We start from the raw sequence: 141399 nt of genomic DNA on the forward strand, positions 1-141399 counted from the left end.
GCCCATCCCTGCCCCCCAGCCCAGGCCTTCACCCCCTTACTGCCTGTGTCCATGGGATTTATTTATTTATGCTTTATCTATATATAGTAATAAAGTCAAATACATCTGAGAGCAAACTACTTTAGAACTCAGTCCACTGTATTTTGTAGTATTTGTTTCTCTCTTGGAAGTATTTGGCTCATTATATGAAATTTCCAATGTTAGATTTCATCATATTAAGTTGCTATTTTGCAAGTCACAAATTGTCCGATATTGGCAATTTGATGTATAACCCTAAACACACCCCTCTGTACACCTCATCATCGGAGTGCAGCCATTTCATGCCCCGCTACGCAGGGGGCGGGCAGGTTTGGAGGTTCGCTTTGCTAAGGGTGCATCTGGACAGAAGTGACTTAGACCACGTTCCCGCTCTCTGCCAAGGCTCTGAGTGAGAATGTGAGCGCAGGGAGGGAGGGTGGGGACACAGCCATCGCTCGCTGCCACCTGTTCCACTTGGATGTTAGCAAACTGGTGTCTTTCCTCGCTCAGGAGAGGGCTGGGCGGCGAGGGGGCCGCCTGGACGGTGACGGAGAAGGGTTGCCTTGGGTGGCGGGCCACGGAGACGCAGGCGGCGTATCTTAGAAATGTACACGCACAACCGACACAGTCCTTTTAACCAATGTCACCCGCACAGTCTCATTTAAAAGCCTGTTCTTTGGAAATAAGATCACCCTCAGGGACAGGTGCGCCCCCCGAGGGCAGCGCTCGCCCATGCCCAGCTCTCGCTGCGAGGAGCCAGCGTAAGGCAGCGTATTGCAAGGGCGCCCCGTTTGCTTTGCAGACGCGCTTTTCCAGCTTGAACCTCACCGTCAGGGCGGAGCTCCGCAGTGAAAACGCGTCGCTGGTGCTGAGCCCCGGCAGCCAGCAGAGAGAGGTGAGTGGGCGCTGGCGCGGAGCATTGTCCTTCCCGTGCGCGCCCGTGGCGACCCGGTGTCTGGCGGGGGGCAGGGGGGTAAGAGGGGAAAGGGGGGACAGGAGGGACCATGGCGTGAGCCGTTAACGCGCCACCTCTGACTCCACCGCTTCTAACTAACTCTCCCGGTCGATGGATGTGTTTCTCTTCACCGCGATGACGAATAAAGCATGTGCAACCCCCGCCTGCACACTGACATGTGAACCGCACGGCGTCTGCGGAGCGGGTTGGAAAGCAGTTCCTGTGCAGAGCGGGCCTGTCCACTCTCCGGGAGTACCTGCAATTAATTCCCCACCGTCCCCCTCACGTAGCCACCGGGAAACTTGCCACAAGAAGGGAGTCTTATTCCCTGGTGCACACTCACGCTCGAGAACTGGTGACAATCACAGGGTCTGAGCCAGGGGTCCTCAGACTTTTTAAACAGGGGGGCCAGTTCACTGTCCCTCGGACCGTGGGAGGGCTGGACTATAGTTTAAAAATAAAAAACTACGAACAAATTCCTATGCGCACTGCGGGCCCGGGACGCGTCGGCTGCTAAGCAGGACAGGCAGCGGCACCCGGCGGGCCGGATCCATGTCCTCGGCGGGCCGCGTGTGGCCCGCGGGCTGTAGTTTGATGAGGACCCCTGGTTTGAGCTGTTCCTCTCGTCCCGTGACTAAGTGAGGCTGAAGAGCGGTGGCAGATGTCGGTCCTCCAGCATCACTCCCTCACGTCACGGACGGGGGGATGTGCCACGGGGCTATTGTTGTCAAGTCTATCTGGAAGCTACCTCATGTCCAGATGCTTTAAAATTTCCTATTTCAAAGTATTACCTTAATAATTTAAATGTCAACGACCTCATAAGCGTTCGCCTTTAAAGACTGTTTGGGTGTAACACACAGAACGTGCCTATAACGTGTACCGACTGTATACGCAGCGCTGAGCGGGTAGAGGCGAGGTTGTCCCGCACCCAGGGAAGCCAGGGTTTCACAGGAAGCGGGGGCGTGCTATTGGAAAGGAAGAGGCCTGGTTGACATCCTTAGAATTAGCTTCTTTCCCCTCGGTGTCACTTTAAAACCCCCGTGGCGCTCTCGGTTGCACATGCTCCCCTGAAGAAACACGCGCCGGAATTGTGAGCGTCACTCAGAGTGACCATTTGTGGCCGTGTGACCTGGGAGCAGCCCCGGTCCCGCCCGGGCCTCCGGGCTGTGTCTGAATTCCGGGGAGTTACTTCTGGGAGCCGTGGTGCCTGTCTGTCCCCGTGCCCAGCAGTGACCGGCCCGGGCGCCCGAGGTGTGGCGGGCAGCCAGTGTGCGGACACCCCCCCCGCCCCACCCCCCCGCCAGCTTCCCTTCTCCCCTCCATCCTCCCTCTGGGACAAGCGCCAGAGATGGTCCCTGTGAAAGGCAAATGCAGGAGCTGGAGCTGTTGTTCGTCGTCGATATCCACCCTCGATGTTTTCCCCAGAAACCGAAGAGGGGGGGGGACAGGGCAGAGCAGGGCCGTGGAGGTGGGTGCCACCGGGGAACCGGAGGAGCCGGACCTCGAGCGGCCGTCCTCGCCCAGGTTCGCTGCGGTTCAGGCTGACTCCCAGGCTCTGCCTCGGTCGCCGGGAGACACCGGCGGACAATAGACAGCACGTCGGTGATGCAGCTGCTCAAGCTCCTTGTGTGTGTGCGCGTGTTGGGGGGCGGGTCCCGGTATCAACTTAGACCCGGCTTGTAGACAGTAAACAGTGGCGCACCTTAGATTACAAGTGCCCGGGTTTTCATGTCCAAATCCTGACGCCGGCACTCGGCCTGCAGGGGTGCTGTTGTGACCACGGCGTCCGTGTCCGGCCTTAAAGCGAGAGTCGGTCCTCCCTCTGCCCTCGGAGGCGCAGACAGGCCGCTCTCCGTGCATTTCGGAAGGACGAGCTTGGCCTTTTGGGGTGATGGTGAACGCGATGTGGACTAATGAGGGGCATTTGCCCTGTCGGCTCCGCGCTCCCCGGGTGCCACCCTGAGCTGAGTACACCGTGTGGAGGGGAAGGACAGTGGCCCTGAGCTCAGTACACCGTGTGGTGGGGAAGGACAGTGGCCCTGAGCTCAGTACACCGTGTGGTAGGGAAGGACAGTGGCCCTGAGCTCAGTACACCGTGTGGAGGGGAAGGACAGTGGCCCTGAGCTCAGTACACCGTGTGGAGGGGAAGGACAGTGGCCCTGAGCTGAGTACACCGTGTGGTGGGGAAGGACAGTGGCCCTGAGCTGAGTACACCGTGTGGTGGGGAAGGACAGTGGCCCTGAGCTGAGTACACCGTGTGGAGGGGAAGGACAGTGGCCCTGAGCTCAGTACACCGTGTGGAGGGGAAGGACAGTGGCCCTGAGCTGAGTACACCGTGTGGTGGGGAAGGACAGTGGCCCTGAGCTGAGTACACCGTGTGGTGGGGAAGGACAGTGGCCCTGAGCTCAGTACACCGTGTGGAGGGGAAGGACAGTGGCCCTGAGCTCAGTACACCGTGTGGAGGGGAAGGACAGTGGCCCTGAGCTGAGTACACCGTGTGGTGGGGAAGGACAGCAGGTGGGACTCAGCGCGCCGGTCCCCGAAAGGGGTTCCCGCGTCCACACCGTGTGCCCTCCCTTCCAGCTCGCGATCCAGGTGTCCAAGGACGGGCTGCCGGGCCGCGTGCCGCTGTGGGTCATCCTGCTGAGCGCCTTCGCCGGCCTCCTGCTGCTGCTGCTGCTCATCCTGGGCCTGTGGAAGGTGAGCGCCCCCCGCGCCGGCCCCGCCCAGGCTGAGGCTTCCCGGGGGTCCGCACCGCGCCATGCGGTGCCACACGGCCATGGAAAACCCTGGGAGCATGACCGAGGCACAGGAAACGGAAACGTGTATCTCACACACCCCGTTTTTGTAAAAGAAAAAAAAGATAGATCCAAAAATCAGGGAGGACCCCTTTCGAGCAGGGTGGGACCTTCTCCCTGCCAAGGACGGTTGGGATGTTCATGACATCCTCCAAGGGCCGTTCGAAAGGATCAACGTAAACATTAGCCCGTCCAACACTTAGTTAGCTCACCCCAGTGCCTCGGCAGGGCCAGGCCAAATGATTTCTCAGGCCTTACATGGCCCGCGGGCCGGACGTTCCCCATCCCTGCTCCAGCGGTCGGGATGGGTTGGGATTATAGGGGACGTGTGTGTGTGTGTGTGTGTGTGTGTGTGTGTGTGTGTGACACTGGGCATTTTACATTCCGTGTACATTTCTTCCATAAGCAGAGACGAAGGGACACTCTCTTGCATAGGAAAAGGAGAGGGTAGGTTGCCATGTCCACTTAAGGGTATGTGAGCAGTAGAATCATGGTTACGATAAGCCTTACCCTAATCACATCTTTCTATGTACCTTAAAAATCAAATGCTCATTTAATGTATAAACAAATATGTTACATTCTGTGCCAGGGTTTCGTGCCCGGCTGAGGGATGAGAATTTTAGTAAGTAGTTGACGGAAGGGAAACCTTATAGACTCACAGACTCCTATTTCAAACCCTCTTGTAAAATGGTAACATCTGGTTTCTGCCGGGTAGATCCCTATGTGTGCCCAGATGTTGTGCTTAAACTGAGGTATGCAGATTTTTAAAACTCTTAACTGTTTCATTTTTAAAGAAGCAGAACTGAGATGATAGCTTTTAAGATAAATTTAATAGAGAATAAAATCCCATAGAGAGTTGAATTTAATATTTTTCCAACTTGGCATTTACCCTATATTTAACCAATTATGTTGTTAAATAGATAAACTATATTAAAAATACAGATTGTGGATACATATTCATTTTTCTTCCCCCCTCCTCCGCCCCCCAGTATTATTCTGTATTGGGTTCAGGGGTACAGCATGGTGGTCAGACAATCATGTTCTTTACAAAGTGCTCCCCTGCTATTTCCAGTGGCCCCCCTGACACCATACACAGCTAGGACACTATTACTGACTGTACTGCACATTCCTGCTGTAACCACCCATCTGTACTTCTCAATCCCTTCCCTTTTCACCCAGTCCCCCCACGCCTCTCCCCTTCATACCCATGTTTCTAATACCTGAGCAACCAGGTTACCTTTAATCAAGCACTTTAAGTAACACATGTCTTCCGTCAAATTGCCAGCAGTTCCGATCATTTCTGACTCTCTAAAGATGACCACCTTCCTCTTTTTGGGGGAGTGACCCTCAGGAGAACATGAACAAAGCCGCATTAAAGACATGGGTCGGTGGCCTTTAGGTCAGTAACTGGAGTCCATAGCTTTTGTCCAGCAAAGTCTCCAAGAGGGAATAGTCCCCCATCCCAAGCCTCCGGCTCTTCCCTATGAGAGAGAGCCGAGCTCTGCTTGTAATGCCGGGCGTGGCCACACGGTGGCACCCGAGGCCCAGCTCAGGGGTATCACGGTTACACTTGCCACAGAATGGGGTTCCTTTGCTTACAAGCTCCTGGAGGGAGAGAGCCTGTTACCCCCTTTTCCTTCCCTGTGGTCCCCGGTTCTCGGCACTGCACGGGCCTGTGTAGTTTTAGGAGGAATTTCTGTGCCCCGTCCCTGGGGAAAGGTGATGGCAGAGCGGAGACCGTGCCAGCTCACGGCAGTGTGACCCAGATGTTCCCCAAGCCCTCGGTTACTTACTGTCCGCACTGGTGCTCACTAGGAGGTGATGCATGTAACCCCTGGAAAGGTTAGCACGGATTTAGTAATGTGACATCATTTCTTGACATTCAGTATTTCTCAATAGGTCAAAGAAAAAAAAAAAAAGGCTCCCTCAATTATGTTTAATTATTTGAAGGCCCAGAATTGTTAACATAGTATTAAATTAACTTCTACTCAAGGAGATTAGTATTTATTACTTAAATCCAAGTTATTAATTGTGTTATGTTGGGTATTTTCTTGACAGATTGGCTTCTTCAAAAGACCACTAAAGAAGAAAATGGAGAAATGAAATATTTTACAAGAGAAAAAAAATAATTATTCAATGATCTATCCTCAGGTTTGCCTCAAATATGTGACAAGAAATTTATAAATATAATTAAGGACAGTCACATAAATTTATATAATCCATCAGGGTTAATCACTTGGATAATGAAGAGATCAAGCAAGATCCAGAAGCAATACCATATATATTTTATAAAATGATAAAAAATACTTTTAAATAATTACTCATTTTTGTTGAGTATTTAAGCAAAATTACAGTGTTTTGAAGATGAAGAATAACCTGTAGAAATATGTTTATATATGCAATCACCAAAGTATTTAAGAAATGCATAGAAAGATTTTTATGATCATTGAAACATTTACGTTCAGAACATGATAAGTTAAGCTTTCTTTATTGATTCCTCATCAATATCCATCAGCATCAAAGTCAGCACTTGTAAATGCTGAGACAGAAATTAACTGAAGAAGGTGACTCCCCACGATTCAAATGATGAAAATTTCCCAGGTGGAGGCTATTGTGGACGAAATGGGATCGAATCGCCGAGAATCACACATGACATGGCTTTGTCTGGGACTCGGCACTTGGCAGGTTTCCTGTCCAAGGCTTTTGGAAACGCGTGTGATCGCACGGAGGTTCTGTCCGCGGATGGGAAACGGAGGAAGACCGTGTCACAGCGAGCGCACCGGCGGGGTCCTTGAGCTTTGACCGAACGTGCCTCCTTCTGACCTTGAACCCGAGAGCGCCAACACTTCCCTGCTCAGACACACGAACACGCCAGACCCCGGAGAGCAGCTTCGTGTCCCGGCAGCGATTCCTCATGAAAAGCCACGTCGTGCGTGGGACCCGCTGACGTGGATTCTGAGTGGGACGTCGCAGCGGGAAGGGGCCCCTGGGGCGTGGCCGTGTCCTCGCTCCTGCACCTGAGAGGCCCCGGGGGGGGCTCCCGGTCCGGCCGCCCAGCCCTCAGTGTGGGGGGAGCATGCCGGCCTGGTTTCCGAAGGCCTCTTGCTGTCCAAGCTCGCCTGGGACCCCACGAGGGGCCTCCCTGCAGCCTTGCGTGTCACCAGGAAGCCAGGCTTCTGCAGTGCGGCCCGAGCATGCACGCAGGATCCAGGAACGCCTTCGAGGGATTCGGGTTTGAAACCTCACCCCACGGAAGGAGGCCATCCCGCGTGGGGTGTGTGGTTGCTCTCGAGGGAGCGTCACGGCGTGGACTCACGCGGCCGGAGCTCCCGGGCTGCTGCCCGTCTGGGGAACTGACGATGCGTGCACAGCAGCCCCCCGGGAACCACCGCTGGAGCGTGTGCTGGGGCCTCCGCAGCGACCCCATCTTCCCTCCGACAGACCGGCACCGGCATCCATCCCTCCACAGGCCCTGGCTCCGCTTCTCTCCAATCCACAAAGGCATGAAACGCCCTGGGCTTCATTTTTTATTTTTCTATTTGTTTCTATTGATTTCAGAGAGGAGGGGAGAGGGAGAGAGAGAGAAACATCCATGGTGAGAGAGGATCATGGATCACCTGCCTCCTGCACGCCCCTCCTGGGGATCCAGCCTGCAACCCGGGCATGTGCCCCGACGGGGAATCGAACCCTGACCTCCTGGTTCCTAGGTCGACCCCCAACCACTGAGCCACGCCGCCGGACACTGGGTTTCGTTTTTTAAACCTGATTTCTGTGGAATTACCTGAGGGCTCGGGGTCAGCCTGCTCCCTGGCTCTCCGCATGGACCTCTCCGATCCTGATGGTCAAGGTCAAAGCCAGGCCCCCAGGGAGGGCCAAGGTCATCACAGCCGGGAGAATGGCAGGTCTCTCCGGAGAGCTGGCCGCCCCCCGCCGCCCGTGGCTGCAGAGCTGTCCCCTTAGGAGTTCGCTCCACGCCCCCCCCTCCGGTGCCGGAACCACCCTCCCACCCAACACGACTTTGTTTGCTGAGCAGAGCTCGGGCCCCTGACTCAGAGTCGCCGGTGCACAGTCCCGCGCACAGTGGCCCCACAGCTCCGCCCTGGCTCACGCATTCTCACATAGACCGGCGGGGAAGGTGACACTCACACGCGGTGCCTGAGACGCCAGGAAAGCCCCCCCTCCCCCCCCGCCCCCCCCCCCCCCCCCCCCCGCACCGGGAGTGCGCACCCTCAGGCCACAGGCTCTGAACGCAAAGCGGGGTGGAGAGGATGGCGCTGGGCCTTCTCGGAGAGAGAGAGAGGGCTGCGGGCCGGTCGGACACGTGTCACTCTGGGTTCTAAGTAGAATATTGAATGAACCTGACGCCCCATTTCCCGAATACGACCATTTGTTGAGGTTTACGTGTGGCTCCGTGGGTATGCGTGTTTGTGTGTATGCATGCACACGCACAGGCACACAGGCACAGATTTCCTACAAAAGACCTCCGTAGCACCAAGTGGCAGTTTACAGGAAATAAACGCAGAAGGCCACACCACAAAGGAAGGTCTGACTCATGCCCATCAGCGTTTAACTTGAGCACCCAGGGCTGCCACCTAAAATAAGGCCACAGGTATCCCAAGCACCTTCTACGGACATTCTAGCGCAGTCCGTGACTAAGAAACAGACGAAACTCTATCATTTTATTTTAAGCTATGTGAGGAAAAGCAGGCGAAACGTAAGCCTATGTATTAACTTACTAGCTAGGTCAGATTGCGGAACCCTTCCTCTTGTGAGTTGATCATTGCTTACCCTGTGAAATGAACTGTGGAGTCCCTTTCTTGGCCAAGCACGGCACATTGGTAAATTATTTAGCAACTCTCTCTCCGAAGGGAAACACGTTTGCGTTACTGTCCCATTCCCGGGCTCTGAATAGGCCCGCCACGGCCATGTTCCGGGTCCCCACAGAACGCTCACCGGCTCGCAGAGTTCCTGGCAATGTCGCTGTCGGCCCATTAGTGAGGTTACATGACGATGATGGGTAGACGGGCAGATGGATATGGAGATTTAACATGTTGTACATACGCACATATGCAAGCACAATAATTATAGTTCAAAGGATGCTTCAGCTACTGATCTGGGGCCCAGCAGACACAGTGCTATGTTGACAGAATGCTCTGACCTTGGGGGGGGGGGGGGCGGGGGAGGGGAGCGGCTGGCAGCCAGGGTGCGTAAGGTGGATGTGAGCCAGCTCCACGCCCACGGCCAAGCTCTCCTGCCTCCGCTGGGGACGCAGAGCGGCAGCGGCACCGTCCTCCTCGTCAACCTTTTGCCTCCCTCCCTCAGCGTGGCTCCAGGGAGCCGCCGGCCACTGTGCTCGGGTGTCTCCCCTGAGCAGTGGCTCCTGGACAGTGTCACTTGGGCATGCTTTCCGTGTAATTGTTCTGGAAATGCAGTTGTGGACGGAGGTGTGTTTTACAAAGCGTGATGCTCTCTGCCCCCTGAGAATCGTGCCTGTAACGACGTTGATGAAGACCCTCTCTCTCTCACGAAACCAGTGTGTGTCAGGCTCCACTGGAAAGCACAGATTCGCACCCAGAGCCAGGCCGCTGCCCAGGGCCCGGGAGACACTGGTGGGCGTCGAGGCCGTGGGCAGCGCTGCCCCCTCTCAGTACCCCCCCCCGGCCCCCACGGGCCGCCGCCTGCAGAGAGAGCCAGGCCCCAGGTCCTGCGTGGGAAGGACCGTCTGGCCTCGCCTGCCTGCCACCTGGCCTCCCACAGACACGCCACGAGGGAGCGGACCCGGCCCGGAGCACGGGCGCCAGGGCTGTCACGCTCTCGGTCGAATCAAGAGGCTTCTGGCAAATCCGAGTTTACCACGGAGCACCCTACGCACCTGCGTTCACGCTGAACGCTCCGAGGCCCTCCCTCGGTCTTCTCCCAGGGGAGGCGCTGAGGCCACGGGAGAAGGTGTCCACCACCTGCTCTGCCGGGAAGCCGCTCCGCGCGGTGGTGGCGGCCAGGAGACCTGGGGCCGCCGTCCAGCCTTGGAACCCGATGAGCAGGCCGGCATCGCTGAGCCGCCTGTCAGCACGGACCCTTGAGTTTAGAAATTGCAAGGAAGAGCCTTTAAGGTCAGCCGTGAGGAAGGCAGAGGAGCTGGGTAGGCCCTCGGGGCAGCCCACTGTCCCCCCACACCTGGCCCGGGGGTGCAGGGCCTACTGAAGAGAAGGGACCCTCTGCCCCTACAGAGGGGACCCCCAGCTCCCCTCCGGAACTCGCTCGGTGCCTGACCAGTCCACACATCACACACACGCACACACATCACACACACGCACACACATCACACATGCACATCACACACACACATGCACATCACACACGCGCACACACACCGCATATCACATGCACGCACACACCACACACGCACATCACACACGTGCACATGCACATCACACACATCTCACATGCACATCACACTCGTGCACACACATCACACACACCACACATGTATGTCACACATGTGCGCACGCACATCACACACATCCACACATGCACACACACCACACATGCACGTCACACACACGCACCTGGCTGAACCCTAACCATTCCGCAAATATGATCGTGACGGCCTTTCCCCCATCACCAATGAGCTTGGAGCCTTACTCGAGGCTCCATTGCCGTTTCCTCCCGCACGAGCTGGAGAATTTCAGTCCCTGAGCCCCGGGCACAGGACCTCTGCTGCTGTCCATGGCCCCCTCTCTCCCCGCTGCCTCCTGTCCATGACCCCCTCCCTCCCCGCTGCCTCCTGTCCATGGCCCCCTCTCTCCCCACTGCCTCCTGTCCATGGCCCCTCTCTCCCCACTGCCTCCTGTCCATGGCCCCTCTCTCCCCGCTGCCTCCTGTCCATGGCCCCCTCTCTCCCCGCTGCCTCCTGTCCATGGCCCCCTCTCTCCCCACTGCCTCCTGTCCATGGCCCCTCTCTCCCCGCTGCCTCCTGTCCATGGCCCCCCCTCTCCCCACTGCCTCCTGTCCATGGCCCCTCTCTCCCCGCTGCCTCCTGTCCATGGCCCCCCCTCTCCCCGCTGCCTCCTGTCCATGGCCCCCCCTCTCCCCACTGCCTCCTGTCCATGTCCCCCTCTCTCCCCGCTGCCTCCTGTCCATGACCCCCTCCCTCCCCGCTGCCTCCTGTCCCTGACCCCCTCTCTCCCCGCTGCCTCCTGTCCATGACCCCCTCCCTCCCCGCTGCCTCCTGTCCCTGACCCCCTCTCTCCCCGCTGCCTCCTGTCCATGGCCCCCTCTCTCCCCGCTGCCTCCTGTCCATGGCCCCCCCTCTCCCCGCTGCCTCCTGTCCATGTCCCCCTCTCTCCCCGCTGCCTCCTGTCCATGACCCCCTCCCTCCCTGCTGCCTCCTGTCCCTGACCCCCTCTCTCCCCGCTGCCTCCTGTCCATGACCCCCTCCCTCCCCGCTGCCTCCTGTCCCTGACCCCTTCTCTCCCCGCTGCCTCCTGTCCATGGCCCCCTCTCTCCCCGCTGCCTCCTGTCCATGGCCCCCCCTCTCCCCGCTGCCTCCTGTCCATGGCCCCCTCTCTCCCCGCTGCCTCCTGTCCCTGACCCCCCCCTCTCCCCGCTGCCTCCTGTCCATGGCCCCCTCTCTCCCCGCTGCCTCCTGTCCATGGCCCCCTCTCCCCGCTGCCTCCTGTCCATGGCCCCCTCTCTCCCCGCTGCCTCCTGTCCATGACCCCCTCTCTCCCCGCTGCCTCCTGTCCATGACCCCCTCTCTCCCCGCTGCCTCCTGTCCATGACCCCCTCTCTCCCCGCTGCCTCCTGTCCATGACCCCCTCTCTCCCTGCTGCACCCTGTCCATGACCCCCTCTCTCCCTGTTGCACCCTGGGGGTGACTCAGGCTCCTCGGCGAGGCCACGCCAGCCCGGTGCCCCTGCAGGCCTGGAGTGGTGGCGTGCCCCTGCTGAGCCCCGAATCCCTTCATTATCTGAGCCTCCGTGGAAATCAAGGCAGTAACCGGGGGACCAGTGACACTCAGACCCATGACTACGTTTGACCCCACCCTCGTCCAGGTCACATTGGCGTGAAAAAAGACTCGGCGGTGGGAACTGCAGAGCCCTCGGGCAGGGCAGATGGAGACTGTCCTGTTTCACTCCAGCCGGACCCGCACCGACGCTGGGGACTGGCTGTTAAAGGCAAACTTCCAAGTGACACAGAGCAAAAGGCCGGTGTCCTCCTGAACAGCCCCTGCTGACGTCCCCGTCCCCACCCGTCTTTCAGGGCAGAGGGAGATGGGAGGGAAAGGAGGGGGGCCGCTCCTCCTTCCCTCCACGGCCAGCCGAGCAGACGGGAGCCCCCCTCACCCCGAGGGGACCGGGCTTTCGGAGGGGAGGGTCTTAGCCCCAGACGGGAGCCCCCCTCGCCCCCAGGGGACCGGGCTTTCGGAGGGGAGGGCCTTAGCCCCAGACGGGAGCCCCCCCTCACCCCGAGGGGACCGGGCTTTCGGAGGGGAGGGTCTTAGCCCCAGACGGGAGCCCCCCCTCACCCCGAGGGGACCGGGCTTTCGGAGGGGAGGGTCTTAGCCCCAGACGGGAGCCCCCCTCGCCCCCAGGGGACCGGGCTTTCGGAGGGGAGGGCCTTAGCCCCAGACGGGAGCCCCCCCTCGCCCCGAGGGGACCGGGCTTTCGGAGGAGAGGGTCTTAGCCCCAGACGGGAGCCCCCCCTCACCCCGAGGGGACCGGGCTTTCGGAGGGGAGGGTCTTAGCCCCAGACGGGAGCCCCCCTCGCCCCGAGGGGACCGGGCTTTCGGAGGGGAGGGTCTTAGCCCCGTGGGCAGAGCCAGGGGCCCAGCGCTGCCTTACAAGCATCTGCCCGGAGAGAAAGGGTGAAGGAGGCGGGGGGAGAGGAAGCTCTGTGTCTGTCACGTGGACATCCTCCTTCTCAAATTCTGAGCTCCCCGAGACCACCTCGTCCCCGCCCACAGCACGAACACAGGTGCTTTCACAGCAGATGGCTGAGTGGGTCACAGCACAAGGCGCCCTTCCCTCTCCCCGGGGAGTTCCACACACACGGGCTCAGTGAAACCAGCCTTTGCAGCAGCCACGGCTCGGCCCTGCTGCACGCCGGGACCGGTCCCCACGCGCGCCCCAACCCCCAGGGATGCTCCTGAGACCCCGCCCTGTCCAGGCTGTGACGGCCGCCCTGCACCCTGTCCGAAGCGCCGGTCCGGAGGAGAAGGCTGTCCGCGTTACTACTGTGAGGGTGCACACTTCATGGACGGTGTGAAGAACTGTATCCCCCGTACCCGAAGGCAAGCATGTGTGGGGTAACGACTGCCCCGACACGCCATGTTCACAGCAATAAACCCCCTGCGTGGCCTACCACACCGAGCACACGCTGTTTGTTTTTCCAATGTGTTTATCTCAGTCCTTAGAGCGAGAGGAAGGGGAGGGGGTAGACAGAGAGAGACATCAGTGGAAGTGGAACAGCATCCATGGGCTGCCTCCGGCACGCCCCCTCCTGGGGATCGAGCCTGCAACCCGGACATGTGCCCTGACCGGGAATCGAACCAGTGACTTCTTGGTTCCGGGTCAGTGCTCCACGGCCGAGCCACACGGCGGGCCCGGTGCTTAACGTGTTACGTGCCTCAGAATAAACTGCGCATTTCTACGAGCCTTTTTATGCCTTTTTATGGGACAAATTCATCAGAAGGTGTTTCGATCGCATTTAAGAACAGAGAAGGGGCCCTGGCCGGTTTGGCTCAGTGGATAGAGCATCGGCCTGGGGACTGAGGGGTCCCAGGTTCGATTCCGGTCAAGGGCATGTACCTTGGTTGCGGGCACATCCCCAGTGGGGCGTGTGCAGGAGGCAGCTGATCGATGTATCTCTCTCATCGATGTCTCTATCTCTCTATCCCTCTCCCTTCCTCTCTGTAAAAAATCAATAAAATATATTAAAAAAAAAAAAAAAGAACAGAGAAGGGCAACCTCTGTTGACTCTAGTCAGTCGGTAGCTCATTTAAATCCATGCTTTAAAGGAAATCGGTGACGGCCGTGGTCGGCAAACCACGGCTCTCAAGCGGCTCTTTGGCCCCTTGAGTGTGGCTCTTCCACAAAATACCACGGCCTGGGCGAGTCTGTTTTGAAGAAGTGGCGTTAGAAGAAGTTTAAGTTTAAAACATGTGGCTCTCCAAAGGAATTTCCATCATTGTCCTGTGGATATTTGGCTCTGTTGACAAAGGAGTGTGCCGACCACTGGTTACCGGGTAAGAGTGAGTTAAACGGGTAAAATTAGAACGAGCTGAGCGAGCAGGCGCTTGGCAGATACGCTGCGTGCCGCACCCGGTGCGCGGGTCCGGGCCGGAGGGCCGGTGCTGCCGTGGGCTCTCTCTGTCGTGGGCATCGGCTGTGTCTTCCGTCCAGGCAGGGAGCGCCCTGTCCTCTGCGTGGAGTAAACGAGGGCTCAGAGAAGGGCGTGGTCCGGGACTCCGTTTGCGGATTCACCCGGGACTCACATTTCCTTCACAGCTGCAGCTTTTTATCACTTCGTATTTATCTGTTTATTTTCGCTCCTCGGTGCTGGGGGGCGGCGGGGGGGGGGGGGGGTGGTTAGTCCATCTCCGGTGATTTCTGGGCACAGCAGAGGTTCGCCTTTAGCAACTTGGGACCAAAACCACAGGACCCATCCGCCCGCACACCCCCCCGCTAAGGAGAGCTTTTCCTAACCACCCGCTGCCGTGGCGAACCCCCAGGACCGCAGTGCAAAACACAGGACCCTGAGACGCGAGCAGGAGTCCGGGCTGTGTTCAGGCTGGGGGGAAGGAGTGACGTGATTTCATGCAGAAGGGCTGGCAGGAAGCTGGGGAAGGCGGTGCGGGGGGAGAGCAGGGGCTTGCCTTGAAAATTCGTCCCCAAACTCCGCAGCCGCCGCGTGTGGACGTGTCCTCACTGCAGAAGCGCACGCGTTAGGAGAGGGGATTTGTTTTTTTGTTGCTTTTGTTAGGAGGGGAGAGTATTTTTATTTTTGTAATCTTTATTGTCGGAAGTATTGCATTGGCCTCTTCCCCCCCAATCCCCCCCCCCCCCCGCCTCCTGCCCGCCCTGTGCACACGCCCAGCCGCCCGGGTCCCTCCGGGTGCCTGTGACGTCCTGAGGCTGTGGCGGGATGTCCCGGGCCGTCTCTTCTTTCTCCGTGAGACACGGAGGTCGCTTCCGCTTCGCCCTGTGCCCAGGCGGAGAGCAGGGGGCACCGGGAGGGACCTGGCCATATTCGCCGTGAAGTAAGCAGCGCACGCGGGAGGTCTGAGTCTGGAGCAGGGGTTCCCCACCTTTTTGGGCCACGCCCCACCTAAGCATCTCTAACATCCTGATGCCCTCCCCCCCCCCCCCCCGCCCGGTGACATAGAATTCCTATTATTCAAAAGGAGAGCTCCTGGTCACGTGGAGGAAGCCGAAAAGGCCATGAACTTGGTCTAAACCAGCTTCCAGAGAGCATGGCATCCGCGAAAGAGAAAACTATAAGAACGAAAGGACAGCGGACGTCCTGAGGGAGAAATCACCAAGACATTGTTCAATAATAATAATAATATGAAGGGATATGAAAAAATAGCAAATAAAGTTTCAAAACATGTCATCGAGAACTGAATGCATGAATATGTCACAATATACATTTACAGACTGAGCACGAGGCCCCTGGAACCATGGGAAATGCAAAGATTCACTGTGAATAAATAACTCATCCGCGAACTGCCCCCTTAGACATCACCCTGCCCGCTGTGGGCGTGCGCCCGCTGGGAACCAGTGCCAGGGAGCGTGCCAGCCCTGCGGCTCCTCCTCGGGGGGCTGTTTACCCGCAGAGGGCCGGTGCTCAGGGCCCAGGGAGCCGCTGACCCGAGAGGGAAAAGGCACCCAGAGCCCCGGAGCGCTAGGAACCCCGGGGGACACGGACCTCACCGGGGTGCCCGCCGTCTCCCAAGGACTCCCCCGCTCCTGAGAGTGGACCTCTGTGCGGGCGCAGCAGAGCAGGGGCCGTCCTCCTCGCTGGGATGTGAATCTTACATCAGCGTGGGGGGCGGGGGGGTGGTGCCCGACCTCACAGGTTCCGTCCGGGAGCCAGGGCCTGGGCCTCCCCGCGGCGGGAGGAGGGGGCAGGCACCAGGTCCGGAGGGAGGCATCCTGGCCGCACCAGAGCCCCAGCAGGTGCCCGCCGGCAAGTCCTGGCCCGAATGGGTGAAAGCGCATTGAGACCCCGGCCGCCTCCTGCTCCCCCGTCACTCAGCGGCTGTTTGGAGTGGCAGGCGTTCTCAGCCGCCCCTCCCGATGGCATTCCAACGGCAGGAACGGGGTGCCGCCCTGGTGAACGGACCCGGACCCGGACCGGCAGCCAGACTGCGTTCGCCGGGGGTGGGCCAGCAGACCTCGCCTCCTGCACGCAGGGCTGGGGCTCCTGGGGCTCACCGCCGGGCCCCCGATTTCCTTTCTAGTTTCATCTCCCTTTACTCTCGGCCGTCCCTCCTCCAGGGACAGCCGAGGGTCCGCGGCTCTTCCTGCCACCCACCTGCCAGCCTGCGTCTCCTCCCGCCCCGGGCACGCCTCGCCCTGAGGGGTGATGCTGCTTCGACTCCCCCGCGTGCGTGTTGGGCAGCACCTCGGGGTTCGCCTTCTGTGTCTTCGGGGTGAAGGCCGTGTGCCCAGACCACGGGGTTTGTGTTCCACAGGCTGTTCACCGCCGGGCCACGGCTCACACGGGTGCGCTGCGCTGGGAGAAGGTGGCAGAGGCCAGCGCGCCCCTTAAAGTCGTCAGAAGCATGGACTCCCCGCGTCCCCCCTCCCGCAGGCCCCGCCCGGCCGGTTGGCGGTGACGCGTCCCGTGACCGCTCCTCGTGGTCAGGGAGAGAGAAGGCCTCGCGTGGGGCTCCCGCAGGAGAAGGAAGAGGCACGTGGGGCGGGGGGGGGGGGGCGCGGGGGGCACTGGTCAGTCATGATGCTGCTCCCGCCGCACCTCACCCACAGGAAGCGGGCGCTCCCCTCCGAGAGGGTCTCCTGTCCGATGGCGCTTCGCGGGAGGGAGCTCCCGAGCACTTCCAGGCCCCAGACTCCGCGGAGGCAGCGAGGACGATGACGCCTGTTTGCCGAGATGATGGGACACAGTCCGCGGGACGGGATGGAGGGGACCGCAGAGCCCTCCTGAGACGCAGCTCACAGTGAAACCCGGAGCCGCTCAGGAGCTCAAACATGCCAGGGGTGGGCCAACTTTCCGACTCGAGGGCCACCATGGGTCCTTCAACTGGACCGGAGGGCCGGAACAAAAGCATGGATGGAGCGTTTGTGTGAACTAATATAAACTCAAAGTAAAGGAGCGGAGGGGAGAGCAAGAGAACCGGAGAGAACAGCTGGATCGGCCCGCGGGCCGTAGTTTGCCCACGGCTGTGTCAGACGTTGCCGGCGAATCGGCATCCCCTAGGCATCTGCCCGGGCAAGCAGGCGCCACCCGGAGCCTCAGGCGCAGCCCGTCCCTCGCAGACGCGCTCTGTCCGGGCGCTGGTCTCGGCGGCCTTTGGGAAACGGGTTCCCGGAGCCGGAGGTCGATGTGCCGCCTCTCAGGAGCCTGTCTCCCTCCCCCGCCTCCTCCCCACACTGTGGTGTCACCCTCCTCCGGACCTACAGCAGCCCCGGGCTGCCCCCGGCCACGTGGCTGCAGGTGGCACGGATGTCACACAGAGGCATTTCACACGCCACCTCCCCAGGCCCCCGGAGAGTCACGCGTGTCCCTGGACGTGGTGTGGCCTGCGTGCAGCCTGCCTGCCCCGGGCCCTTCCAAAGAGCCCCTCGTGCTTCCCGGAGACCCCCTCCCAGAGGCTGTCCGTGCTCGGACGGCACCCTCTTGCTGCCCATGGCCTGCCGCTCTGCCCCTAGTTTCTGCTCCGGCGGTGCCCGCGGGGCGTCCCTGTCACCAAGGCGCTGTCTGTCTTCCTTCCGAATCGGTGAGGACACCTCCTCCCTCGTCCCCAGGTTAGTCTCAGTTACCTGGTGTTTTTGTTTTGTTTTGTCTTAAATGTATTTTTATTGATGTCAGAGAGAAAGGGAGGGAGAGAGAGAGAGACAGAAACATCAATGATGGGAGAGAATCATGGATCGGTTGCCTCCTGCACGCCCCACACTGGGGATCGAGCCCGCACCCCGGGCCTGTGCCCTCACCAGATCCAACCTGACGCTCTATTCATTGAGCCACACCGGCCAGGGCTGTCTGGTGTTCTTAGTAAAAAATAAAAACTTCCCTTTAAGCCATGGACAGGAGCCAGCCGGCCGCTTGTCTGTCATCAAAGGTGTCCGTCTCTCAGAGGCCTGGCCCTGCTTCCTGTCTCCCCTGCTCCTTCAATCCTGACCGCAGGTGACCCAGCAAATTCCGGCCCCCCGAGACCTGCGGAGGCCAGTCCACGCAAGACCCAGCCCCCCCCCCCCCCCCGCAAGCAGGACCCAGCCCCCCCCCCAGCAGGACCCAGCCCCCCTCAGCAGGACCCAACCCTCCCCAACCCCCCCTCAGTCCTCCTCACCCGAGGGGACTCCCCTCTGCTTCCTGAGCCACAGGCGCCCCCAGGGGGCCGGGTGCAGGGCCTGCTTAGATGAGAGCCACCTTCCTCACAGTACTGGACACGGAGCTGGCTGGAGGCACGGGTGGGAACGGAGGGACGGTCTCCCCAGAAACGCTGGTGGGTGAGGTGCCTTCGAGGGCACTGCCCGGGGCATCCTGGACCTGGCCGGTGGCCACAGGGCAGGGAGAGCCGCCAGGAGCCCGCGCCCTCGCTCCCCAGGCGCCTGGCCTGCGGGTCGGCCTCATGTCCACCCGCTGTCACGGCCGGGGTCCGTTCTCTTCCCTCCATCCGAGTCAGGCGGCCGACGTCTCACGGGGGAAGTGCCTCTTAAAGACGCGACGAATGAATAATCAGTCTCTCCCTTCCTGCCCTGGACCTCCTGGCAGTGGCATCCTACCAGCCTTTGGTTTTCCTGAGTGGCAGCCCCAGGCCACGCCCACCCCTCCCTGTCTCCAGATTCTAGTTCCTTTTAAGTTTATATTTAACGTTATTATTTATTTACTTCATTATTTATTTATTATTTTTTAAAAATATATTTTATTGATTTTTTTACAGAGAGGAAGGGAGAAGGAGAGAGTGTTAGAAACATCGATGAGAGAGAAACATCGATCAGCTGCCTCCTGCACACCTCCTACTGGGGATGTGCCCGCAACCAAGGTACATGCCCTTGAATGGAATCGAACCCGGGACCCTTGAGTCCGCAGGCCGACGCTCTATCCACTGAGCCAAACCGGTCAGGGCTATTTATTTATTTATTTTTAATATGTTTTTATTGGTCTCAGACAGGAAGGGAGAGGGAGAGAGAGAGATGGAAACATCCATGATGAGAGAGAATCATTGACTGGCTGCCTCCTGCACACCCCCCACTGGGGATCGAGCCCACAACCCAGGCACGTGCCCTGCCCAGGAACTGAACCGTGACCTCCTGGCTCCTAGGGCCCCGTTCGAACACACAAGCCGGGCTGTATTTCATATTGTTTAAGGTCACGGTTACCGAGGCAGAGTTTACGCACATCCAAGTTTATCCTTTTCAGATCCGGTTACGTGGGTCCTGAGAAGGACGCAGGGTCCTAAAGCCCCGGGGTCACCGTCTAAAGGGTTTCCTCACCCTCCGTGCCTCCTCCGCCCTGTGGCTCCGCTCCCTCCCTTACCCCGGCCTCGCCCTACGCTGCTTTCTGTCCCAGAAGATCACGTCAGTGGGTTCGTAAAGGGTGTGGCCTTCTGTACCTGCTTCTCCCCATTTCCCATGATGTGCCAGCTGTGGAGTCCCACCCCCACCCCCACCCCCACCCCCTGGCGCCCCCGGGTTCTCTGCTCATTCCTTTCCGCAGCTGTGATGGAACTCCGGGGCCTGGTGGCGGTTTTGACCCTGAATCGTTATTACCTTGTCTCTCCTCTCTTTGAAATGGGTGTTGGTGGCAAGCCGGAGGGGACTGTGTTTATATTATAGTTGTCTTTCTGTAGTTCCTATCGGCTGATATGAGAGAGGATCTGCCAAGAACTGAACATATTTACATGCTTTGTATTTTTTTTTTTTAGAAGAAGAAACATTTTCATTAACAAAATGTCAGGCCCTGAGTGAGTGTGGGAGCCTCGGGGGGACAGCTGGTCCCGGGTGAGGACACGCAGAACATCCGAGCGTCCAGCACGGCGTTCGTTGCAAAACAACGTCAAATGATGTCTGAAAGCTGGTACGTTGTTCTCTGACCTATGTCCTTGGAGCTTAAGGGGCAATAAAAGCGTGCTTTTAAACAGATATTTCACCTTAGGAAGGAATTCTGTCTTACTAGTCCACACCTCGAAAATGTTTGCTTCACGAACTATTCCAACAATTTATGAGCTGCAGCTCGTCCCATCCCAAAGAGCATTTCATGAAAACACATCCCTGTCTCCACCACATGCCCCGCAGAGTCTCCACCACATGCCCTGCAGAGTCTCGGAGAGTCCAGGAGACTATTTCACATTTCCTATCTCCAGGGCACCGTATTTCAAGAGTCCACACGAAACACGGACACGTCCTCATCCGATCGGGGAGCCACGCACATGGGCGCTGGTCCGCTCGTGGAATTTCCGCGCAAGGTCAACAGACTTTGTTCTTGTGGGAAGGGCAAGGCCACACCGTTACAGCCAGTGACTCCCCATGGCCTAACTCCACTGCCGAGCCATTGACTTCTTCTTCAGTCAAGTTTTTGCAGCTTTTTCTTTTTGCTGCAATTAATGAGTGCTTAAATTATCCAAAGACAAGAACTATATCGTGAGAAACCTTCTTTCCTGGGCCCCTTGGGTATGGAAATCCATCTCAATGTGAAAACACAGCGTTCCTTCGGGTCCGCTGGAGGTTATCACTGGCGTCTTCAGTCCTTGTGACTGGATCGTAGTGTAATGATACTGGCAACATCTCTCAACCAAGACACACAGGCGTTTACAAACAGCTGACTGTTAATTCTCTGGACACGCCCGTGAGAACAGTCGAAAAACAGCTCATCGGTCGTACAGACTCGGTCTTCCGTGACGGCAGCATAAATAAGAGTATCAACACGCGTTACTCTAATGAGCAGTCTTGATCACTAATTTTAAAGAACATGGGCCTTTGGAAAGTCATGTTAACAAAACTTGACTGCCTCTACGGAAACTCCGCGTGATAAAGCTAAAAGAAGGGCGGGGGTGGGGGGGGTCCAACCACCTGGTGTTCAGGGGTGCCGCCTACAACAGAGAGAACGCCCGGCCGGCATCTGTGAGCACCCTTTGATTCCCGGGAAACAGTTCCTCTAAGCTTTTCCTTCGTGGTTAATTCACGGTATCTTTGAAGGTTGATGCTGATGAGGAAGATTCTTTGAATATTCACTCAGCTGTTCACATTAGCAGGGCCTGGAGACCCTTAGAGAAGCTGGCCCCGGCATTCACACGCCTTGTATGGACCAGGCTGAAATGCACGCAGACCGACATTCTGCAGAAACCACCTCGGAAACGTGTGTGATTCCTTTCCTCATAAAACAGCCGGAAGAGTGTGACCTGGGACTTTGTATCTCAGAGCGTAATCTGGCCCTGTAATCCAGAGGAAAGAGAGTGGACTCGGGTTGGAGAGACGCGGGTCCACGCGGCAGACAGTGGAGGGTGCTCTGTCCGCCCTGTGCGGCTCCCCATCCCTGCAGTCTCTCGGGGGTACGCGGATTTTCATTTCTGTAAGAGCTTAGGACAAGGAGAAGGTTGCTTTTCCTTTAGATTCCAAATAACGTATCTAAACACGTTTATTTTCTTGCATGTTTACATTTACCTTTATGGTTGAAAGTGTAACTCCCATGTAATGAAGCTTCACAAGCAGGATAAAGTTTACAGTGAAAAACAAGAACACCCTTTTGGCCACACTTCATAGAACACGCGTGTATATTCCCACCCCGTGGGAGCGGAGCGGTGCGCTGCGGAGATCCGCGTGTGGAAAGTGACTCAGCGCTGGCGGACTCACCCTTTCTGGTCAGCCCGGATGCCGGTCACCTATCTGTCTCTCCATCTCCATGTCCATCACTGTGGCCTGCAGGCCAAGATGACACACAGGAAGTGCTGCTGCTTCGCGAACACCGAGAGGCAGTAAGAAAGGCGTCTGAGGAAACCCTAATGTGGGGGGTTGGGTGGGGGTGGAAATAGATTCCACCCCCCAATAAATGGCAGCTCACAGGCAATGACACCCCCCCCCCATCCCACGCAGCTGTGCGTGAGCCTGGGGTTCCCAGGCTGGCTGCCGTCCCACGGCGGCCTGCGGGGCTGCATGAGCACTTCAGTGAGGCCTCCCTGACCCAGAGACGCCGGAGCCCCAGCCAGCACCTTCCCCCTGCCCCTCTGCGGGTCCTGGGATGCCTCTGCCACCCTTCCCGTCGCTCCTCTCTGCTCCATGCTCCCAGCCGAGACCATGTGCGTACATATGCATAAGCCATGGACATAGACCATGGAGCGGGGGCTGGGGGGAGCGGGGCAGGCTAGAAGAGGTCAATGAGGGCAAAGGGGGACATCTATAATACTTTCAACAATAAAGATTTCTATTTCTTTTATTAAATACTAGAGGCCCGGTGCACGAAATTCGTGCATGGGGGCAGGGGGGGGGGTTGTCCCTCAGCCCAGCCTGTACCCGCTCCAATCTGGGACCCCTCAAGGGATGTCCAACTGCCCGTTTAGGCCTGATCCAGGTAGGATTGCTGGCTCCCAACTGCTCGCCTGCCTGCCTAACTGATTGCTCCAACTGCTTCTGCCTGCCAGCCTGATCACCCCCTAACCACTCCCCTGACAGCCTGATTAATGCCTAACTGCTCCCCTGCCAGCCTGATTGCCCCTAACTGCCCTCCCCTGCAGGCCTGGTCACCCCTAACTGCCCTCCCCTGCAGGCCTGGTCATCCCCAACTGCTCTCCCCTGCAGGCCTGGGTCCCCCCAACTGCCCTTCCCTGCAGGCCCGGTCGCCCCCAACTTCCCTCCTCTGCCAGCCTATTCACCACTAACTGCCCCCCCCCCCTGCAGGCTTGATTGCCCCCAACTGCCCTCCCTTGCAGGCCTGGTCCCTCCCAACTGCCCTCCCCTGCTGGCCATCTTGTGGTGGCCATCTTTGACCACATGGGGGCAGACATCTTGTGTGTTGGAGTGATGGTCAATTTGCATATTACTCTTTTATTAGATAGGATAGAGGCCTGGTGCACGGGTGGGGGCCAGCTGGTTTGCCCACCCAGATCAGGGTGGGGGTTCCCTTGGGGTGTGGGTCGGCCTGGGTGAGGGGCCTGTGGTGGTTTGCAGGCCAACCATGCCCCCGGCGACCCAAGTGGAGGCCCTGGTATCTGGGATTTATTTATCTTCTATAATTGAAACTTTGTAGCCTTAAGTGGAGGCCAAGGCAGGCCAGGGCTGAGAAAACTTGGCTTCCTCCATCGCCGGGGGCAACCCAAGCCTCTTGCTCTCTCCAGCTCCGTGGCTGCCACCATTTTTGTTGGGATTTATTTATCTTCTATAATTGAAACTTTGTGGCCTTGAGTGTAGGCCTGGGCCAGCCAGGGCCGCAGGGAAGCTTGGCTTCCTCCATTGCCAGGGAAACCCAAGCCTCCTGCTTGCTGCAGCTCCGTGGCCACAGCCATCTTGGTTGGGTTAATTTGCATACTCGCTCCTGATTGGTTGGTGGCCATGGCTTGTGGATGTAGCAAAGGTACGGTCAATTTGAATATTACTCTTTTATTAGATAGGACTAGAGGCCCAGTGCATGAAATTCATGCATGGGGTGGACAGGGGGAGGGAGCCTTAGCCCAGCCTGCACCCTCTTTAATCCAGGACCCCTTGGGGGATGTTCGACAGCCAGACTGCTGGCTCCTAATTGCTCACCTGCCTGCATGCCTGGTCGCCCCTAACTGCCCCCCCCCACCAGCCTGGTCACCCCTAACTGTCCCCCGCTGTCGGCCAAGTTGCCCCAAAAGCCCCCTCCCTGCTGGCCTGGTCACTCCTAACTGCCCCTCCTCCTGGCCTGGTCACCCCTCACTGCCCCCCCTGCCAGCCTAATCACCCCTAACTGCCCCCCCGCCGCCTAATTGCCCCATGCAGCCTGCTTGTTCAGTCATTTGTTCATCCTTTGGGCCAGCCCTGGGCAGCTGGGGGCCTGAGGGGACTGGGGGACACCAGAGGCAGGTGCACGGGGCGGGCCCTGCTGTGCCCCGTGCCTGCCACCATCTTGTGGCTGTGGGCACTGCCATCTTTGAGGGCGTGGCAGTCAATTAGCATATTCCCTCCTTATTAGCTGTGGGTGCCACCATCTTTGTGAGGATGTGACAGTCAATTAGCATATCCCCTCTTTATTAGATAGGATATTTTTCCTAGAGGCCTGATGCACGAAATTCATGCAAGAGTAGGCCTTCCTTCCCCCAGTTGCCGGCACCGTCTTCCCTCTGGCACCCAGGACCCAGGCTTCCCTCCAGCCCCAGCTTCATCCGGAAGGTCGTGCGGAAGGACATCCAGAAGGTCGTCTGGTCTAATTAGCATATTATGCTTTTATTAGTATAGAATTGATTTCAGAGAGGAAGGGGGAGGGAGTGATAGAAACATCAAAGATGAGAGAGAATCATTGATCAGCTGCCTCCTGCACGCCCCACACTGGGGATTGAGCCCATAGCCTGGGCATGTGCCCTTGACCAGGAATCAAACTGTGACCTCCTGGTTCATAGGTCGACACTCAACCACTGAGCCAGCTGAGCCGGGCAACAATAAAGATTTTTTTTTTAATCTTTTCGTATTATTTTAAAGTTTTTCAAAGTATAAATATGAAATGTTAAGACATCAAACTGTACGACTTATAAATGTGCGCTTTATTACATGTCAGTTTCACCGTGAAGCAGGTCCTAAAACAAAACACATGGACTCATCACTACAGTCTTACACTGAAAGGCCTGTGACTCTGGCAGGGCTCGAGCTGGGCCGGAGCCGAGAGTCAGCCACGCATGTCACGTGGAACCAGGCAGCTGGGGAAGGAGGAGGCGGAGAATGGAAAAAAACCAGAAGCCAAATCCAGACGAAATGTGGGGAAACTCTGAGCCAGCCAGCCTTGGTCACAGAGCCGGGGTCAGGAGGAGACAGGGCTCCTGGGTGTCAGGTGGTGACTTCGGTGAGCTCCGTGGCCTCCCGCTTCCCTGGAGGCGGAAGTCACCCTCGGGGAGGCGGGCAGCTGCAGGCAGATCTCATGGCTCACGGAACACATCGTGCCAGCAAGCCTCCCGCGCGATCCCTCTCGCTCTGAGGGGAGGGCGGCCTCGTGGGGCGGGGTGAGGGGAGACTCCCGGGGCCCAGCAGCCTGAAGTCTGAGTCCTCGAGCTGTGGGGTGGCAGGGGTCCCCCCGACCTGGTGGTGCAGAGCCGGGCCTCCAGCGCAGCCGGGACTGATCTCTGAGCTCCTGTGTGTGAGCCGCCACCAGGGGACGCAGAAACCATTCAGGTGGAGCCGCGTGTCCAGCGGGAGCAGCGGAGGAGAGCGCGGGGCCTTGGCACCGAGGGGTCTCCTCTGGGCCGGACCCTGGCGAGGCTGGCGGGTTTCTGTTCACAAATGCGGGAGGTCACTGCCCTGGGCCACACTCGGAGCAGGTGGACGGACCACTGCCGCCTGTCTGTGGAAATGTACTGTGCAAGGGCTCACCCACGTTCGGGCCCCTCAGACTTCAGCCTGGAGACCTCTTGGTTCACCTTCAGGTCTAGTCCAGGGGTCCTCAAACTTTTTAAACAGGGGGCCAGTTCACTGTCCCTCCGACCGTGGGAGGGCCGGACTATAGTTTAAAAACAAAACTATGAACAAATTCCTATGTGCACTGCGGGCCCGGGACGCGTCGGCTGCTAAGCAGGACAGGCAGCGGCACCCGGCGGGCCGGATCCATGTCCTCGGCGGGCCGCATGTGGCCCGCGGGCCGTAGTTTGAGGAACCCTGGTAGAGGTTTCTGATCGTATAAACTGCCTTCCATGTGGCCGCGGTTGTGTAAAGGTTTGCTCCGAATCTAAAGAGCGCGTGTCTCGCCCTGGCCAGTGTGGCTCCGTGGATAGAGCATCGGCCTGCGGGACTGAAAGGTCTGGGTTCAATTCTGGTCAAGGACACATGCCCGGGTTGTGGGCTACAGCAGGCAACCAGTCAATGATTCTCTCTCATCGTGGATATTTCTCTCTCTCTCTCTCCCTTCCTCTCCGAAATCAATAAAAATAGATTAAAAAAAGAAAATGTGCCTAAATGACCTTTAGACTGACCTCTGCATTCTCGGCTCCAGCGGAAGGCCCCGAGGCCCGTGTGGTGAGGACTGCACGCGCCTGAGCACAGCCAGTGAGCCCGCCGGTGCCCGCCCAGCGCCTAGCCCGCTGCTCGCACACAGTAGGTGCTAAATAGCCATGTGTCAGTGAGTGGGTGACAAGCGTGAAGTCACTGGGAGATTCTCAGCTGAACCCACGGCAGGGCCGTGTTCCACGTGAGAAGCACCTGTGGGAGGGCAGGAGGAAGCCGGGGAGAGGTTCGCCGGGAACTCAGAGAGGAAGCTCGGAGACCCTGAGCTGCCTGACGTCGGGGGGGGCCCGGAGGAGCCGCTCCGCTTTCCCGGGGAGCATGCTGGGAGGTGTCCGCAGACAAGACCCAGAGCAGGGCCGGCTGGGGCTCCTGGCCAAGCTCAAGTTCAGGATCTCAGGCGGCCCCGCCTTCTTCCCCGGCTCACTCTTCGATGTGTCCACCCAGCTCCCTGGCCTGCCCACCGTCCTAAGGGTGCGACTGGCTCCGTCTGGCCTTCCGATGTTGAACACTTGAATGCATTTCCAGCCACGCGGACAGGCGCCCCTTGAGACGGCGCCGCAGAAATGCCTGCACGCGAGGCAGGAGCCGTGTCGCTCGCAGGAAGCGTGGACGTGAGACTGCAAAGTGGGTGGGAGGGAGGGGGGAGGGGGGGAGGGAGGGCCGCGGCTGCAGAAAGCAATGGGCGCCCCTGGACGAGTCCAGGCTTCTACGTCCTCGGCAGGAACTTAGAGAACAAAGTGACACGTGCGCGGCCCGGAGTGTGTGGCCCGGAGTGTGTCCAGCGGGAGAAGATGCTGCCCTGAGTTGCACTCGTCTCAGGAAAGCAGGACGGCGGCCGCCGCGGTGAGAATGGCTCTGGTGTCAGGCCTGGCTGGGCGACCTCGGGGCTGGCGTTCTGGCTCAGAAAGGTGGAAGTCCCAGAGGCAGAAGGGAGCAGCGGGAGAAATGGGCCCACGAGACCAGCTTCAGCGGAAAAGGGGGCCCTGGAGCTCAGGAGAAAGAAGGGGGGGGGGGGTCAGGCCTGGGGGAGAAGGGAGCCTGGGCCTGTGCAGGCCTCTGTCCTGAGGGCCTGTGCGGATGCGGCTCTCAGGGGCGGCCCCAGGGGAGGACCTCCGAGAACAGCCGTGGGCGAACTACGGCCTGCGGGCCGGATCCGGCCCGTTCGGCTGTTCTATCCGCCCGTGGATCCGAAAGAGCGGAGGGTTCTCTTGCTCTCCCCTCTGCTCCTTCCCCAGCAGCAGTGTTAACATGGCAACGTCGGGAAACACGGCCGCAGCTCCTTCTTCTGAGTGGGCGGATTTATATCCCCATTCAGTAGAAGGAACAACCTCTCCATCTTCCAGAGGCTCCTTGGAATGCCCGCGGACGCGTCCCCCGACATCACCCTGGGAATGCGGAGACACGTTATCCTGGTGATGGAGGGAGACACGCCCCTGGAGAGCACAGTATCAGAGCATCAGCTAAAAAGGAGACCAACAACACTGTTCCCACTGAAGTGGATGTTTGAAAGACCAAAAACCTTTCAACCCAGTCTACATTGCCATCTACATCTACGTCCCGGGCATAATTTGGAAGTTGCACTAAAGAAAATGTTTCATTTACTGTTTACACATTTTGTTCTTTTCTATTTGTTTTAGTTTTAAATTATTTTATTATATTTAAGTTTAATTTGAAAGGCTTTTGTACCTTTCCTTTGTTAGGCAATTTTATTTTGCCTTTGCCATCTTCAATATAAGGTATGTTATTGTGCTATGATTCCTCCATTTTTTGAAGTTTCAAATTATAATAATTAGTGTTTACATTCTTCTTGTTAAAATGTTTGAAATGAATAAAACTATTGAAATAAAAAAAAAAAAGACCGTACCCTTTCATGTAATGATGTTTACTTTGAATTTATATTAGTTCACACAAACACTCCATCCAGGCTTTTGTTCCGGCCCTCCGGTCCAGTTTAAGAACCCATTGTGGCCATCGAGTCAAAAAGTTTGCCCACCCCTGGCCTAGAAGCTTCATCAGCTCCCCAGGTGTGTCCCTTCGGGGTGTGGTCTCTGCTGATCCGCCGGTGCCCGGGGCTCATCAGCCAATGCCGCTGGTCCCGAGGCAGCCATGGTGGCCTGGTCTGGTTTCTGCTTTTCTGGGCCTGGAGCTGACCCACTGAGGATGTATTCCATGCAGGTCACAACCTCACTGTCTAGGGGGGCTCAATGCTTACGGGCTGTTCTCTCCATGTGCCCTCCCCTCCCACCCCCACCGTTCGCTCTCCTCCAAGGAGGTCTAACCCACATGCCTAGCAACATGCCAGGGGAGGGTCCAAACCCCATGACCGAGACAGGAAAGGAGGGGGCGGGGGGGTCTAAGCCGCATGACCCAGGATGTGCTGGGGCAAGTCCCCGTTTTTCCAGTTTTGCCAGTTGCTCAGCACCCGGGGGCTCTCCGCCCTGGTGACCTTCTGTAGCTGGCCCATCGCCCCTGCTCTGCCCATGGCTGTCTGCCTGCCCACCACAGCCAGGCCCTGGAAGCCAAGGGCACCTGCGAGGTGAAGTTCTCGGGCCGTGCGGTGGTGAGGGTTAGGGAGGGGGTCGGTCTGCAGCTAGGTGAAGTTCTCGGGTGGTGAGGGTTAGGGAGGGGGTCGGTCTGCAGCGAGCAGATGGGGCAGGTGCACCCAGGAAGCAGAGCGAAGCGCCTGCCACCTCTCCACGCCGCGCAGAGGGGCCCGCCTCCTGCCTCCGCCGTAGGTCCCTGGGCCAGGCTGTGGCTCAGGCCTTCGGGTTCTCTGACACGTCCTCGCAGCCTCCCCATGAACCCTCTTGGGCTTCAGCCAGTTTAAGGACCATGGATAAGCATAGCTGGTCTCGAGCAGAACCATAACCTCTATCCCGAGGAGGAAAGCAGAGAGAGCTTTACGGCTGGCTGATCCATCGCATGACACGTTTCTGACAGAAATAACATCGAAAGCCCATGTGAGCCCTGACCGGTGTGGCTCGGTGGGTAGAGCGTTGGCCTGCGGACTGAAGGGTCCAAGATTCGATTCCGGTCAAGGGCATGTACCTTGGCTGCGGGCACATCCCCAGTGGGAGGTGTGCAGGAGGCAGCTGATCGATGTTTCTCTCTCATCGATGTTTCTAACTCTCTACCCCTCTCCCTTCCTCTCTGTGAAAAATCAATAAAACATATTTTTTAAAAAATCCATATGAACAATGCTCGCCCTTCCGGGAGCTCTCCCTGTTGTAAGAGGCAAACGTCTCTCTGGCTCATCCTACTAAGTGAAGATGTCAGCCGTTAGCTGAATCAACGGGTTCATTCATCAGTGCAGCCAACACCCTGAGCCTCGACTCCGTGTCAAGGACTGTGAGTAAAACCTTAATGAGGTATGTTCGCTGTCCCCAAGGATTTCCCGTAGGAGAAACATACCTGTCTGAAAGGCAAGCTGGTGCAAGGAATGAAAACCGGCTTTAGATGAAAAGAAAAAGAGAAAATATTAGAAGGAGGCGGGGCATCTCGTGTCTGGAAGGCAAGGTGGGGAAGGTAGCAGGTCGGCTGGAAACAACATAGAGAAAGAAGAGTGGGAGCTCCGGCCCTCCCCCTCTCTCCCTCCTCCCCCCCTCCCACACGCCTGCCTCCGTTTCCTGGTCTCTGTTTTGTCTGAATGGCTGCAGATTGGCATTTTCTTTTTTTAACATATTTTATTGATTTGTTACAGAGAGGAAGGGAGAGGGATAGAGAGTTAGAAACATCGATGAGAGAGAAACATCAATCAGCTGCCTCCTGCACACCTCCCACTGGGGATGTGCCCACAACCAAGGTACATGCCCTTGACCGGAATTGAAACTGGGACCCTTCAGTTCGCAGGCCGACGCTCTATCCGCCGAGCCAACCCAGCCAGGGCCAGATTGGCATTTTCTATGCTCATTAAAGAAAGTGGCCCACGTGAACACGGATTCCTAGTCCCTGTGGTCAGCAAGGACTCTACCCTCGCTAGACCTTGAATGCAAACCCCTGGGAGAAGACCCGAGGGCCCGGCTTGGGTGTGTATCCACATGGCCAGGAGGCTGGCTACGCGTCAGGGCCTGGTGGAGGGAACCAGAGCCCAGCGTGGCCTGGGGGCGGATGGGGCAGCCGGTCTGCGTGTCTGCCACATGCACGCTGAGGACAACAGCACCAACAGGACAGTCACCCCTGGCGGTGCCAGCAAGTATGAGTGACATGTGGGGTGCATGGGTAAGTCCAGGGACCTGGGGAACAGATCTTACATTTATTTGTTTTGTTGGTTTTTAGGTGGAGAGTTCCTCTCTTATTCTTGGACATTATGCAACTCTGCCGGTGCCTGGAGACCCGTGGGTGAGTCAGGCACAGTGGGTTCTGAGAGTCACTCAGCCTTGTCGGTGATTTACGGGGTAACGGCGGGGGAGTCACCGGTTCCTTCATTTCCACATTTCCAGGACTTATATGGAAGTTCACATGCACTACCTTTCAGGTCCAGGCAGAAGGCTGTGGACCCAGGACACAGTTCGTTTCAGTTAGTAACGATTTGTAGGGACTCGTTTGCCAGGGGCAGGATGAACTCTTGTGGCACAAACATCTAAGATTTCAGATCCAGCATTCGCGTGAGGAGCGAAGTATCCTTACAAATAAAAGCCTAAGTGGTCGTCACGCCGTGATGCCCTCACGCTGTCACAAGATGGCTGCGCGCACAGCGGGCACGCGCAGGTGGGCGGGGCGGGGCTTGATGGGTGCCCAACAAGGAGCCTGCCTGGGCGTCCTGCCTCCTCCCGGCACTGCTCGGCAAGGCCTGCCTGGGGGTCCCCTGGCTCAGTGCGGTGAGGACTGCCTGGGGGTCCTGGGGGATCCCGAGTCTGTGCAGGGAGGCCTGCCTGGGGGTCTCACCTCCTGGCTCCATAAAGCGCAGAGGCGGGACCCCCAGCTCTGGCCTACCTCTTTGGGGCAATCCATCAGGGAGCCCCAGATGGGTGGGCGGGTCCTACCTCTTTGGGGTCATTGATCGCGGGGCTCCAGCACTGTGACAGGGCACAGGCCAGGCTGGGGACCCACCCCCCCCTACCCGAGTGCACGAATTTCCGGCAACAGGCCTCTAGTATACATATAATTAAATGCAAGCCACACCCTGATGCAGACAAAAGAAAGGTTTTTATTGAAGGAGGGGAGCCCGCAGCTAAGGAAGAAGAAAAGCTGGTTCTGATCAAGGGGATAGGAAAGTCCAGCAGCTGATATAAAATTCCCTGGGCGCCTGGAGGTAGGCTTCCGGGAGACGGAGAAAAGGAGAAAGCCTGTGTCTCGGCATAGAAATAGGTAAGGGATTAGCAAAGAAGAGCGGGAGGTGGAGGAGGAGGAGGGGAATTTGGCCTGAGTGTAGGGACCAGCAGGATGAATGGGGGGAGAGGCTGCGGAGTCAGGTCAGGGCTCATTCGGGAGCGTGAGCCTCAGGTTCTTGGGCTGTGTTCTGTAGACGTGGAAAGATCTGCAGGCGGTCAGTTCTGCGTTTTAGAAAGAGAACCGTGATGTATTTGACAGGCATTTCTCAAAAACAGACAAAGCAGGATTTTCACTTAAAGCAAAACAGCTGATCCTACGTGTTGCCAATGCTAACGTTCAAGGTTTCCCATGACAATTAGAATTCTGGAAACTGTGTGTCCACCAGCATGAGCTGGACAGTTTCCCTTGATGGTAAGGTTTCCTGGTGAGATAGGTCGTGATGTGGTGTTTTAATAGTGTGTCATGAAATGTGCCGGCAATCGGAAGATCTATGTCACTCAGCAAACCAATATTTCCCAGATGACCACCGCGTGAAGGGACAAAGTCTTGTGGGTCAAGGAGCCAGTCACAGTGCTCAATAGGCCAATGGACTGGAATACACCAGATGCCGGAGGTCATCCGGAAGACTGAACCACTGGTCCACCCAGGCAGCCAGCCAGGGGGTCTCCTGTCTGTGACATATCCCTCTGCCCACGTCCCCATGCTCGGGGCCACTTCAAGGACTCTGCCTTGAGTGAGGAATGCGTTACTGAGACCACAGGACGGGATTCGTGACTGAGCCCCATTGAGAGAACTCCATGCAAATGCTGAAGACTGGCGGGTGGGTGCAGAGATCCAGTTATGTCCTATTTCTCCAACTGCACATCTGTGTTTGCCAGATTAATTCATATAATTTCACTGGAACTACATAGCACAACAGACCGAGTGCAGAAGCAGACATGAAAATCTGAGCATTTACATTAAAAAGATTGGGAGGCCCTGGCTGGGTAGCTCATTGGTTACAGTGTCATCCAGATATGTCAAGGTTTTGGGTTCAAACTCCAGTCAGGGTACGTACAAGAAGCAACCAATGAGTGCATAAGTAACTGGTTCAACAAATGAGTGGTTTTTTTTTCCCTCTCTCTCTCTAAAATAAATAAATAATTTTTAAAAATATTGGCAAAAATCTGAAACAACGCAATTCTTCTCATGAATAATTTTATTTTGGGAAATAAAATGTGTTTATGTTAACATCTAATATCCTTATTGCTATTTTATGGAATGAACACATAAATGTTGGAGAATGTATCTGTTTCCATTTTTTATTTGGTAAACATTGGCAGAAATGATCCACATACACAAAAGTTCTTCGGGACCCTTTTTCACAGCTGTATTGAGGTGTAATTGACAACTTAGAAGTTTATATTTTTAAAATGTATCAAGTTATGGTATGATATCCATATACATGTGAAATGATTACCACAAACAAGCTCATTAACACATCTACCATCTCACATAGTTACTCTGTGTGTGTGTGTATGTGTGTGTGTGCGTGCGTGTGTGTGTGTGTGTGTGTGTGTGTGTGGTGAGAAGATTTAAGAATTACTCTGTAAACAAACTTTTAAAAATATGTTTTTATAGATTTTTAGAGAGAGAGGGAGAGGGATAGAGAGATAGAAACATCGATGAGAGAGAAACATTATCGATCAGCTGCCTCCTATAGGCCCTCTACTGAGGATTGAACCCGAAACCCAGGCATGTGGCCTGACCAGGAATCGAACCGTGACCTCTTGGTTCATAGGTAGACACTCAACCACTGAGCCACACCAGCTGGGCCTCTGTTAGCAAAGTTTAAGCATATAGTGCAGCATCATTACCTTTAGTCACCATGCTGCACATTACATCTCCAGAACTTACTCATCTTAGAACTGGAAGTTTGTACCCTACGACCAACATCTCCCTATTTCCCCACCCCCAGGCCCTGGTAGCCACCATTCTATTACCTGTACCATGAGTAGACTTTTTAAGGTTCCACATGTGAGATCATACAGTACTTGTCTTTTTCTATCTGGCTTATTTTACCAGGCATAATGTCCTCCGAGTTCATTCATGTCATCACAAATGTCAGGATTTTCTTCTTTTTATAGCTGAATAATATTCCATCACACACACACACACACACACACACACTAGGCCTGGTGCACGAATTCATGCACCAGTGGGGTCCCTCGGCCTGGTCTGTGGGATCAGGTCGAAACCAGCTCTCTGACATCCCCCAAGGGGTCCTGGATTGGGAGAGGGTGCAGGCCAGGCTGAGGGACCCCATTGGTGCACGATCGGGGCCGGGGAGACATGCAGGAGGTTGGCCAGCTGGGGAGGGACCGCAGGAGAGCTCCAGGGCATGTCCTGCCTGTCTCACTCAGTCCCGATAGGTCAGACCCCAACTGCAAGCTAACCTACTGGTCAGAGCGTCTGCCCCCTGGTGGTCAGTGTACGTCATAGCGAGCGGTTGAGCGGCCTTAGCATATTACGCATTGGTTGGTTGAACAGACGACTGGACAACCAGTCACTTAGCATATTAGGCTTTTATTATATCGGATATATAAAGACTTTGGGAATCCCTCTTAATCTTGCTATTTCCTGCTCAGAACGTGGGGTCCAGCACAATTAGGCCAAGGCAGGGCAGTTCCTAAGAATTTTAGAGCAAGTGTTCTCAAACTGTTTTGTCTCAGGAACCCTTCACACTCTTAAAATTAATGTGGAGCAGGAGTCAGCTCTTTCTTTCTTGAAATTTGAAAATTTTGCCTGTTCTGGAAAAATAACTTCGGATTTCTTTTGTACTGCACGCCAGCCTGTTCATTTGTCCAATTCTAAGCACAAAAGCCAAAAAAGGGGGACATTTTCCTGTCCAGCACCCCAATACAAAGCAGAAATTCCTGTCCCACAAGGAGGAACTCTCCTGCCTCCCAAACACTTACTCACATTTCAGTGAGTCAAAAGGAAACAGACAGATACTCATTCCCCCACGCCTGGCTGACTTCCTGAGGAGTCTGGGTGGGTTGTTGGGGTGAGTGAGTGGCCACCTAAGAGCTCACAGGTCATACCTGGGGTCTTAGTAAGCAGGTGAGCACCAGGGAAAGACCTGGCGTGTTTGTCAGGATTAGCAAGTGGAGTTAGTCAGTGGCAGATAAGAAAGCAGGAAAGGACTGGGGGCTGTGTATTTTGGGTTCAAAGGTATTGCGTTTATGGCCATGATTACATTCACCACATTTGATGAATAGCAGTGCAATACTGTAAAACCCCGAGCCTCCTGCCCCAGCTCCAGGAAAAGGGCGCATTTGATTTCAAGTTCTTTCGACCTTGAATGACTTTGCTTTCCAGTGACAGTGTCCTCAGCACCCTGTCCCGCTCCTAGCACCGTCCACGGGATTTGGAATGGTGACAGTGATCATGATCAGGCTCGTAACTCCTTAAGTTTATTCTGAAAACACGGGGTTGCTTCACAAAAGCAGTCGCTGGAAGAAGTCTAGTTTCAGCAACGTGCTGGGAATTTGTGGGGAAACTCTGGAGGAAAACTCAGATCTAAAGAAAAGTGAATGCTGCCTATTTCTTAGGTTGGGAAGTGAAAATGTGACCTATGGTTATAGAATGTTCTCTTCCCAGATGGGAGACCGGCATGATGGGAGAAAATGGTCAGGGTGTCACCCAGACAGGAGGAGGGGTGCCAGTTCACACTCGGCTCTCCTCTCGGCTTCAACTTAGTAATAAAATCAGCTCCTTACTACCTTGGAGGAGGGCGGGAAGGAACCCACACACACCTCACGCACACATACACACACTCACGCACACATACATACACACGCACACACACTCACGCACACATACACACACACATACACACACTCATACACACTCATATACACTCATGCACACATACACACTCACACACACACGCTCATGCACACTCACACACTCAGTGAATGAAGACACAAGGATTGGAGTGAATGAGCACGCACACACTCACACACACATACACACTAACACACTCATGCACACACACATAGAGAGGAGTGAATGAAGATACACACATACACACTAACACACTCATGCACACACACACACTCACGCACACGCACACACACACATACACACTCACACATACACACTCATGCACACATACACTCATGCACACATACACACACACGCTTATGCACACTCACACACTCAGTGAATGAAGACACACGGATTGGAGTGAATGGACACACACACACATACACACTAACACACTCATGCACACACACACACACTAACACACTCATGCACACACACACCCCGCAGGCCTTGCTTACTGCCACCTGGATAACCACAGCTCGGGGCGGAATCTCTTTCCTGTGAGTGAGTTTCTAACCTGGTCCTTCTGAGCTTATTTTGGTCCGTTTCTCCGCCCACTTGGGAAAGGCAGGGCCCGCCCGGCCGCGGAGCCCTAAGAGGGGCGCTCTGGGCTCGGCCCCGGCCCCCCTCACCGACTCCGGTCCCGCGGGGACCCGTCCGGTGCTGCTGAAGGGCCAGGGGACCCGGGGGTCTCGCGGGCGGGCGCGGGGCTGCCGGGGGCGGGGCGGTGACCGCTGGGGTCGCCCGTGGATGTGCAGGGCAGTCCCGTCCAGCGCAGGAGAGCAGACCCTTCGCCCCCGCCCCCCCCAAGGTTTCAGGGCCCTGGGCAGGGACTTCCAGGCGGAGCGAAGGTGCGGTTTCCGGGGGCGTGGGCCCAGGTGCGGCCCGCGGGCCGGGCGGGGCGGGGCGGGGCGGGCACATCCGTGTTCCCCGGGGCGGAGGGGCGGGCCGGGGCGTGCCCTGGCGCCCGGAGAGCCTGCCGCACACTTTCCTTGCTCTCGCCGGGGCAGCGAGACCAGCCATCCACTGGGTCCCTGGCGAAGAGTCGGGGTTCCGGGTCCCTCGCAGTCTCCAGTCTCGAGCAGCTCAGCCCCGGGCAGGCGCAGGATGCGGGCGGGGAGCGCGGGGCCCGCGCCGCTGCGGCCGGTGCTGCTGCTGCTTCTTCCAGGTGAGCGAGGCGGGGACTGCGCGCTCCCGGGCGGGGGGACGGGGCGTGGGGACTCGGGCAGGCAGCGCGCGTCCCCGCTCCGACCCACGGGGACCGGCTCCCAGCCCGTCGGGCGGATGGAGAGACCTCCCCTTCGCGCGTTGCCCCGCCGGGTGCCCCCAGGAAGGCGGGCTCGCCCTCTGCTAAGCGCCCTGAGAGTCCAGGCAGTGCAGCTTCTGGTTTTGGCACGCGCGCGGTGCGCACCTGCACACAGACGTGGACACGCGTGGGAACCGGAGGGCGGGTCCCGCAGCCCGGTCGGACAGGTGCTTGCCGCGCCGACCCGGGCCGGGTATCTGTGGGTCCCGGGAATGCGGACCCGGACGGGGGGCGGTCTGGGGGTTCCCGGAATGTGGCCCCGGGCCGGGAGGGGTTTTGGGGGAGGTCTGTGGGTCCCGGGAATGCGGACCCGGGCGGGGGGGTTGTGGGGGGAGGTCTGGGGGTCCCGGGAATGCGGACCCGGGCGGGGGGCGGGTTGGGGGGAAGGTCTGGGGGTCCCGGGAATGCGTCCTGGGCGCGCCTGCTCCTCCTCAGCGCCGAGCTGGTGGTTGTGCAGGACCTGGCTCCCCAAATGCTCTGTTCGCACCCGGGGGTGTGCCAGGCCTGTTTCTCCGCGCGCCCTGGTGCCTCTGCCATTGGGGCGGAGGAAAGCCAGCGCCTCTGAGCGCCTGGCCAAGGAGGGGATCCTCCTGCCCTCCGCCTTCCTCCCATTGTTCACCGGCTGCGAACGCGGCCAGGAAACTTCTTCCCCCTTTCTTGGTCCTGGCGCCGCAGCCAGAGAACTGACGGGGCGGCCGCTCCAGCTGCGGGGGTGGAGGCCATCCCGCGCCTGACTTCTTTTGCTGCAAGTGGGGACCTGAGGCTGGGGTGCCGGCTGCGGCGCGACCCTCCTGCACCCAGACCTCCCGCACCCAGACCCCCGCACCCAGACCTCCCGCACGGACTGGCTTGGGGCAACTTTCCTTTCCTGGGGGGCGGGGCCGGGAGTCACTTTTGTATTTGGTGGTGCGTTCAGCCTTCAGGAGCCAAAGAGGGCCTCTGCTGTTGAAGGGTTTTCACAGAGATAAGTGTTTCCAAAAATGTCCCCCCCCCCCCAACCCGGCGCCCCAGGCCCTTAGCCAGTGGCATTCCTTATTGAGGAAGAAGCCGAGCCCACAGGCCCCTGGGCCTCCCTCCGGGGGGAGAGGAGTAGACATCAACCATTCCAGCGGCAGGAAGCACTGGTTTCCCTCTAACCTGTGTCTGGTGCTCACAGGTACTCTCCCCCCCCACCCCCCACCCCCAGGGCCATCACCCTAACTGGGGCTTTCAGAGAAAGCTGGACTCCCCGGCCTGGAACACAGCCTCCCCGGAGCTAATCAACACTGATTCCCAGGCCTTTCATCCCGTTAATTGCCGTTATTAGCAGGCGCTATGGAAACGTAACATCGCTTCCCGCTGCGAGGTGTCGGGGCTTGTCTGGAGCAGGGAGAGCTGCTGTGAGGAATGCGTGGCTGCGGGGCGTGCAGCGGGCGCCGCGGGGACTAACCTCCGTGCGCGCAGGCAGGGTGCCATGCCAGGGGACGTGTCCGTGTGGCGATGCTTCCTCCTGGCCCAGCAGGTGCATACTCAGGGGACAGGTTGCCCCCGACTCAGGGTGACCGTCATGGAGCTTTGCCCTCTGGGAGACCATCGGGGTTCCCAGGGGAGCAGCCTCCTTTCGGGGTTCCAGGAATATCCAGGATGAGCGTGAACAATGGCAAGCTCTAGGTCCGTGACAGGTGACATGTCAGACGGCTTTGCCCTGGTTGTGTAAAATGGTCGAGGATCCGTCATTACTCTACACACACACATAGTTGTTTGTCAGTTACAGACGTGTACAATTGTGTCATGTAAACACACCCCCACCATGAACATGGTAAAGAGGTGTGTGTGTGTGTGTACGTGTTCAGACAGCTTGCATTCTCTCCAGCAGACGTGCCAGCCAGCCACGGTGGAAACATGCGACCCTCCAATCTCCCTTTAACTCTTAGACCCGAGCTCCGCAGACCCCGCCCCACGGGTGTTCAGGAAAAAGCCTCGCTCGCCATTCAGTTCCCTATCCGTCACCTGTCAGGGGTCGCCCCTCCGCTTAAGTGCTGGCCATCGAGGTGGCCGTCAGCAGGTTTGAGGGTGGAAAAGAAAGACCGTAAGAGGCCAGGTCGTCCCTAATAGCTGGCAGGCCCGGAGCGGCCAGGGACATGCCATTTCCAATGCATACGACCCTTCCCTTCTCTCCTGCCTCCAGGCCAGGCCAGGCAGCCCCCCCGCCCCCCGAGTTCCAGCCTCCTTCTCTCCCGGCCACTGCTCCCCGCAGTCTTCCCTGCTAGTGGGTATTTGCACGGCCTCTCCCTGCAGGCTGTGCATGTTGCGATTTCTCTCTTAGTCAGCGCGTCCTTTCCCTGGGCGGGTTGGCAGCTTCTTCCTCCTGAAACACCCTGCACCTCTGGCGCCTGTTCTCCCTGCCTTTCCCTGCTCCCTGGCTGTCCGTCCGCGACGCCCCGCTCCCTTCTGCAGCCCCTGGTGCAGTCCCCGCTCCAGGCAGCGCCCCCCGGCCTCCTCCTGACTTCCGGAGCAGCATGCCAACCTCGAGGGTGGGCCCGCGGGGCACATGCCACCCTCGTGTCCTCGGCAGAAGTCGTCCCGTCCTCTGCACCCTGCGCTCCTAGCCTCTGCGGGTGTTCGAGGGCAGCGTTCCCTGCAGATTCTACACCAGCCGTGGGCAAACTACGGCCCGCGGGCCGGATCCGGCTGTTCTATCCGGTTCTCTTGCTCTCCCCTCCGCTCCTTTACTTTGAATTTATATTAGCTCACACAAACACTCCATCCATGCTTTTGTTCCGGCCCTCCGGTCCAGTTTAAGAACCCATTGTGGCCCTCGAGTCAAAAAGTTTGCCCACCCCTGCTCTACACGCATCTCTTCCTTGTCCTCAGCCTCACGGCCAACCTCCCGCCTCCAAGTCCTGTCCCTCCCCCCTCCTCTCCCCCACCCCTGCCTGTGCTGCCCGCCACCGGGGCCCTGGGTTCCTTCATGTCTGGGCTCCTGTCCTGTTCACAGTTTCCTGGTGTCGTCTCTTCTCCCTCCCGTCCAGTCCAGTCCCCTCATCGTCACCAAGGCTGTCTCCCCAAGCCCTGACCTGTGTGGAATCCTTCCCCGGTTCGGACACTTGGAGGCTCCCATCCGCGTGGGGTAAAGGACGCGTTCCTTGGCAGGCCAGGAGGGCCCTGTGCCATCTGGCCCCAGCCACGTGTTCAGCCTTTCCTCTACCACACCCGTCCTGCTCACACACACAGGCACTCACACCCCCCTGTGCACACAGCACACGCCCCGGAAAGCCATATATGCACGCCCACACGCACCTTCTGCGCTCCCACGGCACCCGATTCTGGCGTATTTAGTGCCAGGTGTCCACATGTGGCCCGCCGAGGACATGGATCCGGCCCGCCGGGTGCCGCTGCCTGTCCTGCTTAGCAGCCGACTCGTCCCGGGCCCGCAGTGTGCATAGGAATTTGTTCATAGTGTTTTTTTTTAAACTATAGTCCGGCCCTCCAACGGTCTGAGGGACAGTGAACTGGCCCCCTGTTTAAAGAGTTTGAGGACCCCTTCTCTGCATTCGCTGCCTTGATGCTTTCCCCTCTTTCTCTCGTTCCTTTGTAACTCACCAGTTTCCTGTGCTGGAAGAGACAACCCCCAGCAAGCTGATAAAGCAGGAGCCCTGGCCGGCATGGCTCAGTGGGTTGGGCATCATCCTGTGACCAAAAGGCTGCGGGTTCGATTCCCAGTCAGGGCACATGCCCAGGTTGTGGGCTCGGTCCCTGGTAGAGGGGGTGTGCTGGAGGGAGCCAACCTATGTTTCCCTCTCACATCAACGTTTCTCTCTCTCCCTCTCCCTTCCTCTCTCTCTGAAAATCAATAAAAATCGCCCTAGTCGGTTTGGCTCCGTGGATGGAGCTTTGGCCAGCCTGCAGATTGAAGGGTCCCTGGTTCGATTCTGGTCAAGGGCACATACCTGGGTTGCAGGCTTAATCCTGAGGGGTTGGGGGGGGAGGGGTGTGTGCAGGAGGCAGCCGGTTGATGATTCTCTCTCATCATTATGTTTCTATCTCTTTCCCTTCCTTTCAGAAATCAATAAAAATATGTTTTATTAATAAAAGATATATTTTATTCATTAAAAAATAAATAAAAATCAATAAGTGGGCAAGTTTTTCTTTTATAAAAAAAGTAAAGTTTGAGGCAATCTCTGATTCTCAGGGACCCAGCCCACCCCCCAGCCCACCCTCTGACAAAGTAACTCCCTCTCCGATGGCTCCCAGCTACCACTTCCCCACCCCCTCCAGGCTGTGCTCCCGGATACTGGCTCCGGAGCCTCCGTGTGATGTAACTGAGTGGGCTGGGGCTCAGCATTTCGTATTTAAAAACCATTACTCATCCGTTTCTGATGTTCAGCCAGGTTGGGAGTAACTGCTGAAAGGCCAGCCTCGAGCCTCCGCTCTCCCAACAAATTAAAATTCCAGTGTTGCCCGGTCACCTGGTTGGGAGGTGCCCACCGAGACAGGTAGATGTCAACGCCCCGCGGCGGGCGGGGAAGGCGCCAGGTGGGAGAATTCCCTCCAGAGTGGGTGCTGATGGCTCCTGACTCCCTGTGCGAAGGGCCTGGGGCGGATCCAAGGGCCAAGTCGGTGTCTGCAGACAGGAGCTGCTGATGGGGCTGCAGGCATTCCGCAAAGTAAATACACCATCAGCGCGTCAAAGACAAGGAATTTCGGGGGAAAGGGGGACCAGAGTGTCATCCTGACCTCAGGTGAATGCCCCGCTCAAGTCCAGCTGCGCCTGGGCCGCGGGCCCTGCTTGAGATGCTCTGGGGCTGAGACATTCCGCCTCTGAGAGGAAGCAGTTCTCTTATCATCACAGCGAAGACGTGGGCTTTGTGGCTGGTTTGTTGATTTCATTTGTTATGGTGACTAATGATTTACCCGACAATAACACTCAGAAGAAGGGCTGGTGGAGGGAAGAATCTAGAAGAAGGGCTGGTGGAGAGAAGAATCTAGAAGAAGGGCTGGTGGAGAGAAGAATCTAGAAGAAGGGCTGGTGGAGGGAAGAATCTAGAAGAAGGGCTGGTGGAGAGAAGAATCTAGAAGATGGGCTGGTGGAGAGAAGAATCTAGAAGAAGGGCTGGTGGAGAGAAGAATCTAGAAGAAGGGCTGGTGGAGAGAAGAATCTAGAAGAAGGGCTGGTGGAGAGAAGAATCTAGAAGAAGGGCTGGTGGAGAGAAGAATCTAGAAGAAGGGCTGGTGGAGGGAAGAATCTAGAAGATGGGCTGGTGGAGAGAAGAATCTAGAAGATGGGCTGGTGGAGAGAAGAATGTAGAAGAAGGGCTGGTGGAGAGAAGAATCTAGAAGATGGGCTGGTGGAGAGAAGAATCTAGAAGAAGGGCTGGTGGAGGGAAGAATCTAGAAGAAGGGCTGGTGGAGAGAAGAATCTAGAAGAAGGGCTGGAGGAGAGAAGAATCTAGAAGAAGGGCTGGTGGAGAGAAGAATCTAGAAGATGGGCTGGTGGAGAGAAGAATCTAAAAGAAGGGCTGGTGGAGAGAAGAATCTAGAAGATGGGCTGGTGGAGAGAAGAATCTAGAAGAAGGGCTGGTGGAGAGAAGAATCTAGAAGAAGGGCTGGTGGAGGGAAGAATCTAGAAGATGGGCTGGTGGAGAGAAGAATCTAGAAGATGGGCTGGTGGAGAGAAGAATCTAGAAGAAGGGCTGGTAAAGGGAAGAATCTAGAAGAAGGGCTGGTGGAGAGAAGAATCTAGAAGAAGGGCTGGTGGAGAGAAGAGTCTGATGCCCAGATCTGGACCCTGGGCGCCGGGTGCCTTTGAAAGCGCATCCTCCAGGGGACCCAGGAGTCGCTGATCTGGCCGCAGCCAATTGGACAGAACGAGGCTCCGATCGGGATTGAGGCAGCCACTGCCCCATCCGGTGGAACATGGAAGCTGGAAACACGGTCCGAGAGGTTCCAGTTCCCGGGAAACAAGGCCGCACAGGAGGGAGGGCCATCGTCCAGCCCCGAAGGCTTCCTGGCCCGCGTGGGCGCCTGCCTCCTCCTGACAGACGTGAGGCTCCTGGCTGAAGCCCCTCTGTGAGCGACCTTGACCGGTGACCGGACTGAGCGGGTCCTCGAGGTCCCGTCCCTCTCGCGGGGTCTGATGTAGACCTGGGGCGTGGGGTGCCGTTTTGGCCGATGAGATGGGAGGGAGTCTGCTCGGAGGCGCTGGGGAAGGAAGCTTTCATTCCTGAGAGAGACCCCGCGTAGGAGGCACATGGCCAGGTCTAGATGGGAGGCAGGACGGCTGCCGCCCTATTGCAACCGCGAAGGGACATAAGGATGTGACGTCATGAGGAGGCAGCACAGACCTGCCCTCGGGCGAAGACAGGAAGAATGTGGTCCTTGAGAGTGTCCTTGAGTTTTGGACCTTGGATCTCTGGGGTCTTAAAAACCTTCCATCTGATTTAAAATGTAGTTGTGTTTTCGTTATGTGGCTGGATTGCCTACCAGGCGTCCTCAGATTACAGCCCGCGGGCCACAGGCGGCCCGCCGAGGACATGGATCCGGCCCGCCGGGTGCCGCTGCCTGTCCTGCTGAGCAGCCGACGCGTCCCGGGCCCGCAGTGCGCATAGGAATTTGTTCATAGTTTTTTTTTTTAAACTATAGTCCGGCCCTCCAACAGTCTGAGGGACAGTGACCTGGCCCCCTGTTTAAAAAGTTTGAGGACCCCTGGCCTACGCTTATAACCTGCAGAGCAACATAAGTTCCTGTAATGTAATAGGTGTCCTAGGGTCGCACAGAGTTCATCGCTGAACAAACGGTACAAAGCGAAGCGTTGACCTCGGGATGGAGACAGCCACGGGGACACTAAGGTGGGAAGCGTGGAAGAGGCTTCCTGGGGGGGAAGGAGCCATCAGAACTCCCACCTCCTGCCAAGGGCTCAGGCCGAGGGCCCAGGCCACCCCGCACCGGAGCTGAGGGACGAGGGGATACCCAAGGTGCAGAGCTCCGCGGCCACGGCTAGGACCCACGTGTCCGGTTGCGGGGCCAGATGTTCCAGATGCTCGCCTGGGAAGGAGCAGGTCCTTGCGCCCGGACCACGGAGAGTGAGGCTGAGAGGTTCGCGGGCGCCCGGCCACGAAGGGCCTTGTGAAGGACAGCGAGGACCCGGGTTTCATCCTGAGGACGGTGGGGGGCTGTGAGGGGCCTGACGCAGGCGAGTGACGTGACCAGATGGCTCCAGCGGCAGGGAGGATGGCGGGTGGAGTGGAGAGGCCGGGTGGCGGGCGCAGGGCCCCTGAGAGAAGGTGGGCTCTGGGTTGGGTTTTGGTTTAGTGCACCCACTGAGAGAGACGGTGGTCAGCACGGAGAGTGGCCAGGGAGAGACAGCAGGCGGCAGCGTGGAAAGGCGGTAAGGAGTAACGGGCGGATTTGGGGTGGAGGTACCAGGGTGGCAGCGAGCGAGGGAGGAGTATGACTGAGTGAAGCCCAGGTTTCCCACGGGGACGCTCGGGGGCTGCGGGTCACTGAGACAGGAGTGCGGAGGAGGGCAGGTGCGGGGAGGAGATGGCCAGGTGAGCGTGACAGGTGAATGTGAGACATCAGGGACGCCTCTGGTTAGTGGGCAGTTATATATGCAGGGGCGAGGGGACGACGTGGCCGGAATATAGGCATCTATGGACGAACTGGAGAATGGAGCTGATGAGTCCAGCGCAGAGAGAGCAGAAGAGGCCGTGACCAGAACCCAGGAAGCATCTCAGGGTCTGGGTGTGGGGAGCAGGTGCTGTGAGAACAGATACTGGGGGAGACCAGATGCTGGGGAGCAGGTGCGGGGGGAGCAGGTGCGGGGGGAACAGATTCAGGGGGAGCAGATTCAGTGGGGAGCAGGTGCAGGGAGAGCAGATTCGGGGGAGCAGGTGCGGGGGGAGCAGGTGCAGGGGGAGCAGGTGCAGGGAGAGCAGATTCAGGGGGAGCAGGTGCGGGGGGAGCAGGTGCTGGGGGGCAGGTGCAGGGGGAGCAGGTGCAGGGGGAGCAGGTACGGGGGGAGCAGGTGCGGGGGGAGCAGGTGCGGGGGGAGCAGGTGCGGGGGGAGCAGGTGCAGGGGGAGCAGGCACAGGGGGGAGCAGGTGCGGGGGGAGCAGGTGCAGGGGGGCAGGTGCAGGGGGAGAGAAGGCAGAGCTATGGGACTAGGTACCTCCCACTCTCCAGGGTGGCCGCTTGGTTGATGGGGAAGCCACTGTACACATTGTTTGGGGACATACCGCCCTGCGGTAGTTGTGATGAATGAGCTCGGTGCAGTTTTGGGGCTGCGAATCTCTAACACAGTCCAGTTGTGGTAGTAAGTTAATGTCACGGCTTTAATCCCATTTCCTGGAAACAGAAAGCTCTCTCCGCTGTAGATATATTCCCAGGTTCCGTGTTTAGCTCCTTATTTCTATCCAGCATGATAAGGACCCTCCGAATAATCTGCTCAGAAACCGTAGTCCTGGTGGCACGGAGAGGTGGTGTTGGCTTTGAGAGGTTCTGGTGGTGAAACAGGAAAGCCTTTTACTCTGTGTAACGCTGGTGTTTCGAGGCATTCTAAAACATTTTCATTGATCTTGTAAATCAGAAAACAAACCAGTGTCTATTCCTGACTTCGTTAAAGCTCTGATCAGTTTAAAGTGTTTATATTCCGGCGTTGTCCCCAGCCTCTGCCTGCGGTTCTGGCGCGTGCAAATGTTTACTAACCCGGGCAAACTCGAGCTGCACAGTTGACTAATACTGTATGTCCGCAGAATATTGGGGCTGCCAACACTTCTCACATGTGTCTTTCTTCCTTTCTTCTTCTAAGAGAGTTGTCCAGAAGTTCTGTTGCCCAGCTGTTCACCGGAACTGCGGTTCTGTCGGGACGATTCCCGTGTTGTTAGGGACAGGGGACAGTTGTCCCGCAGAGGCCGAGTGTGACAGGGAGCCTCCTGTCCCCCGGAGCCCCAGAGAGAGTGATGGGTGCTATGCCATCCGCGTGCAGCTTACTTCACTGCCTTTCAAATGGCCATTGGCGGTGGTCATTCCCCCATTGCACTGGGCGTGGCTCTGTCTGCCTCTGTGGGGCCTGAGCCCGTTTCCCTGGGAACCAGGTGGACATGCGGAGGCTGACATGGGCGGTCCACTGGGATAACTCTCTTCCAAACTGTTCCCCAGTCCCTGCAGGCCCTCCATCCACATAGCTTCTTGGACGCCTGTTGGAATAGGACACTGAACCTTTGGACTGTGTAACCTTTGCAAAGCCGTATTCCGAGAGCCAGTACATCTATATATGTAAAAGCTAAGCGACCGAACAACTGGTCAACCGGTTGCTATGACGCGCACTGCCAACAGCCAACCTCCCACAGTCCCTCCCCGCACCCGGCTGGCCCCTGATCGGCCCAATTGGGACTGGGCGAGACAGCCCCAATTGGCCCTGATTGCCGGCCAGGCCGAGGGACCCCACCCGTGCACGAATTTGTGCACCGGGCCTCTAGTAGAATAATAATCGGCATCGTTGTCTGAGTACGTTACATTGTTCCCTGGGAGGAAAAGAAAGGCAAACTGAGCCCCGGAAACTGGGAGACCTGTATGTGACCTTTGTGGGTTTCCTTTCAGTGCAAAAATGGAACCAGCAGTTTGAATAAAAAGTCTTAATGCAAATTGGAAGGTGATTAAAGAAGTCACTTATGTAAATGCCGTAGTGTTTAGTCCGTTGGGGCTGCTGGGACAGACAGCATAGCCTGGGTGGCGTAGACACACGGATATTTACGCTCACAGTCCTGGGCACTGAGAGGGCCCTGGTTGGTGCCAGCGTGGTCCCTTCCAGTGAGAGCCCTCCTCCCAGGTCACGTGCCTGCTGCCGTGTCCTCCTCTGTGGGAGGGGTTAGGGTCCCTTGGGACCCTCCGCTGTAAGGCACTGGTCCCTTTCCTGGGCGAAGCCTTACCCCAAAGGCCTCGTCCTAATGTCACCGTCTGCTGGGTGAGCATCTCGGCACAGGAAGCCTGGGACACGCATTCAGACCGTCGCGCGTTGGAATGCAGAAACCCCTGTGTCACGACAGCATTTACCTTTTGCCCCAAATAATCAGGCTTTCCTGTATGCGTGCCCTTTTACCATTCTTCTTTTGTTGTGGTTCAGGAGATCCAGCCTTCGCCCTGTTAAGAGCACAGCACAGCCCTGCCGGCTGGCTCAGTGGTTGAGTGTCAACCTATGAACCAGGAGGTCAGGGTTCGATTCCCATCAGGGCACATGCCTGGTTGCAGGCTCGATCCCCAGTAGGGGGCATGCAGGAGGCAGCCGATCCATGATTCTCTCTCATCACGGATGTTTCTATCTCTCTCTCCCTCTCCCTTCCTCTTGGAAATAAATTTTTAAGAAAAGAGCACAGGGCCTGGTCTCTCCCCTGGGTCCGGGTTCTGTCTTGGTGAGGTGCAGGTGAGCCCCCAGCCCCCAGTCTGCATGTCACTCAAGCCTCAGTTTCCCAGAGGCTCGTGCGCCCCGGAAGCCTTCGCTCCCCTGGCCCCACGGAGGTAACCTGCTCACGAGGACCCGTGTGTGGCCATGGTCCCCTCCGTCATGTCAGGGGCCCTCACTCCTGTAGACTGTGATGCCGAGGAGGCAGGCCCGCGCCTTCCTTGCTTGATGTAGAGGAGGCAGGGCCGCGCCTTCCTTGCTTGATGTAGAGGAGGCATGGCCGCGCCTTCCTTGCTTGCGCTGTGGGGCATGGGGACAGCTGCAGGAACACAGGTCAGAGGCCCACCTGCTGCTGGGATGCCAAGCGGAGAACTCGCTGCTCCTTTCCAAATAGGACGTGCAGACGCCCTCTACCAGCCAGGCTGTGTGAAGGCGCTAAAATATTCTTCCAGTTGATTCCCCTCCCCCCCCCCCCCCCCCCCTTGAGAGGGTGTGTGTGCTTTTGTCAAGTTCCTCCTTTGTCTAGAAGGGTCTAGCCAGGGCAGCTCTGTAGACAGGTGACAAGGTGCCTGGAAGGATCGGGACAGCGCAGAGGTATCTTCCCTTCCTCTTCCGATCCCTCTTCTCCCCTCCTAACGTGGCCCCATCACTTCTCTTCAGCGTGACCCCCACCGAGTGCGCTCTAAGACAGGGGTGGGCAAACTTTTTGACTCGAGGGCCACCATGGGTTCTTAAACTGGACCGGAGGGCCAGAACAAAAGCATGGATGGAGTGTTTGTGTGAACTAATATAAATTCAAAGTAAAGGAGCGGAGGGGAGAGCAAGAGAACCCTCCGCTCTTTCGGCTCCGCGGGCCGGATAGAACAGCCGAACAGGCCGGATCCGGCCCGCGGGCCGTAGTTTGCCCACGGCTGCTCTAAGATCACCTTCCCCTTGCCTGTCACCGTATTCCCAGGACCCAGGATAGAGTGAGCGCCCAGAAAATAATCGGTAAAAAAAAAAATTAGCATAAAAATAAACTAGAATTCAGATAACTGGGAGGTAAATATGGCCATTGAAACACTAAACTTGACGAATAATTTCAGTTGATCATAATTTCACGTCTCTTTATAAAGCAGGAAGTTTTAATATTTTTCCAGAAAAAAAAAATGACACATGCTACATATTCATCTTAATAGGAAACATTTCTGTATCTTTCCTTTGTTGCGTATAAGGGTAAACGTGCTTTTGCATGGACAGGCTCACCACTTACATGAAAGTAAGTGGCGAACTTGCCCCCACTCCTATCTTTTGTGTGCGTTTCCTGCGGCCTCAGGCCTCAGGCTTGAACTTTACGTTGCTGCATCCTGCCTGGGCTAAGCTATTGTCTCCTGGCGGGATGTTTAGGCTGTTTCCTGTGGGGTTTGCCCCTGCTGTACATCAGGGCTATAAATACCCTCCAGAGGAGCCTTTTCCTTCTTCCCTTCAGCCACTTCCCAGAGCGGCACCCCTGGTCTGACACGCAGCGCCGCCCAGCCCTGGTTGCAGGGTGTTCCGCGTCCCATCAGCAGCGTGTGTACCGCGCTCATCAATGGGAGATTTTAATTCACTTTTTGTAGTTACTTTATTTTTTTACTCTTTGTGGTTTTATGGATGTAAAATGGTGCTTCGTATTTAATTTAATTCTTATTCTTTCTATGGCTCAGCGTACATTTTTTATGTTACCATTTAAAAGTGTCTACCTTTTTCCCGACCAGCGTGGCTCAGGGTTGAGTGTTGACCTATGAACCAGGAGGTCATGGTTCAATTCCAGGTCAGGGCATACGCCCGGGTTGTGGGCTCGGTCTCCATGTGGGGCGTGCAGGAGGCAGCTGATCTCTCTCATCGTTGATGTTTCTATCTCTCCCTCTCCCTACCTCTCTGAAATCAATAAAAATATTATTTAAAAAAATCAATAAAATATATTAAAAAATTAAAATTAAAAAAAATTGACACGCAAAACAAAGATTTAAAAAAGAATCACATTGTTCTTTATTTCTTAACTAGAGGCCCAGTGCACAAAATTCGTGCACTGGGGGCGGGGGGGCGGTTCCCTCAGCCCAGCCTGCCCCCTCTCACAGTCCGGGAACCCTCAGGGGATGTCCCACTGACACTCTGCCGGAGGTGACTGGCTGATCAGGGGAAGGTGCCACCCCAGTCACCCTGCTGCTGCTGCCACTGCCGGCCGCTGCAGCCACCAAGGTGTTTTCATCAACACGGACTGCAGTCCCTTCACCACGAAAAAATGACAACTTTCTTTAGGCATTTTCAAGATGTGTCTTTCATAGGATATGACATTTCTTTCTTTCTTTTTTTTTTAATCCTCACCTGAGGATATTTTTCCATTGATATTTAGAGAGTGTGGAAGAGAGAGGGAGAGACAGAGAGAAACATCAATGTGAGAGGGACACTTCGATTGGTTGCCTCCTGCATGAGTCCTGACCTGGGCCCCAGCCAGGGAGGAGCCTGCAACCTAGGTACATGCCCTTGATCAGAATCAAACCCAGACCCTGCAGCCCATAGGCCGAGGCTCTATCCACTGAGCAAAACCGGCTAGGGCAGGATATGACATTTCTTAGCCCTCCAGCAGCGCACCTTCATTTTTTTTCCTCTAGGAGTGAGGTGGGAAAACCCTAGATCACCTTCTTGGATTCTTATTACCCAGGTTACCAAGAACACTGCGAGTGGCGTACGGGGAGCTTAGCCAATGAGCGGTCAGAAAAGGTGTTTCCTCTGCAGCTCACGCACAGAAGTGGGACTGCTGGCGCGCTGTCTCCCAGCAAGGGCGGGCCCCCCAGTGTGTTGTGTCTCCGCTCCAGGCCCATCTGTGCAAGCAGCCTCCTCCTGAGCCGGTCGTGACTGTTACATCGTCCCGGCTAATTTGCATATTACCTCTTTATATATATAGACTAGAGGCCCGGTGCACGAATTCATGCACAGGCGGGTCCCCCGATCAGGCCAGCTGAGGGGCTGCGGTTGCGGTTGGCCAGCTGGCCCTGCCCCCTGGTCGAACTCCCGGTCGAGGGGACAATTTGCGTATTAGCCTTTTATTATCCTATATAATAACTAGAGACCTGGTGCAGGAAAATTCATGCACTGGAGGGGGGTCCCTCAGCCAAGCCTTACCCCCTCACAGTCTGGGAACCCTCAGGGGTGGGAGGTGACCCAGCGATCAGGGGAAGTTGACGCCCCATCACACCTCTGCTGCTGCCACTATCAGGAGTGCAAGCCTCGGCCGGCCCTGGTTACCTGATCCTCCAGCGGCCCTGGGTGGCTGGGCAGCTGACATCCGAGGCTTGCCTGCGCCTTAGGCCGGCCCTGGGAAGCTGGGGGGCTGAGGGGACTGGGGGACTTGGGAGGCAGGCATGCGGCGGGGCTAAGGGGACTGGGCGCCGTCATCTAGGTGGCTCTGGGTGCCGCCATCTTTGAGGGTGGGGCAGTCAATTAGCATATTCCCTCCTTATGGCTGTGGGTGCTGCCATCTTTGAGGGAGGAGCAGTCAATTAGCATATCCCCTCCTTATTGGCTGTGGGCACTTCCATCTTTGTGATGGCGTGAGGGTCAATTAGCATATTGCCTCTTTATTAGATAGGGAGGGGAATATGCAAATTGACCATCATTCCGCCACAAAAGATGGCTGCACCCACAATGGAGGCTGAGTTCCCGTAATGAGCCTTAAGGGGCAATCAGAAGGGACCTGAGGCTGTGCCGCCCCCGCCCCCATGGGGTTTGACAGTGGACCTCAGTCTGTGCCCCCCACCCTGGCGCCAGACTTGATGGGGGGCCTCAAGGCACGCCCCTTGCCCCAGCCTGGGCTGGGGGACCTGAGGCTGTGCCCCCCGCCCAGCGGGGCTTGACAGGGGTGGGACTGGCCGGGTCTGGATCTAGCCCAATTGCTGGGGGGCAGCTGGGTCTGGGTTTCGTGTGATTTTGAGGCGCACATGGGTGGGCGGGGACTTGACTCTGGGTCCCGTGGTGCACCCCAGACTCTGACAGGAGGAAGGTTTTCATATACATTTTACTAATTTTCTTTCATTTCTGACACTTCTATTATAGGGTAAGGGCAAATAGCAATATTAAATTATTTCCTCTAATTAATCCCCTTTTAATGTGCACGGATTTCATGCACCGGGCCACTAGTATAGGATAGGATGGAACACGGGGAATGCCCCGCCGCTGGTCCAGAGGCGGCTGTGAGGACTGTTCTGTGCGAGGGTTCTGCCCTTCCTTAAAGCCCTGAAGCCGTAACCCAGGCATCGGGCCCAGATCCTTCGCATCATGTGGTCTTCCCCAATGGCCTGCACTTTCTAAGTGTAGTTGCTTTATTTTGAGAGGAGGGAGGGGCCTTCCACACGACTTCTGCTTTATCCGCTTTATCATCCTCTCCGGGGAAACAGTGCCACTGATGATGGGTTCCTGCGGTCTGTGTGCGAGTGATCTAACGGACCGTGACCGCGTCCCACTGCCCCGTGTTCTGGGGGAGGATGAGCTGCAATGCAGAGTTTGCAGGCTGTTTTCTCAGTTTCAGGGTCTGAGTAACCCCACTTCCTGCTGCTGTGGCTTCCTGGGGAGTCCTCGGCCTGATAATGTGCCTTGGCTTTTGTGGTGTACGCACCGGGAATGACTCAGCAAAAGGCTGTGAGGCCGCATCCTCTCGGCCATCCCGCGGTCTCGGGAGCTTCCGTGGAAACTGACCCGGGATGGTGGGGCATTAGAGGGGAAGGTGCTGCGCCTTTTAACATTCCTCAGGGGGAAGAGGTCTTCCTCGCGCCCATCCTTTGCGGGGCACCGGGTTGAGAGTGTTCTGTGTGTGGTCCGAGCACAGTGAGGGGGGCGCCTGGACAGTCTACCCACGGGTGAGAAAGCAGCGGCTCCTACAGGGGGGATGTGCCCGGGGCAGGCGATTCTTCACACTGTGATCCACTGTTGGTCTTGCCCAGTACGAGGATTTTTTTCAGTTTAAAGAAATGCTGCCCTCGCCGGTGTGGCTCAGTGGATAGAGCGTCGGCCTGTGGACTACTCCCGGATTCGATTCGGGTCAAGGGCACGTACCTGGGTTGCAGGCTCTTGCCCTGGTCAGGGCACGGGCAACTGATGGATGTGTCTCTCTCATATCCATGTTTCTCTCTCTCTCTCTCTCCCCGTCCCTTCCACTCTCTCTAAGAATCAATGGGAAAGTACCCTCGGGGAGGATGAACAGAAGAAAAGAAACGCTTGTCCTTGAGCCCTGGCAGCTTCTGCCACCCAATCGCCCCAAATACAGTGTCTTCCCTTCAGAGCTCGTCTGTGCTGGACGAAAACAAGTTCAACATTTGCTAGAGTTCTAAACAGGAAGTGTGTATGTGTGTACACACGTACGTATGTACACGCAGCGTACAGACTGATCCCGTTGCTCCTTTAATTTCTCCCTTTTGCTGGAAACGGCTCTGCTGGGCCTGCTGCACCGTCGTGTTTGGAAACAGGTAACTTGTTTCCTAGGTTCCCAGACCCACGAGGGGGCGGGGGGCGGGGAACTTGCCCCAGGACAGGTCCCAGCTGGCCTCTCCAGGACCTGGTTAGGTGAGCGCCTGTCTCCTGGGAACCTCACTGTCCCCTGAGAGCGGTCCCCTGTGTCTGGTGACCGCTGCCCCTTCCTGCTGCCCCTGTGGGCCCAGCTCGCTGTCCTAGGTCCCTGCTCCCCCCACGCCCTGCAGCGTCTGAGGCCCCGTTCCCACCGGGCACCGGGGAAGGTGCTCCACCTCCTTCAGGCAGTGACACCTGTGCCCGCGCTGACCTGGAGAGTCTGCCTTAGAGTGTGTGTGCGCACACTCACACACACGCACACCCACACACACGCATGCACACACGTGCGCACACACGCACGCACACACACACGCATGTGCACACTCACACACATACACATACCCACACGCATGCATGCGCACACTCACACACACACGCACACCCAAACGCATGCATGCGCACACTCACACACGCGCACACCCACACGCACACATACACATACGTGCACACACACGCATGCACGCACACGCACACACACACACACACTATACACACACAGACATAATGAAATGTAGCTGCTAGATGATAAAATGAGCTGCATCGTGATTCCATGTCACTGCCCGCTCTGCCAGGGTCTAATTAACAGGGAGCATGAGGTTGTTACATACACAGTCCCGTGTGGTCTTTCCAGCATCAGATATTTGAAAAGTGGGGGAGTGGTTCGACATCACCCCCGAGCTTTCTCTAGTGCGTCAGAGAATAGGTGACACGTTCCAACAGCATTTCCGAGTTTGCGCCATGGGGTGACGGTGAGCGGGCTATTGGAACGCCAGGTTTCTGAATGTCCGTTCCAGGTTCTTTGATTAATTCGCGACTTTGTTTTCCTTTGCAATTTATTTTCTCCAAAGTACAAATGGCCAGGGCAGACCCGTGTGGGGTTGCTGCAGAGCATTTCCGGAGTATTCTCCGCTCTTCTCTCCCTGGAAGCACGCATTTCTGCAAACCATGAGCTGCACTCCAGAGCGAACAGGCCCACGGAACCGGGAGAGGCAGCTGCTCTCCGGCTCAGGGCATCGTGGGTGATTGACGGCCTACTCCTTCGGAGCGGCTGCTCCCAGAAGTGCACAGGCGCAGGGGGGGGGCAAGCTTCCCTCCGTGGTGTCTGTACCTGAAACACCAGCCATGAAATACCACTTCCAGTGTGCCCGGAAATTCCTTGGTGACAACACCTGTTAATGGAACTTTGTTGTCGGTTTTAAGGAGTTCAATCTGCCTTCGGTGAAGGACAGGGTGAGGGGCAGGATGGAGGGCTGGATGGAGGGCAGGGTGGAGGACAGGGTGGAGGACAGGATGGAGGGCAGGATGGAGGACAGGATGGAGAATAGGATGGAGGACAGGGTGGAGGACAGGATGGAGGACAGGATGGAGGGCAGGATGGAGGGCAGGGTGAGAGGATGGAGGACTGGGTGGAGGACAGGATGGAGGACAGGATGGAGGGCAGGATGGAGGGCAGGGTGAGAGGATGGAGGACTGGGTGGAGGACAGGGTGGAGGATAGGGTGGAGGACAGGATGGAGGACAGGATGGAGGACTGGGTGGAGGACAGGATGGAGGGCAGGATGGAGGACAGGGTGGAGGACAGGATGGAGAATAGGATGGAGGGCAGGATGGAGGGCAGGATGGAGGGCAGGGTGAGAGGATGGAGGACTGGTTGGAGGACAGGATGGAGGGCAGGATGGAGGACAGGGTGGAGGACAGGGTGGAGGGCAGGGTGGAGGACAGGATGGAGGACAGGATGGAGGGCAGGGTGGAGGACAGGGTGGAGGACAGGATGGAGGACAGGATGGAGGGCAGGGTGGAGGACAGGATGGAGGGCAGGGTGGAGGACAGGATGGAGGACAGGATGGAGGACAGGATGGAGGGCAGGGTGGAGGACAGGATGGAGGACAGGATGGAGGACAGGATGGAGGGCAGGGTGGAGGACAGGATGGAGAATAGGATGGAGGGCAGCTGACAGTAATGCTCTTGGTGCAGAATCTACCAGACTCTCTCCCCTCATTCCCTTTCCATTAGAAACCAGGTTTTTTCAAATCTGTCTATCGAGGCTTCATCCTTCCTGGTCGTTGTTGCTTTTGAAAGTGATGATCGTTCCTTGAGTGTCAGAAAGAAGTCTCCAAAAGCAAAACCACCTTTGACCGTTCCCTCTGCATTTCCTCCTCAGTGAGGATCTCTTCCTGGAAGGAATGGCACGGTTTTCCAGGAGCTGTGGTTTTCCACCTTCTTCGATGTGTCAGTGCGCGTTTTCAGTAGACTTTTCATAGACTCCTTGTCAAGGTCTCCAGGGAGATTCAGCAGAGATAGGAGACAGGCTGAGCCCTGCCGGTGGGCGGGCGGCTTCGTCTCTTTCTGTTAGAGGACAACGAGGACGGGGTCACTGAGAAATCCCTGGAGGGGACCTGCGGTTAGAGGCCAGCCTCCTGGGGCAGAGTCCTGGGCTCAAACCCTCTCCTCACTCTCATCACCTTCCACCCGTGAGTCTCGCTTATCTCCGGGAGCATCCGAGATCTCTGAAAAACAAAGGTGCTCTCAGCCGCCATCTCTCAGGGCTGCTCATGCAGATGTCTGAGAGAATGAATCGTGAATATAAAGCACTGAGCATGATGCCACCACTGTATATGCTTTGAGAGCTGATAACTCTCGGGGCCCCAAGTAAATGCCTAAAAGCAGCAGCTGCTGTTTCTTGGCGAACTGATGAGGAGAAGAGCTATGCCGAGCAAGCTGTTTTTAGAGTGGCGCTGGGAATGACACTAGATTACATTCACAGGTGGCACATGGGCGACGTCTCTGTTCTCCTTGCTAGGCATCTGGCGTTGCTGTGTGGCATACAACGTGGGCCTCCCAGAAGCGAGGATATTCTCTGGTCCTTCCGATGCCCAGTTTGGCTACACGGTGCAGCAGCTCATCAACCCAAAAGGCAACTGGTAAGAACACTCTCTGCTTCGTTATTTCAATAAAAACACGAAATACGTTTAACACTGGACGGCAATTGCGTGTTCCAGTGGGATCATGACTATTTACTGATGAGGAGGCCTCAACCATCTTTAAATGAAGGAGTTTTCTTTGAGAGTTGATACACTCTCAGATTGCTAATTGATGGAATTGATAGTGCTATTTTCTCAAAATCTGGAGAGAACATTTTCTCTACATATTCCATAGCAAATTCATAATACCAGTTTTGGCACTTAATAGAAGATGATAGATAGATAGATAGATAGATAGATAGATAGATAGATAGATGATAGATAGGTGATAGATAGATAGAGAGATAGGTAGATAGATGATATAGATAGATAGATGGATAGATAGATGATAGATAGATAGATAGATGATATAGATAGATGGATAGATAGATGATAGATAGATGATAGATAGATGATAGATAGATGATAGATAGATGATAGATGATAGATGGATAGATAGAGAGATAGGTAGATAGATGATAGATAGATAGATAGATAGATAGATGATAGATAGATAGATGATATAGATAGATAGATGGATAGATAGATGATAGATAGATGATAGATAGATGATAGATGATAGATGGATAGATAGATAGAGAGAGAGATAGGTAGATAGATAGATGATAGATAGGTGATAGATAGATGATAGATAGATGATATAGATAGATAGATGGATAGATGATAGATGATAGATAGATGATAGATAATAGATAGTAGGTAGATTTATCTCCGTTTCTCTGTCTGTAAGCTGGTCTTGTTGAGTTTGTAACCGTTGTAGCTATGCGGTCCCAGGGCATTCCCAGCGGGTAGACCAGTTCCCTAAATTGTCTCCTTCGTCAAGGCTCTGTCTACTGGTTTCCTTTACATCAGCCCCCGCTGCTGGTGGGAGAAGAGTCCTCACGGCCTTCACCCACAGTTACAAAGGCGCTTGCTCTAGTGCGCTCGGCATCTTTCATTCCCCAGAAGTGCCCTGCGTGCTTGTAGTGCTGTGCAGTGATTACATTTGTAACCATGGACTATTTACATACAGCCGCCTTCACGGACGTGGAAATCTACGCCCCACGGCTGGTTTCTGTTTCCCCTGGTAACTGTGAAAATAGACTCAGATGATTCTGAAGGTTGTCTTTAGGCAGAAGAGCGGTGGGTCCACTCCGGCCGGAGCTGCTGCCCCCTGGTGGACAGGAGTCCTGCACAGACCCTCACCCGCTGGGGCCCTGGAGGACTCGCCTGGAGCTTCCCAGCCAGGGTCTTTGCAGTGATTAAAGGGGCTGCTGTGGGCTGGTCGCATCACAGCTATAATTCATCACCTTTCCTGGGTGAGCTTCTGGTGGATGCTCCAGAAGAGGATTCAGAGGAACATTTAGCACCCAAAGTGTTCACAGTTTGGAGCATGGCTGTCTGTGACGGGGGACGAGATGAAGCCGTCCCTGGGGAGGGCAGTGTGTCTCTGAAGGGCCGTGGAGGAGCCGAATCGTGAGCTAGGTCTCGGGTGGAGGTGAAGAGGCTGCGGAAGAGCAGTCCCTGATGCCAGGGGCCTCGGGAAGGAATGTGGTGGCAGAGAGTCTGCCAGCCGCCTGAAGGGTCAGAACAGTCTGGTTGGACACCAGAGCCAATGAGAGCAATTACTGTCATCATTTGGGGGGGGGGGAGAGAGAGAAAGAGAGAGAGAGAGAATATCTCTAACAAGTATCTACTTATGCTTTGAGAACCATAAACCGTAGGAAGCTGCAAAGACATAAAGATGTTGTGGTTGGTGCAGTTTGACCTTGGAACGTAGAGACACACTTGCTGGCGCCGATGTTACAGCTCCATCCCTGCTCTGTCCTGAACTGCAGATGCCTGTCCCACACCTCTCTCTCGAGTGCCTGACAGATAGACACACAGCGCACTGAGCTGCAAGGAGCAGCTGGTTCCTGCACCAGCCGCCCAGGCCCCAAGTCCCTGACCCCTCTCTCTTCTCCCCTCCCCATGTCTCATCCAGGGCCAGTCCTGTCGGCCCTCCCCCCAGACACCCGTGCCCGCAGCCCACTTCTCCCCAGGGCCTCTTGGGGGCTGCCCAGCAGTTCTCAGCACCTCCTCCCTCTCCTCCCTGGAGCCAGAGGGAACTTTCCAAACGCGAGTCCAGTCGGCACTGCCAGGGCAGGTGACCCCGAGCAGAGCCCTGAGCGCCATCCCCTGTGAACCTGTGGCCTGCGCGCTCGCTCGGAAGTTCAAGGGCAGTGACGCAATCCTTATCGCACACAATGCACAGGGGCGGGGAGGGGGGGTCAGGTCGCTTCCTGGGAGCTCAGGGGAGACACCCTGGCCTGTTTGTCTTCCCCGAGGCCTCCCCCAGAACAGGCTGAGCTCATGCTATGCCTCAGCGACCTGAGCCCGGTGCAGCCGCTCTGGACGGGGCCTGCCTGGCAAGCCGGCTATTTCCAGCCGCAGGAATAGTCCCTTGTTCCCCAGACGCTCCTGCGGAAAAGGCGACGAGAATGAACTTGTGTCCCGGCCCCAAACACCCATCTCTGTGTGAGCTCACATCACGGTTTTAACTTAGAATTAAGGGGACACGTGACTACGCTTTGTGTGTGTTGTCAACATAATGGACTGTCTGCAGCAGATTTTAGATAAATACTAACGAGGAAGCATTCCGCTCTAGAGCAGACTGGCAAATAGGATGTTGGCATCACATTGCCTGGCATTCACGGGTATTCTTTCTTCTCCAGACGCAGAATACTCATGATGCTTCTGAGAGCTTTGGGCACCCATCGCCCCCTTACAAACGGGGGGACGCAGACACAGGCTCAGGAGTTTCCCTAAGCGGACACAGCTAGCACGTAAAGAACAAGTCGGGGGTAGATGAGTGTAAATAGAGATAAAATGTTTTAAATGCACCTACATTTTTAAAAATATATTTCTATTGATTTCAGAGAGTTAGGGAGAGGGAAAGAGAGAGAGAAACATCAATGATGAGAGAGAATCATCGACCGGCTGCCTCCCGTAGGCCCCACACTGGGGATCGAGCCCACAACCCGGGCAGGTGCCCTGACCTCCTGATTCCCGGGAACATGCTCAACCACTGAGCAACACCAGCCGGGCGTGGCCAGGAAGTGTTGACTGACTTATTCACCCAGGTCTCCCAGTGGCTGAATCAAGTCTGGCCACAGTAGGGTCGGCCCCCCGTGCACCCTCCCGGGCGGACACAGCCAGGGCACACCGTTCATGGGGGAACAGTACCCCCGGAGCTGTGAACTGTGTCAGCCCCCGGGGTCGCAATCAGCATTTGCCGACTCTAAGGGGACACGCTCGGGCCTATTTTAAGTACCTCTGTCATCATCCCTGTGAACTCGCCAGCACTGAGGGGACCCTGGGGGGTTTAGAGACTCCAAACCAAGGGAAGGCTGGGTGTGAAACATCCTCGACCACCTTAAACGCTGTTTACCAACCTGACAGGGAATTTCGGCTCCCAGGGGGTGGGCGAACCGCTCTGTTTTGGAGCTCTCCGTAATCACTGTTTTGCCACAAGGGAATGGGCCGGTGAGTGCTATTTTGGGCAGGCCTGGAGGAGGGCCAGCTCCCTGCAGAGGCTCGGCCACGCCCCGCAGGGTCCCCCCACTCGCTTATCCTGTCCCGACCCCGTCCCACCCTCTCCGAGCCTGCCTCCTCCTCTCCAGTTGGCACATGAAATCCCGGGGTAACTACACCAGCCGCCCTCCTCTTCCTGTCCGTGGACTTAGGAATGTCGCGATTCCCTCCAGGATAATTCTATCCGCCCAGTGAGGGGGGAGACTTGCCACGGACCCATTAGCAGTCTCTCACAGGCTCCGTGATTTCCTGTTCCCAGGCCTGTCCTGGTCCCCTCTGCTAGGAATGCCGGCTGCCTCTCCACGCTCCGGCCAGCCTAGTATTTGTTCCAGAGGGGACTTGCCCATATCTTGTCATGCGTTTGTATTATTGCTGTAGTTGGCACGTATTTTACACGGTTTTACTGGATTAAGGAAACAGATGTGTGCCTGGGGCTCTTTTTAAGCCACTGTGACACTTCGCCGGGGGCACGTGCTGTTTCATGGATAATGATAAAATGTTTATACCAATGGCTTAGGAAAGGGTTTAAGTTTCATAGACAGATCAGCCGATTCTTTCTGACTTAGGCCAAGGAAAAAGTGGGATCAAATACTCCTCTCTAGTAGCAGGACGTTGCTGAGTCATTAGCCTGCTGCTCTGGTTTCTAAAACCTACTGCTGAGCCCGGCCGGGTGGCTCAGTGGTGGAGCGCGGGCCTGTGAACCAGGAGGTCACACTTCTATTCGGTCAGGGCACAGGCCCGGGTTGTGGACTTGATCCCCAGTGGGGGGCGTGCAGGAGGCAGCCGGTCAGTGATTCGCTCTCATCATGGATGTTTCTCTCTCCCTCTCCCTCTCCCTTCCTCTCTGACATCAGTAAAAGATATGTATTTTTAATTAGACGATCGCTAGACTCTTCTGTCCGTTCTGCGTGGTGAGAAATGTTGGGTGAGGTGAGGGCTCTGCAGGGAAACCTAGTCTCTAGTGGAGAAGCTGCAGGGAAAGTGAAACTAACCCGGGGGACCCGGGGGCCGGTGAGCCCAGCCCCTGACCTCCACGTCCTGCTTCTGGCTGTGAACAGACCTGCTCTGCAGTCTTGGCCAAAGACCCCCCTGTACGAACAACACACAGAACGCCCTTGAGGTCTGCCTCTGCCCCCGCTTAACATGCAAGTTAGGGCATAGGGGGTGCTCAACAAATGTGAGTTTTTGCTTTGGTTTTAATACCACTTCTTTCTTTTTTTTTTAAATATATTTTATTGATTTTTTTACAGAGAGGAAGGGAGAGGGATAGAGAGTTAGAAACATCGATGAGAGAGAAACATCGATCAGCTGCTTCCTGCACACCCCCCACTGGGGACGTGCCCGCAACCAAGGTACATGCCCTCGACCGGAATCGAACCTGGGACCTTTCAGTCCACAGGCTGACGCTCTATCCACTGAGCCAAACCGGTTTCGGCACACTTCCTTCTTTTTTTTTTTTTTTTTTTTTAAAAAAAATATTTTTATTGATTTCAGAGAGGAAGGGAAAGGGAGAGAGACATCCACGATGACAGCGAATCATAGATGGGCTGCCTCCTGCACGCCCCACACTAGGGATTGAGTCCGCAACCCGGGCCTGCGCCTTGACCGGGAATCGAACCTTGACCTCCTGGTTCATTGGTCGATGCTCAACCACGGAGCCACACGGGCCGGGCACCCCTTCCTTCTTTAGAGGTGGGCTGCCCAAGGGGATGGCCACGCCGCCCGTGGCTACCAGCGCTGGAAATGGTCCGTGTCCGTATTGACATGTGCTCCAAGGAGGAAGTACACAGTGACTGTCCAAGACTCTCTGTGGGAAAGCTAGAATGTCAGGTAGCTCATGGGTGATGTTCATTCCGATGGCGTGCTCGTTTTCATACACTGAGCTAAGTAAATGTGATGCCGAAGTTAATTTCACATGTGGCTCTTTGTTTTATTCATGTGGCCGCTAGAAGATTAAACATGTGGCTGACACTGCGGCTTGCGTTATGTGCCCGCTGCTCAGCTCTGCTCAGCTCAGCTCCCAGGGTGCGGGGGCCAGGCAGCCGCCTCACAGGCCCCCCTGGGCACTCTGAGCAGCAGAGAGGAAGGGAGCAGGCCGTCTGATAGCTGAACAAATAGGACGAGTCACTTGTGGAAAACGGACATCGGGGCATTTCCCCACTGCGCTGCGGCCGGTTTTCTGTGTGAGACGCGTCCGCTGACATTCCGTCGCTAACGGAGAGAATTCCCGCTTGCAGGCTGCTGGTCGGCTCGCCCTGGAGTGGCTTTCCGGACAACCGCATGGGAGACGTGTACACCTGTCCGCTCCACCTGCCCACGGCCGCGTGTGAGAAGCTCGGTTTGCAAGGTGAGCTGTGGGTGGCAGCGCGGTTCTCACAAAAAGCGGGCAGAGCCTGCTCTGTTCCACACGCGGTGGACAAGAACACCAGTCATGCTTCTGTCTTAAGAGCTGCCGACAGCTTCCCGGCCTTCCTCTTCTCGGGTGTACTGGCCCAACTGTAGCCAATTTCCAACGGAGTGAAGACCTGGTTGACTGAGACGCGTGGGAATGGGCTGTCCCCTGGACCAGCCGCCCCCAGACGGGATCCAGATCCCACCCACGCCCAGGAGCATTTTTCTGATAATTTACAGAAATCTAAGGCTGCCCAAACCCCTCTCTCTTCCCAAAATACACCCCGTGAAGTATAGAGATGTCAGTCCTAAGGCTGACTTCCGGGGTGCTGCGTCTGAATGACTCCATCCTAATAAAAACATCCGCGACTGGGGATGGTCTGGGACGGTTGGAATGGCTGTGGGAAGTATCTCAGATGCTTTCTACTAACGCACGGAGTTCCTAAAAGTTCCTGGAAGCCTGAATGAGTCATGCTTCCGCCCAGCACTTCCCGAGGCAAGTCACACGTTGCTCAATCCCTTCATCGTCATCAGTCCAAAGAGCCAGCTCCGAGGGGTCACGGAGCCCCGAGGAACCAAGGCGTGGCTCAGTACTTGAGCATCTCCCCACGACCCAGGAGGTCGCCGGTTTGGTTCCCGGTCAGGGCACAGGCTCCAGGTGCGGGCTCGATCCCCCGTGTGGGGCGTGCGGGAGGCAGCCGATCCACAATTCCCTCTCACCATTGATGTTTCTGTCTCTCCCTCCCTCTCCCTTCCTCTCTGAAATCCATGAAAACACATTTTAAAGAAGAAGGTGTGGATTAGGGAAACAGTGCTGTGGAAATCGAGGGAAGGGAGCGATTCAAACCAGTGGCGAAGGCTTAGAGACGAGGGCGGCTGTTTCTGACCCATCTCTGTCTCCCCGCACCCTTTCTGGACTAGCAGGCGCTCAGTAACCCTGTTTTCAGTGAAATGGGGTGAGTGCCAATAGGGACCTTGGCTGGGGTGGAGGGGGGCCATCTAGATCTGTGCTCTCTAGACACCTGCCACACCCCCTACCCCCCGCAGCTGCAGATACGTGTAAATGTAAAATTTCTAAAAATAGAAACATATCCCGGGGGTGAGTGCTCGGAAGTTTTATTCTATCAGCCCCAGGTTTCATATTCCCTCTAGCTTTCACACACTCACCCCTAACGTCTACATTTTATTTTTAAAAAGTTATACACATGTACTGACGTATCGTCTTCCTAAATAAAAACAACAAATTAAAAAATAAAGCCAAACGCACAGAAGCTCTACTGTTTCTCTCTGGGGAGCCACGTCACCCTATTTTGAGACTTCCTTGGCTGGAGCATAACCCCAGCAGCGCTGAAGGGAGGGTGCAGGTTACCAAGACTCAGGAGCGCGTGTGCGGTGAGCGGGGTCAGGGAGAGAAAGGGGACTCCATTTCCAGAGGTGCGTGGCGAGCAGGATTAGGGAAAAAGAGACTTTCTGGCCCGCAGGAGACAGTCCTGTTCATGGGGAGAGTGGAGGGAGGCGGTCAGGGGCAGGGACTGTCAGTCAAGGGCAGAGTGGAGCGGGGGGAGTCCTCCCTGGCCCCTGGGCACTGACTCCCTCCTCTGAGAAACCAGGAAAGAGTGCCTGCAGGGCCTCCGGTAGCCCCCGAGAGGCTGCGCTGGCACTTCAGGTGTGACGTCTGGAGAGACTTAGGTGACCGGCTAGTCTCGGCCCCTCCTCCTAAAGTCAGCTCACTGTTGCTTAAAGCCAGATTCGACGGTATGGCATTCTTTTTAAAAAATAGAGATGTTTAATGATTTCAGAGAGGAAGAGAGAGAGAGAGAGAGAGAGAGAGAGAGAGAGAGAGAGAGAGTCATGGATGGGCTTCCTCCTGCTCACCCCACCCTGGGGATGGAGCCTGCAACCCGGGCCTGTGCCCTGACCGGGAATCGAACCCTGACCTCCTGGTTCCTAGGCTGATGCTCACCCCCTGAGCCATGCCGGCCGGGCCATATGGTCATTCTTCACGATGCTCTAGGTCAGTGGTCGGCAAACTCATTCATCAACGGAGCGGCAAACCGTGGCTCGCGAGCCGCAGTTTGCCGACCCCTGCTCGAGGGTAGTTTCTTTCTGGTGCAGAAGAAGCACGCGGTAGGGTGTTCGTGGTCCTGGGAAGAGCAGGGATGGCGAACTGGAGACCGAAGGCGGCCTCCGCTGTGTTTGCTTGGCCAGCGCCCGCTTTCAAACTGTTAAATGGAAAGGCCGCTCAGGTCCGCCACCTCCAGGCCGCCCCCCCTCCCCCCGCCCCCCGACAGCTCACTCTGCAGCCCGCAGGTGATGAGCCGCCGCCGCTGAGGCCGCTCACGCCCCGTGCCCGTCACACAGATGGCACGCGACAGTGACACTGCGCTCAATCGGTTGTCTGACAGCGTCACGGAAACGCAGCCAATGTAACCACGCTTTCCCCTTCCCTCTGAAGCTTCCGTGAGCGTCCCCAACGTGACGGAGATAAAGAGCAACATGAGCCTTGGCCTGACACTCAGCAGGAACGCGGGCACCGGAGGGTTTCTCGTGAGTGTTCCCTCCCCACACCCCATCCTCCACCCCCAGCCTCCCCGGGTGCATGGTCAGTGCTCCCCACCCCTCCCGGGAAGCAGACCTGGGGGCTCGCTGTCAGAGTCACGCTGTGTGGCTCTCCCCCCAAGGAGCTTCCTGTTGATGCACAGGCTTCTTAAGATCCTCGGCACAACCATGGCCCAGAATATTCTGGAAAGGGGGAGCGAGAGGAGCCGGATCCTGTGCCCCTGGCCTGGGCGCCTGGTCTCGTTGATAAGAGCAGAACCCGGGGCTCCTCCCTGCGGGATGCCAGGCAGGAGCTGCTGATCCCGGAAGGAGGTCTCAGCTGGAACGCACTCCTGTGTTTCATTCCCTCTGACCTCGCTAATCTGGGGCCAGGGAAGGCGGCCCGGTCTCGCTTCTGATTTCCCGTCGTGTTTCCTCGCATTACTTCCCGGGTCGCCGTGAGAAGACACCGCAGCCAGAGAGGAGGCCTTGCTTCATTCACCAGGCGCTGGGCCCCTGACTGTTCATGACGTGCATGTCCAAGCACACTGTGCATGACGTGAGAGCTGCCGGAGACACGTACAGAAAGTGGGGCTTTCTGAGAGAGGGAAGAATTTCTCGGCTCAGAGCTAAGCCAAGAAATAACATGGGAGATGGGTGAAACGATGGGGCTATATAAAAGATGGAAACCATTGCACCACACAGGAAGAGCCGAAAGGCCAATAAAAACGCGGTTTCATTTCACGTCCGCACCAGCCCTTACAGGTGTATCCGCGTTGCAGTGTCATCTTAGAAGAGTCTCAGAGAGCTCACCTGTACATTAGTCTTACCTATGACATGCTAACCCACAAGCCTAAGTGTACCACTGGCTTCTTCTGAAAAGTGAATCGATTTGAGCAGTGGCATTCTACTTTCACCAGTAGACGTTAGTATCCAGACAGACTTGGTACCCCTAAGGGAATCAAGTTTTGCTTAGACCAGTGGTCGGCAAACTCATTAGTCCACAGAGACAAATATCAACAGGACAACGATGGAAATTTCTTTTGAGAGCCAAATTTTTTAAACTTAAACTTCTTCTAACGCCACTTCTTCAACATAGACTCGCCCAGGCCGTGGTATTTTGTGGAAGAGCCACACTCAAGGGGCCAAAGAGCCGCATGTGGCTCGCGAGCCGCAGTTTGCCGACCACGGGCTTATACTGTGTTGCATCAATGCGTGGATGAATGTTGCAATGGATCGCCATGCTTTCTGATACCTTAAAGTCCTTATCATCGATCGCCTTCACTTTTTTTTTTTTTTTTGCTTCTTTGTTTTTAAAGTTGAATAAATTCAGAAAGAGAAATACACTGAGACATGGGGATTGTGGACTGTGCTTCAAAAGTGTTTAACCTGTAACTTCAGATGGAGTAAAATGAAGTTGCAAGAGAATTTGAGAGATTCATTTAGCCATGTGTCAAGAGAGGGAGGGAGGGAGGGAGGAAGGGAGGCAGGGAGGGAAGAAGAGAGAGAGGGGTGTGTGGGAGAGAGAAAAAAAGAAGGAAAAAAAGCCAGTTTTCTTTACATACATAAGAGATCAAAAATTTAAGATACTCTCAGGACTTATGTGGAAAAGACGGACAATCATCACATTTTTTTTTGAGCCTTCTTAAATTCTGGGCTTAAAGCAGGAATAGTTCTGGCATTGACAATTGGCACATTTGAATTTCAACTTCTTAGTGCTATTTTCCTTTGCTTTAAATTTTTTTTGGATACTTCATGAGTTATTATTTTTCAAGATGATTAGAAAAATCCAACTTGGGGATGGGGATCTAGGAATTAATGATTGGTATCTGTTATTTAGTAAATTACCTAAGGTATCTATTATGATTTTTCCTGTAATTGGCAAAAGAACCCGTTTTATAGGGAAAACCAACCTTGTTCTCTGGGCATGAAAAATAACCACAGCTGCTGCCCACTCCCAACAATTAAACTGGGTCAAATGAATTTCCTTTTATTCTTCCAACTAGAGGCCCGATGCACGAAATTTGTGCACAGGGAGGGTGTGTGTGTGTGTGTGTGTGTGTGTGTGTCCCTCAGCCCAGCCTGCAACCTCTCCAATCTTGGATCCCTCTCACAATCCAGGACTGATCACCCCCTAACCACTCCCCTGCCAGCCTGATCGACACCTAATTGCTCCACTGCCAGCCCTATTGCCTCTAACTGTCCTCCCCTGCAGGCCTGGTTGCCCCTAACTGTCCTCCCCTGCCAGCCCAAATGCCCCTAACTTCCCTCCCCTGCCAGCCCAAATGCCCCTAACTGCTCTCTCTGGCCAGCCTGGTTGCCTCTAACTGCCCTCCCCTGCCAGCCTGGTCACCCCTAACTGCCCTCCCCTGCCAGCCTGGTCCCTCCCTTACTGCCCTCCCCTGCAGGCCTGGTCCCCCCAACTGCCCTCTCCTGAAGGTTTGATCGCCCCCAACTGCCCTCCCTTACAGGCCTGGTCCCTCCCAACTGCCCTCCCCTGCTGGCCTGATCGCCCACAACTGCCCTCCCCTGCCAGCCATCTTGTGGCGGCCATCTTTGACCACATGGGGGCGGCCATCTTGTGTGTTGGAGCGATGGTCAATTTGCATATTACCTCTTTATTATATAGGCTGGCTTTTTGCCAGACCACACTTTTCGGTTCAGTTTTAATGATTGGTCCACAGCTTCGTGGTGAGCTTTGTAGCCTCTTTAGTAAGATCTTGACTGGACGTCCCTTCCCCGCTGTTTTCCTTTCCCATCTAACGATTTCCATAATATCTGAGCGAGCATTTCCCGTGTGACTGACTCGGGAGGTCCTGGCACGCAGGGCTGGCTGGCGGGAGGTTGGGGGTTGGGCTGATGGGGGGACTCAGGGTGGAGCCCGGGGTGTGGGCACGAAGGCCCAGCCAGCCTGGTGACCGCAGGTTTGGGGGAGTGGACATGGGCCCCGACGTCCTCCGAGAACTGAACACGGCAGCCCATGAACCTCGTCTGCGGTTGTTTAGCAGAGGGTTTTTAAAACTGTGGATTTTCACATGAAATTCATCCTCTCTGACTCTCCTTGAGAATGTGGGTGGCCTGGCTGTCCCTGGGCAGAGCCGGGGTGTCCTGCACCTGCATGTGCGGGGTGACCTCCTCACACACCTTGGCCTCTGCCCCCGGCCCGAGCTCTCCTCCAGTTCCCTGCGGGGCCCTAGGGGATGTGGGTTTATGGGGTGTCCTGCACCTGCGTGTGCGGGGTGACCTCCTCACACACCTTGGCCTCTGCCCCCGGCCCGAGCTCTCCTCCAGTTCCCTGCGGGGCCCTAGGGGATGTGGGTTTGTGGTTTCTGCTGATACTCCACACGGAGGGGCAGGAGAAGCCCGCGTTCGGGAAAGACCACGTAGGATGCTGCTGACAGCTCCCCACGTGCTGCTTGCCCAGCGCTGTTCTGGGTGTTTCATTCCTACAGACCCGTGTAACCTTCACAACGACCTTCAAGCAGGCGCCATGGTCGCCTTTACTTTGCACATGAAGCTTTGTGCTCATGTTCCTCCTGGGTGTCCCCTGGGATGGAAGCACCCCTTTCCTCTGGTTTGGTGGGTGACCTTGATGGGTGCCAGGGCCCCTGCTCCCAAAGCCTGCCCTTGGGCACAGCTCCTCCCTGCCGCTCCCTCCCTCCTGTCTGCCCTTCGCCCTGTACTCAGGCATTTTCTAAAATATGTTCCTTATTGTTGATAGTATCACAGATATCTCCCATGTTCTCTCCCTCCTTCCAGTCCCTACCCTCAACCCCCAGAGGAACAGAGACGGGCTTGGGTCTCACGGATGGAGAGGTGGAGGTCTGATGGGTTCCACGTTCTGTCACTGTTCTCGTTGTTTCAGACATGCGGCCCGCTGTGGGCTCAGCAGTGCGGGAGCCAGTATTACACGACCGGGGTTTGTTCCAACGTCAGCCCCGACTTCCAGCTCCTGGGCAGCTTCTCGCCAGCGGTGCAGAGTAAGTGAACCATGCGCAGCGGGTCGGGCAGTGCTGTGCGTTAAAGGCAGGGACAGGTGTCAGCACTCCCAACCCCTCCGTCCTAGGTTACCGCTTCATTTTTAGTGACTTTAGAAATTTGTTTCTCCTCTTCCCCTGTGTAGCCTGCACTTCCTTCATAGACGTGGTGGTTGTGTGCGATGAATCCAACAGTATCTACCCCTGGGTGGCGGTAAAGAACTTTCTGGAAAAATTTGTGCAAGGCCTGGATATAGGCCCCTCGAAGACACAGGTACGGACGTCAGTAACACATACGTTAACCCGCAGCTTTCTTGTTGAGAAAATAGTGTTAGGTGTGAAGTCTTCACCTTCGCATTTGCCAGATCCCCAGTTGACTGCGTTCCATGCTGACCTTGAGGGTGAAATGCAGCTTGTGCTGCCTTGACTTACTCTGCGCATCGCTTTGCCCGCTGCTGGTCTTTGAGCTGGGATTCTGTTTCTGACACAGCGTCAGGCATGGGTCTAGCATTTTAATCCTCTTCAGTTCTTACTTTTTCCATCCTCTAACTCATAAATTTATTAATATATCTTAAAATCATATACGTATATTTTATTCACACCTACTTGGACTGATAATGACTTTCTATTTTTTACTCCTTGCTGCTAAACAGTTATTTTTGAATTCTGGGATTTTTATAAATAAGTCTGTAGACAGCATAATTCCACTTTATATTATTTTATAGTCTTTTATTATGTTTCATCTGGTCTTTTTTATTTATTTATTTATTTATTTTTTATTAAGGTATTATATGTGTACATATCTTACCATTGCCCCCCCACCCCACTCCCATACATGCCCTCACCCCCCAATGTTTTGCATCCGTTGGTTACTCTTATATGCATGCATATAAGTCCTTCGGTTGATCTCTTATTTCCCCCACCTCTCCCTAACCTTCCTGCTGTAATTTGACAATCTATTTGATGCTTTACTGCCTCTGTATCTATCTTTTTGTTCATCAGTTTATAATGTTTTTTATTATCCACAAATGAGTGAGATCATGTGGTATTTTTCTTTCATTGACTGGCTTATTTCACTTAGCATAATGTTCTCCAATTCCATCCAGGTTGCTACAAATAGTAAGAATGCCTTCTTTTTTATGGCAGCGTAGTATTCCATTGTGTAGATGTACCATAGTTTTCTGATCCACTCATCTGCTGACGGGCACCTAGGCTGTTTCCAAATCTTAGCTCTTGTAAATTGTGCTGCTATGAACATAGGGGTGCATATATCCTTTCTGATTGGTGTTTCTAGTTTCTTAGGATATATTCCTAGGAGTGGGATTAAAAAACCCAAAAGACTCCATCAAAAAACTAACAGACTTAATAAATGAATTCGGCAATGTAGCAGGATACAAAATTAACGCCAAGAAATCTATGGCGTTTCTATACACCAATAGTGAACTTACAGAAAGAGAGACTAAAAAAGCAATCCCATTTACCATCGCACCAAAAAAAATTAAGATACTTAGGAATAAACTTAACTAAGGAGGTAAAAGACCTATACACGGAAAACTACAGGACACTGAAAAAAGAGATAGAGGAAGATGTAAACAGATGGAAGAATATACCATGTTCATGGATTGGTAGAATCAACATCATTAAAATGTCCATACTACCTAAAGCAATCTATAGATTCAATGCCCTCCCCATTAAAATACCAATGGCATATTTCACAGACCTGGAAAGATCTCTCCAAAAATTCATCTGGAATAAAAAAAGACCCCAAATAGCCACAGCAATCCTGAGAAAGAAGAATAAAGTAGGAGGGATCTCAATACCAGATTTCAAGCTGTATTACAAAGCCACTGTCCTCATCTGGTCTTTTATCTAGCCTCCCCTCCTTCCTACACAGGACAGGCCTCTGCACTAACTTGGTGTAGCTCTCCGTGCTTTAAGGCAGCGGTCACCAACCGGCGGTCTGCGGACCCTGGTGGCCCGTGCGTTCCGAGGGACTGGCGACCGCTGCTGTAAGGAGTCTTGAATTTGCTTTTCCGTCTTCTGGGGACAGGCAACCGAACTCGGGAGCAAAGCTTCCTGCTTCTGTAAAAGGGAATGGACTTATTTTTAAAGTTCTGGGGATTTTTCTTTCCTCTCTGTTAGCTCTGCCACGCGGGGGTCGTTCTGGTTGTTGCCGTCCATGGACCGCTGTCACTGGGGCCAGCTCCTAGAGTCTTCGAAGTCTTGTTATACCGCATCTCCTCACATCTCCTACTCAGCTCTCCCCTTTCTCACCCAGAAGTTCAGGGCCGTGTCCTGTCTTCCCATATAAGACTCCCCGTTATTTTGGGTCCTTCCCTCTCTGTCAGGTGATGTATTTTCTCCACCTGGTGAAAGTGCTGATGGAACTGAGCCATCCAGGCCCCGCCCCTTCACCTTCCTGACACACGACAGTGTCTCAGAGCCCTTGGGCCAGCGGCCTCTCACTCCACTTCCTGCTCTGGGAGCCCCAGGCATCCAGGGTGATTTTGGTGCCGAGAACAAGGACAGAAAAAGAAGTGAAAAGCAGTGCTTGAGCCTCTTGACCTAAAGCAAGCGTGGGGAACCTTCTTTCTGCCAAGGGCCATCTGGGTGTTTATAACGTCGTTCTGGGGCCATACAAGATTATCAACTTAAAAATTAGCCCGCCAAACATTTCATTAACTCACCCCCAAGGCCTTGGCTGGGCCAGACCACATGCAGGCACGTGGGCCGGACGTTCCCCTCCCTGGAGCTAAAGGATGAGGGTGACGTCCGCTGAGAACTTGTTCTGTCTCAGCTCTCAGATCAGACTCTCAAAGGGCGTTTCTCTGAAGCCCAGAGACCCCAGGCCACACGCAGGTGGCGTCTCAGACCTGAAGTGCGGTGAGAGGAAACCCCGCACAATAACACACCTGGAGTGACTGCATCGACTATGAGCAGTAACCACTTGTCTCGAACACTTCTTCTTCTTACTATTATTAAATATATTTTTACTGATTTCAGAGAGGAAGGGGGAGGGAGGGAGAGATAGAAACATCAATGATGAGAGAGAATCATTGATTGGCTGCCTCCTGCATGCCCCCCACTGGGGATGGAGCCCGCAACCCAGGCTCAATGTGCCCTTGACTGGAATTGAACCCAGGACCCTTTGGTCCGCAGTCCAACGCTCTATCCGCCGAGCCAAACCAGCCAGGCTTGAACGCTTCTTCTTGCTCATTAGACAATTATCCTGAGTTGATGAGCTGTCCTCTCCCGCCCACAGCTGCTCAGTTATTTACATGTTTGCGTCCATCATGAATTAAAGGGTTTATATCACTTATGTCTTTCTGTATGCACTGTATTGTAATACGTATCCACATTAAAATACTCTAGGGCAGTGCTTAAACCTTTACGGCTATTCCTCCTGAGGACCACATCATACACAGTAGCACACTGTCTTGCTTGTCGATCAGTGCTGTTGCTATACGCGCACAGCAAGCGTGTCAAGCTCAAAGGCGACCCCGGGCCAGATAAACAAGATCTGTGTCTGTGGGCCGCAAAAAAACAAAGCTTCCATTTTCATAGAGACGTAGGTTTATTGCGAGAGAGACACGCTGAAGACAAAGGGCTGAAATAAATGAGTCATCGTTAACATAAAATCATAGAACATTTTAATAAAAATGAATATTTTTTCTTGAACATTAACTTACCAGACACTGAATAACTGCACAAGTGAATAAGCATAATGCAAATAAACCTATTTTTCTTGTTCTCTGAAAGAGAAATATTTTGTTGCGCACACCAAACAAGTCAGTCCAAGACTAATGACGTGGCCATCGGCTGCTAAAATACTCGCTGCTGGTATTAGTGGGGAGAAATGGTGCGCCTGTGTGCAAGGCACATAAGGGAGATGAATGCAACACGATTATAGTCATCAGCCATTAGCGAACGTTGTAGTTCGTTATGAATAATGATGTATAACAGGATATTGTAAAAATTAAGTTACAGAATTTTTATTAAAATGTTTCTTACATCCCGTTATACTGGCTGGGCCGCAAAAATATTTGTTGGGGGCCGCATGTGGCCACGCGTCTGCCGTGCTTGACGTACACCCTCCAACAGAGGAGTCACTTCACTGGAAGAAAGAATAACTGGTCTTACTAACAAGGTTGAAAATGACCCCCTTAAGCCGTCAGCCCCCATCTAAATGCACGTTGGGTTTTCATTCTATTGGCCAAATAGAAATGGCTTCTAACTTCATGACAAGCGTTTGCGAACGTCTGCCCTCCTGCAGGTGGGGCTCATTCAGTATGCCAACAGCCCCCGAGTGGTGTTCAACCTGAACACCTTCAAAACCAAGGCCGAGATGATCGCGGCGACAGCCAATACGGTCCAGAACGGCGGGGACCTCACCAACACGTTCAAAGCCATTCAGTACGCAAGGTGAGCCGCGACACGGGTCGTGCTTGTGAGTAAGGAAAGAGAGAGAAGCAGTAACCCGCACTCACACGCGACTCAGGAATAACCACGAAGGAGGGTTGACGTGCTCCGTCACGTAACACGGGGGTGAAGCCGCAGGAAAGGCCCGCCCGTGGCCGGCCGGGGTCACGCAGTCATGTTCCCCTCCAGCGACAGGCAGCGCGCTCTTACCTGTGTCTCCGCCCGACGGCAGAGACATGCTGAGTCCCCAGGTCCTGCTCACGGGGGTTGCAAGTCCAAGGACAGGGCCCATTGGAACGTCCTCACGGGTAGTGAGCCTGTCGTTTGATCCGCCGCAGAGACTTCGCTTACACGGCAGCTGCTGGCGGACGGCCCGGCGCCACCAAGGTCATGGTGGTCGTCACGGATGGCGAGTCGCACGACGGCTCCACGCTGAGCGCCGTGATCGCGCAGTGTAACGAGGACGGCATCCTGCGGTTCGGCATCGCGGTGAGGCATTCCTTCTGGGGCAGGGGGGGGAGGGGGGGCGGCTAGGGGGGAGGGGTGTAACACTCCTCAACATCATCACCGCCCAAGGCCGCCTCCTCATGGCTCCTGACGCTTTACACAAAAAGAGATGTTTGCCGTTTTTGCTTTTTTTAAGAAAAGTATTTTTTTTTATTGATTTCAGAGAGAAAGAGAGGGAGGGAGAGAGAGATAGAAACATCCATGACGAGAGAATCATGGATCGGCCGCCTCCTGCAAATCTCCCGCTGGGGATCGAACCTGCGACCCGGGCCTGTGCTCCGACCAGGAATGGAGCCGATCCTCCTGGTTCCTAGGTCGATGCTCACCCACTGAGCCCCGCCGGCTGAGCACCGTCTCTGCTCCCGCTGGCTGGGTCCTGGGGGTGTGGGGTGTGGATCACTTCTCCGGGGGGCCTGGCCCTGGGGGTGTGAATAGGGAGACAGAGGCACCACAGTTCCGACCTTTTGCCCCTCTCCCTCTGCTCCCAAGGTCCTGGGGTACTTAAACAGAAATGCCCTCGACACGAAAAACCTAATAAAAGAAATCAAAGCGATCGCCAGTGTCCCCACCGAGAGGTACTTCTTCAACGTGTCCGACGAAGCCGCGCTGCTGGAGAAGGCGGGCACCATCGGAGAGCACATCTTCAGCATCGAAGGTAGCGCTCCTCCCAGCCTCCCCCAGCCCTCGCCGATGCTCCGTCCCATCACCGCGTCCGCGCTGCGGGGTGGACGTGCGTGCCTTGTGGGAAGAGAGCCCTGACGATGAGAAAAAGATGCAAAGGACGTGACTACGTCGTTTCTAAAACATAAAATACAAATGGCCAGCAACCATGAGAACATAGTCCCGATGTCAGCAATGATTTAAAAATCTGAATTGCAGCCCTGTTACTTTATGTTCAGGAGATAACAGACTAGTCACGTTTAATTCTGGAGCGATTCTGGAGAAGCGGAGACGCTCAGCTCCTTGATAACACGGATAACATTTCCAGGGCAATTCAGTGATAGCTAAAAAATTGTAAATAGTTTTACCTTTTTGCGCGGTAAATAGTTGTTTTTAAAAAAATATATCTTATTGATTTTTTTAACAGAGAGGAAGAGAGAGGGATAGAGAGTTAGAAACATCGATGAGAGAGAAACATCGATCAGCTGCCTCCTGCACACCCCCCACTGGGGATGTGCCCACAACCGAGGTACATGCCCTTGACCGGAATCGAACCCGGGACCCTTCAGTCCGCAGGCTGACGCTCTATCCACTGAGCCAAACCGGTTAGGGCAGTGGCTGGCAAACCACGGCTCGCGAGCCACATGCGGCTCTGTTGACTAATGAGTTTGCCAACCACTGGGTTAGGGCGGTAAACAGTTTTTGTAATTGTAAAAGTTTTACTTTTTTACACTGTTATATAGTTTCTGAAATTCTTGAATTTGTTTACTAAAACATGTATACTTCTAAAATTAGAAAAATTCAGTGTGGATTCCCATGTCTGTTGGAATACTTTTTTAGTGATTTCGCCACCCTGCCAGCCCTGTATTTTTGATCGAACATCAGAACGTTGTGTGTGTGTGCACGCGGGCATGCGCACGTGTGTACGTGTATGATTGAAAATTTCATTTAAAATTGTTGACGGTGATATAATTCCTGACACTGTCCTTTCCCAGGCACCGTGCAAGGCGGAGATAACTTCCAGATGCAGATGTCCCAAGTGGGATTCAGCGCGGATTACTCTCCTGAACACGTGTGTATATCAGATACCCCCAGCCACGGGGCCCCTGCGCTTACCCCACGCGCACGTCCCGTTCCTGGTCACAGTGCTGAGTTTCTCGGCGTCGCTGACTTGCCACCTAAAACACGCTGGCTCATCATGCTTCCCTCCCTGCTTCCCGGGGGTTTTCTGTTGCTGTTGTTCATCCTCACCCGCGGACATGTTTCCATTGATTTTAGAGAGTGGGAGAGAGAGGGGAAGACAGAGAGAGAGGACATCGATGTGAGAGAGGCACATCGATGGGTTGCCTCCTGCATGAGCCCCGACCAGGGCCCGGGCCGGGGAGGAGCCTGCAACTAAGGTTCGTGCCCTTGACCAGAATCGAACCCGGGACCCTTCAGTTTACAGAGTCACTTGTCTCCTCTGTCCTCCCCCCACCCGTGCTGACCTGGGGCAACCTCCCTATGTGGGACCCACTGTCACAGCCACGGCAGCTTTTGTGCCTGTGCTGTTTTCAAGTAGACGGGACAGGAGAGACATGATGGAGGAACATTTGAGAAGGTGTCAGGAGGAAAGCTGAAAATAGAAGGGTCTGGATAGGACTTCCCACGATGGGGTCAGGGGGGTGTTAGCCGCGCCCGGTGGCTCCAACCTCCTTCCTCTGTCAGCATCATTCCCCACCTCCCAGCTCCTCATACCCAGCCGTGAGCTTCGCTCATGAATCCTGAGGCGAGAGGCGCCCTCTCACTGTTGGGCATTTGCCGATGGGAGCCTTTGAGTGGAAATGTGACTATGGCTGCGCGCTCCCTGATTATAGCTCCTTAGAAAGATTTATCCATCTAATGTCATACTCAATGGAGCCTGAGGTAGCGTAGCCCATGGAGGCTTGCCCTCCAGCACAAGTGTGTTCCAACAACTCGGAGCTCTGTCAACCCGTGTCTGTAATCTCACTTCATCGCGCTGAGATTCCCCCCTAAACCGGGACAGTTACCTCCACGCTGTGCCTACGCTGAACCCGCACGCTTTAGAGGTGATGTGCTTTAACCCTCCCTTTACCCTTGTTTTAGGACGTCCTCGTGCTGGGTGCAGTAGGGGCTTATGACTGGAGCGGGACCGTTGTTCAGCAGACGGCCAACGGACCCCTGATCTTCTCCAAACAAGCCTTCGACCAAATCCTGCAAGACAGAAACCACAGCTCCTACTTAGGTGAGGCAGGCACGCCCACGTGGGCTGCACGTGAAGGCCCTGCCCCTATACTAGCCCATGTGGAATCAGGATCATTCAGTCCTGGGCCTCTCGCCTACTCATTCTGTGTATCTCACAAGGTTCATGCCCGCTTCCTGCCCATCAGGCCTTCGCCATAACTACTGAGGAAGCCTGTGTTGCACCTGCCAGTCTCTCCTGGCTGTCCAAGTGGCTGTTACTCCTGTGACAGTTATTTCTCCAAAGTGGAAATAGTTCCCAGGAGCCAGTGCAGCGAGAGTCTGATAACATGGGAGTTCTTAGCCTGTGTTTCCTGGAATAAGCAGCCATGAATGTGGAACAGTTACTATGGCTAGTCCCTGAGCTGCCGACTCTGTGTCGACGTGGCCATTGAAGCTCTTCCAGCAACCCCCGAGCGAAGCTTAGGGTCCCCCTGTACCTTTACAGTCAAGGAGGTGCATGGTTTGCCTAAAGGTGAACTATCGATGCGAACATTGAAGCCCTTCCAGCAACCCCCGAGCGAAGCTTAGGGTCCCCCTGTACCTTTAGAGCCAAGGAGGTGCATGGTTTGCCTAAAGGTGACCAACACAGTAAGAGGCAGATCCAGAATTCGAAGCGGGGACTGACTCCAATGCCCATGTTCTTCCCAGTCTGCAACATTTCCTTTTTAAAACAATACATGTTTTTATTGATTTCAGAGAGGAAAAGATAGAGACATCAGGGAACAGAGAGAATCATTGGTCGGCTGCCTCCTGCATGCCCCCACGGGGGATTGAGCCTGCCACCCAGAACCCTTCAGTCCGCAGGCCAGTGCTCTATCCACCGAGCCAAGCCGGCGAGGGCGGCAACAGGACCTTTGAAACCCACCTAGTGACTCACTGAAGGAAGCTGTTGAGGGCCAGGTTCATGAGAGGCGGATGGGGACAGCCAGAGTCTCGGGTCAGCTTCACGGGTAGATGTCTACTACGCAGGGCAGGGCTGCTGGTCAGAGGGCATGAGCAGGTCACCTTGGAAACAGGAAGATGAGCCCTGAGTGACAGGCTCAGGATGGAGAAAGGGCTCAGCCACTCCCCCAGCTCCGCAAGCCCGTCAGGCCCAGCCTGTCCGTGGTTCCCATCGTCTCCTTCTCTCCCAGGTTACTCGGTGGCCGCCATCTCTACTGGAAAAGGCGTCCACTTTGTCGCGGGCGCCCCTCGGGCGAATTACACGGGCCAGGTAGTGCTGTACAGTGTGAATGAGAATGGCAATGTCACGGTGATTCAGGCTCACAGAGGCGACCAGGTAAAGTCCATCGCTCAGCAGGCGAAATTAATTTCAGGGACAGCTGGGGCGGGTGGGGAGTGGGGGCGAGGGGGGGGTAGAAATGACCATTTATTGACTGCCTACCCCCAGGCTGGCTCTGGCATCTGCCTTTACTTGAATATCCTGAGATCTTCACAACATTCCTGAGACTGGCCGGGTCCTTTGACAGGTTCCTGAGAGATTGACTCTCTTCCTAGGTCACAGCTTTCATGGGGTTGAGCTGTCATTCAGACCCAGTCCTGGAGGCGCTGCAGAACCCGTGTTGTTTGGCTACTTCCCACTCCATTTTTTAAATATTTTTTTCCATATTTTTAAAAATATATATTTTTTATTGATCTCAGAGAGGAAGGGAGAGGGAGAGAGAGAGAGATACATCAATGATGAGAGAGAATCATTGACAAGCTGCCTCCTGCACGCCCCACACTGGGAATTGAGACCACAACCTGGGCATGTGCCCTTGACCAGAATTGAACTGGGACCTCCTGGTTCATAGGTCGATGCTCAAACACTGAGCCACGCCAGCAGGACCCCACTCCATATTTTTGACTCCCAGATTGGTAAGGTCGTGATGACAGCACCTAATGGCCTCTTGGAGGTGACCCTGCTGGGAGCCGAGGATTCAGAGAGATAGTGACAAAGGAGTGGCTGCTGTGGCTGCGACTCGCTGGGAGGAGAGCAGCTCTCCTTCCTGTTCTCCTCTGATGGGGGACAGTCCCAGGGCGAGAAATGGGCATGACTGTCCCAGGGGTGCCCACAGGACCCAGGTCAGCCAGGAGATCCCGTGTCCTCACTGGGCATCTCTGACCTCGGAGGAGGCATGTAGTTGAGATGAGATCACGGCTCTCTGACAGCCAGCGGAAGTTCTGTCCCCCGAGGCGGAGAAACGACTCCCCACAGGCTCCCCTTCTCCGGGTTCGGTCTGATCCCACTGTCGGCTTCCCAGGAGAAAGAAGACCCAGGTCTTCCAGCTCCTTGACCCAAACCAGCCAAGGTCACTTCCTTTCCCTCCTCTCTACTTCTTTTTAAAAGGGTGCTTTTTGAGAAAAACAAAACAATGCAAGTGCAATGAAAGGAATCGTTCCTTTTTATTTCCAAATCCTTCCGAGGCGTACACAGCGACACACGTTGAGCAATGGTTGGGTGAGATGAACATTCAAATCTCCAGCCGCTCTCCCTTCACGTTCTCTTGCCCTGACCCTCCGGGCCCTGTCTCTCCAGCCATCCCTCCTCTGTCCCAGACCAAGCTGTGGGCCCGTCCACCACCCAGGCCTCCCCTCCTCTCCACTTGGAAACTCCTTGGCAGCTCTCGAGAGGCAGTTTATACAACACTCATCTTCCTAAGCCACCTGGCTCCCAGCACTCACTCACAATATTTGGCACTCTCCTGCGTTACAACACATTTTCCATGGAAGCACAGCATCTGTTCCCCCTCTCTCCTCTCCTCCCCTTTCTCCGTAACACACCCTTATCCCTTCTAAGTGTGGTCTTTTACCCCCTAGCAGCAGACACACCTGGCGTGTTTATAAAAATGCTGTCTTCTGGGCTACTTCCTAGGCATGGCCTCAGCACCTCTGAAAATGGGCCTCAGGGATCTGTATTTTTAAAGATGTTTTCTTGGTGATTGGGGGGCACCCTGCACTTTAGATGATGACACAGGCTGAGAGCAGGGGCTGTGTCATCCATCTTTATGTCCCTAGCACTTCACAGGTAGTAAGCACTCACTCTTAGTTGTCGAATGAGTAAATAAAAGACCAGCGTCACACGAGGCGTGGCGTCCCAGGAATCCTAAGGTGATCTGCTTCATTGCTCCAGATCGGCTCCTATTTTGGAAGCGTGCTCTGCTCCATGGATGTGGACAAGGATGGCGTGACAGACGTGCTCCTGGTGGGTGCGCCCATGTTCATGAACGACCTGAAGAAAGAGGAGGGAAAAGTCTACCTGTTCACCATCACGAAGGTACACACATGGTGACGCGGACTTAGTTTAATGTGGATTAGTATTGGTTAATAACAGGTAGCCTGCCTTTTTGCATTTGATGAAAGAAAGTCTATTATTGAATGACTAGAGGCCCATTGCATGAAGATTTATGCAATAGGCCTTCCTTCCCCTGGCTGCCGGCACTGGTTTTCCTCCAGCATCCGGGACCCAGGCCATCGCTCAGGCCAGAGCCTTCAGTCTTCGCTCCAGCCAAAGCGCCACTCCTGTAGCTCCCTCCACGCCCCCCCCCGCCCTCCTTCTCATAGCAGGCATCCCACCCCACCAGGCCACTCCGCGCCTGCATGTGTGCTGTCCAGAGGCCCGGAGCGGCTGGGGGCGGGACCGCCGCCATCTTGGTCAGGTTAATTTGCATACCCACTCCTGATTGGCTGGTGGGCGTTGTGAAGTGACGGTCAATTTGCATATTTCTCTTTTATTAGTGTAGATGATTTTCATGTACATATGTTTCTGTTTCATTATTTGGAGGATGTCACCGTTCAGTTATCATTTTTAAAATCACATTAACCTAGAACCTAACCTAGCGCTTCCTGTGCACTGACATTTTCCATGAGGTCTTCTCATGGATGTCCTCTTACGCAGGAAGTGGTAAATGCACATCGTTCTTAAACACACACAAACACCTGTGTATTTCCCGTGTCTTACCCAGTTATTCTTCTCTGCTGTAAAGAGATCACAATAACTGCTCAACACTGTCTTGTGGACTTTTTACAGTGAAATAGGCAAATGGCACCAGGCCCCTGGAAACCTCCGTGTAACCCTGGATGCTTTGCACATCAGCCGTCAGGAAATTCCATTGCTTAGTGTAACGTTTAGGTATACTTCCAACTCCGGGAATTTCCAGTCCTTGCACATCAAACGTAGCGCACGCCAACATGGAAAATCCGTCTTTCCAGCTGGTGGGCTGAACCCTCTAAAGCTATGCACATAAGTACAGGGCCAATAGAAACTCAGATGACCACAGAGGGGGAGGGGTGGGCAAGGGATGCTGACATTAGCATAGTTTAGCTGTTGTGATATTTTGTCCTCCCTTATTTATTTAAATTAATGCAAAAATTAGCCCTTCAACAGAGCAAGTAAGACAATTCTAACGCACATGAAGAACGCATTCAATCAGGAAAGGGCAGAGCCACGTGGTTGAAGGTTTGCCAGATCCCAGATTCGTAACTTTCTTGCTGGCCAGCTTTTCTGCATGCTCATGAAGGGGCTGCAGGGGAGACGACCTCCAATAGTTTATCAAAGTTGGTGACACGCAGATTTCCAGATGAGTGTGACGAGGGGCAAGTAGCACCGCCCGGTTTCCGGTGAGGAGTGTGGCTCCCCGGTGAGGTCACGAAACATCCCCATTCTTGATTTCAAAATCTGAAGACACAGCCGCGTCTTTTACAAGGACCGGTCTTTTCTTCGGGCGGAGCTGTGTCGTGTTTTTATGCTGGGAGATGAAGGGTCTCATTTTTCACTTTCCGCGCCATGAAAATTACGCCACGGTTCAGTAACCTTTCCGGGAAGGTCTAAATTAAGATCTTGCATTTTAATTTGTCTCCACCTTAATTTTGTTCAAAATATCAATAAGTTTTCACCAAAAATGTTTAAAGCAAAGGTATAGAACCAGGTGAAGCTACTAAGATGAAGGAACAGAGGAGACAGAGGAGTGGGTGCCTGCATGCAGGCTGTGTTGCTAAAGAGAATCACCTCCTCCCACCTTGCCTCATGAGCAGATTCCTATGACCTTGCTTACGAAAATTCTTACAATTCTCACCATAACTGGAGGATTTTCAATTCTAGGTTTCCAGCCCTCTCCACTTACCACTTTGCAAGTGGGTGTGGCCATCGCTGGCTGTGAATTGCAATGATGAGGCTGTAAGGTTCGCTTTACTCACCCCTCTTCCCTTCTCCAGGGCATTTTGAATTGGCACCAGTTTCTGGAAGGCCCCGAGGGCGTAGAGAACGCGCGGTTCGGGTCCGCGATCGCCGCCCTCTCGGACGTCAACATGGACGGCTTCAACGACGTGATCGTTGGGTCGCCTCTGGAGCATCAGAACGCCGGGGCCGTGTACATCTACAACGGCCACGGGCGCACCGTCCGCACCAAGTTCTCCCAGGTAACCCTGGCGTCCAAGGTGACGTGTTCACAGGGGCAGCATTGTGCCCGGCTGGAGCGTAGCCTGGGGACCATCCACACCACCCTCTCCTCTCGGAACTCTTCGCTCCTTCAGTAAATATTTAGAGAGCTGCCACAGTGTGCCAGGCCTGCCCTGCCTGCGGGATGTCCCAAAGAAAGGACAGACAAGATTCTGCTCTTCGTGGAGGGGACAGGGGAAAAATAAGATCAATGCGATGGAGTGTTCCAGGTAGTAGTAAATGATAAGGAATTATTTTTAATGAAATAGGGAATGAATTTTCAGGGATGCGGGTGTCCCAGGAGGCCTCTCTGGGAAGGCAGCTTGGAGTAGAGAGCTGGGGATGTGAGGGAGGATGGGCATTGGGACCTGAACTTGCATCAGCTCCTGCCCCGGCCACCGATCCTTCACTGCTTGGTGCTGGTTTGTGGTTTTATGGGAAAAGATTGATGCTGTTTCTCTGATGAAAGTGTGGCTGCGAGAATGATGAAACGATCAGATAAGATGAGATTGGAAGTCAATGGTGTTTTGGGGAGAATAAGGCAACCTGGGAAGAGGCTGTGTAGAGACTATGACAGTGCCGTGTAGAAGAAGCCTTTTTCCATTCCAGTTGTGCCCTGTAATTGCATGTCAAACACACCCTTTCAGAAAATCCTGGGATCCGACGGAGCCTTCCGGAGCCGGCTCCAGTACTTCGGGAGGTCCTTGGACGGCTTTGGAGACCTGAACGGGGATTCCATCACCGATGTGTCCGTCGGTGCCTTCGGCCAAGTTGTTCAGCTCTGGTGAGTGAGCGAGGCAGACACAGAGCAGCCAGTGACGCAGGGCCGGTGCGTAGAGCAGGTTGGGCAGATTGCTCTGCGGGATGTGCAGAAGGTCAGGGAGATGGTCTCCGGGGTGTTTTGGAAGATTGTCTCCAAAGAGCCCTCGCTGGCTCCCAGGGAGGAAGCTTCATGAGATGCCGTAACCATACCGAGCGCTCAGACCGCAGTCAGCTCTGCGTGTGGTTAAGAGGCACCTTTTAGAAGTATTCGTCATGAACAGGAAGCCATTGTGTCGGTTTAGTGGCCCCTGGTTGAACCAGTGGGAGCTGAAGAGCAGGAACAATAAGGGATTCAAGCGCCATGCGGTTCAAGGACAAAAATAAATGTATGGGGCTGGTGAGGGGATGGAACCAGAAAGAAATGGAGAATTTCATCAAGAGTTCCCAAGAAGATACAGTTCAACCATTCATTCACTTGTTTCTGTTGGAAACTGTGCTTTAAATGTCCAAATACGTCAGGAACAGAAAAGCTACATATTGATGTTGTGCTGTTTCTGAGTTTAATGACACTATGTACAGTATCTCACTCGTGCTTTTGAAAAACAAGATGAATTGTCTTAATGAAATCTTTATGTAGAAAAATAAGACTGAAGGATCATATTTAAGACGTTAAAAATAAGAAAATATATTTACTGAATAAAATCAGTTAAAACCAGTTAAGAGTAACATACCATTGGAAAAATACAAGGTGTGATAACATAATTATACGACTAATTTTTTAAAATATATTTTTATTGATTTCAGAGAGGAAGGGAGAGGGAGAGAGACAGAAACATCAATGATGATAGAGAATCATCGATTGGCTGCCTCCTGCACACCCCCCACTGGGGACTGATTCTGCAACCCGGGCATGTACCTAGGCCGTAAATTGAACCATGACCTCCTGGTTCATAGGTCAATACCCAACCACTGAGCAACACCGGCTGGGCTACAGGACTGATTTTTTTCCCCCAATATATTTTTTTTATGGATTTCAGAGAGGAAGGGAGAGGGAGAGAGAGATAGAAACATCAATGATGAGAGAGAATCACTGCACACCCCCTACTGGGGATTGAGCCCACAACCCAGGCAAGTGTCCTTGACCGGAATCGAACCCAGGACCCTTCAGTCTGCAGGCTGACGCTGTATCCACTGAGCCAAACCAGCTAGGACTATGTGACTGGCTTTTAAACAGTCAGCAATTACGCCTCAGTGAACCTGACCATGCCCGTCTTGGCGGGCAGCCTCCCTGGTGGGCCATATCCCTGCTCTGCGAGGACACTCTCTGTAGTGGAGTCAGTGACGGCCAGACCTTCTCCTCGAAAGGTGAATCGATTCTTCAAAACAGTCAAGACACATGAAGTCAGTTACTGACCTTCACCAGAGTCGGCTGGGGCCACTTTTCCTTCGTGCTGAGACGGGCTTTTCTGGGCGACTTCCTGAGAACAAGTTTCAAAAAACCAGTTTCCCAAATCCCTGAAATCAGTGCCCTCTCTCCTGGGAGAAATGCTCAGCTTCTCCAAGAGGCAGACTCACAGAAAACCTGCTCCCGGGCTGTACGGGCCCTGAGGGTTGGGGCCACGCTGCCTTCTGTGACTGCTCGTCAGGGGCCTGGGAGAGGCATGATGCATTATGGACAGACCTTTCCAAAGGACGCCGGTCCTGGAATGGAAAGACAATGTCTTCTGTATCTTCTTGTGGTACTTTCAGGGACAGGGAGCTTATGGATTTCTACTGGCTGCTTTGTCAATCGTCAAGGTGTGCCCAAGGGGTCACATGATGACGTACAAATTCCACTGCCCAGGGGCTGAGGAGACCAGGGCTTCTAACTGCTCAGCTGCTATGGTTTCTCACTAACTGTGACTCAGCACACTGGCCCGTTGCCAGCATCCTCGTGTCTCGGACGTCCTCATGATCAGTGGAGGTGGCATGTGTCCCACCCCCTTCACAGGAGGGGCGTAGGAGCAACGGGGCGGTGCGTGTGGGAGAGGCCCTCAGGTGCCCAAAGGGCAGAGGCAGGCCGAGTCCGCAGCCCCTGCCTGAGGTGGCCTCCTCGCCAGTCCCCAGCATCGGGCTAATTGCCAGCATCGTGGTCACATGCCATGCTGTATGGAACCGCTGCCAGTCACCAAGGCAACAGGAAGCCGCCACAAGCACACGCCTCAGCCCTGCCACCCGTCTCCCCTGTCTTTATGAGGAAAATGAACGTCACTGCGTCCAGCTGGACCAGGACCGGGTGCCCCTCTGCGGAGAGCCTGCAGACTCGGCCCGTGCCCACACGTGCGCTCATTAAACCAATACCGTTACAGGGGACTGTGCTGGTGCCACGGTCACAAACAGGAAACAGCGTCCCTGCGCCAGCTCCGAGCTCCCCATCTGAGTGCTGCCAGGTGCTCAGATGGAGGGGGGAGGGGGCTGGGGGGATTGGACCCTGCAGCCACTGGTCCCCTGTGAAGTTAGCACACCTGTACTTGGTGGTCTGTCCATCTGTCTGTCCCCACTGTGTCTTTCAGGTCGCAGAGCATTGCTGATGTGTCTGTAGACGCTTCGTTCACACCAGAAAAAATCATCTTGTTCAACAAGAATGCGGAGATCCGCCTCAAACTCTGCCTGAGGGCCAAGTTTAGACCCGCTACGCCAAGCAGCCGCGTGGGTGAGTGGAGCCGGGATCATGTGGATGGAGCGGTGTCTCCCAGGGCGCCAGTCCTGAGTGTAACTCAGGCTTGGAGTTTGTGGGCCCACAGGAACCCGGGGTTCACTCGCACACGTTCCCCTTGCCACACGGTGCGGTGCTGGGGATGGGTGCCGAGGCAGGAAGCGTGGTGTGGGGCTTCTTTCATCTCCTCTGGGAGGTGACCCGGGGCTGTAATCTCTATGACACGGTCACAGGCTCTCCCCGCTCGGTCCTCCGAGCGTCTGCTGCCTGAGTCCCCCATCAGCCTCGGCTCACACAGTCACCCTGGGCACCTCCCGCAGGAACTGGGGGCTCAGCACATCGGCCAGGCCACGATCTACGTCAGCCGTGGGCAAACTACGGCCCGCGGGCCGGATCTGGCCCGTTCGGCTGTTCTATCTGGCCCGCGGAGCCGAAAGAGCGGAGGGTTCTCTTGCTCTCCCCTCCGCTCCTTTACTTTGAATTTATATTAGTTCCCACAAACACGCCATCCATGCTTTTGTTCCGGCCCTCCGGTCCAGTTTATGAACCCATGGTGGCCCTCAAGTCAAAAAGTTTGCCCACCCCTGATCTACGTAGAGCTGTTCAGTACGAGAGCCAATTATGATTCCTGCTCTTGAGGAATTAATAAGCACGAAATCATGAGAAGATACAAACGAATGTATCATTCACGCCCAGTGTTTTCAATCTGCAAAGTTAACGCAGAAAAGGGGTACGAGTCTGAGATGTGTTCCACCAGCAGGAGACGGTGGGTTACGCCCTGGGCACATGCCAGCAGGAATTGTCACCGTCTCTCTCCGAGACGGGCCGGGTCACCTTCCAGGGCCTGGCCAAGGTCCATGTCCTCTCGCTCACGTTTTCTGCCACCACATCTCCCCTCACCTCCCCGGCCGCAGTGGCTCAGCAGCTGGTTTGGCCCGCGGTTAAGTGACTTCTTTCGTTGGCTGCTGTTTCAGTGTTTGTCCTAAACATTAGAAACTGGTCGTCCTACGGGTTTTGTTAAGTGTAAACAAACAGACTAAGTCAGTGGTCGGCAAACCGCGGCTCGCGAGCCACATGCGGCTCTTTGGCCCCTTGAGTGTGGCTCTTCCACAAAGTACCACGGCCTGGGCGAGTCTATTGTGAAGAAGTGGCGTTAGAAGAAGTTTAAGTTTAAAAAATTTGGCTCTCAAAAGAAATTTCAGTCGTTGTCCTGTTGATATTTGGCTCTGTTGACTCATGAGTTTGCTGACCACTGGACTAAGTTAATCAGACAGCTTGGTTTGAATCCGAAGTCCACTGTTCATAGCTGTATGACTTTAGGCAACTTGTTCAACCTCTTTGAACCTCCATTTCTCCTCTATAGAGCAGATAACGCCAACCTGGGGAAAATGAAATGAAAAACCAATGTGGCAAAAACTGATGCTCACAGCCAATGTCTAAACCGTCAGGACCTTCAGCAAAGTCTGCTGACCGCCTGGCCAAAATCTAGAGAGATGATACTGTTCATAGCACCAGCTGCCTTATTTGGGGTTACTCCTTCTTATTGTGTTACTTTCAATATTTTAAAAGTTGACTTGACTTTCAAAAACATTAATTATACAGCTTACCTTTAAAACATCTATTAGAAATATTGTATAACTTTTCTTGCTCCAATGACTTCAGGTGGTTAACAAAGATGGATAAAATGTAAGAGAATCAATAGAACTAAAAAGAAGCGGTAAAAAGAATGCAAAGGAACAGCAATGTGCAGCTGTGGGCACTCAATAACTGTCTTTCCTTGTTGCATCACCATGTTACGAATGATGTTTGGAAACCAAAGTGTGAGGGAGTAAGTTGGCCAATCCCACCCAGAGATTTCCCGGGGACACGCCCACTTTTCTTCCCCAGCGTCCAGCCACGTTTCTTTGAATTGCATCTCTTTGTAGCCACAGTCACACACATCCTACCAGAGCTAGAGTCACGACTGCCCTGGGCCGCCCATGGCTCACAGCCCATCAACGTAAAACCGCTTTTACATTTTCTCCAAGTCAGAGACTTCACCCCGTAAGACACAGTAAGACAGGGATGCTTTTCCCTTTAGAGGTTGTTGTGGTGACATTTTTATGGTTTTTATCACAGCCATTACCTATAACATCACCATGGACGCGGACCTGTATTCGTCCCGCGTGACCTCCAGGGGGCTGTTTAAGGAGAACAGTGACCGGTGCCTGCAGAAGAATGCCATCGTCGGTCCAGGACAGACTTGCTCTGAGTTCGCCATCCACATCCAGGTGGGGGTCCCCTCGTCCCAACCCTCGCCTCGCGAGCGAACGCTTTCCTTTTCTGGGGACAGGAAGCCTGTCTCCCTCGCTAATGCGTATGGTCACGGGCCGTTATCCAGTGAGGGGCGCTACAGTTTATTTGGGGTTGCTGTGAATGGGGCTTACTATAAAACCCTTAAAGACTCCGGGGACAGAGTGCTTTAGAAGATGGTCAACAGGGAGAACGCGACGTTGACAGGAGATTTCATGTGGACATTTTCCTCCCGGGAAAGTGTGTTCCTTTATAAGGAACTGGAAAGAACCACCTCACCTGTGCTGTTCGCTACCGGATTAAGTTCAAGGAGGTGAAGGGTGGTAGGACATCGGGTCGAGATGATGAGCTCTGAGGCCACAATTACTTGTTCAAATGGAGTTTGAAAGTCTCCCAAGTAGGAAATGTGCTTCTCGGAGAAAAATGCCACCAGGAACTTTATTTTATTAATTATATGACCAGGTCCCTGTAGAAACCACATAATGGAATTTGAAAGCGTAGTTTCCTCAGGAAGCTGTTAAGAACTTTTCTAGAAATGTGGTTCTCAGGGTTTAAGAGGCATCGGAGTTGCCAAGGGAACTTTTACAGAATGCGTCTTCTGGGTCCTCGCCACCAGACTCGGGGCGGTTGAAGGTCCAGGGGACATGCAGGGTGAGGGGTGCAGCTGGTGATGGAGAGACCACCTCTCAGGAAAGGCTCAGTGTAGAAGCTGAAAAAGCATAAAATTGATGCTCAGATGCATGAACATCAGTTGTTGGTTCAAGTTGAAGGTGACTTATTTGCCATGGCCTGGCCTTTTGTTGTAAAGGGGCCAACTGTACCGGCCATTTAAGGAATGAACGCTGGTTTCCCTCCTCTCCTCCCTGAGCTGAATGGCAGGTCACGCTGAACACGTAGTCCATCGAGGGGGGTGAGCAGCCAGGCTGTTGTCGGACAGAAGTCCTGTTGGTTCTCTGGCGCACCTGTGGGGTTCGCGGGGCCGGGAGACGCGGTCCAGTTAACTCCTCACGGGTCCCACCGCGTGCCAGCCCCGCAGCCGGGCCCCAAAGGGCTCGCGAGGAAGGACTCCAGCCTGGGATGGACTGAGAGCTGACAGTCGCCTCTCAGGAGGAGGCACATCCCGTGTCCAGCGCTCACCGTCTGTACCCTGTTCTTTCCGGACAAGAACCGGGAGGTGTCTGCGCGAGGACCGCTGGGTGACACTCGCACCCTGTCCTGGCATTTGTAGTTTCCGTTAGATGGGGCGTCTCAACACCAAGTGGCATGTGGGACACCGCCAGCCCCCCGCTCCCTGCACGCCTGTGGAGAGGGTGGTGGGTGGTGGCGGCTTCCTAACTGCCAGGCGCTGGTCATCTCACCTGAGCCAGGAGGGAGCGGCTCCTGCTGTGGGCTGGGCCGGAAGTAGGAAGTCAGTCGGGGGCTGGGTCGGAAGTTGGGGGCTGGGTTGGAAGTCGGGGCTGGGCCAGAAGTCGGGGCTGGCCTGGAAGTCGGGGTTGGCCTGGAAGTTGGGGCTAGGCCAGAAGTCGGGGCTGGGCTGGGGTTGGGCTGGAAGTTGGGGCTGGCCTGGAAGGCGGGGGCTGGGTCAGAAGTCAGGGGCTGGGTCGGAAGTTGGGGGCTGGGTCGGAAGTTGGGGCTGGGTCAGAAGTTGGGGGCTGGGCCGGAAGTCGGGGCTGGGCCAGAAGTCGGGGCTGGGCCGGAAGTCGGGGCTGGCCTGGAAGTCAGGGGCTGGGTCGGAAGTTGGGGGCTGGGTCGGAAGTCGGGCCAGCGGGAAGTCGGAGGCTGGGTTTCGATGTGGACGTGGGCAGCGCCTTTGTCTGGCTCCCCAGAGCAGAGTGAGGCTGACTAAGGAACCTATTGTCCGTCACCTGACAGCCCGCCTGTCCCTTCCCTTCGAGGTCACTGTCCCTTCCAGGCACCTGCTCGGGACACCAAGGCCTCCCCAGTCTCAGCTGTAGGAACTGAAAAGACAGCCAGCAACCAGGGCTGGGGACTGACACAGGGTCATTAGAGCATGAACACTGGGCACCTTGCCCAGCCGAGGGGGAGGAGGGGGGCGCTGACCACCGACCAACCAACCAGGAGGCCAGGGTTCGATCCCCAGTGTGGGGTGTGCAGGAGGCAGCCGATCCATGATTCTCTCTCATCATCGATGGTTCCAGCTCCCTTCCTCTCTGAAATCAATAAAAGTATATATTTTTTAAAAAAACGGGGCACATCACCTAAATATTTACCTTTCCTTATGTACACACAATGAGGTTCCTGGGAGCTTAACCAAGAATTGCTGCTGCTGATTTTTACTGAGCCCCCGACTTTCATTTCTTAGCGGAGAGGTAAAGAGCAGATCAGAGCAGAAGAGAAGATGCCAGAGTCTTAATCTAGACAGCACCGTGGCCTGTTTCTGCTGTAACGCTTCCCCATGCTAATACACGGACTGTGTGTGTGTGTGTGTGTGTGTGTGTGTGTGTGTGTGTGTGTGTAGGAGCCCTCGGATGTCGTCAGCGCCCTGAGTCTCCTCGTGAACATCAGCCTGGCCCACCCCGGCACCAGCCCCGCCCTGGAGGCCTACTCGGACACGGCCAAGGTCTTCAGTGTAAGTGGGGTTTCCCTCCTGGAATGCAGACCGGCTAGCGGGGTCACAGTGGCTGATGTGGGAATGACACTTAGGACGTGGCCTCTAAGCTGTTCATCCTCTAAGTGAAATACGGATGACTGTGCCCAGGTCACGAGCATGTAAGATCCACGCAGCCCGAGGTTTCGTCTTCCTCGTCCACTGCGCTAGGCCCGCCCGGCCCGTGAGGGGTGCCGCCCACCGCAGGGCCCACGGGTGTTTGTGGAGGAAATAAGTGACAACACAGCAAACTCCGTGTGCTCACTGCCCACTTAATAGAATGTCACCCACACCTGTGGCGTCCCCTGCACACTCCCCCCCCCTCACTCCTCTTGCTCCCGCCGCCAGTCACCTCCTTGAACTTCGCATTTTTCACCGCTTCCCTTCCCGACGTGGCTAAGCGTGTATGTAGTCCAGAGCGCTGCTGAGCGTGGCCTGGTTCTGAGCACCACGTGGGTGGGATGACGCTGTCTGTGTTCTTCCGCATTTGTGCTCCCAAGTGCAAGGCCAGGGCCTGCTTTCCTTCCGTAGATCCCTTTCCACAAAGACTGCGGGGACGACAGCGTGTGCATCTCCGATCTGGTGCTTGAGGTCCGCCAGCTGCCAGCTGATCAGTAAGTTTCACTTTAAAGCGCTGTGTGGCTCAGTGGGCCGGGCCTTGTGCTGTGCACCAAAAGGTGGTGTGTTCGGTTCACCATCAGGCACGTGCCTAGGCTGAGGGTTCAGTCCCTGATCTGGGCACTTAGAGGAGGCAACCAATGGATGTTTCTCTCTCTCCCTCTCTCTTGCTCTACCTTCCTCTCTCTAAAATTAAAAAAAAAAAAGTAAAGATTAGTGTAAAATGTAGAAATAAAAGACACATTCGACTGTGTTATTCAAGTGAATGTTTACGGAGATATTGTCTACAAAAGAAATATCTAGCCGAAACCGGTTTGGCTCAGTGGATAGAGCGTCGGCCTGTGGACTGGAGGGTCCCGGGTTCGATTCCGGTGAAGGGCATGTGCCTTGGTTGCGGGCACATTCCCAGTAGGGGGTGTGCGGGAGGCAGCTGATCGATGTTTCTCTCTCATCGATGTTTCTAACTCTCTATCCCTCTCTCTTCCTCTCTGTAAAAAATCAATAAAATATATTTTAAAAAAAAGAAATATCTATAGCTAATAAAGACCTTTAAAACCTGAATTTCACTTTCTGCCATCCGTACAGGTGTCAGACGGTAAAAACCATACAGCTACTTGTGCTAAAGGCAATGAAGAAGAAAGCCCCATAGCACGTACTTATCATTTTGCAATAAGGACACTGAGCCCCTGACTTTAGTTTGAGCAATTTTCTCAGTATTCGAAGTAAAAAAGCTTATTTTTTAAAATGAGTGAAGCATTTGAATACTGGCCCCTTTCCCGCCCCCCCCCCCCTTCATGACTTTCTTTTCCCTTTTTCTCCTTTTTTAACAGAGAGCAGCCCTTCATTGTCAGCAACCAAAACAAAAGGTTAACCTTTTCAGTGACACTGGAAAACAAAAGGGAGAGTGCGTACAACACGGGGCTCCGTGTGGATTTCTCAGAAAACCTGTTTTTTGCTTCCTGGTCCATGCCGGTAAGTGGTGCCGGCTAACCCGGGGCTCGCTCCTCAGCCACGCCTGCCCTCGGCTCGATCCGATGTCTGTCCTCCCTGTTGTGCGGGAAACTCTAACCACGATGAGCACCGTCAGGCCTGACCGCGTGGCTCCCAACTAGTTAAACCACGTTGCCTGGCTCCGCGTCCGGGCCGGGCCGGCCTCACGGGCGGGTCAGTTTTTCCTTCGCCCTGAGACTTGCCTCCGGGGCCAGATCCTCGGCCACCGTGAGCTCAGACGCTCCAAGCTGCACTTGCTCGGAGAAATCAGTCCCGCAGCTGGGCCCGGGCGGGCGGCTGCCAGGGGACGCATTCCGGCGAGGTCAGTTCATCGTGCCGACTTGATGACTATCCCAGGAGCGCACTTGACCGCAAATGCCCCCGTCCCCTCGGCCACCGCACAGGGAACCGGAGAGGGAAAAGCTAAGATTCTCCAGGCGAGCTGCCTGTGCTGAGAGAATGTGAACCGGTCCCATCCAGCTCGAGGCAATGCGAACTTGACAGACATAGCGTCCTAAACCGTTCTGACTGGTGTTTAACTTTCCTGTGCAAAAGGACAGCTCATTCTCAAAAGGAAAACTAAAAATCAGTGTTGAAATTATTTAAAAGAATATTAATAAACACCAACATACAATTTTGCTTTCTTCTCGTGAAACTACAAACTTCAACTCTATTAAGAGAAAGATATGAAGACAGCATTCCATATGGGATTACAATTATTTTGTGCTTATGAAATATAAGAGCTAATAAATCAGTTCTGGGGGGAAATTCAAGTATCTGGCCTCTCCTGTGGCTGTTGCGTGTCCTGCTTAGCAACGAAAATAGCTCCTTGGCTGGCTGGAGAAGACAGGATGTTAAGTCCTGGGGACAGGAGGTCACTTTAGCGTGCACCAGCCTTAGCACTAAAGTGCCCGTGCGCTGGCGCGTCATTCAGCACGGGCATGCCTGCACACACACGGTGCATACTAATTGCTCATGTTTCCTTGGTCTCGTTCAGGTGGACGGGACGGAAGTGACGTGCCAGGTGGCTGCCTCTCAGAAGTCCGTGGCCTGCGATGTAGGGTACCCCGCGCTGAAGCCAGAACAGCAGGTACAAGCTGCGTTTCAGCGGAAACCCACGCCAGCCCCCTCAGCTCTAGTCTAATCCATCCACATGCCGCCCTCCTCAGGAAGTGTCACCTTCCATAGGCATCACAGAACCGCCGCCTGCCTGTTTACTAATAGAGGGCGTGCTTGAAGTCTGAATGTTCTCCTTAAGTTACGAATAAACGTGAGCCCTCGCTGGTTTGGCTCAGCGGACCGAGTGTCCATGCTGAAGGGTCCCAGGTTTGGTTCCGGTCAAGAGCACGTACCTCGGTTGCGGGCTCAATCCTTGGCCTTAGTCGGGGCACCTGCAGGAGGCAAACAATTGGTGTGTCTCTCTCGCATCACTGATGTCTCTCTCTCTCTCTCTCTCGCCCTCTCCCTTCCTCTCAGAAATCAAGAAATATATATATTTTAAAAAGTATGATTTCCCCCATGCAGTGCATCCCAAACAGCACATACGGCCTGGAAAGTTCTTTTTTCCTGAGTATGTTGACCAACGGTCGGTCTACGTGCGCTACCCAGGGCCCCAGTGGTCCCTTGTTAAGCCCTGATGAGCACGTTTCCTGTTAGCACAGAGCTTCCCAACCCAGACAGGCGTGTGCTGGAGGGAGGGCTGGTCTGAGTCGTTGAGAGTTGAGCCCTTCGAATTCTAAAGGCCAGGCAGCCTGCACAAGGCAGACCAGGAACCACACGTTCTACACCAGGCGTCCTCAAACTACGGCCCACGGGCCACATGCGGCCCGCCGAGGACATGGATCTGGCCCGCCGGGGGCCGCTGTCTGTCCTGCTTAGCAGCCGACGCGTCCCGGGCCCGCAGTGCGCATAGGAATTTGTTCATAGTTTTTTTTTTAAAACTATAGTCCGGCCCTCCAACGGTCTGAGGGACAGTGAACTGGCCCCCTGTTTAAAAAGTCTGAGGACCCCTGTGGAGAGCTCGCGGTCCATGCAATTCAGAATCCAACCGGAGGGAGTTCACTCTCTTGGGAAACTTTTCTTTCATGTTGGCCCGAGTACGGAGCATCGTACACTGATGAATTTTAATTTTGTACCTAGGTGACGTTTACTATTAACTTCGACTTCAATCTTCAAAACCTTCAGAATCGGGCATCTGTCAGTTTCCAAGCCTCAAGGTAAAACACAGTGGAAGTCACACATGGTTATAGCTTTCCTAATATTTCTCTTCAAGTCATTTCCTAACGCTTGTTCCATAGCGAGAGTGAGGAAGCAAACGAGGCGGATAATTCGGCCAACTTCACCCTCCGACTGCTGTACGACGCGGAAATCCACATCACCAGGTAGGCGGGCCGTGGCCGCCGGGGCAAGGTCAGCACTCTGGTTTATAGCACGTTTGACTCCAAAATCCTCCAATGCTCATCCTTTTTTTTGGTAAATATTTTTACTGATTTCAGAGAGGAAGGGAGAGGGAGAGAGAGATAGAAACATCAAGGATGAGAGAGAGTCATCCATTGACTGCCTCCTACACACCCCACCCTGGGGATCCAGCCCCCAATCTGGGCCTGTGCCCTGACAGGGAATCCATGACCTCCTGGTTCATGGGTCAATGCTCAACCACGGAGCCACGCTGCTGGGCCGGCTGCTCATTCTTTACGGCGGAGTGTGAAGTCAGACATTCCCCCTTGTCAGCTGAAACCCGGTCCAGGACAAACTGGTCCCCAGGGAGCCCTGGGCGCCTCCGGTGGGTGACAGATCCCCGCCTTCAGATGGGCCACGCGCCTGCTGGGGTGTCACAGTAGAGCTGGGGGACCTGAGCGTCACCCCCACGTTCTTCTCTAGGCCCCTCTTCCCCTGTCCCCCCCGAGATCCCGGGGATGTCCCCGTCCCCGGGACCCTTCAGTCTGCAGACCGACGCTCTATCCACGGAGCCACGCTGGCCAGGGCTAAATGCTTTTTCTTAACACAGCCTTTGTATGACTCCACCCGCCCACCGTGGCCAGTGTTTTCAGACATTTTACCATGAAATGAAGATGAGATGGAGTGGCACTTCACTAACATCTTAGCTGTATTTTTGTGAGGGGAAGATGGACTCTAAGATATTCCGATGTCCTTGAAAAAATAGCATACCTTTAAAAAATTCAGAGGAAGAATTATGAAGAGTAAGCCAGAGCGGCTCTCCATCCTCCCACCCCGTAGGTCCTCTGGGTGGCTTTTTCTTTAAAAGAAGGACATTAAATGCACCTGGAGAGGAATGCACACGTTTAAGAGAGATACACAGCGGAAAATGAGATCACCCCCCGGCCCACCTCCTCTGCTCGTCCCATAGACAACGATGGGGGGACTGTTTTAGAATCCAGACACAGGCTGTGTTTTCCTACCAGGATGTCAGCATCACGCACACGCACACGCACACGCAGAGACACACACACGCTATTTACCCAAACGCAATGATAACCCTTGGCTGTGCCTTGCCTGTTATGTGACCCTAGAAAATCCCCATCAGGACGTACACTCCAACCTGTCCTGCTCCTGGCTGGGTTGTAACTTACGCAGCCAATGTAATAGCAATGAGATATTTGGACGTTCTGCTTTTTTTTGCTGGGTTGTTTAATCATCACAAGCCACGCTGGGGGAAATAAAAACATGTTTAAACAAACACCTTTTTGAGAAAAAGCCCTTTCCAGTTACTGAGTGTGACCCCAGCCACCGCTTCCATACTGTATACATGCGCACCCATATTGTGCACATGTGACGGGTGGAAGTAGATGACAGTAGAATCATTTCTAAAGCAGATCGCCCGGTATAGCTGACCGCTGTTATACACATATGGACCAACGCTTACGTAACTCCTGGTTACAGATGGGGTGTTGGATCTCTTTAAGCGCGCGCACAAGCACGACGCATTCACCAGCTTAGACGCTGCTGCCCCGGGCTCCCCGAGGCCTGGGAGCAGGAGATTCCCTGCTCAGGGCCAGGCTCCTGTCCCCCTGTGGCCACGGGTCCGGCTCCCTCGCAGACAGAAGCCGGACACTCGCCACGTCTATTTAAGACTCCCTCTGACGGACTTTCCTTTTGAGAATGTGGGGGGGAAAAATGTTTTTCTAAAGGAGGCATGAAAAAAAAAGAGAAAGGGAGTGTTTTCAGTACAGAAATACAAAAACAATTGCAGAAAACGCCCGCTGTAATTTTTTGGGACATATAATCAGCACCCTGTAATTAGGGTAGATGACCTGGTGGGAATAAATATTGCTTCCCACGCTCCTACGCCCTCCCTGCCCCTCCCCCCCGGGAAGCCACCCTGGTGGGAGTCCAGCCCCGGCCCCAGAAGTGCGGAGGACGGGAGGGTAGCGCTCCGTTCCGGTCTGGCGGGGCTGGCGGGGTTCCCCTGCCGTGGTCAGGGCTGCACTACGAACCCCAGGAGGCGGTCCCAGCCAAGAGGTCGCATGGGACCGAGCCTCCGGGTCAGCCTCTGGAGGCGGTGCTGCTGTCACGGGGGACACAGGCTGACCGGCCCGCTTCGGGCCGAAAGCACCGAGTTGTCTCAGCACCAGAGCAGGAGGGGAGGGGTGTGCAGACAGACCGGGTCCCGGCTCGCGGGTGCCGGGGACCGAATGTGCCCGACGGAGCTCCGGCCAAGCCCCTCGCTGTGCTCAGCCACACCCAGCGGGCGACCCTCTGGCCTTTCGATCCCTCACCCCGCACCGAGGACAGGTGTGCGCTGCGTGACACTCAGCGTCGCCGCGGTCTCCGCAGAGAGCCGCTGCGTTGGCGCTTGCGTTGGAGACGGTGCCCCCGGGGGAATGCAGCACAGAGACCCCCGCAGAGAGATGGCCGAGGGCCTCTGTGCTGAAAGGATGCGTCAGCCTCAGCCATGGCCGCGGGCCCACGGGCCCCTCAGGCGCGTTGGTGCTCATTTAGCGTTTTGTCCCTAAACGTCCACGTTTTGCTTGTCTCCGGAGCGGGGAGACGTTTGAGTAAGAGTAGCACGGAGCTTCGAGAAGAACAGCAACACTAACCTACCTGCTTCACCCACATCGCCTGGCAGATCGACCAACATCAACTTCTACGAAGTCTCGGACGGGCCCGTTCCTTCCACGGTGCGCAACTTGGACGACATCGGCCCCAAGTTCACCTTCTCCGTTAAGGTTGGTGAGCCGGCCCTGAAGGCGGGCGGTCGAGGGGGAGGAGGAAGAGGAGGAGGAGGAGGAGGAGGAGGAGGGGGAGGAGGAAGAGGAGGAGGAGGAGGAGGAGGAGGAGGAGAAGTGGAGATGTACTAGGGGCTCTCACACTTGAGTGGACATCAGGTCGCCCGGGGGACTTGTTACAATGTGGTCACCGGGCTCCGTCCTCAGAGCTTCCGGTCTAGGGTGGGTCTGCAACTGCCTTTCTAGCAAGTTCCCTCCCAGCTGCCACACCTAAGAGTCACTGAGCTGACCACGGGGCGGTAAACAGCGGCCACTGTGCACGGTGGCATGTCCTGGGTGAGGGCTAAGGGGTGTATTTCGGAAGCAAGTTCTCAGCATTAGTCAACAGAATGCTGATACGAGGGCATCGGTGCAGGCAGCGTCTCTGGGACGGCACCCGCGCGCCTTCTCTTTGAGGAGCTCGCCGTCTGTGCGCACCCATGTTTGGTAGTCATGCTGGGCAGTATCTAGAAATACGATTAAGTCCAGGTCTGTCGTCGGCTGGTACGAGCAGTTATCAGCCTCCAGGCTGTTACCAGTTCCATGGAGAGAAGTCACTTGCTGAAGCCGCTGTTTCATGCTGTGACCGTGCAGGCACCGTGGGAAGTGAGAAAGGTCTCCGTCCACCCCGCGTCTCTGCAGCTTTCTGTGGTTCATTTCTTCCTGGTCTCTTACATGGTTGCAGCGTGCAGTTGGGTGGTTCCTAAAAAAAATGTCTTCTTTAAGAGCCTTGGTTTGTGGTGCAGGTACCGGGATGCAGGCAGGGTGCATGGCATCGGCCACGACCTCCTTAATGAGACGTGTAGTCCATTAGTAGCGACACAGACGGACATGCATGGGGAGCGTAGTCAGTGTCGGCCTGCGTGCCACGTGCCTGAGCCACGTTGATCCATTCGATCCCAGAGCAGTAACGAGGCTGTCATGCCTGTGGGTCTGGCAACGTGACCCGCTCCCCACCTGTGAGGACAGAGCGAAACCATGTCCTCCGTCCCCCGTAGGTGACCACAGGGAGCATCCCCGTGAGCATGGCCTCCGTCAGCATCCACATCCCCCAGCTCACCAAGGACAAGAACCCGCTCCTGTACCTGACGGGCGTGCACGCGGACCAGGTGAGGGCGGCCCCGTGCCTAGAGCAACGTGCACCTCAGTGTGGGCCCCGCCAGGTGGGCGGCCCCGTCCGACAGGTGTGGACGGAAGGTAACCCACCTCCTATCAGCAGCGGGTGCTGTGGTAAGAAAGCGAATGTCCGTGTAGACAGCAGAGGCTATGCCAGAGGTCCCACCGCAGCGCCCTGTCCACAGAGGTCCGCTGGCCGGCGGGTGGGAGGTCGAGCCCCCCCACAGGAGACAGGTTGCCTGCAGGCCGCTGTGAGCGGCTGCCCTGCAGCCTGTCGGCCTGGCCCCGCCCTGCTCAGCCCTGGCTGCTCAGGTCCGTCCCTGCATCACGGTCTGAGTAAGGCGATGCGCAGGCCCGGGCATTTCAGTGGAGTGTCTGTGGCTCCGGCCGCAGCCCCTGCTGGTCTTTAGGGCGAAGTGGTCCTCACAGCCGGGCTGAGAGCGCGATTCAGCTGGACATGGCCAGCGCCAGTCAGCTCTTAGCTGCGCTGATGTCACTCGGGGTGCGCAGGTGACGACAAGAAATCAAAACCCTAAAATGCTCCACAGCAGAGGAGCCTGCGTTAAGTCACTCAGTCTATTCTTTGTTTTTTGTTTTTTTATATGGGATGTGCCCGCAACCAAGGTACATGCCCTTGACTGTAATCGAACCTGGGACCGTTCAGTCCGCAGGCCGACGCTCTATCCACTGAGCCAAACCGGTTAGGGTGTGTGTGTTTTTTTTTTAAATATATTTTTATTGATTTCAGAGAGGAAGGAGAGGGAGAGATAGAAACATCAATGATGAGAGGGAATCAGTGATCAGCTGCCTCCTGCACGCCCCACACTGGGGATCGAGCCCGCAACCCGGACATGTGCCCTGACCAGGAATCGAACTGTGACCTCCTGGTTCATAGGTCAGTGCTCAACCACTGAGCCAAACCGGTTAGGGCGTGTTTTTTTAAAAAATATATTTTTATTGATTTCAGAGAGGAAGGAGAGGGAGAGAGAGAAACATCAATGATGAGAGGGAATCACTGATCAGCTGCCTCCTGCACGCCCCACACTGGGGATCGAGCCCGCAACCCGGACATGTGCCCTGCCCAGGAATCGAACCGTGACCTCCTGGTTCATAGGTCGACGCTCAACCCCTGAGCCACGCCGGCCGGGCAACTCAGTCTGTTGTTGTTGCGAATTTGTCTCCTCGCAAGTGGGCCCTGGGACCCAGCAGCCCCACCGAGTCACGCAGGCCCCTCTGCGCTCGGGGTGACATTAGTGAGGGAGGCTGAGAAGTGGGCCCAGATGGGCGGTGAGGCCAGCCCGCCCCCCACCCAGCCCCGCCATGTGACAGCGGGGTGCCTCACAGCCGCAGGACCAGCACACACCGCTTGGCCTCCTGGCCTGACGCGCCGCCCCCTCTGCAGGCCGGCGACATCAGCTGCCGGGCCGACGTGGACCCGCTGAAAATAGGACAGACACCGGCTTCCGTGTCCTTCAAGAGCGAGGACTTCCGGCACCTCAAAGACCTGGTGAGGAAGGCTCACGCGGGCAGTGCCCTCGGGGATTCCTGGTTGGGGGCGCCCGGAAATGAAGCACCCCCCCCCCCGCCCTGGCACCCGAATGTCATAGATTCCCCGTGCGCCTGTGGCAGCCGGGAGGAAGCAAGGGGTAGGAAGGCGCTCTCCAGTCAAGATGAGACCGGTGAGGGGTGATGGGCGGTGGCGGGTGAGCAGAGGGTGCCGTCCTTCCCCGTGTTAGTGATTCGAGTGCAGTCACAGCGACACGTGGGTGAAGTCTAGCAGCTAAACATCCCCAGGGGAAGCCCGTCTCGGGGTTTGCCAACACGCGAGCCCTCTCAGCATGCCCTTCCTTTCGCGAAAATGGTCGGATTGTGTAAAAATGATGATTGCCACGTGGGGACACCATAAATCAAACGACGACTCAAAAACGACGGAGAAACGGCTCTCGGAAACAGAGCAGCTGAGCACTCGTGTAACAAGCAGCCTCCTGCACGCCCCTCGGCGTTCATCCACGTGGACATGTGTGTACGCTGCTACATACATGTCATAGGCCATATGGCCGTCATAGGCTTTTTAAAATAGACCATGTTTTGGAGCAGCTTTAGGTTCCCAGAGAAATTGCGTGGAAAGTACAGAATCTCCTGTGTACCCCTGGCCCCCACATCTGCACAGCTTCCCCGACACCGCCCCCCCCCATCGGAGTGGTGGCATTGGTCACGATGGGCCTGCATCTGAGGCCCCGCCGGTCAGAGCCCTCAGCGCGTCAGGCTCCCTCGGGGGCTCAGGGTCCGCTGGTTTGGGAAGTGCACGGCGACCTGTGTCCCGCTGCCCTGACCCCAGGGCTCCCCGTCCTCCCCCGCCCGCCGCCCCGGTCCCCGGCAGCTCCTGATTCTTCTGCTCAGCTTCCCTTTAGTGGAAGGAATTCTCTGTCAGCTTTGGTTCATGAGTGACTAAGGCGTATGCCTCCTGTGTGTGTACTCAGTGACTTACTCAGCCAGTACGTGGTTGATAAACACGGATTCGTTTTTGGCGTTTTCAGTCGGAAATGGTGACTAGATGGCATGGGGTACTCTCCTCCCCACCTTCACCCTGGGCCCCCCCCCCCCCCCAGTGGGCACTGGTGGGTGGAGGGTGCGCGCCTTCCATGTGGGGCGCAGTGAAGAGCTAGAATTACCGCCAGTTCCCTTCAGCTTTCCTGTCCTATCCGTGGCTGTGACGTCCGTGGCTGTGACGTCCGTGGCTGTGACGTCCGTGGCTGTGACGTCTGTGGCTGTGATGTCTGTGGCTGTGATGTCTGTGGCTGTAATGTCTGTGGCTGTGACGTCTGTGGCTGTGAAGTCTGAGGCTGTGACGTCTGTGGCTGTGACGTCTGAGGCTGTGACGTCTGAGGCTGTGACGTCTGTGGCTGTGACGTCTGTGGCTGTGACGTCTGAGGCTGTAACGTCTGTGGCTGTGACGTCTGAGGCTGTGACGTCTGTGGCTGTGACGTCTGGCTGTGACGTCTGAGGCTGTAACGTCTGTGGCTGTGACGTCTGAGGCTGTAACGTCTGTGGCTGTGACGTCTGTGGCTGTGACGTCTGAGGCTGTAACGTCTGTGGCTGTGACATCTGTGGCTGTGACGTCTGTGGCTGTGACGTCTGTGGCTGTGACGTCTGTGGCTGTGACGTCTGAGGCTGTAACGTCTGTGGCTGTGAAGTCCGAGACTGTGACGTCTGAGGCTGTGACGTCCGAGGCTGTGACGTCTGAGTCTGTGACATCTGTGGCTGTGACGTCTGTGGCTATGACGTCTGAGTCTGTGACGTCTGAGGCTGTGACGTCTGAGGCTGTAATGTCTGTGACTGTGACGTCTGTGACTGTGACGTCTGTGGCTGTGACGTCTGTGGCTGTGACGTCCGTGGCTGTGACGTCTGAGGCTGTGACGTCCGTGGCTGTGACGTCCGTGGCTGTGACGTCCGTGGCTGTGACGTCTGTGGCTGTGACGTCTGTGGCTGTGACGTCTGGCTGTGACGTCTGAGGCTGTAACGTCTGTGGCTGTGAAGTCTGTGGCTGTGACGTCTGTGGCTGTGACGTCTGTGGCTGTAACGTCTGTGGCTGTGACGTCTGTGGCTGTGACGTCTGTGGCTGTGACGTCTGGCTGTGACGTCTGAGGCTGTAACGTCTGTGGCTGTGACGTCTGTGGCTGTGACGTCTGTGGCTGTGACGTCTGAGGCTGTAACGTCTGTGGCTGTGACGTCTGTGGCTGTGACGTCTGTGGCTGTGACGTCTGAGGCTGTAACGTCTGTGGCTGTGACGTCTGTGGCTGTGACGTCTGTGGCTGTGACGTCTGTGGCTGTGACGTCTGAGGCTGTAACGTCTGTGGCTGTGACGTCTGTGGCTGTGACGTCTGTGGCTGTGACGTGGGGCCGTTCCTCCGAAAGCCCGCACTCACCCTCTCCCTTTCCCCGTGGCGTGAAGAACTGCAGGACCGCCCGCTGCGGGAACGTCACCTGCTGGCTGCGAGACCCGCAGGTGCGGGCCGAGTACTTCCTGAACGTGTCCACGCGCATCTGGAACGGCACCTTCGCAGCCGTGAGTATCCCGCTCGTTACGGGTTCATCAGCGCCAGGCCGTGAGCCGCCATTGCCGCGGGGTCAGGCCCTGTGCTCAGAGTGGTGTGGCCCGGGGGCCTGTGCTCCCCCCTCCCGGCGCTCGCCCGTCTGGCCACGCCTCCCAGTCGGCACAGGGCCGGGTGCCCACTGCTGCCTGGGGCGGCCCCTGCCCTGTCTCCCTCCGCCTCCTCCTGACTGTCTGGCTTCCTCATGTGCTCTCCACGCCCAGACTCAATGCGCCTGGCTCATCCCTCCTGGAACTCCCCGCTGACGACCGATCGCACACCTGCCAGCAGGTGGATCTAACAGGGTTCCTCTCTGCCTGGGGCTGGCACCCACTCCACCTCCGGTTCGGTTCCCCCCTTTCTCTGGTGAGAGCCCTGTGCGCAGACCACTTTTTATTTTTTTAAATATATTTTTACTGATTTCAGAGAGGAAGGGAGAGATAGAAGCATCCATGATGAGAGACTATCGTTTATCAGCTGCCTCCTGCACGCCCCCTACTCGGGATCAAGCCCATAACCCAGGCCTGTGCCCTGACCGGGAATCAAACCACAACCTCCTGGTTCGTAGGTCAACGCTCAGTCACTGAGCCAGGCCAGCCGGGTTTCCCCCGGGAGGGATGTTTCGGAGACCAGGGATCGGGTTGGTTTCGGATGCAGTGCCCACGTTGAGAGAGTGAGGAAGGAGGCCACGGACAGGAGGCTCACGGCCCCGCTTCGGGCTCCCAGACACAGCCCAGCGAATGCCCTCACGGGGTCCCTCAATCCCTGTGCCCCGGGCCCCCCAAAACCGAGTCCTGGCAGCCTGGGGGTGTGCAGCTCTCAGACCCGGGCACTGTGTTCTAGTTCAAAGTGGGCATCGGGCCCAGGGCTCGCATCGCAGAGAACAGACCCTGCACATCGCGGATGTGTCCAGGAAAACGGGTTCATTTTTACGGTAGATCCAGGAGGGCCTGTGAAGTTACTCCAGATAGGTTCCTAGGAACACCAGCGTACACTGCACGTGCCTTCCGTGGGCCTGCCCCACATCCAGTGTTTTTTATAGAAACGCCTACGTTAGCAAACCTGAAATGATTAGTCTTGTGCAGCCGTGGGCAAACGACGGCCCGCGGGCCGGATCCGGCTGTTCTCTCTGGTTCTCTTGCTCTCCCCTCCGCTCCTTTACTTTGAATTTATATTAGTTCACACAAACACTCCATCCATGCTTTTGTTCCGGCCCTCCGGTCCAGTTTAAGAACCCACGGTGGCCCTCGAGTCAAAAAGTTTGCCCACCCCTGCCTTAGGCCAATAAATAACCAATATCGAGCTTGTTTTTTTATCTTTCTGTACAGTCTGCTTTCGGTGTTATTTTGTGTTGGTTTCAGGCACACAGCACAGTGGTCAGACAATCATATACTTTACAACATGTGCCCACCTGGCCCCGTACATAGTTATCACAATATCGCTGACTGTTCTCCACGCTGTGCGTTCCATCCTGGCACTGTTCTGTAACTACCATCGGCTTCCCAGTCCCTTCACCTTCTCACCCACCCCTCCACCCCCTCTCCTCTGGCCACCGTCAGTCTGTTCTCTGTACCTGGGTCTCTAAAGAAGGAGGGAGTTTGGAATTTTCCCTCAGGCCGCAAACTTATGTTTTTTGAAGTCTGCACTGTGGCCTTTCCCGATGACAGACGTCACTTCTAAACCTTGCTTTGCAACCGTGTGTTAAGGTAGAGTCACCTGGAGAGATGCTGGATTGCTGCCGCAGGGCCGCCCCCCCCCCCCACGTGGGCGTTCCCGGGCACGTGCCGTGTGTGGCCAGTCGCGTGTCCCCGGTTCGGGACACCGTGTTCCTGGGGTCTTCAGACTGTCATTTGCTCTGTTGCTTTCCCCGCGGAAGCTGGTGAATGACCACGCGCTGCGTTCCATGCGTGTCCTCCTGCCGGGATGCAACATCTCCCTCTTCTCACCTCGCAGGCGACCTTCCAGACGGTGCAGCTCACGGCCTCCGCGGAGATCGACACGTACAACCCGCAGGTCTACGTGATCCAGGAGAACACGGTCACGGTGAGCACCCCCCGGGCCTGGCGTGGGCAGGCGTCCCCTCGGACACTGAGGGCAGGGCGGGAGGAGCTCACGGGACTCCGAAAAGCCGGTGTCGCTTACGGTGAGCTTTCCCGGGTGTTGGCGACGCGGGGTCAGAGGCCGTGACCCCACGAGGGGTGCAGCCCAGGGCACCCCCTGCTGGGCCGTCTCGGGGTGAGGCCAGCGCCCGGCTCCCTCCTCCTCGTGCTGGCCCGGGCAGCGCAGGGTCAGCCGGACACCCCGCCAGGCTCCGGCTCCTCCACGCGAGCGTTCGGAAGAGCAGTGCCGCGTGCGCGGGAAGCAGGCGTGCGTCCGAGGGGGCCCTCTCCGGTGGCATCCCTCAGGGCCGGACACTGCCATGACCTCTGGGCCTCTCAGCCGTGACCTCTGGGCCTCTCACTGCCGTGACCTCTGGGCCTGTCACTGCCGTGACCTCTGGGCCTCTCACTGCCGTGACCTCTGGGCCTCTCACTGCCGTGACCTCTGGGCCTGTCACGGCCGTGACCTCTGGGCCTGTCACTGCCGTGACCTCTGGGCCTCTCACTGCCGTGACCTCTGGGCCTGTCACTGCCGTGACCTCTGGGCCTCTCACTGCCGTGACCTCTGGGCCTGTCACTGCCGTGACCTCTGGGCCTGTCACTGCCGTGACCTCTGGGCCTCTCACTGCCGTGACCTCTGGGCCTGTCACTGCCGTGACCTCTGGGCCTGTCACTGCCGTGACCTCTGGGCCTCTCACTGCCGTGACCTCTGGGCCTGTCACTGCCGTGACCTCTGGGCCTCTCACTGCCGTGACCTCTGGGCCTGTCACTGCCGTGACCTCTGGGCCTCTCACTGCCGTGACCTCTGGGCCTGTCACTGCGCAGAGGAGAGCCTGCGGCCCTCGCTTGTCCCAGGAAGGTGTCCACACACAGGACGCTGGCCTGTCTGCAGACCTTCCCCCAGGGACCACCCCCTCCACCCGGGACCGCGCCCTCCCCCAGTGACTGTGCCCTCCACCCGGGACCGCGCCCTCCCCCAGCGACTGTGCCCTCCACCCGGGACCACCCCCTCCACCCGGGACCGCGCCCTCCCCCAGTGACTGTGCCCTCCACCCGGGACCACCCCCTCCACCCGGGACCGCGCCCTCCCCCAGTGACTGTGCCCTCCACCGGGGACCGCGCCCTCCACCCGGGACCGCGCCCTCCACCCGGGACCGCGCCCTCCCCCAGTGACTGTGCCCTCCACCCGGGACCGCGCCCTCCACCCGGGACCGCGCCCTCCACCCGGGACCGCGCCCTCCCCCAGTGACTGTGCCCTCCACCCGGGACCGCCCCCTCCACCCGGGACCGCGCCCTCCCCCAGTGACTGTGCCCTCCACCCGGGACCGCGCCCTCCACCCGGGACCGCGCCCTCCCCCAGTGACTGTGCCCTCCACCCGGGACCGCCCCCTCCACCCGGGACCGCGCCCTCCCCCAGTGACTGTGCCCTCCACCCGGGACCACCCCCTCCACCCGGGACCGCGCCCTCCCCCAGTGACTGTGCCCTCCACCCAGGACCGCCCCCTCCACCCGGGACCGCGCCCTCCCCCAGTGACTGTGCCCTCCACCCAGGACCGCCCCCTCCACCCGGGACCGCCCCCTCCACCCGGGACCGCCCCCTCCACCCGGGACCGCGCCCTCCCCCAGTGACTGTGCCCTCCACCGGGGACCGCCCCCTCCACCCGGGACCGCGCCCTCCCCCAGTGACTGTGCCCTCCACCGGGGACCGCGCCCTCCACCCGGGACCGCGCCCTCCACCCGGGACCGCGCCCTCCCCCAGTGACTGTGCCCTCCACCCGGGACCGCCCCCTCCACCCGGGACCGCGCCCTCCCCCAGTGACTGTGCCCTCCACCCGGGACCGCGCCCTCCACCCGGGACCGCGCCCTCCCCCAGTGACTGTGCCCTCCACCGGGGACCGCGCCCTCCACCCGGGACCGCGCCCTCCCCCAGTGACTGTGCCCTCCACCCGGGACCGCGCCCTCCACCCGGGACCGCGCCCTCCCCCAGTGACTGTGCCCTCCACCCGGGACCGCCCCCTCCACCCGGGACCGCGCCCTCCCCCAGTGACTGTGCCCTCCACCCGGGACCACCCCCTCCACCCGGGACCGCGCCCTCCCCCAGTGACTGTGCCCTCCACCCGGGACCGCCCCCTCCACCCGGGACCGCGCCCTCCACCCGGGACCGCCCCCTCCACCCGGGACCGCGCCCTCCACCCGGGACCGCGCCCTCCCCCAGTGACTGTGCCCTCCACCCAGGACCGCCCCCTCCACCCGGGACCGCGCCCTCCACCCGGGACCGCGCCCTCCCCCAGTGACTGTGCCCTCCACCCGGGACCGCCCCCTCCACCCGGGACCGCGCCCTCCCCCAGTGACTGTGCCCTCCACCCGGGACCGCCCCCTCCACCCGGGACCGCGCCCTCCCCCAGTGACTGTGCCCTCCACCCGGGACCGCCCCCTCCACCCGGGACCGCGCCCTCCCCCAGTGACTGTGCCCTCCACCCGGGACCGCCCCCTCCACCCGGGACCGCGCCCTCCCCCAGTGACTGTGCCCTCCACCCGGGACCGCCCCCTCCACCCGGGACCGCGCCCTCCCCCAGTGACTGTGCCCTCCACCCGGGACCGCGCCCTCCACCCGGGACCGCCCCCTCCACCCGGGACCGCGCCCTCCCCCAGTGACTGTGCCCTCCACCGGGGACCGCGCCCTCCACCCGGGACCGCGCCCTCCACCCGGGACCGCGCCCTCCCCCAGTGACTGTGCCCTCCACCCGGGACCGCCCCCTCCACCCGGGACCGCGCCCTCCCCCAGTGACTGTGCCCTCCACCCAGGACCGCGCCCTCCACCCGGGACCGCGCCCTCCCCCAGTGACTGTGCCCTCCACCCGGGACCGCCCCCTCCACCCGGGACCGCGCCCTCCCCCAGTGACTGTGCCCTCCACCCGGGACCGCGCCCTCCACCCGGGACCGCGCCCTCCCCCAGTGACTGTGCCCTCCACCCAGGACCACCCCCTCCACCCGGGACCGCGCCCTCCCCCAGTGACTGTGCCCTCCACCGGGGACCGCCCCCTCCTGCGAGGCGGGGGGTGAGATATCCAAAGTAGAACCCCAGGAAAGTCCTCTCAGTCTCACAGTGCTGGGACCTAGGCTGGGACCTAGGCTGGGGCAGTGGGGGGGAGGGGGGAGGCACTGGAGGTAGTTTTTAAAGTTCATTTTAGAAACATGGAGTGTTCAGCCAGTGCCTGGCCCTTTGCGGAAGTTTTGGGTGTGTGTTCGGGGGGGTGCTGTGTGGGTGCCTGTGGGTGTGTATGTGTGTGTGTCTGTGTGTATGTATGTGTGTGGTGTGTGTATGTGTGGGTATGTGTGGGTGTGTGTGGGGAGGTGTGTGGGTGTGTGTGCATGTATGTGTGTGTATGTGTGTGTGTGTGTCTGTGTGTGTGTGTGCATGTATGTGTGTGGTGTGTGTATGTGTGGGTATGTGTGGGTGTGTGTGGGGAGGTGTGTGGGTGTGTGTGCATGTATGTGTGTGTGTATGTGTGTGTGTCTGTGTGTGTGTCTGTGTGCATGTATGTGTGTGGTGTGTGTATGTGTGGGTATGTGTGTGTGTGTGTGTGTCTGTGTGTATGTGTGTGTGGGTGTGTGTGTATGTGTGTGTGTGTATGTGTGTGTGTCTGTGTGTGTGTGTATGTGTGTGTGTGTACGTGTTTAGAAAGCTGATGAAATGAATGCGTTCATTGAAATTTAAATGAACAGTTTAGTGATCCCTTCAGGAAGCTTTTCCCTTGCTTTTCTCGGAGCAATACCGAGAAGTAACAGAGGCCAGCTGTCACTCTGCCGTGTCTGTGAAAATAGGTTTTGAATCCGAATAAAAATTAGGTAATTTTTTGCATAACATTTGGAATCCAAATACCGAATGGACATCCCCCTGTAGGTAAGTAGGGGACCCTGGAATTCATGTGCGTCCCGAGCCATGTGACAGTCGGACCCAGTAACGTACGCTCCTGATCCCTGTCGCTCCGTGGGCCCCGGTTCGGAGGCTCGGGTCCCGAGGGAGCAGAGATGCCGCCTGGGCGTGGACTGGGTGGGTGCGCAGTCTCCGCAGCCCTGCACGTACAGAGCCTGTGTGAGCGCCGAAAGATGCAAATGGGAAGAAATGGTCGCCCAGAGGTCAGACCCGGTTAGCCCGCTCACGAGTTCGGCTGAGGAGCAGCTGTGCCCTGCGGCCCACCGTGCCGTCGAGGAACTAAATCGGGCCTCGTCCCCTCGGCTCTGGGAGAACATGCAGCGGTCGTGACGACGGTCCCACTGTTAACACAGAGGCCACAGGGGAAGTGGACGTCCTGAGTCCCAGGGACGTGGCTCTATTGCTTGAAGCATCGTCCCATACACCTAGAGGTTGCGGGTTCAATTCCCAGGCAGGGCACATATTTTGGCTCCGGGTTCAATCCCAGGTTGGGGCACGTCCAGGAGGCAACCGATCGATGCTTCTTTCTCTCCAAAAAAAACAAACACAAACAAAACAAAAAAACTCAATTAACAAAAAGAGAACCATTGTTAGCCTCCAGGACGATTTTTTTTTTTTAATATATTTTATTGATATTTTACAGAGAGGAAGGGAGAGGGATAGAGAGCTAGAAACATCGATGAGAGAGAAACATCGATCAGCTGCCTCCTGCACACCTGCCACTGGGGATGTGCCCGCAACCAAGGTACATGCCCTTGACCGGAATCGAACCCGGGACCCTTCAGTCCACAGGCCGACGCTCTATCCACTGAGCCAAACTGGTTTCGGCGCCTCCAGGACGATTTTATTGCTGACAGGGACAACCCGAGCCTGAGATACGGGTCTGCGTTTAACCACCCCATCAGATGCCCTGGCGGGAGCGCCGTGCCCAGCAGCTCAGGAGCCCGCTTCCCAGTCGTGTCTCTGCTGTTGAATCGCAAGGGCTTGGGGCTGCAGACCTGGCCTTTGACTCCCGTCCCCAAGCAGCTCCGAACGCGTCCGCCGGGCGAGGAGACGGTGCAGGACACTGACAAGCCGTGTCCGGGTGACCCAGGCGGCTGGGGCGCCAGCGGTGCCATCGCTGGGTGCCAACGCAGTTAGGGGGCAGGAACTGGCATCGGGTCCCTCGCTGGACGTGGCGGGAGCGTCTCCTCTGGAGGTGGCACTGCCCGGCGTGTAACGGAGGCCACGGCCCTGAGCCGGCCGCCCCTCCCTAGACGCCACGCGTGGGGTTAGAGAGCGTGGCTGACCAGACGGTCCTCCTGTCGCTGCTCAGGTGGGGTCACTCGCTTGTCGTGTGTTCACATTGGCAGATTCCCATCACGATCACGAAACCCCACGAGAGAGCCCAAGTCCCCACCGGAGTGATCGTGGGGAGCGTCCTCGCCGGCACCCTTCTGCTCTTGGCGCTGGTGGCGGTGCTCTGGAAGGTAAGACACGCAGCCTCCCGCAGCATCCAGGCTCCCGGGGCCTCGGTCGTGAACTTCCTGGCCCAACATCCGCCTTCCGTCCCCTGCGGCCCCTCCTCCCTCAGGTTCTGGAAAACAACCCAAGGATCTTATCTCCTTGGCCTTGTCCCTAGCCTGCCCTCCCCCACCTTCCCTCATCCGACCCCGCGTGTCCTGGGCAGCTACCAACAAACGGAGCCCAGCTTCTTGGGCCCCAGCGTCCTCCCGACGGGCCGATACCCGTCAGTCCCGGTCCACACACCCCTCCCCGCCCCCCTGGCTCCCAGACGCGCTTCCCAGGGGCAGCCAGGGGGTCCAAGGCCCCCAGGCAAACCAAGCCATCGACGTAACGCTTCACACCGTCACCCCACAGCTCGGCTTCTTCAAAAGGAAATACGAGAAAATGATGAAGAATGCGGACGAGGCAGACGAGACCATGGAGCTCAACAGCTGAGCGCAGGCCGGACCCCGGGGGACAGGCCGCCTCCCGCCAGCGGCCGCCGGGGGCGAGGATTTGTTTCCAGATCCCCGTGTTTTGCGATGTCTCAGGGGCACTAGTCTCATATTTTATTTCAAGAAAACTGCAGGCCAGTTTGGGAAAATGAAGTGGGGACGGGAGGGGGAGGGAATGCAAAGGTTTATGTAAAAGACGTGTTTGATAGGGACAGTGTCTACGCTGGCTGGCCCCAGCGCACGCCGGGACGTGTACCGTGTCAGAAGGGGACAGATTACAGACCTGGCGGGTCTTCCACAAAACCTAACCTCTCTTAGGTGTTTTCTGGGAGGGGATCCAATTGTGTGAGATGATTGTTTTTAAAAGAAGGGACGAGTTTGGTGAAGACACAGAAGGAGCTTGGATGTTGACTCTGGGGAAAAAACAGCGGGCCTTCCCCTCTTGTCAGAAGCTGACAGTTTCCTGTGAGAATTGAGTTTACAGACGAGGGGCCCCTGGCTGCCGTCCCGGCGGCCCCCTCGCCCTCTCTTGTGCGGACCCGACGGGGACCCGCCGCGTGGCTGGTGCGCCTGCTGCCAGCAGTTGCCATCCGTGTGTGAGCGAGTTCAGAGGCCGAAGCACAAGGCAGTGCGGCCGCTCTGCTGGTACGACCCGCCTGCCGGGCCGCCGCGTCGGGGACAGGGAGTTCCTTCCCCCTTAGGGCCGTAGCGGGCCGCCTGGCTGCCGGCAGGGACCTTGTGACTTTTTAAAGATGAGCCGCGTCCTGGGCGCCTTCCCGCCTCCACATGGAGCCCTGTCCTCCTTCTGGAGCCCCGGAGCCTCGTCCCCGCGTGGCCGCCGTCACCTGCTGTGTGCACACACCGTCTCCCAGGCCCTGCTCTCCACAGGGAGGAGGCGCCGAGTGGATCTCTAATCCTTGGAGCTCCAGGGCCTGTAGACAAGGCCAGGCAGGGCGCCGTCTCAGGAACCTGGGAGCAGGCACGGGATCCTGGGGTCCCCAGGCAGCAGGCGTCCTCGGGGCTGGTCCGTCCCGGGACCGACCCCCGAATGACTCACCTGGAGGCCGCCTCCCAAGCTGGAGTCTCAGGTCCCAGCTCCTGAGACCGCCACGTGGTCGGACAGGCTGAGGCCCCGTACCCCTGTTTTCACAAGCGCCCGGTTGCTGTGCTGGAAACGGACCCCCTGGAGGACCTCCCCCTTTCCTTCTGCACCCTCTTCTCTCTGAGCCCACAGGACCTCGAAGGGCGGGGCTGGGGAGAGGCCCAGGGCCCGGGCCCAGCGCGGACGATGCCATGTGGCGCTGCCGCCCGCAGCTGCCGACGAGCCACTCGGCCGGCGATGGCAGGGGCTGGAGCTCAGCTGTGACGCTCCGGGCTTTAAAAGTCCGGGACCTGCCCGGCCAGTGGCCAGTGGGTGAGCGGCGACCTATGAGCCAGGAGGTCACCGTTCCCGGTCAGGACACGGGCCGGGGCTGCGGGCTCGATCCCCTGTAGGGGGCGTGCAGGAGGCAGCCGATCCGTGATTCTCTCCATCACTGATGTTTCTCTCTCTCCCTCTCCCTCCCTCTCTGAAATCAATAAAAAATATATATGTATATATAAAAATAATAATAATAAATAAAAGTCTAGGGCCTGGGTTTTTATAACAAAAATGGTCAGTCCTCCAAGGCCCTGACTTTGGGAAGTCAGGGAGGACAGGGACCCGCCCGTGTGCGCCTGGCTGCCGCCTCAGCTGGCCCGGGCCATGGCAGCCAGGCCGGACACGCAGGTCAGTGATTTACCTTGTATCTGACCAAACGAAGAAGAAAAATCAACCATAAAGCGTGGGTTTACAGCAAAAATGGCTGGTGTTCCCCAGTGAGACGTGCCGGAGCCTAATAAAGTTTTATTGAGAAACAGCGTGGAGGAGACTGGCCGGAGGGGATGAAGGATGCGGCGGACCACGTGACTGTGGGTATAGACACACTGCTCCTCGCGGTGCCGTAAAGGATGCTGTACCTGCCTCGCCTGCCTCCTCACACAGGCCCCAAGCCGTCAGGCACGCAGGGCAGGAGCTGGGCCGGCCCGAGGGAGCAGCCTTCCTTCCCGCGAAGGGGCTGGCCTCCCGGACCCTGGCGAACGCAGCCGCCTGTCTGCGCCCCGAGTATCCCAGGTGTCGGCCTGGGCACTGCGGAGGCTCGGGGCCAGGTGATGGCGCCGGGCCGGCCTGTGCCCGTGGGATGGTCCGCGGCTTCCTGGGCCCCGCTGCGGAGGCTGGTGGCACGCTCCCGGTGGTGACCATCAGACTGTCCAGCCCTTACGGCCTCCGGGACCAGGGCACCCTGGTGGAGAAGTCGCACCAGCCACCTGCCTGAACACACAGCTTCTGCGATCGGATCAGGGGTCTGCGGCAGAGGCTGTATTTACAGTGCGGGAGCACTTCTCACGCACGTTGAAGCAAAGACGACGATTCATCAAAGAACCGTGCGGTGTGAGCGTCCACCTGTGAACCAGGAGGTCACGGTGCCACTCCCGGTCAGGGCACAGGCCCGGGTTGCGGGTTCCACTCCCCGTGTGGGGCGTGCAGGAGGCAGCCAGTCAAAATCCTCTCTCATCCATGTTCTCTCCCTCTCCCTGTCTGAAATCAATAAAATACATTTTTACAAAAGGAAAAAACCTTGTTTAAGAAGTTTTGTGTTCCTATTCAGCCACACTTTTGTTTTGAGACGAAATATGGTGTAGGGCTTAGAAGACGCCACGTTCAAGTGTCCTTTTCACAAATGGCGGCCAGGCAAGGTTTGCCAAGTGCGACCGAGGCACGCTGGTGTAGGCAGGGCTGGTGTAGGCACGGCTGATATAGGAAGGGCTGGTGTAGGCAGGGCCGGTGTAGGCAGGGCCGGTGTAGGCAGGGCCGGTGTAGGGAGGGCCGGTGTAGGCAGGGCCGGTGTAGGGAGGGCTGGTGTAGGCAGGGCCGGTGTAGGCAGGGCTGGTGTAGGGAGGGCCGGTGTAGGCAGGGCCGGTGTAGGCAGGGCCGGTGTAGGGAGGGCTGGTGTAGGCAGGGCCGGTGTAGGCAGGGCCGGTGTAGGGAGGGCCGGTGTAGGCAGGGCCGGTGTAGGCAGGGCCGGTGTAGGCAGGGCCGGTGTAGGCAGGGCCGGTGTAGGCAGGGCTGGTGTAGGGAGGGCCGGTGTAGGCAGGGCCGGTGTAGGCAGGGCCGGTGTAGGCAGGGCCGGTGTAGGCAGGGCCGGTGTAGGCAGGGCCGGTGTAGGGAGGGCCGGTGTAGGCAGGGCCGGTGTAGGGAGGGCCGGTGTAGGGAGGGCTGGTGTAGGCAGGGCTGGTGTAGGCAGGGCTGGTGTAGGGAGGGCTGGTGTAGGCAGGGCTGCTGTAGGCAGGGCGGGTGTAGGCAGGGCTGCTGTAGGCACGGCTGGTGTAGGCAGGGCTGCTGTAGGCACGGCTTGTGTGCAGGGCTGCTGTAGACACCGAGTGGAACAGTTTGTGAGGAAACTGCAGACTCGAACTTGGGCCGGAGCTGTTGGCAGCCCAGCGAGGACGTGGAGCTGCAGCGCTCGCTGCTCTCTGGCCGGCGGCGTCATCGTGATGACCCAGTAACAGGTCTCCATTAGCGGGAAGAGCAAGCACACGTGAGCCAACCTGCCGTGTCACACAGGTGATTATACTGAAAGTCACCACAGACGTTCTCTTACAGTGCAGTTCGAACCCACAGCTACACCTTCACGTGGGAAAATCTCTAAGGCAGTGGTCGGCAAACTCATTAGTCAACAGAGCCAAATATCAACAGTACAAGAATTGAAATTTCTTTTGAGAGCCAAGTTTTTTAAACTATATAGGTAGGTACCTTATTTTTAACTTAATTAGGGTACTCCTAAGCTGGCCTTTGCCAAAAACTCAAGGGGCCAAAGAGCTGCATGTGGCTCACGAGCCGCAGTTTGCCGACCACTGTCGTAAGGTGTCACCCACCAGAAACGGGACGCCTCCGCCTAGACGCCCCGTCGTCTCTCGCACCCCGTTACCGGGGAACAGCCGTGCACAGCCTGGACGGCCGCCGCCCCGCTGAGCAGCCCCGTTCCTACCGCGGCAGACCGACGCCTGGAGGCGAAGGCCACACACACGGGGTACATTTTGAAATAAAAGGTAACGACTTTGAACTTTAGAGCGCTGGTTGGCAAACGGCAGCTCGCGAGCCACATGCAGCTCTTAGGCCCCTTGAGTGTGGCTCTTCCACAAAACACCACGGCCTGGGCGAGTCTATTTTGAAGAAGTGGCGTTAGAAGAAGTTTAAGTTTAAAAAATGTGGCTCTCCAAAGAAATTTCAATCGTTGTCCTGTTGATATTTGGCTCTGTTGACTAATGAGTTTGCCGACCACTGCCTTAAGGAATACAAAGGGAGCCATTGTGTACATGTAAAGAGATGGTTTCATCGGTACCAGATGTATTTTGGCAGATAAAGTCCAACTATCACTGTGTATGTTGCACAGTTTTGTTAGAATTGTATGTGTTTTAAGGCAGGTTGCCTTGGATACTCCTTTCACATGTAGGGCATAAATCTGCACCAGGACGGAATACGTTCGTTGCTTCTGATTCACTCGTTTTCGTCTTTCCTCTCCACCAAAACGATGGACGCGCATGTGCGTGTTTGTACATAAAGCTGTGCAGCTCCCCTCCGTCTGAGACCCATCGCCCTGGAGCGGCGAGTGGTCCTCACTGTCGCCTCGGGGCCTCTCCTGCGAGAGGGCGAGGCCGACAAGTGTCATGTAACTGCAACCCCTGTCCACGCGCACGACCGAAGAAATGGAGTCCTTTCGAGCGCAGTGCTCCTTCCTGGGGAGTCTGGATGTTACACTCCGTGTCTCACTGTTGGTCTTCCGCACTCACTGCCCACTCAGCAGGAGGGCTGCCCGCCCCCCCCAGGCCCCCCACCCCACCCCAACCCCTGTCTCCCACCACTGCCGGTGAGCAGCGTCCGGGGCCTTAAAATCCTCCGCAGCGGGGACTGGCCGCTCTGCTCTTCAGGCTGCAGGCCCTGAGCCTGCCCCACAGTCAGACCGCAGGTGCCACCCGAGCTATTGGGCCCTCGGCCCGCAGGCGCTGAGCCTGCCCCACAGTCAGACCGCAGGTGCCACCCGAGCTTTGGGCCCTCGGCCCGCAGGCGCCGAGCCTGCCCCACAGTCAGACCGCAGGTGCCACTGAGCTATTGGGCCCTCGGCCCGCAGGCCCTGAGCCTGCCCCACAGTCAGACCGCAGGTGCTACCCGAGCTATTGGGCCCTCGGCCCGCAGACGCTGAGCCTGCCCCACAGTCAGACCGCAGGTGCCACTGAGCTATTGGGCCCTCGGCCCGCAGGCCCTGAGCCTGCCCCACAGTCAGACCGCAGGTGCCACTGAGCTATTGGGCCCTCGGCCCGCAGGCCCTGAGCCTGCCCCACAGTCAGACCGCAGGTGCCACCCGAGCTTTGGGCCCAGGGCGGCAGCTTAGCGAGATGCCCGCTCACTCCCTGCGCCGGCGCTGGCCGCACCGCAGAGCCGAGGTGGGGCCCGTGCCCGGATGAAGCGGAGCAGAGCCAGCACTGCTGCTCCTGCACAGTCTGTGCAGCCGTGTTTCCTCACTCGGTAGCAAGCAGGAGGGTCTGAGTTTTTCATTTTTAAGGACTAAACATGCCGACATGAATGTGCTGAAATCGTAAGCCAAGAGGCGCCTCAGGCTCCCAGACTGGCCGTCGGACAGACGGACGGCACGGTCCCCCCCAGGTGCTGCCACTTACAGCAACGCCCAGTGCTCCGCATCATGTGACCTCTCACGCCTTCCCATCCCCGCCGGTTCTGGGAAACGGAGTCAGGGGGCAGCTTCCTGCACACACACATGCGCGAACACACACGCACACACACGCACACGCGCGCACACACTCACACACACACACATGCGCGAACACACACACACGCACACACACACACACACACACACACACACACACCACGTGTGTCTGGTGAGCACTGTGCATTAGCACGACTCTGGAGAGAGAACATTCTTTTCTTTCTTTTTTTCAAAGCGGCTGCTCCGGTTTTCATCCCGTCCGCAGCGTCCTCTGCGTTTGGCGATGTCAGGTTTGTTAAGTTTTGCCACTCTGGTGGGTGTGCAATAACACCTGTGTTTTAACTGATTTCTCCTGGTTCCTGGTGGGACTGAGCGTTTTTCCGATGTTCATTGGCCATTCAGGCTTTATGGGGTTTGTTTTTTTATTATTTCTGATCCTCTCCCGAGGATATGTTTTTATTGATTTTTTTTAAATGCATTTAGTTAGTTAATCCTCACCTGAGGATGTTACTACAAACAGCATTCTTAAAAACTCCCTCATTCTACCATAACCCTTTAATATTCTAAACTAAGATTCCAATTAAAGATGGAAAATCATCTAATTCAAAACCAGGGACCAATTTTCATCGAAGGCCCACTCCAACCTAACTTCCTTAAAAAAAAAAAAAAAAAAAAAAAGCTACTAACCAAATTGCACTTTTGGGTTCTGTGCGAAATGAAAGTAATCAAATAAAATCTCACTCAAGTTGCTTTGACTATAGCCCAGGATCTACTGCCCCCTGCTGGGGGAGCTACCTAACGACAGCACCATCCGTGGCCATACAAAGGCGTTTCCATGTCATTGGCTATAACCCCTCTGCGGTACGTTACATCCCCATAACGTTTATTTTATAACTGGAATCTGCACATCTTAATCCCTTCATTTATTTCATCCACCCCCGGCCCCCTCTCCCCCCTGGTAAACACTAGTTTTCTGTATCTACGAGTCTGTATTTTAGATTCCACATATTAGGGAAACCATCTATAATAATAAAAGCTTAATATGCTAATTAGACCGGACGTCCTTCCTGAAGACCTTCCAGATGAAGTGGGGGCTGCGAGGGAAGCCGGTGCCAGCAGCAGGGGAAGGAAGGCCTACTCTTGCACGAATTTTGTGCACCGGGCCTCTAGTACATAAACATATTAACAACCGGGGTACAAACCCTCGGAATATCTACAGTGGGCCCGTACCTCCATGCTTTCAGAATGAAAAAAAAACTGTCTTCTTCTCATAAGGGGCTAACATTTAGTGGAAGGAAGAAGGAAGCATGAATCGAGAGAGGGCAAGGCCGGGACCAGGCCATCAGGGAGCGGTCGGGGAGGGTGTGTCTGCCTTCCGGGGTCCTTCAGCCCAGTTTCTCTGGATCGACAGGCGGGAAAGAGCCTGGCTTACCGGGGACTCCTGACGTCAGCGTGGCTCCCGTAGGCCCAGGAAGAGGCAGCAGGCAGATGCTTCCCCTGGGTGTGAGGGGCGGGGACAGGGACCACCAGCTGGCTTCCTGGCACCAAGCAGGCAGTCAAGGTTGGTTGGAAAAGTGAATTCCATGCTAAAAGGTTTCACTAGATGTAACAAATAATATTACCCCAAATGCAATCCATCTAAGTGTCTGCAGGTATAGTCTTCATTCCCAATATGCATAATGCGAATTCTGTGGTGTCAGTCGCCTGAAATTACGTCCGTGTTTTAGTGCTTTACGACCTATACGGAGGTCATACACTCCTGTCCATGAAGACAATATACAGGTGCCCACGAGGAGACCGGGCCTTTGTTTAGGACAGAGACCTTGCAGGAAAGTTGTTCATTAATGACCTCACTAATGGGGACGCTAAACAGGATCCTATCTGAAGGTGCTTTAATAACCACACAATTCTCCTTTTCATTGGCTGTGGATCAAATTTTATTTTGATTTTATTGATTTCAGAGAGGAAGGGAGAGGGAGAGATAGAAACATCAATGATGAGAGAGAATCATTGATTGGCTGCCTCCTGCATGCCCCCTACTGGGGATCGAGCCCACAACCCAGGCCTATGCCCTGACCAGGAATCAAACTGTGACCTCCCAGTCGATGCTCAACCACTGAGGCACACCGGCTGGCTGTGGATCAAATTTTAAGTATCAACTAACAGTATAACCCAAAGGAACCTTGTTGCTAGTCCATTAACCTGGTTTTACAGCAACTTTATGCTGATTTGTATACGGATACAATACGAAGAACTTATAAAATCTAATAAGTAATGGTAAGATGATAGATTCTGAAATCCTAGAAATCGTCACAGTATGAAATACATGTTTTATGTCTTAGCTCTGAATTTTAACACACAGAGAAATGCTGCTCATATACGTTTTTAATCTTGTGTTTATTTGGTTTACTTTTTAAATATATAAATTCTGAAAATATATCACGACTATCCGATAATGACTTAGTGCGCCCTCCAGTTCTGCCAGCACCATGGTGGTGCCCTGGCTGTGGGGTGGGGGGTGGGGGGTGGTGGGGGGCGGTTCCTGAGACAGAGCCATGAATCCAGTTACAATCATTAGTCATGGGTTCATTTGTCTACCGCGGACATCTTTCCTCACGTTTAAATTATCCTTCCGTTTTCCCCTAAAGCCGTCCCTCTCTCTAGCTCCGGTGTAAGGTCTCACCCTAAATTCTCCTGAGTTCAGGAGAAGGAAAATCAAAACGTGGTCCAAGGTCAGGCAGCCACATCTACGCGTGAGCACTTCACCATGTGAGTGATTTAATCGCCGGTTGCCCAAAAGCATTCTTTGTTTCTCTTCCAAGATGATGACGATTCTTCGTATATTTCCTAAAAAACAGAATTGTAACAGGGACTCAGTATCAAACTATTTAAATCCGCTCCTCTCTTAACAATCCCATGGATGTTTCTATACGGCACGGAGGGCAGAAATGAATGAACACGTCCCCTGCACGTAAGGACGCCAACCCAGAGGGACGCCACGGACAGAAGCCTTAACAAGGGGGACGGCGGGGCAGACTAAAGGACGAACTCCCTGGGGACCGGGACAGGGACAGCTTGGCCGGCAGACGCGGGCGGGGTCTTTAGTTCTAAGCATTTTCCTTTCCAAACACACCTGCTGCTCCCACATTTCTAACTGCGCTGGCCCCCAGGCAGAGGGCTCGTCCGGCCACAGAGTGACCTGACCCTGCAGAGGCTCTCAGGTGACCGCGCCCGCCTGCCCGCCGCTGCCTGCGTCACGGAGGACCTCGAAGCACAGGCTGCGACTCGCGTTCCCACACGTTCCGGAGGGACAGGCCACCTTCCCTTCTTGCTCGCTAGCCAGCTCTTCTGCGGTCGGAGCGGAAACCCCAATTCACGGTCCTCTGGACACCTGGACGCCACCCCCTCCGCCCTCTCACTGCAGTTGGTGGGCTGTCCCCTCCCCCTGCCCAGGCTCATGACTCACGGTGGGGTGCCCTCACGGTGGGGTGCCCTCATGGTGGGGTGCCCTCACGGTGGGGGGCCCTCATGGTGGGGGGCCCTCATGGTGGGGGGCCCTCGCTGTGGGGGGCCCTTGCTGTGGGGGGCCCTCATAGTGGGGGGCCCTCGCTGTGGGGGGCCCTCACTGTGGGGTGCCCTCGCAGTGGGGTGCCCTCGTGGTGTGGTGCCCTCACTGTGGGGTGCCCTCGTGGTGTGGTGCCCTCACTGTGGGGTGCCCTCATGGTGGGGTGCCCTCACTGTGGGGGGCCCTTGCTGTAGGGTGCCCTCGCTGTGGGGTGCCCTCGCTGTGGGGTGCCCTTGCTGTAGGGTGCCCTCACGGTGGGGTGCCCTTGCTGTGGGGGGCCCTCATAGTGGGGGGCCCTCGCTGTGGGGGGCCCTCACGGTGGGGTGCCCTCGCTGTGGGGGGCCCTTGCTGTGGGGGGCCCTCATAGTGGGGGGCCCTCGCGGTAGGGGGCCCTCGCGGTGGGGGCCCTCACTCCCTCCTCAGGAGCCTCCCCCGCTCCGTGGACACTGGCCTGGCTCAGAGCAAACCACCAGACTGGGGGCTGCACGGAGACAACGGAGACAGGCCCCTGCACGTCCACCCTCACCGTTTCCCGTCAACAGGGGCTCAGTCTGCGTTCGGACAGCCTGGTCGCGGCATCCCACAGGCGGGTCAGGTTCACTGAGGGCCCCGCCCGGTCCCCGGCCCTGGCTGCCCCCCCCCACCATCCCCCGGGCTCACGCTCTGCGCTCTGCTCAGCGCCGCCTCGCTGCTGGCTGCCGACAGCACAGAACAGCCCCTGCCGCTGCCCCTGCCCAGCGGGGAGGAGGCTCTCCTGACCAGAGGCCGCTGGCTCTCACCGAGGGGCTGGGCGCACAGACAGAGAGCCCGTGCGCCCCCATTCACACTGCTGAACCCACTCCTGTGCTCTCTCCCAGGGGGCAGTGCCCCACCCTTTCCTTTTCTAAAAGGATGGAGCCCTGGGAGGCCTCGTGCCTGGAAGAATTTCTGTGCCGGCACCTGCGCGAGCAGCCGCACACGTTCCCGCCCTGCACAGGAGACCCCTTGTTCGGGGAACCCTGACCCGAGGGCTCCGGCAGCCGGGGAATCCCAAGTCGTACACGGTGGAGGCCGGCTCCGCGCCGTGCATTCTGGGGGCGTATGTTTTTCATGGTTAACAAACCTTGGGAAAAAGATCCCATATAATAAAAGGTAATATGCTCATTAGACCGGACGTCCTTCCGGACAACCTTCCGGACGAAGCCGGGACTGCGAGGGCTGAGGCAGAGGCGGTCACGGCGGCGGGCGGGGCCGAGCCCCTTGCACACGAACTTCGTGCATCGGCCTCTAGTTTTACATAAACCCCCCGTTTCACGGATTAAGGGAGCTGGAGTGAGCACGTCGGGGAGACCCATGAGTACAAACTCCGCACGTGCTCTCGTGCTTCAAAATCCCGGAGAAAAACACCGCCCAAAGGCGGAGTCGGGCGCTTTCTCGGGTACCTTCTTCCACACGGGCACCTTGGCCTTCAGAGCATCGATGGCGTAGCTCACGGCTCCGAGGGACGCAGCCCTGTGGGCCGAGGACACGGCGATGACAACGCTTGTTTCGGACACGGGGACCAGGCTGCAACGGAACAGAGGACACGTGAGACACCTTCTCTGAACCTACTGCTCCGGGGCTCACGGCCCGTGAAGGAAAATCCCGGAGAAGCTCCCAGAACAAACCCCGCCTTCTTTCTACGTGGACTCCCCGCCTTCTTTCTACGTGGACTTCAACAAACGCCTGAGCCACACGGACAGGCGCCAGCTGGCGAAGCAGCAGAGAACGTACATGTCAAACAGCAGCACGCAGCGAACGGGACCAGCGGCGCTGTGATCCGAGTGCAGCCACTGGTAACAAGGTAGCAGCGAGCTGCCATGACGACCCAGTCTCAGCTGCTGGGCTCTGTTCAAAGCCTGGAACCCATGCGTCTTAGTGATGCAAAAGGCAAACGAATCTCATGTCCTTCAAAGGCATGTGCGTCCGAGTGTCTTTTCTTCATATAAACAGAGTCTAGAGCAGGGGTCCTCAAACTTTTTAAACAGGGGCCAGGTCACTGTCCCTCAGACCATCGGAGGGCCGGACTATAGTTTAAAAAAAACTATGAACCAATTCCTATGTGCACTGCGGGCCCGGGACGCGTCAGCTGCTAAGCAGGACAGGCAGCGGCACCCGGCAGGCCGGATCCATGTCCTCGGCGGGCCGCATGTGGCCCGCGGGCCGTAGTTTGAGGACGCCTGGTCTAGAGGACCACTCTCTAACGGCCTCCAGGACTTCCCCCCCATTCGCACAAGCTGTGCAGCCCAGGATCAAGGGTCTTGCCTGCCGGAAGCTAATTCCAGCATGTCATAAAGGCAAGAAGTTTCATCAAAAGGCTGATGGAACCTTGAGGATTGCCTGCCGGAAATGGCTGAGGGCATTTCCCCACACCTAACGATTTGCATAGATGGTTGCTTGCTGCCAGACAGCGGAGGGCATTTTAAACTACATGCTATTGCCTCCTGCTGGCCAAACACCTGAACAGCCGAAGGCAGTTCCTCCGATCCAACAATACCTCTGTGTTCTAAACCTTGGCCTTCCATATGACTATCTACCTTGCTTTAGGACAATTTGTATTAATAAAAAGCAAGGGGTCCAGAGAGAGAGGAGGACTTGGTTTCTTTAGCTAAGTCTTCTCTGGCTCCCCAAAATGCCTTCCAAAATTATGTTTCGTCTCTGTGTACTCTTGATTAATTTACTCACAGAGCCTTCTCCAGATTCCTGAACCGTTCCAGACGCCGAGAAACACACACCGGCAATCCTTGCCCACCTGGGCCCTGGCACAGCAGCTGGCACTGCCCAAACGTTACAGTGGAACAAGCAGCCTTAACGGCACTGGGAGGTGCCTCCACCGTCTGCCAGGAAACACGCTCACGTCTCTCCCCGTGAGCCAGGACCCCGTGAAACCGCAGGGTCCGCGTTAGCACGAAGGCGAGCTGGCGCGGATAAAGGGCGTCGTACCCAAGTCTGTGGAACACCGCGATGTGCCTGACCGGCCACTTCTGCCTCACGTCACTACAGATTCTCCGGACTTCGTTTTCTGCCATCGGTATGTATGCTTCGTACTCTAAGCTCATGACTTTTTTCCCTTCAAAGTTATTCCTTGTGGTCCCTAAGAAGAAGGGGGAAAAAGGCAATTAAAATAAGGTTTCTCCTTCTAAGAGAAATTGCACAGTAAAAAAGGGTTCTAATTTTTTAAATATATTTTTATTGATTTTTTTTTTTTAGAGAGGAAGGGAGAGGGAGAGAAAGAGAAAAACTGATGTGAGAGAGAAACATCGCTGGGCTGCCTCCTGCACGCCCCCTACCGGGGATCAAGCCCGCAACCTGGGCATGTGCCCTGACCTGGAACTGAACTGGCAACGCTCTGGTGCACAGACGACACCCAGCCACCGGAGCCACACGGCCGGGGGCAGAAAAGGGCTATTTTGGAAGAGACAAGTAGCATACAGATCTGTCCAAAGATTCCTGTGAAATATTCCAGAAAGGAACATGATGAGAAAAACAAGATGCCTGTCCCAAAGGTAAGAAAAGAAGACGCGCTGACGCGGCAGGCGGACGGAGACTCTCAGGTGCCGAACCAGCACAGAGTTCTTTTCCGGCGCATTTGCCGCTTGGAAGGACGCATCCCGTCCCCGGGTGGTCGTGAAGATGCCACCGTCACCGTTCCCCTGAATGTTTGGAAAACACAGACTTCTCTCGGCCACGGACGTCTGTCCTGCTCTCAGTGGGCCTTCAACATGCTCATTTGAAGATTATCAACACAAAGCAAAAGCTGGGAACTTCTGCCCCCCGCCCCCCACCCCGGGTCACCTGGGCTCAGTGTCTCAACATCCCGCCCTAACACTGAACACGGGAAACACGTGCCTTCACGGCCTCGTGCCGCCGGTGGGAGCTGGGGACACACACTCACCCACAAACAGGGACACGGCGCCGCAGAGCGGGGACGTCACCAGCCGCGAGACTTCCTCCACGGACAGCTTCTCGGCCGTGAACCTGATGATATCTTTAGGTTCCTCTTCGTCGTCACCCACCGCTGCCCTGGGAGTGAGACAGTGACAGACCTCAGCGGTGGTGCAGGGGCAAGCACCCGGCCGCAGGCTGCACGTCCAGGCGCGTCTTCCTGCATTACAGGTGTTAGGAGGAGGACTGGATCTGAATGATGCCAATAAGTGTGAAGTTAAGGAAAAAAAACAACAACACAGTGTTTTTTTATAAATAAAAACCCCGAATGAGTAAGCATGGCATGAAAAGGAGTCTGCCACGAACACGATCACTTAACGCAGGGGTGGGCAAACTTTTTGACTCGAGGGCCACCATGGGTTCTTAAACTGGACCGGAGGGCCAGAACAAAAGCATGGATGGAGTGTTTGTGTGAACGAATATAAATTCAAAGTAAAGGAGCGGAGGGGAGAGCAAGAGAACCGGAGAGAACAGCCAGATCCGGCCCGCGGGCCGTAGTTTGCCCACGGCTGACTTAACGCATCAACGACCCCTCACGCCCGCCCACGTCATCCCTGCGCTCGAACTGCTCCTTGGATGGCTCTCCCATCACCATCCCGGGAGGGCCCAGATCGCGACGCGTCATCCACACGCACGTCACTCTACCTGCTGTCACCAAACCTCGCCTAGAACCGCCCTTTCCTTTAGCCACATGGGCTCGGGGGGAGCAGAGATGGTGCCGCCGCAGGGACTGGTTCATTTCACCGCGGGCGCGACCCGCACAGGCGCCCAGGAAATAGAAGGGCGAAGTGCCCGCCTGTGCACAGCCTGGGTCCTCGCCGAGCACTGCCCATTCCATCCAGCACATTCCAGGCCTGCTCCCGGCGGGCGGGGACTGACCACGCACTAGACGCGGGCCAGGGAGCGGGGCCGGGGGCGGGGCAGGCAGGTCGAACCTTGCAGGCCGCGAGGAGTCTGGATAAAATCCTAAATGCTGGGGGTTTCCCCCGCATGAAAGGTGAGGAGTTAGGTGCCAAAACCGGTTTGGCTCAGTGGATAGAGCGTCAGCCTGTGGACTGAAGGGTCCCGGGTTCGATTCCGGTCAAGGGCATGTACCTTGGTTGCGGGCACATCCCCAGTGGGAGGTGTGCAGGAGGCAGCTGATCGATGTTTCTCTCTCATCGATGTTTCTAGCTCTCTCTCCCTCTCCCTTCCTCTCTGTAAAAAATCAATAAAATATATTAAAAAAAAAAAAAAAGATGAGGCGTTAGGGAGCCGCTCAGGGCGATCCCAACCAAGGACGCTTCCTAAGCCCAGTGTTCCCGCGCCGTCTCCTCCAGCCCCTGAGAGGAATGAGCTCTAGACCAGTGGCTCCAGCATGTCCCACCTCCCGGACACACCTGAGCCCCGCCACCCCCTTTTCTGGCAATAAGATACAGGTAAGCCAAAGCGTCTCTGAGCTTCAAACCGTGCCGCTTCCCGCCCTGGTTCTGTAAGGACCTAAAACTGGATGCTTCAAACCCCGGCCAACACACCAACCAGGCACCGTGCTGCTGAGTCAACTTCCACATCTTCCTAAGGAGCAGCTCTAATCATCACACACACGTGCTCACACACGTACATACACATGCTCACACACGCACGCACATGCACACGCATGCTCACACACATGCACACACGCACACGTGCTCACACACGTACATACACATGCACGCATACACATATGCACACCCGCGCACACACACACCCCTAACTTCAATGGCAGCCCGTTATTTCTGAATAAATTCCAAACTCCAAAAAATAGCACTTTTCTAAAATCACGGAGGTGATAAGGTGACCACGTTTCCAAATAAAACAGAGACACATGTGTAGCAGGGAGCCCCTCTATCATTCCTGAATAGCAGGACGGGGAGCCCATCTTTGCGGCCACGGCGGGCGATCTGCTTTGCAATGTTGATTCTTCACTTTGGGGGCGCTGGCTTCCAGAAGAGCGTGGGGCAACGCGGGTGAAAAAGTAATCGGGCCTCCGTGGCTTGTTCCTTTCCGTAATGAAACCAAGGATGTACCGCTGCGTATGGCAGTCGCTCCTGATTCTGGAGAGAAACCCTCGCAAGTTGAGACGCTCTCTCCCGTTCCTGACTTTACCGAAGCGTTGAACGGGCATGACTGTTCGTCTCTACGTCATTTCCTCGCCAGCGGACAATACGTTAAGCCTCAGTCTGTCCGTGCGTCCAGACTACACTGAGAAACGTCTTCCACGCCCTCCACGCGGGGACGCCGTGTTGTTTGGGAAGACGGAGGGAGGGCATGGGTCCGAGGCCCACCTGCGACAGCTCATTAATAAAGCTGCCTTTTCCCATCCCTGGGAAGTGGGAAGCGCCCTTTCCAGGCTGTGACCTTTCACTTCCTGGCTGCATGTTACTGTTCCCGCACCCTCCGCGCCGGGGAGCTGTGACCCAGCGGGAGGAAGCGCATTGGTGAAAAGGCACAGAGTCCAACCGGCTGCCCGCGGATCTCGGCTCTGCCACTTGCTGGCCACGCGATCACAGACTAGCTTTGTACCTTCTCTGGGTATCGGTTCTCCCTCCCGCAGCAGAGGGCCCGACGCTGTGCCTGACGCACGAGAAAATCCCAGTAGACGTGTGAAGTGAAGAGGACGAACACCTCCGCGTGACCGGAAACGAAGCTGCTGGTAGCAGAATGGACGCAGAGACGGCGGGGAGGTGTCCCACGTCCGTCTGCACCGATCCGGGCTGCGCGGTGACAGCGAGCTCGTGCAGACAGACTCACGGAGAGCGCAGTCCACGCCACCGGCACGCAGGTTACACCTGTGTGACCCTTCACCACGGACAGGAACACTCACCTCACAGACTCCAGGGGCCCCCCAGCACTAGCCTCCACTAATGGGGGGGATGACGGCGACTTCGTCTCCTGCTCGAAGCAGAAGGAGCTGATCTCCAAGCTCGACATATTCCTGACGCACAGCCAGGATCACCTGGTTCCTGACATCAGCCAGCCTGGAGGGAGGGAAGCAAGGAGAGTGAGCAGTGTCAGTGCTGTGCTAGGCCTCCAAGGTCTTCAGTGAAAACGGTGACATAAGCCCTGGCCCGTGTGGCTCAGTGGACAGAGCGTCGGCCAGCAGACCGAAGGGTCGCAGGTTCGATTCCGGTCAAGGGAACGTACCTCCGTTGCAGGCTTGATCCCTAGCCCTGGGTGGGGCCCGTGTGGGAGGCAACCAGTCGATGTGTCTCTCTCACATCAATGTTTCTCTCTCTCTGTCTCTCCCCTTCCCTTCCACTCTCTCTAAAAACCAACAGAAAAATACCCTCCGGTGAGGATTAAGAAAACAAAAGAAACATATGACGTAAATATTACTTTGTAGCATCGCCTGCAGAGTTACTAATTAAAGTAACTTATATTCTGCAGAGAAAGGACGCATCCATTGGATAGCATACTCATTCACCACCAAGAACATAGTCACCTGCCAACAACTCTTATTGGCTGCTGTGTGTCTTAGAGAATTAAATACTGACAAGATAAAAGACTGAAGATAACATTCAGACCAGGTCAGAAACAGAAAGAAAAAAGAACAATTTCCTAGTTCCAGGAGCCTTCTCAGTGTACAGTCTCCTAAGCATACCTCAGAAGTCCCCCACAAGACAGGTGTCTCCCGGCAGGTGAAAGGTTAAAGGTAAGGTGGGACAGAGGCCCTGCATGTGTCATACATTATCAGGGCACTTTAAGAGCAATTTAAAAGATATAAAATAAAAACTGAGTCGTTTTTTGAACACGCGTTGCGGAGTATCTTTTACATGGTGAACATCTCTGTGGACTAAGTGACCCTGTTAATATTCCTGAACACCTTCTAAGAAGCCACTTTTACAATTTGTCCCCAAAAGAACTTGAGGTAGGGACAGCAGCAGGAACGTTACATCGGCCATCGCCAAACGCAAATTCAGCCGCCCTGGGGTTTGGCCTCTCTCATTTTTCTCTTCATCTTAGAAATTTCTATTTTGACTTCTCTGAAGACGTGGCAGGACGTAAACGTTTTAAGCACACATTTTAACAGAATGTGTAACCATCTCACTTAATGCTATAAAAATGCAGAATCTGTCAAAACCGGTTTGGCTCAGTGGATAGAGCGTCGGCCTGCGGACTGAAAGGTCCCGGGTTCGATCCCGGTCAAGGGCATGTACCTTGGTTGCGGGCACATCCCCAGTGGGGAGTGTGCAGGAGGCAGCTGATCGATGTTTCTCTCTCATCGATGTTTCTAACTCTCTGTCCCTCTCCCTTCCTGTCTGTAAAAAATCAATAAAATATATTTAAAAAAATGCAGAATCTACATGTTCGAAATCTTGAAATTCCAAAAGCAAGTATGAGCCCGTCCCTCGGGGCGCACCCAGCTCACGGCGTTCTCGGTGAACCACCCCGACCTGCCTCGAGGGACTGGGACTGGCCTCTCCGGTGCGGTTCCAGAAAAACAGAACGAGGGACCCTCCCCGACGTTACGGAAAACAACGGGAATGCTTTCACTTTGATCGCTTATCCCTTTACACATTTTTCAGAATGCTAGGAAGTGTTCGTCGTCGGCGTTCGCCAAATGTTTACCCCGGATGCCGCGTTTCTATCTCACTCCACAGCTGCGACGCCTTTATTTCTTGGGGCACAGAAATGGTCTCCGAACGAATCCCTGTGATTTCAGCACTTTTCGCAAAATACAGCACTTGGACCTGAAAGGAGAGAACATGCTCTTACTAACGACTCCCGGCCCTTGTCTGACACATGTTTACCTTTTTATCAGAGACCAACTGGGAGTTAGAGAACATTAACCGCCCAGCATCTCTGCAAGTCCACATTTTGACAATGTTTATGTGTCCGGCCCATTCGCACTCATTTCTCGGTGCTGTTTAGCTCTACAAACGCCGGAGAGCCACCGCCAGCACCCCATGAGGGCCACCGCCAGCACCCCAGGAGGGCCACCGCCAGCACCCCAGGAGGGCCACCGCCAGCACCCCAGGAGAGCCACCGCCAGCACCCCAGGAGAGCCACCGCCAGCACCCCAGGAGGGCCACCGCCAGCACCCCAGGAGGGCCACGGCCAGCACCCCAGGAGAGCCACGGCCAGCACCCCAGGAGGGCCACGGCCAGCACCCCAGGAGAGCCACGGCCAGCACCCCAGGAGGGCCACGGCCAGCACCCCAGGAGAACCACCACCGGCACCCCAGGAGAGCCACCACCAGCACCCCAGGAGGGCCACGGCCAGCACCCCAGGAGAGCCACCGCCGGCACGCCAGGAGGGCCACCGCCAGCACCCCAGGAGAACCACTGCCAGCACCCCAGGAGAGCCACGGCCAGCACCCCAGGAGGGCCACGGCCAGCACCCCAGGAGGGCCACGGCCAGCACCCCAGGAGAGCCACGGCCAGCACCCCAGGAGAACCACCACCGGCACCCCAGGAGAGCCACCGCCAGCACCCCAACGCTGGCTCCTCAGACAGGTGACCTGAGGCGGGCCTCCAGCTGACCAGGGTCGGCCCCTGCTATACACAGGTGAACAGGGGCCCGTGTCCCAGTGCAGCTGACAGACAGAGTGGACGGCCGGGGAGGTAGAGACTGCCTTTCAGGGCGGCCCTGGCCTGGCACCCATGCCTGGCACAGGGCTGAGTTATGCAACCGCCGCCACAGGGCGCGGAGCGGGCGGGTCTGCCACGCAGGCCAGCGGGTTCCCAGCACCTGCACCTGCACCTGCACCGGCCCACCTGCCCGGCGCGCCACTCCCCACCCACCCGCCACTCCCCACCCACCCGCGGTTGCACACGCACGGAGGACGCGTTAGGAGGATTCTTAAAATGCTGACCTTCGGGGCGGCCGCCCGGTAAAGTGCGTGAGCGCCCACCCGGCGCCCTTACACGCAACACCCACACAGGCCCCGGTGGGAGCTGCGCTTGAAGCTAGAACGGGGGGGCGGGGGGGGGGGCTCTGGGAAGGGGAGGGTGCGGATCTTCTAAAATGAAACTTGTCTCCGAGAGAAGGAACGACCTAGGACGGGGCAAAGGTCAGGGTGCCCCTAGGGAGGGAGGGTGCCCCTAGGGAGGGAGGGCGCGGGCGCCCGGCCAGAAGGTGCCCTGGGCTGCGCACAGCCTCCGAGGCCGGGAGGGGCGCGGGGCCCAGGGCCGCAGGCAGGGGGCTGGGGCTGGGGCTGGGGCTGGGGCTGGGGCTGGGGAGGGGCGGAGCGGGGCGCGCGCCCGGAGAGGTGCCCACCTTACCTGGCAGCGCCGCACCATCCCGCCCGAGCGCGCGGCTCCGCGGTGCCAGCCCGGGGCGGAGACAAGGTGCGCGCACGGCGCAGGCGCACCTGACAGCCGGGCCCGCACTGCGCACGCGTCCCGCTCGCCCCGCCTCTCCCGCGGCGCCGCTGCGGCCCGGAGTCTGGTTCCCCCGGTGCCGGCGGCGCCGCTGCGGCCCGGAGTCTGGTTCCCCCGGTGCCGGCGGCGCCGCTGCGGCCCGGAGCCTGGTTCCCCCGGTGCCGGCGGCGCGGCCGCGGCCCGGAGCCTGGTTCCCCCGGTGCCGGCGGCGCCGCGGGACCTAAAGGGGCCGCAGGTGGCACGGGGCTGGCCGACGCGCCTGCGCAGAGAGGCGAGGGGGAGGGCTGACCCGACTCCCCTGGACACTCGCCACCTGCTGGGCTTTCCCACCGCTCACCTGCAGCTTCTCGTTCTTTCTTTATTTTAAATATATCTTATTGGTTTCGGAGAGGAAGGGAGAGGGAGAGAAGCATCAGTGGTGAGAGGGAATCGTGGACCGGCTGCCTCCTGCACGCCCCCCACTGGGCATGGAGCCCGCCACCCGGGCCTGTGCCCGGACCGGGCTCGAACCCTGACCTCCTGGTTCATGGGTCGAGGCCCAGCCAGGAGCCACCTGGCAGCGTGCGGGCGGGCGGGCGGCTCCTGAATAACCCTTTGCTCGGCCCGCCGCGGGCGCGATCGCTGCTCCTTAAGGCGCGGAGCATCGCGATGGAAGCGACCCTTTTCCTGCTCGCGGCCGCCCCGCAGTTGGTGCCACGGGTCCGTCCCGCCGCCCCGCCTTTACCGACAAGGACTCCGTGCCCATTGCCGGTTGGTTCTGTGGGGAGAAAGGGGGCGTCCGTCCCCTTGGCGCGCCTAGTCCGGGTGTCATACAGCGTTCATGGTCACTGGGATACCAGGTGTCATACAGGGACCCGGGTCACATCCATGGGGGCGGGGGGTGGGGGCGGGCCGCTCAGCTGAGGGCTGGCCCCAGGAAGGCCTCACCCACCGGGAGGCGGGGCTGGAGCAGCGCAGCGGGGAGGGCGGGCATTTCACTGGCCCCGCCCGCCAGAGGGGTACCAGCCGCAGCTTAGGGAGGCCACAGGGGGAGGACAGCTGGCCAGGCGGGTGCCCCCAGCGAGGGGTAGTGGAGGTGAGGCTGGAGGTACCAGGGAGTGACCCAGGGCAAGAGAAATGGACAAGGACCCACAAACAGCAGCATCTGTGCTGGGAACGTGGTGAGCATCAAGGATAAAGAATCCTAGTCACATTCAGACAGAGCCACGGGGTGATGACAATGACCTCAGCCTGGTCGGTGACGTCCAAGGTCAACCGGTGGTGTGAGCAACGTCTCAAGAGCCTCTCTCAGACACCTCCCTGGGCAGGAACGCCGCCGTCCAGAGAGAAAGCACCCTAAACACTCGGCAACAAAGAGGCGAATGGCAGTAAAGAAAGGAAGGAAGCGAGATTTTACCCCCTTACACATAAAACAAGAGCATCAACTGTGGGATTATGGTTATGGGGTGAAATATAATTGATATCAGGATATTTTAAAAACATAATAGAAACGGCCCCAAATTGGGACTTGTGTTTACAAAACATCTATTCAAGCCTCAATATTTTTCATAATCGCGTTTCTTCATTTTAGAAGGCTCTACCTACCAGGAGCCATGAGAAATGATGCCTAAATAAAAATGTGGCGATTTCTAATTCCTTCCATTTCATTGTTGTTAAACTCAAGCACAGCTAGTTAAAAGCTTACAAATAATAAATAATGTGCAGTTTCATCGCACTTTGTAAAAATGACATCATGCAGCTGTAATGCCCAGAGGAAGGGGGATCGCGTTCACCACGTGATAACGGGCACTGTGTGGGCCAGGCGTCCTCAAACTACGGCCCGCGGGCCACATGCGGCCCGCCGAGGACATTTATCCCGCCCAACGGGTGCCGCTGCCTGTCCTGCTTAGCAGCCGACGCGTCCCGGGCCCGCAGTGCGCATAGGAATTTGTTCATAGTTTTTTTTTTAAACTATAGTCCGGCCCTCCAACGGTCTGAGGGACAGTGAACTGGCCCCCTGTTTGAAAAGTTTGAGGACCCCTGGTGTGGGCAGTGGAAGTGCGGATGATTGAAGAACGACTTGCTTTCCTCTTAGTCGATTTCTGTGCTGCTTGATTTTTCAAAGTAATCGATCTATAAACACCTTTGAGTGATTATTGCTCGGGAGCACTGGGGCCACACACAGACACATACACACACAGACACACACACACAGACACACACACACTGGGGATACACCCGCCAACCATAAAAATAAGGCCCTCGCCCCGAGTTGCTTACTTTCTGGTTAGGAAGACAGGTAGGTCCGTACCTGCTGTACGAAGAGGAACAGGGATGGTGCTCCGGAGGCAAGGAGCCAGCGGGGAGCGGGTGCCCGCTCGCTCGGCAGGGTCAGAGGAAGGAGCCGGCCTGGCTGAGCCGAGACCTGCGGGGTGAGAGGTGGCCATGTGCGGGGCGGGGGCGAGGGGTGCTGGACACCGCAGCCTGGCTGTGGGGTGGACGGCACCCTGTGTGTTCAAAGAGGAGGAGAGGAGAGAGGCCAGTGTGGCTGAGATCAAGAAGAAGGAAGAGAGCCCTAACCGGTTTGGCTCAGTGGATAGAGCGTCAGCCTGCGAACTGAAAGGTCCCAGGTTCGATTCTGGTCAAGGGCACAGGCCCGGGTTGTGGGCTCGATCCCCAGTAGGGAGCGTGCAGGAGGCAGCCGATCCATGATTCTCTCTCATCATGGATGTTTCCATCTCTCTCTTCCTCTTCTTTCCTCTCTGAAATCAATAAAAATATATTTAAAAAAAAAGAAGGAAGAGATTAAGATTAAAGGGAACGGAGTGTACAGATCAGGGGTGGTCCTGAAAGTCAGTTTGGATTTCTTTCTACTTTCATTGGGAAGACACACACACACAGACACACACACACAGAGACACATAAACACAGACACACACACACACAACACACACACACAACACACACAACACACACAGACACATACACACAGACACACACAGAGACACACACAGAGACACAGACACACACACAGACACATACACACAGACAACACACACACACAGACACACACACAGACGCACACACACACACAGACACACACACAGACACACACACACACACAACACAGACACACACACATACAGACACATACACACAGACACACAGACACACACACAACACACACAGACACATACACACAGACACACACACAGACACATACAGACACACACACAGATACACACACACAGACAACACACACAGACATACACACAGACACACACACAAACACACACAGACACACACACACACACAGACACACACCCACACAGACACACACCTTTCAAAAACCTGGTTCTGCATCTGCTCTGAGCCGTTTTCAGGCTCCTGAGCACACACAGGACAAGAGCCGACGAAGCTTTACCCGGACGTTTCCGTTCCGTGAGCGGGTGTCTTCAGCCATCGCCTGCAGCTGTGCCAGAGGACCCGGTCCGGGCTCCGGTCACGCGTGCGGCCCACGGTCAGGGTCCCCTCATGCCGTGCTGCTGCTTCTGGGCCTCTGCGACCACGCTGCAGCCTAAGCGCACGCCGTGGGCCGAGGAGGAGGACACGGACCCTCACGTCTCAGCCCACGTGCCCCCTCGGGCTCCACGGGGTGGGGGGATCCTGCCCAGGAAGTCCCCGCCGTCGTGTCGGATCCGAGGACGTCGGACTCGTGTCTCACGTATTTCTGTGGCGTTTGCATTTCTCGTTAAAAACTTGGTGCAGGGTTGTTTTACGTCGCCCCTCTGGAATGCTCGTTCACCGGGAACGTAAGACTTTTCCGTGCAGGTGGCCTGTGAAGACGGGTAGCTCGGGATTTGTGGATTCGGTTTATGATGGAGTTAAATCACAAACTATCACCTTCTTCTGGTGTAACTTTATTCGTTGGTCGTCTCCGATTCACACAAACAAACAAACCAACAAACCCACCTAAACTACACACACTTGTTACTTTACTTTGCAAAGAAATCAGGAGAACACTCCCCCTGGTGGCTGGCGGTTCCAATTGCAATCCCTTCGCTCCTGGGGAGAGAAGTACAGGAGCTTCGGCAAAGGGGCTCTTGGCTGACCCCGTCCTGAAACCATCACCCATCACCCACCCACCGTCCCGCCAGATGGCAGAAGGGAGCGCGGCGTCCCGATTTTATTTCTGCAAAATCATAGAGGCGCGCAGCAAACAGGTTACAAAAGAGAGAAATACACCCCCGAGGGTCGGTGCCCAGTGAACAAGGAAGCTCTTTTTAGGAGCCTGCTGGGGGCTCCAGAAAGCGCCCCATTCCCTGCCCTGACACCCCAGCCTGAGGCTCATGGAGAGAGAGGCTGCGGAGAACAAAACCCTGAAAACCTCACCCCAGGGCACCGGGGACGCAGAAGCCCACCCCCCCCCCACCCCCCAGGAACCAACAGCTGGCCTGAGGCAGGTGCAGGCGAGGGAGGGGCTGTGCCCACAGCCCAGCTGGTCTCCCAGGTAAAGGCCTCCGGGTCTCTGAGGCACGCCCCCCCCCCCTTCCACCTGGCGGGAGCTGGGCGTGGAGTGACCGATGCCTGAGCACAGGCAGGACCACAGCGGCTGCGTCTCCTCCAAGTTCCGGCGCCCCAACCTAAGTAGATGTGGAGGATGCTGCGAGGCCAAGGTCGCCGGCACCGAGAGGATGCCGGGCTTCAGGAAGGCCCAAGGCCGACACCTCGGAAACACCGGAGGAGCGAGAACAGAGCCTCGTGGCCGGTGGAGGGTGCAGACAAACCTGCCCAGAGACACCCCTCCCCCTGTTCCCGCCCACCCCATGCCCTCCCTCCGGCCACAGGTCATTCCTCCTCCTCTGTGCCTCCAGAGTGGGCAGACTCTTCTGGAAAAGACCAGTTCGTCAGCATCCAGGCACGCAGCCGAGCGATCTCGTCCCAGCCACTCGGCTCCCCTCGCAGCGTGGGGCGGCGTGTCGGCCCCATGGGCGATGGGGCCGGGAGACGGGCCTCTGTCCGGGGCCACGCGTGCTCGCCCTGGCCGTGTTGTCCGTCACGCAGGGAGAGGAGGTGGGGGTTCCTCAAAGAAGAGCTCAGCCACATCTCACCAGCCGCAAGGAGGCCTGGAGAATCTTTCCGCGTTAAGCAGCAGTACAAGGAGGAACAAACAGAAAGTCTATTCCAGCAGACATTAAATAAATAAAACTAACATGAAAAAAATGTGATATGAAATGTCAGAGGAAAACACGGCACTGTAGGAAGCCAACCCCCTCGCCGCGGGGAGCGCCCAGAGCTTCCCTGGGAGGGGACCGGTCAGGACACACATCTGTCGGACCGCAATGTGCCACAAACCCACACTGTGGCCTGGCGGCTGGCTCGGGGGCTGAGCGTCCACCTAGGAACCAGGAGGTCACGGTGGATCCCTGGTCAGGGCCCAGGCCCAGGTTGCGGGCTCGATCCCCAGTGGGGGGCGTGCAGGAGGCAGCCGATCCAGGATTCTCCCTCATCATGGATGTTTCTCTCTCCCTCCTTCTCCCTTCCTCTCTGACATCTATAAAAATATATTCAAAAAACTCCAAAATGGAAATGGTGTTTGGAAGGAAATACTGAGGACTAACATGTGAACAGAGCAAAGCCACTGATACGTAAGGAAGGAAAGGCCGCGGCTGGAAGCGGGACTTCCCGGCGGAGAGGGCCGTTGGGCCGCTGGGCCGTCTGTCTGAGGCCGACCCCATGCAGCAGCCTCGGTGCCGGGGACGCCTCACCTGTGGGTCCTCAATCAGGGAACTGAATGGTGGAACATGAGCATTTTTTTTTTTAATTAACTGAGACTCAAATAGCCACATTGCTAGTAGCTATGCATTGAATGGCAGGTCTAGAGCAGGGGTGGGCAAACTTTGTGACTCGAGGGCCACCATGGGTTCTTAAACTGGACCGGAGGGCCAGAACAAAAGCATGGATGGAGTGTTTGTGTGAACGAATATAAATTCAAAGTAAAGGAGCGGAGGGGAGAGCAAGAGAACCGGATAGAACAGCCGGATCCGGCCCGCGGGCCATAGTTTGCCCACGGCTGGTCTAGAGGTAACGCGGGGGACAGGGACAGCGCCGCAGAGGAACGCGGGGAGGTTAAGCAGTTTCGGGAACACAGTCAGCAGAGAACAGGCATGAAGACCTCGGAGCACAAAGGACTCGGTGTTCCTGCACGAGAATTCACGTGGCCCCGGACATGGCTGTTACATCACCATACAAGGTAATTGTCCCAGACACAGCTTACACCACCGCGGCCAAGGACACAGTGTATTCCAGTAAAGTCCTGGAGCGTCGTAATGGACAGGAAGTATCTCCTATCTCGACTGAGCTTCAAGGATGACATTTCTTCAGGTAGCCAGGAAGAAAAAAACGTGACTTAAAAACTGAGCTAGGTTTTTTTTGTTTGTTTTTAAATATTTTAATGATTTTTTTTTTACAGAGAGGAAGGGAGAGGGATAGAGATTTAGAAACATTGATGAGAGAGAAACATCGATCAGCTGCCTCCTGCACACCCCCCATTGGGGAGGTGCCCGCAACCAAGGTACATGCCCTTGACCGGAATCGAACCCGGGACCCTTCAGTCCGCAGGCCGACGCTCTATCCACTGAGCCAAACCGGTTAGGGCTGAGCTAGGTTTTTATTTCTCCGGAGCAGCATTCAGCATGGAAGGTATGGACCAACGTCTACAAAAGGCTGAGGGGAGAAACCGGGCCGGAAATGCTTCACAGTCCCACCCGCTGTCATTCAGTCTAAAGACTGCAGGCGAACACGGAGGAATCTGGGAAGTACAGTCCACACACACACACACTCACACACACCACATCACAAAACCTTCCTCATGATAAGACCCAGTTCAACTGGAAATGACATAGAAGCCAGAGCAAAAACACTGGTGGAAAACACTGCATCCATTTCAATAGACAACCAAGTTTAAATAATCATGAGAACAATGCCTACAGAATACTAGAGGCCCTGTGCACGAAATTTGTGCACTGGAGGAGGGGGGTCCCTCAGCCAGGCCTGCGCCCTCTCACAGTCCAGGAACCCTCGGGGGATGCCTGACTGACAGCTTAGGCCAGCCGTGGGCAAACTACGGCCCGCGGGCCGGATCCGGCCTGTCCGGCTGTTCTATCCGGCCCGCGGAGCCGAAAGAGCGGAGGGTTCTCTTGCTCTCCCCTCCGCTCCTTTCCTTTGAATTTATATTCGTTCACACAAACACTCCATCCATGCTTTTGTTCCGGCCCTCCGGTCCAGTTTAAGAACCCATGGTGGCCCTCGAGTCAAAAAGTTTGCCCACCCCTGGCTTAGGCCCACTGTGGGGAGCGGGCCTAAGCCGGCAGTCGGACATCCTTAGCGCTGCTGCAGAGGTGGGAGAGGCTACTCCCACCACCGCCACTGCGCTCGCCAGCGGTGAGCCCGGCTTCTGGCTGATTGGCGCTCCCCCTGTGGGAGAGCACTGACCACCTGGGGGCAGCTCCTGCATTGAGCGTCTGCCCCCTGGTGGTCCTTCCGCTGTTAGGTCGATTTGCATATTAGCCTTTTATTATAGAGGGTAAGCACATTTTAACTCAAGATATAATTATCACAGTGCAGTCCATTACCTCAGACCTGGCCCTGGAGGCACAGCCTGAAGTGAGGAGTCATGTAAAGTGAGCGAGGAAGGAGCCCTGGGTTAGGAAGTGGGGGAACCGACAGGCAATTTCAGGGGAAACCCCAGCAGAGTGGGGGCGAGAATCGGGTTCCTGTGGCGGCTGGAGCAGGTCAGTACCTCTTCTCTCTCTGGAAAGTGATGGTACGAGGAGGAAAAAGGCCTGGCCCACAGGATGAGGAGAACAGGAGAGACCGCATAGGAACATGTTGGAAACGAGAGACTAGTTGGGTGTGTCAGTTCTGGAACTTTCCCCTCACCCTCGGATATGGCTGTTGATTTTGGAGAGGGGCAGGGGCGGGGGGCAGGCAGAGAAAGAGAGAAACATTGATTGGTTGCCTCCCATATGGGTCCCAGCCGGGATCGAACCTGAACCTAGAACCCAACCCTGAACCCTGGCGTGTACGTGCCCCGACCTAGAACCCAACCTGAACCCTGGTATGTGCGTGCCCTGACCTAGAACCCAACCTGAACCCTGGTATGTGCGTGCCCTGACCTAGAACCCAACCTGAACCCAGGCGTGTGCGTGCCCCGACCTAGAACCCAACCTGAACCCAGGCGTGTGCGTGCCCCGACCTAGAACCCAACCTGAACCCAGGCGTGTGCGTGCCCCGACCTAGAACCCAACCTGAACCCAGGCGTGTGCGTGCCCCGACCTAGAACCCAACCTGAACCCAGGCGTGTGCGTGCCCCGACCTAGAACCCAACCTGGAACATTGGGTGACCTCCAACCCCCGAGCCACGGGAGCCGCTGCTGCGGGCTTACTTCTCCCCACGTGGTCTGGGCTGGGACGCGCCACGCCGCTGCCAGAGGTGCCGCTGGGAGCACTCGGTCCCCGACGGAGGGAACCCGGGGCCTCGCCTTCACTCAGGTTCCTGTGAGGGCGTTCCCACGCCCCGAGACAGAGGGGAGCCCTCAGAGCCCAAGGGGCAGATGGGAAGACACTCTGAGAAACAAGACCCCAAAGAAAGAACAAGGCAGACCTCAAGGCAGCGAGGGTCCTGAGATAAAGGGTGGCAGCGCACCCCAGAAAGGGTCCGGGCAAGAGAGGGGCAGCCACTCCCGACTGGCACATCCCAGTGACGCGGCTTCAGACACAGACAGCGACCGCCACAGAGCCCACAGCAAGGGGTGACCCGCAGGGGCAGGGGGCCCCCGCGTCTCAGCCGCTGGCAGGCAGGCAGGCACCCGAGTGGACACAGTGGGCAGGCGGCGGCTCGGATGCGACACTCATCACACTGGTCCCACCCGCACACACGACGCTGGATCCGACGACTGCCCGTCACGTCCGCGGCTCTTGCTTGAGGCCCAGAACGCGCGCTCCTGCAGACGCATGAGGACCCGAGCACCGTGGCCTCCGCAGGGACCCCGAGACCTCCACCTCCCGCCCCAGGGAGCCCCGAGGACAGCCAGGAACCGGGGCGCCCTGCACCAGGAGTCGGCACCGCCCGCAGCCAGACCGCCGGCCCCTCGGCCTTCTGGGCTCTGAGGGGGTGTCCCTTGTCCCCACCCGGCCGCTCTGCCCGGCTCCCTGCGCGTCCCCGGAGCTGCCCTCCCGCCCAGGACACCGGGCAGGGCTGAGCCAGGCTGGTGCGATCCTGAGGCTCTGTCCTCCCAGGGGAGCAGCCAGGCTTCGGGGCCCGGCGACAAGCCCCCACACGCGGCCCCGCCTCCATTCCCGGGCAGAGGGTGGGAGAGGCCAGGGTGCGGATGGACTCCTGTCTCCGGGAAGCAGGGTTATGATAACAGATGACCCACGCCCTTTCCCAGAGAGAAGAGGAGGCGACTCCTGTCCCCACGGCAGTGAGGGGAGGCTCCGAGATCCAGAGGCTCAGGGGTAGGGGGTGAGACCGCATCTTAGTGGGAGGGAGGGGTGTCCTGGCGGGGGGGGGGGTGTCTGCTGAGCAGGGAGCTGCTGGTTTGTCCCTGTGCCTACCGGTGGGAGAGGAAGCACCTACAGAGAGACGGGGTGGGGGGAGGGGTTGGGGGAGGGGACAGACTCCTCCACCACGTGCAATGGCACAGATGAGCCGGGCGGGACCACAGAGGCCCAGGCTGGGCGTCCATCCTGCGCAGTAGCGACCTCCTGGCCAGGGGCCCAGTAACAAGAAGTGTGTGTGTGTGGGGGGGGGGGGGGCGGGGGGAGGGGGGTTAGGGAGGAACAGTGCAAGGTGCCAGGGGTGGCAGGAGGCGGGTGTCCGGCCGGGCAGTGCAGTGATGGGTGCTTCGGGGCCTCGGGGAGGCTTGTTCCTGAGCCACAGGAATGATCCCAACGCAGGGGAGGGACTTTGCTTCAGAGCGAGACTTTACAGTACCTGGCTTTTGTTTGTTTGTTGTTTTATTTCAGAAACGAAGGGAGAGGGAGAGAGAGAGAAACATCAGTGATGAGAGGGAATCATGGATCGGCTGCCTCCTGCACGCCCCCTACTGGGGATCGAGCCCACAGCCCAGGCACGTGCCCTGACCTGGAATCGAACCATGACCTCCTGGTTCCTAGGTCGACACTCACCCTCTAAGCCACTCCGGCCGGGCAGAAACCCATCTTTACAGCCACTGGTTTGCGCCTGCTCGGCAGCTCCCTGGGGCCTGGGTCCCCCTCCCCACAGGCCTCTGACGATGGCCCAGAGGACAGGCACTCGGGCTGCAGGTCAGGCGTGGCGACGGCGCCAGCCCCAGCGTCCCTGTCCGCCGGGGTAGGAACTGCTGGGCTTCCTCCACGTCCTGTGGCAGAGGCTTCGCTGGGGCAGCCTGGGCTGGCCGGGCCGGGCCAGGGGAGGACCAGGCGTGCGTCCAGCGGCCACCGAGACGCAGTGAGCTGGACCGCTAGCCCACACCAGCTGGACTCTTGGTTTGGAACGATCGGGACTAGTTACTCTCTCTCATTGGAAGTATGTCTCCTTTTCCCGATCCGTGGGAGATGGCATTGTTTTTATCCTAAGGTCTCATTTTGAAAGATTATTCTCGTCCTGAAAAATCCCCCCGGGCAGCGGGGACCTCTAGGGTAATTCTGGGGAGGCCACTGGGGAGGAAGTAGAAGGGGAGGGAAAGCATGGGTCTTGTGCTCAAATGTCTGGCAGGAGCAGCAGCAGGGGCAGCAGCAGGACGGCATGGAGCACGGAGCCCTGCCTCCGCCCCCACACCCCCCATTCCCCACCGCTGCTGCTTCCTCCGGCTCATTGTCGCCTGCACCCCCAGGTGAGCCAAGACTTCAGTGTTTCAAGAGAAATGAAACATTCAGGTTTTCACATAAATCTCATCACGTTCAGTGTTGGCGATTTTTCAAGATTTTCCAGCAGCCCTGTGTGGGCCAAACGAAACATCTGTGAGCGGCTGTGGCTGGGGGGTGGCCAGCAGCCTCTGGCACAGGTAACGGGGAAGGCGGTCGGAACGGAACACGGCATGAAGCTCAGGGGCTGTCAATCATGGTTGCGTGAAAATGAGTCCTTGGGCCCGCACGTCTGAGGCTGGAAATGAAACTCTGTCGGGGGTCTGAGGGTTCCAGGAGGGACAAGTCCTGCTGATGGAGAAGAACGAAGCCCTGGCCCCTGCGATGATGTCACCTGCCATGGGGCATGTGGGACAGCGAGACTCATTTCTGTGGGTGCAGGGAGGACGCGAGGGCCGCTGAAGCCACCTGCCTCGGTGAACACACAGCAGAATGTGCTCCAGGTAAGACCCTCCTCGGTGAACACACAGCGGAATGCGCTACAGGTAACACCCTCCTCGGTGAATACACAGCGGAATGCGCTCCAGGTAAGACCCTCCTCGGTGAACACACAGCGGAATGCGCTGCAGGTAACACCCTCCTCGGTGAACACACAGCGGAATGCGCTACAGGTAACACCCTCCTCGGTGAACACACAGCGGAATGCGCTACAGGTAACACCCTCCTCGGTGAACACACAGCGGAATGCGCTGCAGGTCACACCCGCCTCGGTGAACACACAGCGGAATGAGCTACAGGTAAGACCCTCCTCGGTGAACACACAGCAGAATGAGCTACAGGTAACACCCTCCTCGGTGAACACACAGCGGAATGTGCTACAGGTAACACCCTCCTCGGTGAACACACAGCGGAATGTGCTGCAGGTAACACCCTCCTCGGTGAACACACAGCAGAATGAGCTACAGGTAACACCCGCCTCGGTGAACACACAGCGGAATGCGCTGCAGGTAACACCCTCCTCGGTGAACACACAGCAGAATGAGCTACAGGTAACACCCGCCTCGGTGAACACACAGCGGAATGCGCTGCAGGTAACACCCTCCTCGGTGAACACACAGCAGAATGAGCTACAGGTAACACCCGCCTCGGTGAACACACAGCGGAATGCGCTGCAGGTAACACCCGCCTCGGTGAACACACAGCAGAATGAGCTACAGGTAACACCCGCCTCGGTGAACACACAGCAGAATGCGCTACAGGTAACACCCTCCTCGGTGAACACACAGCGGAATGCGCTGCAGGTAACACCCTCCTCGGTGAACA

At 56.4% G+C, this 141399-nt stretch overlaps 3 protein-coding genes across 3 annotated transcripts in view; 2 read left to right on the plus strand and 1 right to left on the minus strand.

The window, feature by feature from the left end:
- Positions 1-8170, plus strand: part of ITGA1 (integrin subunit alpha 1) — a 125043-nt gene extending 116873 nt beyond the window's left edge. The window contains exons 27-29 of the mRNA XM_080681835.1: positions 821-913; positions 3557-3673; positions 5830-8170. Of these exons, the coding sequence (XP_080537961.1) occupies positions 821-913; positions 3557-3673; positions 5830-5874 (255 nt within the window). The 3' untranslated portion in view covers positions 5875-8170. The remainder of the gene's footprint in view (positions 1-820; positions 914-3556; positions 3674-5829) is intronic.
- Positions 8171-36362: 28192 nt separating this feature from the next.
- Positions 36363-109577, plus strand: ITGA2 (integrin subunit alpha 2; the record flags this gene model as incomplete). The annotated part of the gene is made up of 30 exons (XM_080679211.1): positions 36363-36423; positions 55319-55439; positions 61289-61398; positions 63898-63989; positions 67846-67960; positions 68104-68231; positions 72231-72379; positions 72715-72865; positions 73373-73538; positions 74539-74615; positions 75650-75788; positions 76921-77066; positions 78900-79043; positions 80981-81184; positions 81851-81987; positions 84518-84657; positions 86779-86930; positions 89432-89542; positions 90092-90174; positions 91009-91150; positions 92166-92258; positions 93308-93384; positions 93466-93549; positions 96255-96354; positions 97392-97502; positions 98912-99016; positions 101462-101575; positions 103554-103643; positions 108989-109105; positions 109497-109577. 30 exons carry the CDS (start codon positions 36363-36365, stop codon positions 109575-109577), a joined length of 3540 nt encoding a protein of 1179 aa, XP_080535337.1.
- An 8181-nt stretch (positions 109578-117758) lies between these two features.
- MOCS2 (molybdenum cofactor synthesis 2) lies at positions 117759-129202 on the minus strand. Its single transcript, XM_080680821.1, has 7 exons — positions 129151-129202; positions 127496-127617; positions 125751-125904; positions 122859-122986; positions 121907-122057; positions 120367-120490; positions 117759-118227 (listed from the first exon to the last, which is right to left on the minus strand). The coding sequence occupies exons 3-7, from the start codon at positions 125855-125857 to the stop codon at positions 118159-118161; spliced, it is 579 nt and encodes a 192-aa protein (XP_080536947.1). The 5' UTR covers positions 125858-125904; positions 127496-127617; positions 129151-129202; the 3' UTR covers positions 117759-118158.
- Positions 129203-141399: the final 12197 nt, after the last annotated feature.

The sequence above is a fragment of the Plecotus auritus genome, assembly GCF_963455305.1.
Source record: "Plecotus auritus genome assembly, chromosome: 7".
Classification (NCBI taxonomy): Eukaryota; Metazoa; Chordata; class Mammalia; order Chiroptera; family Vespertilionidae; genus Plecotus; species Plecotus auritus.

Excerpts from the sequence above, each read along its gene's own strand:
- MOCS2 (XM_080680821.1), bottom strand. The coding sequence starts at position 125,857 with ATGTCGAGCTTGGAGATCAGCTCCTTCTGCTTCGAGCAGGAGACGAAG. Across the intron at positions 122,987-125,750 it reads GGGCCCCTGGAGTCTGTGAG|GGCAGCGGTGGGTGACGACG; the intron begins GTGAGTGTTCCT and ends TCTCACTCCCAG. Across the intron at positions 120,491-121,906 it reads GCGGTGTTCCACAGACTTGG|CCTGGTCCCCGTGTCCGAAA; the intron begins GTACGACGCCCT and ends GTTCCGTTGCAG.